The following is a 144179-nucleotide window of genomic DNA, read 5'->3' on the forward strand; positions in this document are numbered from 1 at the left end:
CTGTCAAAATCTGATTGTTTTTTGCTAACTATTTTAATTAGACAGAATTGGCTGTATGACAAACTGTTTTTCAAGGGAAGCGGGTGACAGCTATCAGCCCTCAACAAACTGTTATGATCAGTAGGTTTCATGTAAAGATCCGTGTGTAGAACATTATCCTCACACAAAATCCAAAGTTCAATAAAGCTGGTTTGATGGGATGGCAAATCTCAAGTGCTCAGAACAGGAGTTAAGAAAAGCATGGAACGCCCGGAGCTATTTTGCATCACCCCTCCATAAAACAAAAATATAATCAGCGTACGTTTCCACATAATAATGTTAGGCAAAAAAATACTACCCCTTAGGGTTAAAGCACAGTAGCCATGACTACCTAAGATTGCAAGTGAAGTTGGACAGGTGTTATAATTTGAAGGTAGCCTACACAATGAGACAATTTTGAAGACATACATTGTTTGTCTACATTCTTGTAAACATGGCATCCCAAAGTGTCAAGGTAGGCTATGATTTGAATCCTGTTTTAAAAACAATGAAGCAATAAAACCATATGTTTTTTGCGTTATGATAGAGAAAGACAGTTGTGCTAAGTTCACAAGGTATTTAGAAGTTATCATCTTTAAAAATCTAAGGGTAAACGTAAAGAAATGACCATTGAACACATTCCCAGATCCCAGACTGTGCCTTTAAGGCAGATACATTCAATTTGAAATGAAATCCAAACATAATACCCTTGTACAAGATCTAGGCCCATTATATCATATTAAGAAATCAATTAAAATCCAGTTGCTCTGACTATATCAGAGCAGGTCAGTCTGATCCAAACCTTAGCCACAACATTTTTTAACTTAGCATGGATTTTGCACAGAGGGTTCACTTCCTCACTCAAATTAGCTGTTTTTCAGAACATTTACATACTAGTCGGCTGTGGTTGATATCCTCAATAAATCAATTCTGGACAAATTATTTTGTCCACAGTTGAGGCAACAGGGCTCCCTTTCATGCCTCCTATACTTCAGATGAAGAAATCCCTGAATCTCACACATTGGAGAAAAGGATCACCCCCTTTTCCTTAAACCGCTGATCATTTGGGGGCTGCCCCAAAGTGTACGCCTATGTGTACTGCAGTTTATCTCGTCTTTAAAACCGTTACTCATTGAACCACTCGGAACCAGTTCCACTAGTCATAGCTCCTAGCGATAGTAGTCTTGAGGAAGTAGAGGGGGCAGATGTGTCAATTGGACAAGCTGGAAGAGATTATAGGTGACTGTGGTTTCATAAGGGGCCAGCCTTGGTCAAATCACAGCAATACAATAAAAACAAAAGATGAAGTGAACCAAATAGTTCAAATAACAGAGTGCAAGAATGGTGATGCTAGAAGGTAAGGCTGTCAGGCTGGCATTCTTCAGATGAGGCCTGACTCGGTCATTAGCCATCAGCCATTCTTAGGCACTTCTTACAAGACTAGGGCTGTCCTGGCTCAACCTCGCCCCCTTATACAACCATTCCCACCTATAATCACCTCCAGCTAGCTTCCAATTAACGGACCAGACCCCTCTACTTCACCTAGACACGAGGAGCTGCCACCATAGTGCATGTGTATAATTTGTCTAATTTTTTCTCTTATAGGGGAGAGTGGGGTAAGTTGATCCACCCTTGTTTCTTGGAAACCACACACAAAATGATTAATTTGACCAAATTATTTAGGAAGAGGTCATCATTTCATGGAGTCTTTGAAGGAAAAAAACACGTGGACAACGTGGTAAGCAAGTTAGGTCCAAAAAAAACGGATTTTCACCAAGTCAAATGAATTGATTGTGTCCGAGGTTTCATGACGCTTGTATCTAAACCTAAGTAGAACATTTTAATATTGTTCTATACGTCAGCTGGGGGTCTCTATAAGCTTCTCTATAAGAGTCCCAAGATGCTTGTGGGGGTCCTAGAGCAAATCGGAGAACAAACAGCGCTCTGGCTCTGTCACCTTTCACTGCAGATGTTGAAGTGCGACAACGACGGGTGCGGTGGATTGAGCTTACATTGACAGATTTCTCTCGCAGGCTTTAAACCTGTGTATAAAAAGATGCGAAAAATGACTAATAGACAAAAAAAGCGATTGTAATTGTGTTGAATTGTGTTTGGGAAATAAAGATAGACATGATTTTAAAAAGGTAGTGGCAACATTTCATTCATTACAGAAACGTGTAGGCAGCTTCATGGGCAGATTGGCCACCTGGCAATTCTTGGGTGGGCTGGTAAAGAAAATATATATATATAAATAATGGACACTGCCAGCGACCCTTGGGACTCTTTTTTTAATGACTTTTGTGCTATTTTTCTTTGTCCTAATCATCTATATTTAGCATTTACCATACCAGTGGGCAACGGCCGGCCCCTCTCCCAAGATGGACCAGTTCTGACTCTGTCAGTCCCGGAAAGGTGACGGCAAAAAAGTTTTTTTAGCGACTTATTGGCTAAAAGTTTTGGTTCTGCTGGTCCGAGTGCTGTATGCATGTCTGTAAGAAATGACAAATCAGCTGCTGTGCAGTCAAGGTAGGAAGAAAACAGAAAAAGACACATTCACGCACACTGACGCAGCTCATGTGGCCTACTACTATGCTGCCAGTTAGGCCTAATATTTTGGCTGTATATTGTATGAAATGACAGCCGCAAATCCAACTTCCTGTCGCTCAGGACCTGAAGCAAGGATGTGCATATTCTTGATACCATTTGAAAGGAAACACTTTGAAGTTTGTGGAGGAAGGGGAGGAGGAGAAAGTTGTTGAGTGTCATCCTCATAGCAATCATAGGAGAGACCATGTGAGGATATGATAGAGCTGAGTGACTTGGTGTATAGCGAGAAGAGGTGAGGGCCTAGAACCAAGTAGTGAGAGTACGTGGTGCAGGCACAGATCCTCTCCATGTCACCTGGTAGGAGCGGCCTGGCAGGTAGGATGCAATCCAAGAGTGTGCGGAGCCTGAGACACCCAGCCCTGAGAGGGGTGGAGAGGAGGATCTGATGGTTCACAGTGTCGAAGGCAGTGGATAGATCTAGGAAGAGGAGGACAGAGGAGAGAGAGTCAGCTTTGGCAGTGAGGAGAGCCTCCATGAGCAGTCTCGGGTTGAGTGACCCATCTTGAAGCCTGATTGGTTAGGGTGAAGAAGATCATTCTGAGAGCGATAACTGGAGAGTTGGTCAGAGACGGCTCGCTCAAGTGTTTTGGAAAGAAAAGAAAGAAAGGATACAGGTCTATCGTTTGTGACGACAGTTGAGTCGAGTGTATTTCAATACAGGTACAGTCGGGGACTGTCTGTGTATTTGAATTGTTTTATCAATGTTTATTGGCTTCTGGATATCAGTCTCTTTAGCCCAGCGAGTGGGTTTATGAGCTTTAGTGACAAGTGACTCGGATGACATTACATAGCCACAGCACTGAAGGCTGGAAAGTCCCACCTATCTCACTCTTATTTCGTTTGCTGAAATGCGCCCCATTGTCAAATGAAGCACAGTTCTGGAAATCTATCCGGATCTACATAAACTAGTCCTGGCACCGTTCTTTGGCAAACACACAAGGTTGTGTTTGAGAGCAAGAGAGGGAGAGAGAGTGCCAGTTCCTTAAATGTAACCCAAACATTAAGGAACTGTCAGTCTCTCGCTCTACTTCTCTCTCACTGTTTTCTTCTATTGAATTATATATAGCCTAATATTTAAACACTTAGCTAAGTGGACAGGGGGGAACACTTGACATTAATTAATTTGAAATATGTAGTTGGGCTGTTATAGATGACCATTGGCTTATATAATACATTATAAGGCATGTATTCAGTCATTCTCTTATTTGTTTAATATATATGGTGTTCATTCATTCACAACTAGGATGAGTAACACTTTATTTTAAGGGTCCTTAAAAAAACATTTTATAAGACATTTATAAATGATTAATCATTACTCCCACTTGTGTTTGCAGTCACCAGTGTACTTTCTCACAAAAAGATGGGCATGCCATTGGTAGGGCATGCCATTGGTAGGGCATGCCATTGGTAGGGCATGCCATTGGTAGACAAAAGGCTGGTGTGATTGATATGCCAGGGCTGAATTGTTGTCCCAGTCCGCCCGGAGTAACTTACACTGTACTGCTGCGGCTCAATTTACCCCAAGAGACCACTTTTTTTTGAACAAGCTATGTTTTCAAAGCTGCAATGTTTACATGAATTCTGATTATTTCCAGGGATACACAACATCCCGAAATATATGTAGATATATCTTTTTTGAAAGAATACTATATTTCCCTTGGAGTGATGCTGAATGTTTAAAAAAAAATGGCTTAACTCTCCCTTACAATTCTTAACCTGGCCAAGAGGCCAAAAGACTGCAATAGCACAAATGAAAAATAACATAGGAAGTACAGGAATCACTGGTTGATTTTGGGCCCATATCATGTCCATATGTGCCTCAGACCTGGGTGAAAGTAGTTTTTGCTTTCTTCTAAATACATTTGTCGACTTTATCTTAGATCGCCTGGTGTAATGCAACAAACTGAGTAGTCCAAAAAATAGCAAAGCCCGCCCACCCAGCACGTCGGGCCAGCCAAAACAAGCACAACAAATGTGCTGAAAGAAAACAAATCATATTCGACCCACAACTGAAGTGCACCTCCTCCCTTGTGTCTGGTACACATTCCTGCAGTACCTGGTAAAATGCCTGTGTGGCTTAAATTCCAGGGCTGAATTTTTGTCTGAGTCCGCCCCGGGGCGGCTTAATTTACCCTGTCCTGCCGTGGTTACAATGTCTATCTCTGATCCTCTAATTAAGTATCTCTGGCTGAAATGACATTCCTCAGAGCAGGAGAAAATTGCAAGTGAAGCAGTTCACCTCAGTCCCCTCGATAAACGCACACTTTTACACACACTGGTCCGTTAACTTTTACACACACTCTCTCTCTCTCTCTCTCTCTCTCTCTCTCTCTCTTAGCGCACATGCAAACGAACGAACGCACGCACGAACACACTTATTATGACTGCTGTCGGTCGTATAATTTACAAAATTAGGTTAACATTTATTATAGGTCTAATTGAGTCTTTGCTTTTCTGAGCGTGATTTTGATACCGTCGTGTGTCACACCTTCGCATAGCCTACCTTTTCCATGTTTTCAGTACTTGGAAGGCGTTTTAATAAATCCTCCGCTTTTCCCCACATTATGTGACATTTTCCACGGTGTTTACCCTTTAGGTGATTAATGTTCAATGAGCGCGTCCCAAATGGCACTTCAACAGGGGAGCCGACAGGGGGCCTTCAAAAGCGGAGTTAATTGGGTTTCCATCGTATTTACAACTCTACTAATGCTTTTCTCACAAAATAAATGTTGTTATTCAGCAAGTGTGCCCACTCCGGTATTGGCACTTGCGCTCTAGCCAACAGCGTGCAGATAGAGTGCCATTGGCTAGAGCGCATAAATGCCACTGCATTTTTCATCGTTCCCTTCAAATTAGGGACCGATTTAGACGAGGGACACCAGGTGTGTGCAATTAATTATCAGGTAGAACAGAAAACCAGCAAACTCCGGAACTAGTGTAAGAGTTGAGTAGTCCTACCCCTGGTCTACATGATGAGATTATTATGGACTAAAGAGCGAGATTATTTTTATTTGTCAAATGGCAGCCAAGCATCGATGATCATGTGACCCTCAATATTTATTAGAAAGGAGCTTCAACCTTGCATTTTCAACGCCCTGTGAAGTTCATCATAATGTATTTAATCCGAAGCCTAATAAACTGCATGCTTTCCTGACAAGTCATAGTGTGAGGACCACACAACATGTCATCACATGACTTCAAATGTACTTCGATATGATGGTTATTATATCAATATTTGCTAATGAAAGTGTTTCCAACGACATTTAGCAACACAAAAAGATCCCACCTTGTCTAGCATATTTCGTTTTGTTGACATTTGAAAAGTTTACCGACAAATGTTCTGTTTCCATCAGGCCTGTCATGACAGTTTTTATCCGACATGCACTTAACTTGCCTAAAAAGGTTGGATGGAAACCTGGTTGGTGAAATAGATTATGCAACAATTGAAGTGGAAATACATTTACAGTATCACGTATATATAATAACTACCATGTCGAAGTAGGCTAAACCTGAAGTCACCCGATAATATTTTAAGTTTTTCTACCACCAAGACTTGAAAAAGCATGCAGAGTTTACGGGCAGATAAATAAGTTATGATTAACTTTTTTGGGGACATAAAAGACTGTAAAAACACCAGAAAATCAGACTGACTGGGTGAATCCAGGTGAAAGCTATGATCCCTTATTGAAGTCCCTTGTTGAATCCACTTCAATCAGTGTAGATGAAGGGTAGGAGACAGGTTAAATAAGGATTGTTTAACTGGAATGGCACACTGTGGTATTTCACCCAATAGAATCCGTCTCTCTGACAGACGGTATTTAACACTTTACGTGTGTGTGGGTGGGCTGTCTCAACAATAATAAATGGGTGGCCAACTAATCTTGCAGATTTAATTGTGATTAGCTATCAAGTCCTCTGCCAAGGGGTGGAGACTATCTTTGAATTTTTATGAAATTGCATTTGAATAATTCAGAATCTTTCTAAGGAGCGAGAGAGAAAAACTGAGCTGGACTTCCAACCTTCTGGCATATTAAGACATATTTCCCTCATTACACAGACCCACAAAGAATTCGAAAAAAAACAAATCAAATGTTGATCAACTCTCATATATATTGGGTGAAATACCACAGTGTGCCATCGCAGCAGCAATATTTGTGACCCGTTGCCTCAAGAAAAGGCCAACCATTGAAGAACAAACCCCATTGTAAATACAACCCATATTTATGTTTTTTTATTTTTCCCTTTTTTTGCATTGATTGCCTTTCAGTCCACCACACTACCGCTAACTGTGGTGCAATGTGTCAGAGCTTGAACTTGTTCTGTTTTCTCACAAAATCGCCTGTAGCCTCAGAACTATTCTGACTTACCAAGCAAAAAGGCAGTAACTACTCATAGCGTGGAACTGAGAAGAATGGCTACAACTTTTTTTAATTGTCCAGCCAAATGAATTCAAGGGAAATCGTTGGAGATGTAGTGATCTGTTGTCTTACTATGAGTTAATGTTTCATTCATGTTGACCCTGACCTCTGACATGACCTTTGACCCTTAAACGGCTGTTACTGCCTTCTTTCTTGGCATGATATGTTACAAATTGCAGGGTAATACCAAAGAAAGAGCAGAATCTGACATTATCATTTGGTAGTTTATTATGCTTCTCACTTACGCTATTAATAGAAGAGCAGAGTAATTACTGACAGTGTAACAGAGTTGAAACTGCATCCTTTGTGTGTCTTCCACTAAGATACCAGTTGCATTTTCATAGAGATGTAGGTTCTACGTCATTCACATTACATACTGTGTTTTACAAGTAGACCATGTCTTGTTATAAGAATAGATGTAAAAAGCAGCACTGCTATTGTTTGAATGACATTAAATGATTACATATCTTGAAGTATGACGTAGGGTAAAACAAATTATAAAATGCAAATTAAATGATTTGTATATATTTTTTATGACACTTACATAGACAATTTTGAGTAAATAACTGCTTTTAGAATACATTTTAAACATATTTACATTTTGATATTCATAAGAGAACACAAATGACATTTAGCTACAATTGATAAATGCTGAAAAGTATCATATTCATTTCATTTTTAAGTAAACCTTCAGTGCTCTTCCATATCAATCCACATTCCTCAGCAATGCTGTTCACAGCCAAGGCATTCCGGAACTGCCTTCGATTTGCAGGCATCAGAGGACACAGCTTGAGGACAAAGGGAAGCACAGCCGAGAGCTGCCCAGTGACACGAGCCTACCAGACGCGCTAAACTACTTCTATGTTCGCTTCGAGGCAAATGACACTGAAACATGCATGAGAGCACCAGCTGTTCTGGATGACTGTGTGATCACGCTCTCCGCAGCCGATGTGAGTAAGACCTTTAGGACAACAAGGACAACAACCTCTCCCTCAACGGGATCAAGACAAAGGAGATTATAGGTGGACTACAGGAAAAGGAGGACCAAGCACGTCCCCATTCTCATCGACGGGGCTGTAGTGGAACAGATTGAGCGCTTCAAGTTTATTGGTATCCACATCACCAACATACTAATATGGTCCAAGCACGCCAAGACAGTCATGAAGAGGGCACGACAAAACCTATTCCCCTTTAGGAGACTTAAAAGATTTGGCATGGGTCCTCAGATCCTCAAACGTTTCTACAGCATCCTGACGGGTTGCATCACTGCCTGGTATGGCAACTACAGTACTGGGGTCAAGCTTCCTGCCATCCAGGACCTCTATACCAGGCGGTGCCAGAGGAAGGCCCTAAAAATTGTCAAAGACTCCAGCCACCCTAGTCATGGACTGTTCTCCGGAGTGCCAAGTCTAGGTCCGAAAGACCTCTAAACAGCTTCTACTCCCAAGCCATGAGACTTCTGAACATCTAATGAAATGGCTACCCAGACTATTTGCATTGACCCCCCCCCCCACCCCACCCCACCCACCCACCCACCCACCCACTCCTTTAAGCCACTGCTACTCTGTTAATATCTATGCATAGCATAATAACTCTACCAACATCAACATATTACCTCAATTACCCCGACTAACCGGTGCCCCTGCATATTGACTCTGTACCGGTACCCCCTGTGTATAGTCTCGCTTTTCTTATTTTACTGCTGCTCTTTCATTACTCGTTCCTTTTATTTCTTATTCTTATTCATAATTTTTTTAACTGCATGGTTGGTTAGGGGCTCAAAAGCATTTCACTGTAAGGTTGTTGTACCCGGCACATGTGACTATTATTTTATTTGATGTTCAGCTTCTTGGACTCTTATAGCCCTATTGCTTATTTAGATTGCATGGGTGGACATTGACAGGAATAAAACATAGTATTGACGTGGTTGTACAGTCCTAATGCACCCTCACTTGGCAACTTTGATCTCCAAAAATACTATAATTATCTACGACACATGGATTGGTGGAAGTCATTTTGGCAAAACATTTTCTTCCCACATTCATGTAATGATGGAACCAAAGATGACACATTGAGCACACATTTGGCATGCCAAAGCTTGTTGTGCTAATTACATACGCCACCAACAAAGGTGATGGATACAACTTGGGATTTTAACTTTCCTGACCGGGATAGTCACTCAATACTGGAATATAAAAGAAAACAAGATGCCCTGGACATGTGAGTAGATATATTATAAATGAGGTAGCAATGCTGTGTGTGCTCAACCGGAAAACGAGGGTGTGGGGCCTTTGGCAATTCAGTATGGGGTGCACGATGTAGATTTATCTCAGTTCAATCATGTCAACAGTGGAAATGAGCAGAATGGTACATATAATTTCCCACCAGCATCACTAGTCTTTCAGATAGCTTGTTGAAGCATATTATTAATATCCTTCACACACTCTTGCGTTGCAGGAAGCAAACGACACGTTGTTCCACACACTGCTTGTGATGCTCCAAAACAGTTTTTGATGAGAGTCTGAGTGAACAAAGGAAAAGATAAGGACAACAGAGGACGAGAGGAAGCGAAGGATGATGAAAGAAGACAAGTGTATGACTCACCAGTAGAACCTGTTCAAATGATCGTGAACCAACTGCCATTTTTGGCCAAAGTCCAAGGAGGCGTACAACTGCGAAGAAGAACATAAAAAAAGAGAAAGGATGATGGATAATGTTAGGGAAGAGCGTACCCGGGGCAATGAAGCATGACACTCTAGATAGTCTGACATAGCTTTAAACCGACATCATCATTATAGCTCAGACCATTCATGTTATAGCTCAGACCATTCAGTATAGGCTCCTAAATTACATATAGGCCCTATCCTGTTTCCGGTAACACTTTAGTTGACATCCATGGTCATAACCATGTCATGACATATTAATAATGGCGCCGGAGGGAATGGCTACCGTTTTACTGGCTCCTGTCCAACTTTGCTATTTAGTTTGTTTTTGCACATTTTTTATAACTAATTCTGTGCACAATGTTGCTGCTACCATCTCTTATGACCGAAAATAACTTCTGGACATCAGGACTGTGATTACTCACCTCGAACTGGATTAATATTTTTTACTTTAATGAGTCTGACACGAAGGATATACTTCTTCCCAGAGATCAGGCCCTCATCCCTATCATTTGCGTGAAGAAAAGCCGGAAATAAATGGGGCGGAGGTCTGGATGCCTTGTGAGAATTTGTCGGCGAGAGAGTAAACCACCACTACCCTCTGTATTATTGGCCAATGTGCAATCATTGGAAAACAAATTGGACAATTTACGATTAAGAATATCTTACCATTAAAAACTGTAATATATTATGTTTCACCGAGACTGAATGAGACTGAATGACGACACAAATTATATAGAGCTGGCTGGCTTCTCCGTTTTTCGGCAGGACAGAGCAGCTACATCTGGTAAGACGAGGCGCGAGGGTGTTTGTCCTTTTGTCAATAACTGCTGAGGCGCAATGTCTAATATTAAAGAAGTCTCAAGGTATTGCTCGCCTGAGATAGAATACCTCATGATAAGCTGTAGACCACACTATCTACCAAGAGAGTTTGCATCTATATTATTCATAGCCATCTATTTACCACCATAAACCGATGCTGGCACTAAGACCGCACTCAATGTGCTGTAAAAGGCCATAAGCAAACAAGAAAATGCTCATCCAGAAGCGACTCTCTTATTGGCTAGCAATGGTGTAAAGTACTTAAGTAAAAATACTTGAAAGTACTACTTAAGTCATTTTTGGGGGTATCTGTCCTTTACTTTACTATTTTTGCCAACTTTTTCTTCACAACATTCTGAAAGAAAATAATATACTTTTCAGTCCATACGTTTTCCCTGACACCCAAAAGTACTCATTACATTTTGACAGGAAAATGGTCCAATTCACACACTTATAAAGAGAACATCCCTACTGCCTCTGATCTGGCGGACTCACGAAACACAAATGCTTATTTTGTAAATTATGTCTGAGTGTTTGAGTGTGCCCTGGGTATCTGTCAGAAAATGGTGGCGTCTGGTTTGCTTAATATAAGGAATTTGTAATGGTTTATACGTTTACTTTTAATACTTAAGTACATTGTAGCAATTGTGTTTACTTTTGATAGGTAAGTATATTTAAAACCAAATACTTTTAGACTTTTACTCAAGTAGTATTTTAATGGTTGACTTTCACTTTTACTTGAGTCATTTTCTATTAAGGTATCTTTACTTTTACTCAAGTATGACAATTGAGTACTTTTTCCACCATGGGTACCGGGGACTTTAATGCAGGCAAACTTAAATCTGTTTTACCTCATTTCTACTAGCATTTCACATGTGCAACCAGAGGTAAAAAAAAAAATCTAGACCACCTTTACTCCACACACAGACATGCATACAAAGCTGTCCCTTGCCCTCTCTTTGGCAAATCTGACCATAATTATATCCTCTTGATTCCTGCTTACAAGCAAAAACTAAATCAGGAAGTACCAGTGACTCACTCAGTACAAAAGTGGTCAGATGACGTGGATGCTACACTTCAGACTGTTTTGCTAGCACAGACTGGAATATGTTCCGGGATTCATCCAATGGCATTGAGGAGTATACGACTATCAGACTAACTAAATGCCTTTTATGCTCGCTTTGAGGCAAGAAACACTGAAGCATGCATGAGAGCACAAGCTGACCTGGATGACTGTGTGATCACACTCTCCATAGCTGATATGAGCAAGACCTTGAAACAGGTCAACATTCACAAAGCCACGGGACCAGACGGATTACCAGGACGGGTACTAAGAGCATGCACAGACCAACTGACAAGTGTCTTCACTGACATTTTCAAACTCTCCTTGGCCGAGTCTGTAATACCTACATGTTTCAAACAGACCACCATCGTGCCTGTGCCAAAGATAGCGAAGGTAACCTGCCTAAATGATTACTGCCCCGTAGCACTCATGTCGGTAGCCATGAACTGATTTGAAAGGCTGGTCATGGCTCACCTCACACCATCATGCCAGAAACCCTAGACCCAACAGATCCACAGATGACACAATCTCAATCACAGTCCACACTGCCCTTTCCCCACCTGGACAAAGGAACACCTATGTGAGAATGCTGTTCATTGATTACAGCTTTCAACACCATAGTGCCCATGAAGCTACCCCCATCACTATGCTAAGGACCCTGGGACTAAACACCTCCCTCTGGAACTGGATCCTGTACTTCCTGATGGGCCGCCCCCAGGTGGTAATGGTAGGCAACAACACATCTGCCACACTGATCTTCAACACTGGTGCCCCTCAGGGGTGCGTGCTTAGTCCCCTCCTGTACTCCATGTTCAACTAAGACTGCGTGGCCAAGCACGACTACAACTTGTGGTGGCCCCCTCCCAGTTAGGGGGAGTGATGAGCTCTACAGCAGAGTCTCACAACTCAATCGCTGGTTGAAAACTGTTTTCTGCCCCTCCCAAAAGATAGAATTTGTAGATAATTGGCCCTCTTTCTGGGACTCACCCACAAACAGGACCAAGCCTGACCTGCTGAGGAGTGACGGACTCCATCCTAGCTGGAGGGGTGCTCTCATTTTATCTACCAACATAGATAGGGCTCTAACTCCTCTAGCTCCACAATGAAATAGGGTGCAGGCCAGGCAGCAGGCTGTTAGCCAGCCTGCCAGCATAGTGGAGTCTGCCACTAGCACAGTCAGTGTAGTCAGCTCAGCTATCACCATTGAGACCGTGTCTGTGCCTCGACCTGGGTTGGGCAAAACTAAACATGGCGGTGTTCGCCTTAGCAATCTCACTAGGATAAAGACCACCTCCATTCCTGTCATTATTGAAAGAGATCATGATACCTCACATCTCAAAATAGGGCTACTTAATGTTAGATCCCTTACTTCAAAGGCAATTATAGTCAATGAACTAATCACTGATCATAATCTTGATGTGATTGGCCTGACTGAAACATGGCTTAAGCCTGATGAATTTACTGTGTTAAATGAGGCCTCACCTCCTGGCTACACTAGTGACCATATCCCCCGTGCATCCCGCAAAGGCGGAGGTGTTGCTAACATTTACGATAGCAAATTTCAATTTACAAAAAAAAAAATGACGTTTTCGTCTTTTGAGCTTCTAGTCATGAAATCTATGCAGCCTACTCAATCACTTTTTATAGCTACTGTTTACAGGCCTCCTGGGCCATATACAGCGTTCCTCACTGAGTTCCCTGAATTCCTATCGGACCTTGTAGTCATAGCGGATAATATTCTAATCTTTGGTGACTTTAATATTCACATGGAAAAGTCCACAGACCCACTCCAAAAGGCTTTCGGAGCCATCATCGACTCAGTGGGTTTTGTCCAACATGTCTCTGGACCCACTCACTGTCACAGTCATACGCTGGACCTAGTTTTGTCCCATGGAATAAATGTTGTGGATCTTAATGTTTTTCCTCATAATCCTGGACTATCGGACCACCATTTTATTACGTTTGCAATTGCAACAAATAATCTGCTCAGACCCCAACCAAGGATCATCAAAAGTCGTGCTCTAAATTCACAGACAACACAAAGATTCCTTGATGTCCTTCCAGATTCCCTCTGTCTACCCAAGGACGCCAGAGGACAAAATCAGTTAACCACTTAACTGAGGAACTCAACTTAACCTTGCGCAATACCCTAGATGCAGTTGCACCCCTAAAAACTAAAAACATTTCTTATAAGAAACTAGCTCCCTGGTACACAGAAAATACCCGAGCTCTGAAGCAAGCTTCCAGAAAATTGGAACGGAAATGGCGCCACACCAAACTGGAAGTCTTCCGACTAGCTTGGAAAGACAGTACTGTGCAGTACCGAAGAGCCCTTACTGCTGCTCGATCATCCTATTTTTCTAACTTAATTGAGGAAAATAAGAACAATCCGAAATTCCTTTTTGATACTGTCGCAAAGCTAACTAAAAAGCAGCATTCCCCAAGAGAGGATGACTTTCACTTTAGCAGTGATAAATTCATGAACTTCTTTGAGGAAAAGATTATGATTATTAGAAAGCAAATTACGGACTCCTCCTTAAATCTGCGTATTCCTTCAAAGCTCAGTTGTCCTGAGTCTGCACAACTCTGCCAGGACCTAGGATCAAGAGAGACGCTCAAGTGTTTTAGTACTATATCTCTTGACACAATGATGAAAATAATCATGGCCTCTAAACCTTCAAGCTGCATACTGGACCCTATTCCAACTAAACTACTGAAAGAGCTGCTTCCTGTGCTTGGCCCTCCTATGTTGAACATAATAAACGGCTCTCTATCCACCGGATGTGTACCAAACTCACTAAAAGTGGCAGTAATAAAGCCTCTCTTGAAAAAGCCAAACCTTGACCCAGAAAATAAAAAAACTATCGGCCTATATCGAATCTTCCATTCCTCTCAAAAATTTTAGAAAAGGCTGTTGCGCAACAACTCACTGCCTTCCTGAAGACAAACAATGTATACGAAATGCTTCAGTCTGGTTTTAGACCCCATCATAGCACTGAGACGGCACTTGTGAAGGTGGTAAATTACATTTTAATGGCATCGGACCGAGGCTCTGCATCTGTCCTCGTGCTCCTAGACCTTAGTGCTGCTTTTGATACCATCGATCACCACATTCTTTTGGAGAGATTGGAAACCCAAATTGGTCTACACGGACAAGTTCTGGCCTGGTTTAGATCTTATCTGTCGGAAAGATATCAGTTTGTCTCTGTGAATGGTTTGTCCTCTGACAAATCAACTGTAAATTTCGGTGTTCCTCAAGGTTCCGTTTTAGGACCACTATTGTTTTCACTATATATTTTACCTCTTGGGGATGTCATTCGAAAACATAATGTTAACTTTCACTGCTATGCGGATGACACACAGCTGTACATTTCAATTAAACATGGTGAAGCCCCAAAATTGCCCTTGCTAGAAGAATGTGTTTCAGACATAAGGAAGTGGATGGCTGCAAACTTTCTACTTTTAAACTCGGACAAAACAGAGATGCTTGTTCTAGGTCCCAAGAAACAAAGAGATCTTCTGTTGAATCTGACAATTAATCTTAATGGTTGTACAGACGTCTCAAATAAAACTGTGAGGGACCTCGGCGTTACTCTGGACCCTGATCTCTCTTTTGAAGAACATATCAAGACCATTTCAAGGACAGCTTTTTTCCATCTACGTAACATTGCAAAAATCAGAAACTTTCTGTCCAAAAATGATGCATAAAAATTAATCCATGCTTTTGTCAGTTCCAGGTTAGACTACTGCAATGCTCTACTTTCCGGCTACCCGGATAAAGCACTAAATAAACTTCAGTTAGTGCTAAATACGGCTGCTAGAATCCTGACTAGAACCAAAAAATGTGATCATATTACTCCAGTGCTAGCCTCTCTACACTGGCTTCCTGTCAAAGCAAGGGCTGATTTCAAGGTTTTACTGTTAACCTACAAAGCATTACATGGGCTTGCTCCTACCTATCTCTCTGATTTGGTCCTGCCGTACATACCTACACGTACGCTACGGTCACAAGACACGGTCAAATACTTGCCTGCTGAAATTCTCCCCTCCTTCTATTTTGGGATTGCAAGGCCTGACACACTTCAGAATCATTTTTGGTTGCCTATCATGCCCTCTGATGTGCGCCACAGGAATTATTAGACTCTAGTCACAAAGGGAAGTGGTTATTTCAGCAATAATAGTTTTCAGAGCCCTCTACTGTTCTCTCTACCCATCCCTCAATCCCCCATCTCATCGTGCTTTTCCCTCATTTTTTTTTACACTTTTTCTGTTTTAGTTTTTAAGAATGTAGGTACAGTAGTAATAATAAAATAATAATAACAGTAATAAAACTGAAATGTGTACTCTGGGCGAGAAAAAAAAAGAAAGTTCAAATATATAGGTCAACATGAGTGCATATCCATAATCACAGTAAACTGTTAAAATAATATAATATTTTTTAAATAATAATATAATAAACACAACTATGACTGAATGTGTCTCCATGAAGAGTCCCCTCCCCAATAGGCCCCTTCTCCCTCAATAGGACACCCCCAGCACCTCCACCATCCCCATCAACCTCCCCCCACCCCTTAACCACAAAACACAATAATGATAATATAAATGTCAAAAATATATATATACCAATATATATATATATATATATATATATATATATATATATATATATATATATACATACATACACATGTTCACATATTCACAGGACACTCAGCGTATCTCTTATCCTACATCAGATATGCAGGTGACATTTCCACCTGGATAACGGCACATAATCAGCAAGATGGAGATGCTCTTCATCCAAAGGGAATGCCTGCCCAGTCTCAGATGTTAGATAATACGAGATGATCACATGTCATTTACATTCCAACCCTTGTCAGCTCCAGATTCCTCTCTGTTATTTATCTCTATATTGTAATTAATAAAGTGTTTCAAAATGCTGTACTTATATTACCATATATGTTAAGATCATCTCTGAGAGAGAAGGCGTGTAATATCTCCAGATGGACGTGTGGTACCCTTCCTCATCCATGCCAACAAGATGTTTCTTCTTGAGGGGTCTTTGCCTTGAAAGTAAGTATGAGAGTATAAGTAATGTACAATTGACCTACTGAAAGTGTACTGACTAAAAGGCAAAACAGAACTGTACAATTATATTATAGCCGTGACGTTGTAGACTTGCAAATTGGAATCTTAAGTGTAACATAATTTGGTTGGGGAAAACTGAAATACTGGTATATTCAATTTCTAATTTCATAAATTGTAGATAAAAAAAAAAACATTTATATGGATCTTTCAAGGTTATCTTTGATCCAACTTCTGACTAGATGGCTACTAAAACACATGTATTTAAATAATTATGTTATAAGAAACCTATACCATTCCCTTGTTCCCTGTTTGCGCAGAAAAATACCTGTAAAGATGTATAGACTACTTAAAATTATGTTTTGCTAGATGACCTGAGCCAACTGTGCCACTTCTGTGGGGAGGTGGACAATAATGAGGAAGACACTAATTGGGTAATTGCTTGTTCCCTTCTAAAGGCACACTTTTTAGGAGTACGAATTTGTATAAACAGTAGTATTTCTAGAGGTAGCATCATCCGCTTTGTCTGATGATGAAAAAAAAATGTAATTCAATAAAATGGATTTAATGTTTTAAATATGTGAACATTTTTCATCATACATTTCAGATTGGTTGTGACCGCTGCCCACGATGGTTCCACTAGTCCTGAATGAAAGCCATCTCATCATTGGAGGACTTTGTCTGCGCTGCCTGTCAGGACGAGGTTAGGCTTGAGGTCCAGGCGACGGTATCACCTGGAAAACCTTCCATAAAAAGTGGACTAAATGTTCAGTCGAGCTGTTGCAGCTTTCCAATATTTTGGATTTCGTCAGGCAAGAAAATAGCCTTGCCCGAAATACTTTCTATAGAACAAACTTCACGTCAGCATAGGCAACCGAAATGAATAATGAATGTATGTGTGTTATATTAAACATAGAGGAGGGAGTCAAATGTAAGCAAGCAATAAACATTTCAGAACAACTGATAGGTGAATGGGAGAGATGACGAATTTTGGCAGATTTATTTATAGACTAATACACTTGAAACAAATAGCCAAACCGAAAACTGCAGACATTATCAGCGCCTCCCTGCTATCAAACAGACTTAAATAATATCATGAAACGCAGCCGAACATGATCAGAAATCTCAACTAGCAAGTAAGTCGCAACAATGAAGAATTTAGTGCGTGCGCGTTCACGCGAAGAGGAGGGGGGAGATTCTGGCATGGGGCAGCTTTTCGGCACAACACCTATTCCAGTTGTGTGGGAGAGAGAGATTTAGAGCGAGACAGTACACCTGGTCCATGCAATGTGTGTGTATGCGTCTCATGTGGTACACGTTCACGCACTTCTCAAGCTGCTTCAGCGTGTGCATGTGTTGGTGTGATGTAAGTGTTAATGGCTCAGTGACAGACTTAAGGTTTGAGTCAAATGGCTGGCCTTTTCATGAGCAGATAGTTGTATCAGACACTTCCCTTAATGTACCAGTTCAGTTCGCTACCTCAGTTCATCTCAGTTCAGTTATAAATCACATATTTCAGTTAGTTATTTCAGACACCATTTATATCAGATATCAGTTTGATGTATCAGATATTTAAGTTAGTTTTTTCAGACACCAGTTATGTCAGATACCACAGTTCTTCATATCAGATACCAGTTTGACATATCAGATATTTAGTTATATCTGATTCCCCGTTAGTTGTACCATATATCTCAGTTCTAACAAATACTTCCGTTTGTTATATCAGATACCTCAGTTAGTTATTTCAGACATCTAAGTAAGCTATATCACATATCTCAATGACATAACAGCCTTGGACCAGATACCTTTTATTCAATACATCAACGTGAAACTATAAGCAAATGTAATTCGATCTCAGGCTAAAACATAGACAAATCAAAGTGTCAAAAATATTCACAATCAAAACAGAAGATTGCACTCAGTGCAATATGCTATCATGCTTGAATCTGTGTCACACTTCCAAGGACAACTTTTGACCGGGAAAACGTAAAGAGCTGGTCGAAACATTGCTATAAAAAAACACACACACACACACATGGGAAATATCTGGCAGTGTGCTTCATGTTCTATTTTGATTGTGTGTGTGTGTGTGCGTGTGCGTGTGTGTGTGTGTGTGTGTGTGTGTGCTCTCATAAATATTAATAAAACTTGATGGAATACACTTTTACTTGCAAGTTTGGGAATTAAAGAACAAACTGTCCCTGAATTTCCATAATCAGATCCAACATTTGATGGCGCAAGAGGGATCCCCTCTTGCCTTGCCGTTTCAAAATACGTGTGCAAACAAACATCGTATAATGAGCTGATTATCTGTCTTAAATGCATGGGTATCTCTCTTTCTCTCTCAAAGTCAGTCTTTCTCTCTGTTAGTTACATTAGATACCAGTTTCATGTCTGTCTGTCTTACTCTCGTCATCCTTTTCATGTGTCCCATTGAGATTTAATTAACGAAAGATGCAAAGGGTCCCTGCACCAAGGGGTAGCGCCATAAATTACCGTGCTACAAATAAGATACAGTAAGCCTCAAATCAACAGCTATATACAACAATGACTTTCACATAACACTGCTGTACCTCATTGATCATTGTAAAATTAAACATTTAAGCGTTCATACTTCGATTTCTCTCTCTCCCTTCTGTCCCACTTCCCTCCACCTCTCTCTATCTCTGTGCTTCGCTCCTTTTCTCTCTCAGCGACAGCAAATACCCCCCCCCCCCCCCCCCCCCCCCCACACACACACAAACACACACACTGCGCGCGCATACACGCATGGATTTAAAAGTGCTGCCAACACACAGTGCGCATCACATCTTCTCAAGTATCTGCGCAGAGAAAGCAATGTCCCCCTCTCCTCACGCCGCCACTGATACGCGAGAGGAAGACTGATGATTGGACGTCCGGTGCTTATCTTTATAACCCTCCCCAGCAGACATGCGAGTTGCGTGTCTGTGGCTGTCCCTCACCTATTTGGCCACCAGCCTCGACGGGTTGGGGGCACGGGAATACAACAACTCAACCATTTTCGGCGGGGGTCTATTTGTGGATGCAGAAGGGCTGCTAAACCTGTCAGCTCCGTATACGCCCAACCGGACAAATGTCTTCTCGCTTGACCTGGACGACGGCACGCTCGCGGACTGGCGCTCCATGGCAGTTAAGAATTGCTACGGTGGAGAGTCCCATAACCGGACCGTGAAATCCCTACTGGTCCTGGCTTACTCGTTCATCATTGTCATCTCGCTGTTCGGAAACACGCTGGTGTGCCATGTGGTGATCAAGAACAAGCGGATGCACTCCGCCACGAGTCTGTTCATCATTAACCTGGCAGTGGCAGACATTCTTATAACGCTGCTCAACATGCCCTTTACTTTGGTGCGAATCGGACTGGGGACATGACAACCTCGCTACTGTCTATGGGCACAGGCACAACAAATATCACTGTACACAAATGACTACACACACACACACACACACACACACACACACACACACACACACACACACACACACACAAGGCGTCTTTGAAATCTTGCGGTATAAAAATGATATCCATTATTTTTTTTACATTTTTCATCATGGTAGATCAGTGATTATCTCCGGAAAGTGGAAGAACGCGTTGGTTTTTAAATACATTTGAACCAATTTTCCACAGGTGGTTTGGATGATGAGAGTGCTTGCAGTGAGGGAGATATGTTCGTGTTAAATCGTTCTATTTAGCACGTATGGATAGGAAGGCTCCAGCTTTTCATCACTCAATCATGCCAGTATAAAACAGCTTTGTCAACATACCTGTGTGGTCTCCCTCAGGTCCGTTTTGTGAATAGCAGCTGGTGGTTCGGGAAGGGAATGTGCCACATCAGCCGGTTCGTCCAGTATTGCTCCCTGCACGTATCCACACTCACGCTCACGGCAATCGCGCTGGACAGACGCCAGGTAGGCTAACTGTCATGCATACAATTGGTGAATATCGTGAATGTCGTGTGTGTGCTTCATCTAATTAAAGGGTTGCAGTTTGCTTAACCTAGTAAAATAAAAGCTGTAAAGGAAAGCTGTAAGGAAAGCTTTAGCACTCGAAAAAGCTTTGGGGAGCTGTCCACGCGGTAGTGCTAAAAGTGCCTTAGCTCAAGAGGTTTCTCAAATTGACTCGCTAATTGTCAGCTTGTAACCAGTGGCAATCACCAGGCCTGACAGTTTGATACAGGCAACAAAATCCAACTATTCTTCTGTTTTGTCCTCTTAGAAATATATATTTTTGGGGTATAAGTATTTTTCAATGAAGCGTGACATTAAATTATTGGTTTATTGCCACAGTTTGTGGGACAAGGCAGCTTCCAAGCTATAGGGACAAGTATGTTATTTTCTGCCATCTGCTGTAGTCTATTTTTTTCAATTGAAAGACTATTTGACGGTAGTCACATTCAGTTGTTTTTCATAGAGTTGTCTTGGATATGAGTGGATATGAGTCTCCTATGTATTTATGAGCTACAGATCTCAAGCTGAGTTTGAGTCCAATTTTTATCTCAAACTAAAAGTGTGGTTTGTAAGGGAGGAGTGTGGAACAGAGAACAGCAGCAGGTGTGTGTAATGGAGTGTGTGGCATGGAGAATGTGTGCGGCCTGGTGTGTATAATGCGGCCTGATAAAAACACTGTGTGTGTGTGTGTGTGTGTGTGTGCGCGTGCACAGGTCATTCTCCACCCTCTGAGGCCCCGCATGTCCCCGGCTCGCGGTGTTGTGTGTGTGATTCTTATCTGGGTCATGGCCAGCTGCTTCTCCTTGCCTCATGCCATCTACCAGGAGCTCCTAACCTTCGTGTACAGGTACACACACACACACACACACACACACACACACACACACACACACACACACACACACACACACACACACACACACCTTCGTGTACAGATAACCACACACACACACTAAATTGATAGAACAAACACTTTACCTTAGTGTACACAATAACCACCAGGTATTCTTTTCTCACAGTTCTCTCTTCCCTCCAGCCCCTCACTCTCCCTACATTTATCATTCAATGTTTTGTTTAGGGGTTTCCAATGTTGTTGCTGTTTCTCTTGTTGACTTTTCATGACTGTATTCTTCTCTGTGCTATACTCATAGCTGGTTATGTGCTCTCTCTCTATCGTCCTCCAATCTCCTTCTCACTCTCCCCTATCTTCCCCTCCTTCTCACTCTCCCCTATCTTCCCCTCCTTCTCACTCTCCCCTATCTTTCCCTCCTTCTCACTTCCCCCTATCTTCCCCTCCTTCTCACTCTCCCCTATCTTCCCCTCCTTCTCACTCTCCCCTATCTTCCCCTCCTTCTCACTCTCCCCTATCTTCACCTCCTTCTCACTCTCCCCTATCTTCCCCTCCTTCTCACTCCCTCTCCAATTTTCTCTCAGTAAGGAGAAGGTGCGCAGCCTTTGTGTCCCCGACTTCCCCGAGCCCTCTGACGTCTATTGGCAGTGCATTGACCTCCTCACCTTCATCCTCCTCTACGTCCTACCCCTCCTCATCATCACCGCCGCCTACTCAACCGTGGCACGCCGCCTGTGGCGCCGTAACGCTATCGGGGACACCACCACTGCGCAGTTCGCTGTGCAGCGGCGGAAGCGGCGGCGCACCCTGGCTATGTTGTTGGTGGTTGTTGGGGTGTTCGCGGTATGCTGGTTCCCTCTGAACTGCTACGTGGTGCTTCTCTCCAGCCAGGCCATTCAGTCATCCAATGCCTTGTATTTCTGTTTTCATTGGCTGGCGATGAGCTCGACGTGTTACAATCCCTTCATCTACTGTTGTCTGAACCCCGCCTTCCGCCAGGAGCTAAGGCTGCTATTGGGCATGTGCCGGAGGAGGGGGCGTGGAGGGGTGGGGCCGGTGCTGGTGGCTCCACCCTCCTGCGCACTCTGCCACAGAGCCGCCTGGCCGGAGAGCCGCACCTGTTCTCGTCCGAGTCACGCCTCTTCACACCCGAGCCGCGCCTCCTCTCGGCCAAGCCACTCCTCGTCCTCTCACCAGCTTCCTAAAGACAGGCATGTCCTTTTCACTGCTAGACATGCCAATAAAACAGACATCCTATCAGTGGAGCCTATAGTAGCTGTCAGTTAACTACAACTACAACCTGTTGAAGGACTACGTTATTAGCTAAAGACAGTTGGGGCTCTAGAACAGGAAATGTATTATCTTTTAACTTTCATGACAGTGCCACCTTCGGGAAGAAAGGTTTCACATTGATGGGAACAGGGTGTGGTGAGTTCTGGCAACAAAAGCAACATCCAAACGAACAACTACTCTGTTAGCACATATTGTGTACACTGAGTGTACAAAACATTAAGGACACTTTCCTAATATTGAGTTGCACCCCCCCCCCCCCCCCCTTTGCCCTCAGAACAGCCTCAATTTGTCAGGGCATGGACTCTACAAGGTGTCGAAAAAATTCCACAGGGATACTGGCCCCTGTTGACTCCAATGCTTCCCACAGTTGTGTCAAGTAAGCTGTCAAGTTGGCTGTATATCCTTTCGGTGGTGGAACATTCTTGATACAGGTGGGAAACTGTTGAGCATGAAAACCCCAGCATCGTTGCAGTTCTTGATACAAACATGAGCGCCTGCCACCTACTACCGTACCCCGTTCAAAGGCACTTGTCGGACAGAGCTAGAGTTTGAAGGAACAATCTGTAACTTTCCCTTCCAGTCAAATGTGCTATCCCTGCACTCTTGTATACTGTGGCGGTGGGTCTCGCTTGGCAAATGTAACCGAAGGTTACCCACAGAATTGAAGTAACTCTGTAGCAGGTTCTGTACATTTGCCAAGATCCACTCCTAAAGTTTACTACAAACAAGTGCAGGGGAAACACTTTTAACCTCTGACTGTACATGAAAGTAGCAGATCGGACCTTTAACAACTGATTTAGTTCAGGGCCATGGGAAAGAAGAATGTTATGGAGGTGGGGTGAAGATTATTTTGCTCCAGATGTTTCCTCCCTACATCTGCTGGCAGTCCCTGTGTAAGATACAGGTTGAAACATGGACAGCTGACTGCACATGTGGTGGTAGCTATTAGAGATATTCTCTTGTACTTTTGTGGCCCCCGAAAATGTGAACCACGTCATTGCGGTCTCTCGCTCTGCTGTGTGTGATTTTTGCTAGCTGTCACTCAAATGGCGAGGGGCTCAAGCTCATTGGCCAAAACTCTAATTGCTAGGGGGCTGGCCCACGTGGGGGTAAATGTAAGGAAAATGCCACTGCACAGCTTCCTGAAAACAGTCCCTTTCAACCTAGGGATTTTGTGGCTAATTGACATAAAATAGTAATTCTGCTCATAGATTATGTATGTACTGTATGTATACATATTGACACATCCAGCCCAAAGTGGGAGGTTAAAAAAAGACTACAAATACTAGTTGCCAAAGTACCAGAGCATAAATATGCATTCAGTTGGATAAATAAATGAAAGTTACAGACCAAACCTTTTAAGAACTGATTGAGTTCAGGACTGTGCAAAATAAGAAAGTGGAACACTATACTTGACAGAAGGAACCCTATAGGCCTGGTCAAAAATAGTGCACTAAAGGGCAATAGGGTGCCATTTGGGACCTTTCCTATAAATGAGAAGGCTACTGCTTGAATGCTACGTTATGCATTAGCTTGTTGGAAATTAGGCACTCAGTAACCTTGTCCGCAGGCACAATTACAGAGGGAGCCGGCTGGTGGACAAGATGAGGCCCTCAGAGTCAAAGGGTTCTGTGATGCTGTTGGTGGTACAGTCAACCAGACCGTGGATACAATTGTATTTGTTTTCTTTAAAACACTTTATATCCATTTCATTTAGCTGACCAAGAGCACCAGGTGGGTGGGGTTTGCACTTTTGGGACTATTCTGTTGTAGGGCAAGCTAAAATCAAGCGCACTTAAAGTATGTGAAATAAAACAAGTTCCTCCAAGACCTGATGGTGATTTGAACATGTCTGTGTTAATGTTTTGTTCTTAATTCATTTGAATGGTGAGCAGACCAGGTGAAGAGTGTGAGCATCTGTGACATGATGCTCACGTGTACAGACGACAATGATGGTGGTTTAAACCTGACATTTGAACATGCTTGTGTTGATGTTTGGTTTCATTAAAGTTGTTCTTGTTTTGCATGTTGATGCCAGGGTATGATGTTAGATGGTAGTAACAGCAGGCATGAGCATCTGTAATATTATGGTTTTGTGATGTAAATGTGATGTGGGATCTTAATTGTGAATTCTCCCTCTCTCTATCTGTGCTTTCTGAGATCCATTGCCTTAACTCATAGTGCACATAAACTCAGCAAAAAAAGAAATGTACTCTCACTGTCAACTGCGTTTATTTTCAGCAAACTTAACATGTGTAAATATGTGTATGAACATAACAAGATTCAACAACTGAGACATAAACTGAACAAGTTCCACAGACATGTGACTAACAGAAATGGAATATTGTGTCCCTGAACAAAGGGGGAGTCTGTATCTGGTGTGGCCACCAGCTGCATTAAGTACTGCAGGGCATCTCCTCCTCATGGACTGCACCAGATTTGCCTGTTTTTGCTTTGAGATGTTACCCCACTCTTCCACCAAGGCACCTGCAAGTTCCCGGACATTTCTGGGGGGAATGGCCCTAGCCCTCACCCTCTGATCCAACAGGTCCTAGACGTGCTCAATGGGATTGAAAGCCAGGCTCTTCACTGGCCATGGCAGAACACTGACATTCCTGTCTTGCAGGAAATTACACACAGAACGAGCAGTATGGCTGGTGGCGTTGTCATGCTGGAGGGTCATGTCAGGATGAGCCTGCAGGAAGGGTACCACATGAGGGAGGAGGATGTCTTCCCTATAATGCACAGCATTGAGATTGCCTGCAATGACAACAAGCTTAGTCCGACGATGCTGTGACACACCGCCCCAGACCATGACAGACCCTCCACCTCCAAATCGATCCCGCTCCAGATTACAAGCCTCGGTGTGACGCTCATTCCTTTGACATTAAACGCGAATCCGACCATCATCCATGGAGAGACAAAACCGCGACTCGTCAGTGAAGAGCACTTTTTGCCAGTCCTGTCTGGTCCAGCGACAGTGGGTTTGTGCCCATTGTCAATGTTGATGCTGGTGATGTCTGGTGAGGACCTTCCTTAGAACAGGCCTATAAGCCCTCAGTCCAGGTTCTCTCAGCCTATTGCGGATAGTCAGCACTGATGGAGGGATTGTGCGTTCCTGATGTAACTCGGGCAGTTGTTGCCATCCTGTACCTGTCCTGCAGGTGTGATGTCCAGATGTACCGATCGTGTGCAGGTGTTGTTACACATTGTCTGCCACTGCGAGGACGATCAACTGTCCATCCTGTCTCCCTGTAGCGCTGTCTTAAGCGTCTCACTGCACGGACATTGCAATTTATTGCCCTGGCCAAATCTGCAGTCCTCATACCTCCTTGCAGCATGCCTAAGGCACGTTCACGCAAATGAGTAGGGACCATGGGCATCATTCTTTTGGTGTTTTTCAGAGTCAGTAGAAAGGTCTCTTTAGTGTCCTAAGTTTTCATAACTGTGATCTTAATTGCCTACCGTCTGTGAGCTGTTAGTGTCTTAACGACCGTTCCACAGGTGCATGTTCATTAATTGTTTATGGTTCAATGGGAAAGCATGGTAAACCGTGTTTAAACCCTTTACAATGAAGATCTGGGATTTTTACAAATTAGCTTAGAAAGACAGGGTCCTGAGAAAGAGACGTTTCTTTTTGTTGTGTACATGCCATTCTCATAACACTAAACTTTCCTTTTTGAGATATTTATCAATTTGTTAACGAATTATGATTATCCACCAATGATTGTGTTATAGATGTGTCTGTGTTTGTAATATTACATCTAAGTGACTCAGAGTGTAAAATGTATATTTTTTGCTTTACATGGTCAGCCCTGCACCAGCCAGATTGTGTGTGTGTGTGTGTGTGTGTGTGTGTGTGTGTGTGTGTGTGTGTGTGTGTGTGTGTGTGCATGCGTCTGAGTGCGTGTGTGTGTGCTGATGCTTGCATGTGTGGGTCGGTATTGCCAAAGGGCTTGAATAAAGTTTCTGTTCTGGTCTAGCTCTTTAGTAGTGGATTATGAGGCCGAGCAATTGGTCAATATGTTCATTATCCAACCTTCTTGTTGGTTTGAACTTTTTCTCTTTACAAAAGCCATTAAAGTATGCCATGTGACAACGATGGGTTGGTGTGATTCATAGATAACGGTATGGTTTTGTGCACTATCATTTCTGAACTCCCTTTCTTCTTCCAGTAGGTAGGTGTGTGTGTGTGTGTGTGTGTGTGTGTGTGTGTGTGTGTGTGTGTGTGTGTGTGTGTGTGTGTGTGTGTGTGTGTGTGTGTGTGTGTGTGTGTGTGTGTGTGTGTGCGTGCGTGCGTGCGAGCGTGTGTGTGTAGGCAATCTTTATGATCTCCCACTCTGCTACTATTCATAAGAGTGGGAGTCATTCTGTCGAGGGAACGTGAGGTCCAAGGTCAGTTACATAAATGAGTGCAGGGTATTTCATGTACGGCACATGAAACCCCTGAAAGATGGAGAAGTGGCGTCAAAGAAACACAAATCTGTCTGATGACCTCAAAAGCCAGTCACAAAGTACTGTTGATTAACCTTCTCTGCCCCTTTGCAATCAAAGTACACTTTTAAGATACAGAGGTATTTACGAAAAATTCAATTTCAGTCCTGCATGACGAACAGGTGTGTTGACATTTACAATGCCTGCTAGGCTGTTATGCACATTCTATTCCAATTTTGGATTCACACATTGTGGTTGTGGGAGTCAATTTCAGGTTCTGTTTGATGTGTATTCTGAACAAGTCCTCATAAAAAAATGCAATTACAGTGCTCCTCAGTGGAGCAGCGGTCTAAGGCACTACATCTCAGTGCTCGAGGCATCACTACAGACCCTGGTTTGATTCCAGGCTGTATCACAACCGGCTGTGATCGGGAGTCCCATAGGGTGACGCACAATTGTCCCAGCGTCTTCCAGGTTAGGGTTTGACTGGAGCAGGCAGTCATTGTAAATAAGAATTTGTTCTTAACTGACTTGACTGGATTAAAAAAAAAAATCAAACAGTGCCTACCCAGTGAACGCATAACGTTCTGAGAACTATATGTTTCTTAGACCTTGGTAAGAGCGTGGTTGTCCAATGGTTATTTTGGATACAACCTTCCCATAACCTTTCCTACAGTTAAGAAACAATGTTCTTCTCAGGGAATTTCGGTACTTCTGCATAATATTTTTTCTTCCAGTTTCCTCATGGTTCTATTTAAAGTCATGTTCTCATAACGTTAAGAAAACTTTCCATTAAAACCACAAGAAAACATTAGTAACGTTCAAAGAACATTCTAAGAATATTATTTAAAAACATGTATATTCCGTTCTTGGCATCAACAGAACTCTCTCTGGCCTCTATCTTGTTAAAATCAAATCAAAATCAAATCAAATTTTATTTGTCACATACACATGGTTAGCAGATGTTAATGCGAGTGTAGCGAAATGCTTGTGCTTCTAGTTCCGACAATGCAGTAATAACCAACAAGTAATCTAACTAACAATTCCAAAACTACTGTCTTGTACACAGTGTAAGGGGATAAAGAATATGTACATAAGGATATATGAATGAGTGATGGTACAGAGCAGCATAGGCAAGATACAGTAGATGGTATCGAGTACAGTATGTACAAATGAGATGAGTATGTAAACAAAGTGGCATAGTTTAAAGTGGCTAGTGATACATGTATTACATAAGGATACAGTCGATGATATAGAGTACAGTATATACGTATGCATATGAGATGAATAATGTAGGGTAAGTAACATTATATAAGGTAGCATTGTTTAAAGTGGCTAGTGATATATTTACATCATTTCCCATCAATTCCCATTATTAAAGTGGCTGGAGTTGAGTCAGTGTCAGTGTGTTGGCAGCAGCCACTCAATGTTAGTGGTGGCTGTTTAACAGTCTGATGGCCTTGAGATAGAAGCTGTTTTTCAGTCTCTCGGTCCCAGCTTTGATGCACCTGTACTGACCTCGCCTTCTGGATGATAGCGGGGTGAACAGGCAGTGGCTCGGGTGGTTGATGTCCTTGATGATCTTTATGGCCTTCCTGTGACATCGGGTGGTGTAGGTGTCCTGGAGGGCAGGTAGTTTGCCCCCGGTGATGCGTTGTGCAGACCTCACCACCCTCTGGAGAGCCTTACGGTTGAGGGCGGAGCAGTTGCCGTACCAGGCGGTGATACAGCCCGCCAGGATGCTCTCGATTGTGCATCTGTAGAAGTTTGTGAGTGCTTTTGGTGACAAGCCAAATTTCTTCAGCCTCCTGAGGTTGAAGAGGCGCTGCTGCGCCTTCTTCACAATGCTGTCTGTGTGAGTGGACCAATTCAGTTTGTCTGTGATGTGTATGCCGAGGAACTTAAAACTTGCTACCCTCTCCACTACTGTTCCATCGATGTGGATAGGGGGGTGTTCCCTCTGCTGTTTCCTGAAGTCCACAATCATCTCCTTAGTTTTGTTGACGTTGAGTGTGAGGTTATTTTCCTGACACCACACTCCGAGGGCCCTCACCTCCTCCCTGTAGGCCGTCTCGTCGTTGTTGGTAATCAAGCCTACCACTGTTGTGTCGTCTGCAAACTTGATGATTGAGTTGGAGGCGTGCGTGGCCACGCAGTCGTGGGTGAACAGGGAGTACAGGAGAGGGCTCAGAACGCACCCTTGTGGGGCCCCAGTGTTGAGGATCAGCGGGGAGGAGATGTTGTTGCCTACCCTCACCACCTGGGGGCGGCCCGTCAGGAAGTCCAGTACCCAGTTGCACAGGGCGGGGTCGAGACCCAGGGTCTCGAGCTTGATGACGAGCTTGGAGGGTACTATGGTGTTGAATGCCGAGCTGTAGTCAATGAACAGCATTCTCACATAGGTATTCCTCTTGTCCAGATGGGTTAGGGCGGTGTGCAGTGTGGTTGAGATTGCATCGTCTGTGGACCTATTTGGGCGGTAAGCAAATTGGAGTGGGTCTAGGGTGTCAGGTAGGGTGGAGGTGATATGGTCCTTGACTAGTCTCTCAAAGCACTTCATGATGACGGAAGTGAGTGCTACGGGGCGGTAGTCATTTAGCTCAGTTACCTTAGCTTTCTTGGGAACAGGAACAATGGTGGCCCTCTTGAAGCATGTGGGAACAGCAGACTGGTATAGGGATTGATTGAATATGTCCGTAAACACACCGGCCAGCTGGTCTGCGCATGCTCTGAGGGCGCGGCTGGGGATGCCGTCTGGGCCTGCAGCCTTGCGAGGATTAACACGTTTAAATGTCTTACTCACCTCGGCTGCAGTGAAGGAGAGACCGCATGTTTTCGTTGCCGGCCGTGTCAGTGGCACTGTATTGTCCTCAAAGCGGGCAAAAAAGTTGTTTAGTCTGCCTGGGAGCAGGACATCCTGGTCCGTGACTGGGCTGGATTTCTTCCTGTAGTCCGTGATTGACTGTAGACCCTGCCACATGCCTCTTGTGTCTGAGCCGTTGAATTGAGATTCTACTTTGTCTCTGTACTGACGCTTAGCTTGTTTGATAGCCTTGCGGAGGGAATAGCTGCACTGTTTGTATTCGGTCATGTTACCAGACACCTTCCCGAAAGGGGGGCGGGGCAGGGCCTTATATGCGTCGCGGAAGTTAGAGTAACAATGATCCAAGGTCTTTCCACCCCTGGTTGCGCAATCGATATGCTGATAAAATTTAGGGAGTCTTGTTTTCAGATTAGCCTTGTTAAAATCCCCAGCTACAATGAATGCAGCCTCCGGATGAATGGTTTCCAGTTTGCAAAGAGTTAAATAAAGTTCGTTCAGAGCCATCGATGTGTCTGCTTGGGGGGGGGATGTATACGGCTGTGATTATAATCGAAGAGAATTCTCTTGGTAGATAATGCGGTCTACATTTGATTGTGAGGAATTCTAAATCAGGTGAACAGAAGGATTTGAGTTCCTGTATGTTTCTTTCATCACACCATGTCACGTTAGTCATAAGGCATACGCCGCCGCCCCTCTTCTTACCAGAAAGTTGTTTGTTTCTGTCTGCGCGATGTGTGGAGAAACCCGTTGGCTGCACCGCTTCGGATAGAGTCTCTCCAGTGAGCCACGTTTCCGTGAAGCAAAGAACGTTACAGTCTCTGATGTCCCTCTGGAATGCTACCCTTGCTCGGATTTCATCAACCTTGTTGTCAAGAGACTGGACATTGGCAAGAAGAATGCTAGGGAGTGGTGCACGATGTGCCCGTCTCCGGAGTCTGACCAGAAGACCGCCTCGTTTCCCTCTTTTTCGGAGTTGTTTTTTTTTTTTTGTTAAGTGTGTTGAGGTGTGATGGCCATGCCCACTAACTGCCCACATTAATTTAATAAAAATATATATATACAGTGGGAGAACAAATATTTGATACACTGCCGATTTTGCAGGTTTTCCCACTTACAAAGCATGTAGAGGTCTGTAATTTGTATCATAGGTACACTTCAACTGTGAGAGACGGAATCTTTTTAAGTAATTTTATAAATTACTGTTACAAACAAACCAGTTGATTGCAATGAAACAAACCTGTTGATTGCAATGAAACCAAACATGACTGGAAAAGTCACATTTTGTGTGGGTATTTACCCTCGAATGTGTCGTCGAAAAAGGAACGAGACGGAATTCACGACACAAGCGGTTCACAAAATGTTCCGTGTTAGGCTATAAAAACGGATTTTATCAAACAAAAGATCATTCATTGTGTAACAATGAGCATTGGGATTGCAAACAGACGAAGATCGTCAAAGTTAAACAATTTATTTTAATGCAGTTTGTGATTTTGTTAGCCTGTGCTGGTTGAAATAGTTTTTTTTTTATGGGGCTCTATTCTCAGATAATCACATCTATTCTTTCACTGTAAATCCTTTTTTAAATCTGACAACACAGTTGGATTAGCAAGATTCTAGGTTTTCGATACATGTGTGACACTTGAATTTTCATGAATGTTTAATATGACTATTTCTGTAGCGATCACCGTATGTTGTGGAATTTCAGCCCGCTACCGGGTTCCGTGCGCAGAGAGGTTAAGAATCCCTCCTGTTCTCCACTCATTACCTGTATTAACTGCACCTGTTTGAACTCATTACCTGTATAAAATACACCTGTCCACAAATTCAATCAAACAGACTCCAACCTCTCCACAATGGCCAAGACTAGAGAGCTGTGTAAGGACATCAGGGATAAAATTGTAGACCTGCACAAGGCTGGGATGGGCTACAGGACAATAGGCAAGCAGCTTGGTGAGAAGGCAACAACTGTTGGTGCAATTATTAGAAAATGGAAGAAGTTTAAGATGACGGTCAATCACACTCGGTCTGGGGCTCCATGCAAGATCTCACCTCGTGGGGCATCAATGATCATGAGGAAGGTGAGGGATCAGCCCAGAACTACACGGCAGGACCTGGACAATGACCTGAAGAGAGCTGGGACCACAGTCTCAAAGAAAACCATTAGTAACACACTACGCCGTCATGGATTAAAATCCTGCAGCGCACGCAAGGTCCCCCTGCTCAAGCCAGCGCATGTCTAGGCCCGTCTGAAGTTTGCCAATGACCATCTGGATGATCCAGAGGAGGAATGGGAGAAGGTCATGTGGTCTGATGAGACAAAAATAGAGCTTTTTGGTCTAAACTCCACTTGTCGTGTTTGGAGGAAGAAGAAGGATGAGTACAACCCCAAGAACACCATCCCAACCGTGAAGCATGGAGGTGGAAACATCATTCTTTGGGGATGCTTTTCTGCAAAGGGGACAGGACGACTGCACCGTATTGAGGGGAGGATGGATGGGGCCATGTATCGCGAGATCTTGGCCAACAACCTCCTTCCCTCAGTAAGAGCATTGAAGATGGGTCGTGGCTGGGTCTTCCAGCATGACAACGACCCGAAACACACAGCCAGGACAACTAAGGAGTGGCTCCGTAAGAAGCATCTCAAGGTCCTGGAGTGGCCTAGCCTGTCTCCAGACCTGAACCCAATAGAAAATCTTTGGAGGGAGCTGAAAGTCCGTATTGCCCAGCGACAGCCGCAAAACCTGAAGGATCTGGAGAAGGTCTGTGTGGAGGAGTGGGCCAAAATCCCTGCTGCAGTGTGTGCAAACCTGGTCAAGAATGATCTCTGTAATTGCAAACAAAGGTTTCTGTACCAAATATTAAGTTCTGCTTTTCTGATGTTTCAAATACTTATGTCATGCAATAAAATGCAAATGAATTACTTAAAAATCATACAATGTGATTTTCTGGATTTCACAGTTGAAGTGTACCTATAATAAAAATTATAGACCTCTACATGCTTTGTAAGTAGGAAAACCTGCAAAATCGGCAGTGTATCAAATACTTGTTCTCCCCACTGTATATATATTTCATCTTTATTTAACCAGGTAGGCCAGTTGAAAACAAGTGATGTGATCTTAATGAGTGCTTGTTTGCTTTTAGATAGGGTCAGTTTGAATAGACTAAAATTAACAGCTTGTATGAGTTACAAAAACATTGCATGGTAGCTCCATCCTGGTGACGCAGTCGACTAATTCTATGGATAGAGACCAGACAGTCATTGGTTTGAATCTCACTGACAACATGCCACAATTAAAATACATGTTTTTTTTATGATTAATGTCCATGTATCCTATGTGTGCTTGTAGTTCAAAACAGTGTACCCAAACTAAGCTAGAAGTATTTATGAATGTTATTTAATTACCTTAAAATAACCTAGAATTTCCATTATCAGAACGTTAATAAAACCTCCCAGGAAAACTTTCAGGGAACCATAGAGAAACATTCTCAGAACTTCCATGCAATCTAAAAATGTACGTTACCAGAACAGGTGAAATTTTCACTATCGTTCTCAGAACGTTTAGAAAACATTCTGTTTTAACGGTCAAGTAATGTATCGGAAACCAAAAACATACGTTCTCACAACGTCCAAGGAACCAAATGTACTAGCTGGGAAGTGAAAGTCTTCAAATTGTTTCCTTAAAATAAAGTAAAACAAAATCTAAAAGGGATTACATTGCATTTTTTTTTTTACACAACCTACTCCACATATTTAAAGTGAAAGAAATAACGAAGATGTGTTGATTGCATGTCTTCACACCCCAGAGTGTGGAAGCACATTTGGTTGCCATTGCAGCTGTGAATCATTTTGAATAATATTCTACCAACATTGCACAATTCTTAGGGCAACATATGTCAATTTTTTTGGACAAAATTGTTCAAGCTCAGTAAATTTGCTTGGGAAGCATTCAGAAGACTGGTTAACGAAGGAATTTTAAGCATAGAGACAATTGAGACATGGATTGTGGATGTGTGCCATTCAGAGGGTGAACGGGCAAGACAACATATGTACTGTAAGTTCCTTTGAACTGTGTATGGTACTAGTAGGTGCCAATCACACTGGTTTGTGTCAAGAATTACAACAGTGCTGAGTTTTTCACACTCAACAGTTTCTTGTGTGTGTCAATAATGGTCCCCTGCCTCCCGAGTGGCGCAGTGGTCTATGGCACTGCATCGCAGTGCTTTCTGTACCACTAGAGATTCTGGGTTCGAGTCCAGGCTCTGTCACAGCCGGCTACGACCGCGAGACCCATGGGGCGGTGCACAATTGTCCCAAAGTCGTCTGGGTTAGGGGAGGGTTTGGCTGGCAGGGATGTCCTTGTCCCATCGTACACTAGCGACTCCTGTGGCGGGTGGGGAGCAGTGCACGCTGACACGGTCGCCAGATTCCTTGCAATTCCAATCCTGGAGTTCAAATGTACACTATATTGTGTACAAAAGGGTGTAATCCGTTGTGTAATGGGACAAGAGGTAAGAGTGCGATTGATCAGAGGTCATTCAAATGTACCAACAGGACTTTTAAGCATCTGAGCTGTCAATAACTGTGCCCCCCCATTGCCATGGCAACAGTTATATTTTTGTTCAGTACAGTGAAACATGCAACAACACAACAGTAAAACTTTATCAACAGATGAAATTAATTTATTAATTGGGACATTTTAACAGATTTCAGGACACAGCGTTGTACAGTTTCTTCAGTTTCTTGGCAATTTCTTGCATGGAATAGCCTTCATTTCTCAGAACAAGAATAGACTGACGAGTTTCAGAAGAAAGTCTTTGTTTCTGGCCATTTTGAGCCGGTAGGCAAGTTCTCATTTGCAACTGCGACCTGGCCAAGATAAAGCATATCAATTCGACACATACAACAACACAGAGTTACACATGGAATAAACAAAACATTGTCAATAATACAGTAGAACAAAAGAAAACAAAAAGTCTACATACAGTGAGTGTAAATGAGGTAAGATACAGTGCCTTGCGAAAGTATTCGGCCCCCTTGAACTTTGCGACCTTTTGCCACATTTCAGGCTTCAAACATAAAGATATAAAACTGTATTTTTTTGTGAAGAATCAACAACAAGTGGGACACAATCATAAAGTGGAACGACATTTATTGGATATTTCAAACTTTTTTAACAAATCAAAAACTGAAAAATTGGGCGTGCAAAATTATTCAGCCCCTTTACTTTCAGTGCAGCAAACTCTCTCCAGAAGTTCAGTGAGGATCTCTGAATGATCCAATGTTGACCTAAATGACTAATGATGATAAATACAATCCACCTGTGTGTAATCAAGTCTCCGTATAAATGCACCTGCACTGTGATAGTCTCAGAGGTCCGTTAAAAGCGCAGAGAGCATCATGAAGAACAAGGAACACACCAGGCAGGTCCGAGATACTGTTGTGAAGAAGTTTAAAGCCGGATTTGGATACAAAAAGATTTCCCAAGCTTTAAACATCCCAAGGAGCACTGCGCAAGCGATAATATTGAAATGGAAGGAGTATCAGACCACTGCAAATCTACCAAGACCTGGCCGTCCCTCTAAACTTTCAGCTCATACAAGGAGAAGACTGATCAGAGATGCAGCCAAGAGGCCCATCATCACTCTGGATGAACTGCAGAGATCTACAGCTGAGGTGGGAGACTCTGTCCATAGGACAACAATCAGTCGTATATTGCACAAATCTGGCCTTTATGGAAGAGTGGCAAGAAGAAAGCCATTTCTTAAAGATATCCATAAAAAGTGTTGTTTAAAGTTTGCCACAAGCCACCTGGGAGACACACCAAACATGTGGAAGAAGGTGCTCTGGTCAGATGAAACCAAAATTGAACTTTTTGGCAACAATGCAAAACGTTATGTTTGGCGTAAAAGCAACACAGCTCATCACCCTGAACACACTGTCAAACATGGTGGTGGCAGAATCATGGTTTGGGCTTGCTTTTCTTCAGCATGGACAGGGAAGATGGTTAAAATTGATGGGAAGATGGATGGAGCCAAATACAGGACCATTCTGGAAGAAAACCTGATGGAGTCTGCAAAATACCTGAGACTGGGACGGAGATTTGTCTTCCAACAAGACAATGATCCAAAACATAAAGCAAAATCTACAATGGAATGGTTCAAAAATAAACATATCCAGGTGTTAGAATGGCCAAGTCAAAGTCCAGACCTGAATCCAATCGAGAATCTGTGGAAAGAACTGAAAACTGCTGTTCACAAATGCTCTCCATCCAACCTCACTGAGCTCGAGCTGTTTTGCAAGGAGGAATGGGAAAAAATGTCAGTCTCTCGATGTGCAAAACTGATAGAGACATACCCCAAGCGACTTACAGCTGTAATCACAGCAAAAGGTGGCGCTACAAAGTATTAACTTAAGGGGGCTGAATAATTTTGCACGCCCAATTTTTCAGTTTTTGATTTGTTAAAAAAGTTTGAAATATCCAATAAATGTCGTTCCACTTCATGATTGTGTCCCACTTGTTGTTGATTCTTCACAAAAAAATACAGTTTTATATCTTTATGTTTGAAGCCTGAAATGTGGCAAAAGGTCGCAAAGTTCAAGGGGGCCGAATACTTTCGCAAGGCACTGTAAGGGAGTTATGGCAATAAATAGGCCATGGTGGCGAAGTAATTACAATATAGCAATTAAAACACTGGAATGGTAGATGTGCAGAAGATGAATGTGCAAGTAGAGATACTGGGGTGCAAAGGAGCAAGATAAATAAATAAATACAGTATGGGGATGAGGTAGGTAGATAGATGGGCTATGTACAGGTGCAGTGATCTGTGAGCTGCTCTGTCAGCTGGTGCTTAAATCTAGTGAGGGAGATATGAGTCTCCAACTTCAGACATTTTTGCAGTTTGTTCCAGTCATTGGCAGCAGAGAACTGGAAGGAAAGACGACCAAAGGAAGAATTGGCTTTGGAGGTGACCAGTGAGATATACCTGCTGAAGCGCGTGCTACGAGTGGGTGCTGCTATGGTGACCAGTGAGCTGAGATAAGGTGGGTCTTTACCTAGCAGAGACTTGTAGATAACCTGTAACCAGTAGGTTTGGCGATGAGTATGAAGCGAGGGCCAACCAATGAGTGCGTACAGGGCGCAATGGTGGGTAGTGTATGGGTCTTTGGTGACAAAACGGATGGCACTGTGATAGACTACATCCAGTTTGTTGAGTAGAGTGTTGGAGGTAATTTTATAGATGACATCACCAAAGTGGAGGATTGGTAGGATGTTCAGTTTTACAAGGGTATGTTTGGCAGGAGTGAAGGATGCTTTGTTGTGATATAGGAAGCCACTTCTAGATTTAATTTTGGATTGGAGATGCTTAATGTGAGTCTGGAAGGAGAGTTTACAGTCTAACCAGACACCTAGGTATTTGTGGTTGTTAACGTATTCTAAGTCGGAGCCGTCCAAAGTAGTGATGCTGGACGGGCGAGCAGGATCGGTTGAATAGCATGCATTGAGTTTTACTTGCGTTTAAGAGCAGTTGGAGGTGACGGAAGGAGAGTTGTATGGCATTGAAGCTCGTCTGGAGGTTAGTTTACACAGTGTCCAAAGAGGGGCCAGAAGTATACAGAATGGTGTCGTCTGCGTAGAGGTGTATCAGAGAATCCCCAGCAGCAAGAGCAACATCATTGATGTATACAGAGAAGAGAGTCGGCTCGAGGATTGAACCCTGTGGCACCCCCATAGAGACTGCCAGAGGTCCAGACAACAGGCCCTCCAATTTGACACACTCAACTCTATCAGAGATGTAGTTGGTAAACCAGCTGAGGCAATCGTTTGAGAAACCAAGGCTGTCGAGTCTGCCAATAAGAATGTGGTGATTGACAGAGTCGAAAGCCTTGGCCAGGTCGATTAATACGGCTGCAAAGTAAGGTCTCTTATCGATGGCGGTTATGATGTCATTTAGGACCTTGAGGGTGGCTGAGGTGCACCCATGACCAGCTCTGAAACCAGATTGCATAGCGGAGAAGGTACGGTGGGATTCGAAATGGTCGGTAATCTGTTTGTTAACTTGGCTTTCAAAGACCTTAGAAAGACAGGGTAGGATAGATATAGGTCTGTAGCAGTTTGGGTTTAGAGTGTCTCCCCCTTTGAAGAGGGGGATGACCGCGGCAGCTTTCCAATCTTTGGGAATCTCAGATGATACGAAAGAGAGGTTGAACAGGCTGATAATAGGGGTTGCAACAATTTTTGCAGATAATTTTAGAAAGAGAGGGTCCAGATTGTCTAGCCCGGCTGATTTGTAGGGGTCCAGATTTTGCAGCTCTTTCTGAACATCAGCTATCTGGATTTGGGTAAAGGGGAAATGGTGGGGGTTGCTGTGGAGGGTGCCGGGCAGTTGACCGGGGTAGGTGTAGCCAGGTGGAAAGCATGGCCAGCCGTGGAGAAATGCTTATTGAAATTCTCAATTATAGTGGATTTATCAGTGGTGACAGTGTTTCCTAGCCACAGAGCAGTGGGTAGCTGGGAGGTGGTGCTCTTATTCTCCATGGACTTTACAGTGTCCCAGAACCTTTTTGAGTTAGTACTACAGGATGCACATTTCTGTTTGAAAAAGCTAGCGTTAGCTTTCCTAACTGCCTGTGTATATTTGTTGCTAACTTCCCTGAAAAGTTGCATATCAGGGGGGCTGTTCGATGCTAATGCAGAACGCCACAGGATGTTTTTGTGCTGGTCAAGGGCAGACAGGTCTGGAGTGAACCAAGGACTATATCTATTCCTAGTTCTACATTTTTTGAATGGGGCATGCTTATTTAAGATAGTGAGGAAGGCACTTTTAAAGAATAACCAGGCATCATCTACTGACGGGATGAGGTCAATGTCATTCCAGGATACCGTGGCCAGGTCGATTAGAAAGGCTTGCACTCAGAAGTGTTTTAGGGAGCGTTTGACAGTGATGAGGGGTGGTCGTTTGGTCGCAGACCCATTGCGGATGCAGGCAGTGATCGGTGAGATCTTGATTGAAAACAGCAGAGGTGTATTTGGAGGGCAAGTTAGTTAGGATGACATCAATGAGGGTGCCTGTGTTTATGGATTTGGAGTTGTACCTGGTAGGTTCATTGATCATTTGTGTGAGATTGAGGGCATCAAGCTTGGATTGTAGGATGGCCGGGGTGTTAAGCATGAAGTATGAATGAAGTAAAGGGTGTGCAATATATAAGGCTAGTGACTGGATGTTCTGAAAGTAGTTTGAGGGTTGTAGGTCACATGACCAAGGAGCTATTGAAATTAGAAACATTGAAAAACATTGAAAAAGTTTGTGCTACTCAGTGGATATTCTGAAAGTTGTTTGAGGGTTGTCGGTCATAAGCCTAAGGAGCTATTGAAATTTGAATCATTAAAAAATTCAGTCAGCACGAAAGTCATTTTTCTTGGCCACTCCCTCCCTATATATTTCATTGTGCTTTCACTTTCTCGTTTCTTGCAGCTACATGGGTTACTGTTTGGCAAAAGGTGACTTTCCAGGTCGACACTACACATCTCAGAAGATTGCTATATCACATTGATGTGATTCTGGAGATTTTAAACACTTATCCATGCTTTGTGAGATCTGATCATATGTGCAGCGTGACCATTAAAAGATGACCTGGAAAGCCATCAACTCTGTAATGTTCCAACCAGTGGCGGTTCTAGCTTGTATGGCTCCCTGGGAGAAACCCCCCTTCAGCTTGGAGACTGCATCAGCTTGCTCACATGTTGGATCTGGCTCAAGATGTCATACCACACCACTGTACAGATACTGAATCGGTATGATCCCATCTCCTCTGACAAGGACTGGGCCTCAATCTTTATCACAGGATCTTTGGTTTGATCCCTCACCTCAATCAGTGCCTCTCTCACCACTGCTGCCCGATACCGCAGTGGCTCGACACTCTTAAATTTACTCTGCCACCTTGTCTCAGTCCACATTTTCAAAGTGATGTCCACATGTTTTTTCAGGATGGCCCATCGCTGTGTGGAGGCTAAGAACAAGGTGTACAGTTTGTGTAAGATGCCAAAGTAACCTGTGGCATCGACAGAACTTTTAGCAGCATCAGCCACAACCAGGTTCAATGTGTGAGCCCCACATGGCACAAATAGAGCTCTTGGATTAATTTCCAGGAGTCTGGCTTGGACACCTTTGTTTTTGCCTCTCATGTTGGCCCCATTATCATAAGACTTTCCTCTGCAGTCCTCAAAAGGAATTTTTAGCTCCTCTAATCTTTTGAGAATCAGGGATGCCAAATGTTGGCCCGTGGACTTCTCTGCCTCCAAAAACCACATAAAATGTTCCTTTATGTGGGGCTCCTCCTTCAGTGACACAATACTAATCACAACTGACTGTTCAGTGTGGCTGACATCTGAGGTGCAATCTAGAATGATAGAGAAGAATATTGCCAGCTTGATGTCACTCACCATTATTGAAATGACCTGGCTGCTCAACAAATCAATGAGTTAATTCTGTATTTGGTGGCCGAGGTAGCTGGTGGTGTGACTCGAGGTCCCTTTTTGGACACGGTTAAGGTTCTCTTTCATGACTGGATCAAATCGTGCCATCAGTTCAACCTCTGAGAACATTTCCATTTGACGGATAATACAGTGTTTCTGTTTGTCCCCTTAGTGCCAGATTTGATAAAACTGTGTGAAATTATATCCAATGTTATGGAAGCTAGTTGGACAGAAAACAGAATATTATCGCCCTATGTGTAATAGCATAGCAAGCAACATAGCAACATAGGCTAACAAACATAAGTGTTATACTAGCCTATTTCATTACATGCATAATATTATACTCATAAAGAGATGACATAGCTGCATAGCTTTTATCTTTTGCACGTTTCTCCTCTTCTTCTTTCCTCTTTTTCCTAAACTGGGCACCTGATGGCTTAGACCTTTTCTTATCCATTTGTGTTGATTTGGCACTCAAGCATCAATACATTACCCATCCCCCAACACTGTCAACCAAGAGTCAAGACTAAACCAATTCCCCTTGGTGGATTGACTGGTTTTATTTTATTCTTTACGATTTTACACAAACCAGAAAAAAATGCAACAATATGTCTGTGAAACTATATATTCACAGTATTATGAATGAATTGTGTTTTATTTGGTAGCATTTCTTTGTGTGACTGATTTTTCTAATTTCATTAGTACTGTACAAAGTTAGAGGTACGCTATTTGATAGATTCCCCCGCTCTCCCTACCTCGGGCTTCCAGTGGGGAGACCTGAGGTCAACCTACCCCCGCCCCCTCCCCATCTCGTACTTCTGAGTGGGAGACCTTCCCAGGCAGTAGCCTGCCAAGCTCACAAACTAGAATCAGGACGCCCACTCTGACAAGGTTAATTGACCCACAGTCCAACACGGTGACATTATATCCTTGACGTGATGTGCAAATGATCGATAGAAAACCAATCGCGCAAATGTCACCATTCCAAAAAATTTTGTGCGGGCGCCCCGTGCTGCCCCTGTCAAGATGCCGCCCTGGGCGGCTGCCCATGTCGCCCATACCTAAATCCGCCACTGGTTCCAACCAAAAATACAACTTTGCCACTGTTCATTGTTCTCTTCTATCTCTTGTCCAAGGTTAATGATGCAGTGTGTCCACTTCCAAGTCAACCATGTAGCAAATCAGCTTGTGTGGCCTTGGACAGTGACAGCCTGAAAACACTATAATTTTAAAAAAACTAAACTGACAGACCTCGTATCACTCTCTCAGATCACTCTCGCACGCACACGGACACATAGTTAGATTACATTTATTTGGCAAACCTGGGGAAGAAGGGCCTTGATGTGGCATAATATAAAAAACATTTGGTTTATTGTGTGATTGATGTTTCGGTTCAGGCAGTAACCTTAGATGACCTACATGTTGACATGATGATCGACATGTCCACACTTCATGTAACCACAGGGAAAATAAATCAGTGAGGTGTGCCCCATCAAATAATGTTTTTTTTTCTCCTTACATTCAAACTCTGAATACCAAAGAGATTATTAAAAAATACACACCAGTGCAGAACCCTCAAATAAATAGAAGGGAAGGCTCTGATAAATAGACAGTTCCGCTCACCTGCCATTGATTTGTTTTTAGCCAATGACAACGCATCATTTTATGAATATTCAGTCAACGTTGCATCAATAACCACGCCCCTTTTCAGCAGGAGAAAGGAAGCTGCTTTTTCGACCTGGCTGAAAATCTTCCTCTAGAAAGGTATATTTCGAAAGCATTCCCTTGACTGTTGTTTTCTATTACATGTTTTTAATGGCTACTGAGATACTTAAACCCATGGAACGCAAATGCATTATGTAACTACTTGCTGCAATCTAACGTTATAGCTATTCACCTAGCTAGATAACGTTAGCTAGCAAGCCTGTTTCACACCGAATGCAAACCAGTCAGCAAACAGCTAGCGTTCTTGCTAAGTAGAGATTAACTAGCTATGAAATGCGCAGGTGATCACCGAAGTCGTTGCAATTACAAGTTAGGTCACCCGCTAACTAGCTTTGTTTCTGTTAATTGGACTTTGTCTGAAGCGAGATGTCATCTCGTCGACCTTTAGTTCGGTAACTAGTTAGCGCTAACGTTAGCTTAGCTACCTAGCCAACGTTAGTACAGTCGTTTAACGATAGGCTACGACCCGATGAGGTACTGACGTAATGTGCAAAGTTGCCCGCTGAACCAATGTAGAGCACAGGCACGGTTGTAACACATGTTTGAAACCAGCTGGGCTTGTTCGATTACTAGCTAGCTAGGTAACCTAAGGTCTGGGTCGTTAAGCCATATATTTGCAAACGTCAGTGATCCACTGACAACATCATGACAGCCTGGTCCAAATCTGTACGAGTTAAACAACACCTCAAATCATTGTCATGCCAAACCCAATTGGCCATACAGAACATTCAACATGACTTGCATAGCACACAATGTATTCTGGACCAGGCTAGACTGACCGTGTTGTTGATGAATGTCATACATGATGAACATAACACCATTACTTTCTCTTCCTAGCTCTCAGGGGCCCAGCCCACCAGTAAAGCTGTATAAGCACAGGGTCGACGGGGCGGACGGAAGCGGTGCGCCGTCGTACGGGGAGGTCCGTAGTGACAACGCGATGAGCTACAAACCCATCGCCCCTGCTCCGTCCGGCTCCAACCACACCCCGCCAGGTTTCTGCCAACTGTCAATTGGTTCTTTAGTATCCACTATTATTGCTATCAAGGATGTATAGAAATTTAATTTCTATTTCTATAGATGCACCCTCTACACTACCCATTGTTGGTTTGGTTTTCACCCATCTTACTGAACTCAACCCTACCACAGTGCAGTGGATTCCATTCAATAGATAAGACTAGCGGCCCTATTCCTGTGACCTGCCCAGGGACCTGCCCAGGGAACACACTACACATCAGCAACCAACCTGAGTGTCATATACTACCAACCATAATGTAACAATCCCTCTCACCTGAGAATTATTTAATATAATTGTACCTTTATTTAACTAGGCAAGTCAGTTAAGAACAAAATCTTACTTTCAATGGCGGCCTAGGAACAGTGGGTTAACTGCCTTGTTCAGGGGCAGAACGACCGATTTTTACCTTGTCAGCTCGGGGATTCAATCTTGCAACCTTTTGGTTACAAGTCCAACGCTCTAACCACTAGGCTACCTGCCGCCCCAGAATGAATGCGCCACCGATGCCACGCAGCATTTATGCCCCTGCCTTCCATTTTAAAGATGATAACTAGTCATAGGGCGCTTCAGTGCGTCTGAATTCTGTCTTTCCTCTGCCTAGGCTCCAGTGTGCCCTCCCCCTCACTCCCCTCCAACTTCAGACCAGCGTTCAGTGATTTCGGCCTGCCGTCGATGGGCTTCGTTCAGGTAGGACAGAACAGCCTGACCCTCATCTCTAACTGCTTTAACTAATGCCTATGATGCTTTAACGTCGTGTTAAATATGTTATTCAGGGTATTTTATCACATTTTATTGGTCACATAAACATGATTAGCAGATGCTAATGCGAGTGTAGCGAAATGCTTGTGCTTCTAGTTCTGACAATGCAGTAATATCTAACAAGTAATCTAACAAATTCACAACAACAACCTTACACACACAAATGTAAGGGATGAATAAGGATATGTTCATATAACTATATGGATGAGCGATGGCCGTGCGGCATAGGCAAGATGCAGTAGATGGTGTAGAGCAGTATATACATATGAGATGAGTAATATATGATATGAAAACATTAAAGTGGTGTTATTTAAAGTGACTAGTGATACCTTTATTGAGTCCATTTACTAAAGTGGCCAGAGAGAGGCTGCTGACAACATACAGACTCATATGTTAGTGATGGCTGTTTAACAGTCTGATGGCCTTGAGAGAGCTGTTTTTGTCTCTCAGTCCCAGCTTTGATGCACCTGTACTGACATTGCGTTCTGGATGATAGCAGTGTGAACAGGCAGTAGCTCAGGTGGTAGTTGTCGATGATATTTTTGGCCTTCCTGTGACATCGGATGCTGTAGGTGTCCTGGAGGGCAGGTAGTTTGCCCCCGGTGGTGCGTTGTGCAGACCTCACTATCCTCTAGAGAGCCTTGCGGTTGAGGGCAGTGCAATTGCTGTACCAGGCGGTGATACAGCCCGACAGAATGCTCTCGATTGTGCATCTGTAAAAGTTTGAGGGTTTTAGGTGACAAGCTAAATTTCTTCAGCCTCCTGAGGATGAAGAGGTGCTGTTGCGCCTTCACCACGCTGTCTGTGTGTGTTTCCTACCTTCACCACCTGGGGGCGGCCCGTCGGAAAGTCCAGGACCCAGTTGCACAGGGCGGGGTCGAGACCCAGGGTCTCGAGCTTAATGACGAGTTTGGAGGGTACTATGGTATTAAATGCTGAGCTGTAGTCAATGAACAGCATTCTTCCATAGATATTCCTCTTGTCCAGGTGGGATAGGGCAGTGTGCCGTGTAATGGCGATTGCATCGTCAGTGGATCTATTGGGGCCGTAAGCAAATTGGAGTGGGTCTAGGGTGTCTGGTAGGGTGGAGGTGATGTGCTCCTTGACTAGTCTCTCAAAGCACTTCATGATGACAGAAGTGAGTGCAATGGGGCGATTGTCGTTTAGTTACCTTAGCTTTCTTGGGAACAGCAACAATGGTGGCCATCTTGAAGCATGTGGTCACAGCAGACTGGGATAGGGATTGATTGAATATGTCCGTAAAAACCAGCTGGTCTGCGCATGCTCTGAGGACGCGGCTAGGGATGCCGTCTGGGCCGGCAGCCTTGCGAGGGTTAACCCGTTTAAATGTTTTACTCACGTTGGCCACGGAGGAGGAGAACCAACAGGCTTTGGTAGCGGGCCGTGTCAGAGGCACTGTATTGTTCTCAAAGCGAGCAAAGAAGTTGTTTAATTTGTCTGGGAGCAAGATGTTGATGTCCCCGACGGGGCTGGTTTTCTTTTTGTAATCCGTGACCCTGCCACATACGTCTCGTGTTTGAGCCGTTGAATTGCGACTACTTTGTCTCGATACTGATGCTTTGCTTGTTTGATTGCCTTGCGGAGGGAATAGCTGCACTGTTTGTGTTCGGTCATGTTTCCAGTCGCCTTGCCATGATTAAAAGCGGTGGTTAACGCTTTCAGTTTTGCGCAGATGCTGCCATCAATCCACAGTTTCTGGTGAGGAAATGTTTTAAGTCACAGTGGGTACGACATCTCAAATGCACTTGCTAATAAACTCGCTCACAGAGTCGGCGTACACATCAGTGTTGTTGTCTGAGGCTATCCGGAACATATTCCAGTCCACGTGATCGAAGCAATCCTGAAGCGCCGAGTCCGATTGGTCAGACACGCGTTGTATTGACCTGAACACGGGCGTTTACTGTTTTAGTTTCTGTGTATAGGCTGGGAGCAACAAAATGGAGTCATGGACAGATTTGCCGAAGGCAGGCAGGGGGGCTTTGTATGCGTTGCTTGAAGTTAGTAGCAATGATCCAGAATGCTAGCAGCCCGTGTCGCGCATTCGATATGCTGATAGAATTTAGAAAGTCTTGTTCTCAGGTTAGCTTTGTTAAAATCCCCAGCTACAATAAATGCAGCCTCAAGATGTATGGTTTCCAGTTTACATAGAGTCCAGTGAAGTTCTTTCAGGGCCGACAAGGTATCTGCTCAGGGGGATATACACAGCTGTGACTAATCAATAGGGTCCAGGTATCACTAACAACAAATACAAAGCAGATCATTACTGGTCGATTTAATTAAAATAGATTTGTTGGCGAGTGTTTATTTGCATAACTGTCACTTCGTCATGGCAATTATCCCCCTGTATCTCTACTCTTCTGTACGATATAAAGGGACTATCTTGCTCAGGATCAATTGGGATTTCTAGTTTTTGCTGTTCCAGCATATGACCTTTGTCTCATATCCCCCCTCTTTCACACACACACACGCAGCCAGTGAAAGTGTCTCAGGGCTCAACCTACAGCGAGCTGCTGTCAGTTATCGAGGAGATGAGTCGCGAGATCCGCCCCACCTACGCCGGGAGCAAGAGCGCCATGGAGAGGCTAAAGAGAGGTACTGCAGCCCGATCAGCTAAACGCCTAGGCCACAAATATCGACAAAGCTTGGCGCAAAGGTTGTGGTTGTATTGACAGGGTGTTTATCAGTACTCCATAGAGCTTACTTTCCTTTTCCCGAACCACGCTGCACATACCCAGCAAGCAGACAGTAAGCACTTGAATATTATATGCATAAACACAGCAACAAGAAATGAACATAAGGCAGTGGATGAAAGCAATGATCAACATTGCATGGCAGCAGCAAAAATAGATCATAATAAAAGCCAAACTGTATATGTTAAGGCTTTCGGGCATTCAATAAAAAAATCACCGAGCTCAGTCATCCAGTCAATCAATCATCAAAAAGTTTAAATCCACCAAGTTCAATTACCAAAATAGCCAGTCCAATCAGACATTGTCCTTTTAAATCCAAAGATGCCTAAATTAGGCTCTGTTCAAATAATATTATGCTATGCACAAAATGAGAAATGGGCAATTTGATGACTCAGATTTCACTTTAAAAAAGATACCAAAATTGTTAAACTTTGAAATCAGTGGTCTTTGTTTGGCAAACATTGTGAAAAGTGAAAAATCGGAGTCTCGTCATAATTACATTACTGGGGAATTGCCCAAATGCAGGACGCACAAAACTAGTACTTGGTAAAAACTTGGTTAAATATAGTCCTAGTTCTTCAGTATGTGAGACGGTCAGTCCCGAAATCCCTATTCCAAGGCTAGTAATCCCAAGGAAAATGTTTCTCTCATGAATAATTACTGCCGTAAATACTTTTCAATGAGCCAAACAAACATTTCACCCATGCTTCTCACACCACGGCCATTAGGCTCTCGACTCACATGGTTATCTGGGATCCTTGGGATGTCCCTACCCTAACCTTAACACATTTAAACTTCGATGGGGTGACAGAGTTCGAGTCCCAAGGATCCCATCCCATAGGCCTACTTACTCCATATGAGTTTACTTGGAAATACATGGATTTCAATTCACATTAAGGTTCAATGAGGAGATGGTATTTTTCTCCACACAGGAAGTAAAAGTTCTAAATCCCAACTTGTGATGTTGTTCATCTGTCTTCTAGGTATCATTCACGCGAGGGCGCTGGTCAGGGAGTGTCTGGCGGAGACAGAGAGGAGCGCTCGCACATAACCCTTTGCAGAATCCCTCCACCCCCCCCCCCCCTCCCTTGTCTTTGTATAGGCCTCATCTGTGTCCCGTCTTTGTTATCCTGACTTTTTGTCTCTATTGCTCCACTGAACCTGTAACCTTTTTCCCCATATAGTTTCTCACACCACCTATGGGGTGTGTTCAGAATGTGTAACACATTTTGCAGTTGTAGGACAGTTCGCTCTCAGAACATTCTGTAGCTTATTTCAGTTTCATAGGCATCACGAGGGGCTGGTAAATATTTTCTCATTTTGGTTGTCCTGTTCAGTGGGGGCGAGGTGATAGTGCTGTAAAATATTTGATAGATTTTTGAAAACTATGCCACAATGAAATGAGGTTGATACTCTGACTTTCTCTCTTAGCTGCTATACTGACACCACTCTACATCCAAAGGTTTAATTCCACATTGTTTTACAGTAAGCAACACTTAAGCCTTGTTCGCACTGCAGGCCTTAATGCTCAAATCAGCTTTGTTTTTCAAATCCGTTTTGGGTTACTTCACTGTCCAAACGGCAAGTGACCAAATTTGGATTTGTGTGTGTTCAGACGGCAGTCATTTGTTGACACGGCTATGCTACTTGTCATAGTAATGACGCATGTGTGCGTTCCTTCTTCCTGTCACTCAGAAGTTATGTGGCAAGCTAAGGTGACAATGCCTGCAATGGATGTTCCCCAGTTTGCTTTGAATGTTAAAAATCAGTGAAAAAAATCACACTTTTAAAGCCGCCAAAGGATAAGGCAATCCAACTTTCAAAACAAGTATTGTTTGGCTAGCCACAGCAGTCAACTAACGAGGTAGCTGTTTATCCTTCTAGCACATTCACTAATTTGTTTGTAAACAACAAGCTAGTTAGTTACCACATATTCTTGCCAAACTGTCACAGCAGCTAGGAAGCAACAAGATATGCCAAATAAGTTTTTAAAAAAACATGAGAGCAAATCAGATTTGACCGTTCAGGCACAAGTCGCATAGCCAGGAATCAGATTTGTATCTGATTTCAAACCACCTACGAAGGTGGTTTGAAGTCATCCTATTCCATGTGTTTTTGGGCTGTTCAGACTGCAGGAAAAATAACATTTGAATCGGATGTGCAAAAAAAAATGTATTTGATGTGAACAAGGCTTAACAGCATCTTGAAAATACCCCGTTCTCTGTACCACATGCTTCCACCCCATACACATTATCTGCTGTCATGGCACCCTCTATCTGCCACATACAGTCAAGCTTTCCTTGCCCTTCATCCTCCACCCAATTAACTATTACCTCCTCTCTACACACCTGAAATCAGTTTTATTAGTATGGCAATTTTGTAAACCCAATTTTTGCAGTTCTGTACTTGAATTGAATGAAATTAAAAGTTAGAAAAGTTTTCCAATTAAAAAAGCGAGTGTTTTTCATTTGTATCTAGTGCACAGGAGGTTGGTGGCACCTTAATCGGGGAGGTAATGTCTGGGATGGTATCAAACATGATTTCCATGTGTTTTGATTTTCATTTTGTTTTTTCTGTTCCAGCCATTTATCAGCTGTCCTCCCCCCAGTAGCCTTCTGTGATGTAGTGCCTATAGAAAGTCTACACACCCTTGAACTTTTTACATTTGGTTGTCAGTGCCTCAGTTTTTCATTTAAATAAGGATTTTCTTCCACTTATTTACACTACATACTCTACATTTAAGGAACATTTTTGTGAAGAAAAATACGTCTCCACCCGAGTCTCCACTTGAAGCATATTTGGCAGCAGTTAAAGCTGTGAGTCTGTTGGTATAGGTCTCTACGAACTTTGCACACCTAGGTTTGACAATGTTTGACCATTAACTGTTCAAGTTCATGGACAGAAATCTTCAAGCTATGCCACAAATTTTAGATTGGATTTAGATTCGGGGCTCTGACTGGGCCAGTTGAGGACTTTACCTTATTCCTTAGCCACTCCACGGTAGCTTTGGCTATGGGCTTCAGGTTGTTGTCATGCTGAAAGGTGAACTTCCGTCCCAGTTTCAGCTGGTTTTCCTCAAGGACTTTTCTGTACATAGTTTCCCTTCATTTTCTATTCTATCCTGATAAGTCCCTGGCGACGAGATATCCCCATAACATGATGCTGCGCAAAATGTAACACTTGGCATTTCGGCCAAAAAGTTCAATTTTTGTTTAATCAGACCACAAAACCTTTTGCTACAGAATCTCGAGTTTTTTTGCATGCTTAAACCGATTCATGGTGGGCTTCCTTGCCACCCTACATCACATATTTGTGGAAGGCTTGAGTAAATCACAAGCACACTGACCAGTCTTGGCCATAAGTCTGCTGCTCTTTCAAAGTTGCCATCAGACTCTTGATAGCCTCTGTTCAGTCATCCAGATTGGAGGGCAGGCTAGGTGGTGCTATACACCTTTCACTTTGTCTTGACCGTGCTCCAAGGGATATTCAAGGCCTTTGAAATCTTTTTATACTCATCCTCTGATCTGTCCCGGGGTTCTTTTGAAAGTTCATGGTTGAGCGTTTGCTTTGTAATTCACTACCCAGCAGAGGGAACCTACAGGAACTGCTAAATGTATCCTGAAATCACTACAATTTAACACAGGTGGAGGCCAATTAACTTGGTGTGTCTTGAGGTGATTGGTTACACTGGAGCTAATTCAGGATTGTTATCCAACCAAGCTATTTCAGTTTAGATAAAAAAACAAAACATACTTTTCACTTGGAAGTTGTGGGGTAGAATGCAAAGACCAATAATTGTTTTTAATGCATTTACATTCCAGGCTATAAGGCAACAAAAGGTGAATTTTAAAAGGGAGTGTGGACTTTCTAAGCACTGTGTGGAGATTTGGTGAACGCTTTGCACAATGAGGCCTAAGTAAGTGTGGGTGAGTGTGCTCATAAGCAAACATTGGGTATCATTACAAAAACACACCAGTAAGAGTTACCTTTATTTGGCTTCTCAGTCATAACATGGCAGCAAAAAGCATTCGCAGTCCCGTCGTAGACATTTTATAGAAAGCATAATTAGTAGCCTGGTTAAACCAGGTTGAACACTGCTTACCAATGAAATCAATGTTGAGTGTAGTGTTTACTCTGCTTTTTAACCAGGCCAGAGAACACCCATTTCATACAACTGACACTTGAGTCAAGTCATGGTGACCCTTTAGATAAAATTCACAAAATACAAGGGACAAATTAGCTAAATGCTGGTATGATGAGATATCAGTCATTTGATGTGCAAACCTATGAAAATGAACTCTACAAAAAAAAAAGGCTATCTTGACCTTTTACTTGATGCTAGCCAGTGAGTCATCGCCCCAGTTCCATTACCATCTCCAGCCCTTCAGTGACTACTCCTTCCAGGCCTCCAATAGACTAAAGTGGAGCCTTCACCATATTGCCTTCCCCTATCCAGTCCTTTCAGTTTGTTGAACACAGACCGGGAAGGAGCTAGGGGCCAAAATGATGGTCACTATCCTAAACTACACTCACTGAAGCCAATGACTTGGCAAATCATTAGCTCTGTTCGACTGACCAAAAGGCAAGTGGGGTGGTGTTTGAGTTGAGGGCAAGAGTGTCCATTACAAATGTTCTAGCTTAAAATATACAGGACCACAAAGACAAATTAGCAAATGAAATGTAATACAGTAATAATAACATAGATACAAGTGAAGATAAGAGTAATTAACTTGAATAGTCATATTGAACATTAATAGGGTTAAATAAGGGGTGAACAAAAGGGAAATGGTGGAGACTGCTCTAGTGTCCATAAATATATATCTGGTGATTGTCTCCGAAGTTGATGTCCCAGTCATACTGCCAGAAGTGGAGGATCTCCTGCGTATTCCTGTACTTTTGCAGCATGTGTGTGTGATGTAACTGGCTGTTTGCGTAGCGTTTGCGGTAGGGGAAAGCTGAACTTTGAAGGTCTGTTGAGGGTAGATGTGTGTGGGTGTGTAATGTCGTTCTATAAAAGATAAAAGTGAATCTAGAAAGAGAATGTGCACCGCGAAAGTGATGTTTCATGGGGAAAGTGAATATGGCTTTGGTGTGTGGATAAAACTAAACGTGTCAATGTGTCCACAACTGTTCTTCCTCTTCTTTATAACAAGAATAATGGTCTTCTTAATTCAGCCCTAAAAGGAGTGCATAACAGTTTTAGACATTCAAAAAGAACATTACCTAATTAGTAATTCAACACTAAGGGGTAATACTGCCAATTTAAAAAGACAATTAGTGTAAAGACACATGATCATTCATTTCACTAGTAAAATAAAGTAAACATTTTCTTCACACCAGGTAATTTTGATCCTAGATTTGGGGAAAACACTCATAGCATTCATGTATGAGTGCTGAGATAGATTAATTTGGCCTTATTTTAAAGTGGGGAGGACCTGATCCTAGATAAGCACTGCTACTCTAAGATGCTGTTTTAATATGGGCCCAGATTTGAAGAAACTTCTAGAAGGTACTCGGCTTCTCACCGTGGTAGCGGTGGCCAGGGCGTTGCTGTCGTAGCTGAACAGACTCTTGTAGAGGCCCTTCTCCTCCTTCTCCTTGGAGCGGATCCTCTCCTCCATGGCCCTCAGCTCCTTAGCCACCGAGAGCCCCAGCGACGGGTCCAGCTCCACCACCTTGGCAAAATCCGCCCGCGCCTCCGTCTCGTTCCACACTGCCGCGTGGGCCTTGGCCCGCTTGAAGTAGGCCTTCATGTTGTCTGCGGGGGTGAGAGGTAAGAGTGTGTCAATGGGAAAGAGGCTGGTGTGAGCAGCTGGTAGTAAGCAATAAAAATTCAAAAGGACTTGTCATTCACTTGCAACAGGCCTGCTGTAGACAAAACAGAACAACAAATGTTTATTTTTTAAAGGGATTGTCTTAAGTAATGACAAATTACTGCTTTCAGAGCATAGCCTATTATGTGAATTCAGCATATTCACTTGATCCTAGGGCAGGGCTACACCTGAATGTATTCAGAAGTTTGTGAATCACCCTCGTATTTGGAGATGATGGAGGAGCAGTGGTCCAGCACCTCGTAGTACTGACCCTGGACCAGCTGACACTGGCAGTAGTTCAGCATCAGGGGCGTGATCATGAGGTCCAGCTTGATCCAGCCCTCATCGCCCGGACGCTCCTGATTGGAGGAGGGGCCAAGGATGGGGAGGAGTTAGAAGACTAGCCACTTATTTAGTAGGGTTAAGACGTTCTATAGACAGGGAATGCATAGATCTCATTTGACGCGCAGAATGGCTAGTTAACTAAATGAAAAGTATTTGTCTGCAGTGCTCTAAATGTTACCCTATTAAATGCCCAAAAAAGCAAGTCCCCAGGACTAGGTTTGAAGTCATAAATCTTTACCTTCATCTGCAGATTCTTTAGACAGGCAATGGCATTGTGGTACTTCTCGGCCGCCTCCTTCACGTCGCCCTTCTTGTACAGGGCGTTACCTTCCACATGGATCTGAGGCACCACCTCCAGCTTCTCCTCGTCCGTCATCGCCCAGATGTCCAGTCTAAACGAGCCGGGCGTCAAAACCTGGGAGAGGCGTCAATCATATTATTCAATCAAAATGTATTTACGCAGTGAAATTAGTGGCATGAGTGCTGCTTGGGTGATAAAAGGGTTAGAAAACGACATACACTTTGAAAGGAAGGGTGCCATCCTCCTCTTGATGTCGTGGTAGAAGTTCAGAGTTCATATAACCATCTAGGCGAGACAGATGTCGATTTTATTTAGAGCAAAGCACCATGAGTGCTTGGGGCGCTAAGAAATAAGCAGTAGCAAGAAAAATTCCCTGGATGGAAAAACTTGGAGCCAGACTCCGCACAGGGTGCTTGAACCCCTAATGGAGAATAAATAAGCCCCCCCTCACCTCCATGAGCTCCAGGGTGAAGACCAGGGGCTGAGGGTTGGCCTGGAGCTGGTCCAGGTCACAGTGGCCCAGTGAGTGGATTTGAGCGATGCCACAGCAGTGTCTCTGGCCCTCCAGGGGGTCCTTCCCTGCACTGATGTTCCTCAGGGACTGGGACACCAGCGGGTACAGGGCTGTGTGCTGTAGGGAGAGAGGGAGAAGGAAAGAGGATGGTTACATTATTCACTGGGACAAATTGAGGGACTGGTGGATTTTAAAGTACAATTAATACAATTCTCTGAAGGGAAACAACTAACAAAACGTATTGACAAACCCTGTCAAATTCCATAACAATCAATTTTTTTGCCACCAATTGTATGTCTGTGGGTGTGTGCACAAAAGTAACGGTCTCTAATCCATCCACATCAACCATGTTAAGTTGGGCGACCCACCTTGACGTCACATGTGAAATCTGCCACTTCTCCCTCCCTCATGGTGGCAATGACTCGCTCCCAAACGGCCAGCTTGAACTTCTTTCACAAGATGAGTTCCATGGGCTTGCTCCGGCCCCCAATGGTCCTGGAGTCATCCAGCACCGTGCCATCACACAGGCTGGAGCGGTAGTGGAATATCACCTGTTGGAAAATGGGGGGGGGGGGGTAGAATGGAGAACTGGTATTACACAAGTGAATAAATAATGTAATACACTGAACAAAAATATAAACGCAACATGTAAAGTGTTGGTCCCATGTTTCATGAGCTGAAATAAAAAGATCACAGAAATGTTCCATACGCACAAGGTCTTGACCGGACTGCAAGTTAGGCTTTGTAACAGACTTCAGTGGGAAAATGCTCACCTTAGATGGCCACTGGTACACTTGAGAAGTGTACTCTTCACGGATGAATCCCGGTTTCAACAGTACTGGGCAGATGGCAGAAAACATGTCTTATGTTGTGTGGGTGACCGTTTTGCTGATGCCAACGTTGTGAACAGAGTGGGCCATGGCAGTGGTTATGGTATGGGGCAGGCATAAGCTACGGACATCAAATACATCTGCATTTTATCGATGGCAATTTGAACACACAGAGATACTGTGACAAGATACAGATGCCCATTGTTGTGCCATTCATCTGCCGCCATCACCTCATGTTTCAGCATGATAATGCCCCATGTCGCAAGGATCTGCAAACTATTCACAGAAGCTGAAAATGTCCCAGTTCTTCCATGGCCTGCATACTCAGACATTTCACTCATTGAGCATGTTTGGGATGCTCTGGATCGAAGTGTATGCGAAGGTGGCGTGTCGCACTGCATGAGGCAAATGGTGATCACACCAGATACGGAATGCTTTTCTGATCTACAACCCTACTTTTTTTTAAAGGCATCTGTGACCAACATATCTGTATTCGCAGTCATTTGAGATTCATACATTTGTCCCAAATGTATTTATTTAAATTGACTGGATTTCCTTATATGAACTGAAACTCAGTCAAATCTTTAACATTTTTGTATGTTGCGTTTATATTTTTGTTCAGTGTACATGACATACATTGTATTGATGAAACAGAGTTTGTTCTATTTAGTAACAGTAAAAGGTGTAGTTTCTACATAATCACTTCCCAGCAGGCTGAACATTATTATATACAAAAGTTGGACAATAAATGCTGATAGCGTGAGCTTGTAAAAGGTTTAAAATGCATGTCTTTCACATATTAAAGACCCCCATATCAAACGAAATGAGATTTTTTTATCAACAGGCAGAGGCACAAATTCACACTGATTATCCAAAAATACGGTCGGTCGATCTTGCCGACTATCCAATTAAAACGTAGTAGTAATGTTTACAAGTTGACGGACATCCCCACCGACCAATAAGAGAGACGAAAATCAATGAAGACTTGTCCATCCTGTAAAAGCACCGACCTCTTACAGTACCACAAAAAAAACTAGTTTTTACTCCAATAATTACTTGTTGGCTGATAATTGTTATTTACAGAAATTCTGGTAGACCGAGTTATAGTTTAACTAAAATAAGGTAACGTATATATCACCTCAGAACATGTCAAACCTCGATAATTTCGCTCCATGCTAACGTTAGCAGCTAGCTGGCGAATAATGCTAATCCGTTTAGCCAGCACTACACATACAAAACTACCCTTTGAACGTGGATTAAATTCGTTGTTTTATAACTCACCTTGGTCCCATCAGGAAACGTTGAAAGCTCTCCTTTACCTGGACTGACCACTTTCTTCTGAATGCCTTCTTCGAGTAGCTTGGTAGCCAGTTCCTCCATCCTTGTTTCCCCCGAGTGTCAAGCCGACTGCCTATCTTCGGGAGAGCTCGCGAGAAATCGACACATCGATTGACGTCACTGCTGACGCCTTGGGACCCTCTACCAGTTGAATCAAATCAAATTGTATAGGTCACATACAAGGTTTGCAAGCAGATGTTATTGCGAGTATAGCGAAATGCTTGTGCCTCTAGTTCCGACAGTGCAGCAATATCTAACAATTCCACAACAAATATCTAACTGAGGAATGGAATAAGAATATATAAATATACATATGAGCAATGTCAGAGCGGCATAGGCTAAGATGCAATAGATAGTATAGAATACAGTATATACATGAGACGAGTAATGCACGATATGTAAACATTATTAAAGAGGCATTATTAAAGTGACCAGTGTTCCATTTATTAAAGTGGCCAGTGATTACAAGTCTCTATGGAGGCAGCAGCCTGGCTGTTTAACAGTCTGATGACCTTGAGATAGAAGCTGTTTTGTCTCTCGATCTCAGCTTTGATGCACCTGTACTGATCTCGCCTTCTGGATGGTAGCGGGGTGAACAGGCTGTGGCTCGGGTGGTTGTTGTCCTTTATATTTTTGTCCTTCCTGTAACATCGGATGCTATAGGTGTCCTAGAGGACAGGTAGTTTACCCTCAGTGATGCGTTGTGCAGACCACACCGCCCTGTGGTTGTGGGCAGTGCAGTTGCCATACCTGGCAGTGATACAGCCCAACAGGATGCTCTCATTTGTGCATCTAAAAGTTTGTAAGGGTTTTAGGTGACAAGCTGTTTGCGCCTTCTTCACCACACTGTCTGTGTGGATGGACCATTTAAATTTGTCAGTGATATGTACACAGAGGAAATAAAAACTTTCCACCTTCTCCATTGCTGTGCCATCGATGTGGATGGGGGGAGGGGGTGCTCCCTCTGCTGTTTCCTGAGGTCCACAATCATGAAAATGTGATTGTCCGTTGATAATTTTTCTCCACTTCATGTAGTTAAGTTTTCCCTACACACCAACATTATGCTTTTCAAATGCTTATTGTTCCAAAAGTAGCAAAAACACTGCATATAGGACACTCTTGCACTCAGATGTGATGATCTATACACAAGCGAAAATACTCATCATGCCAGTCATTAACATCTTGGGGATGTGGCCCCACCAAACACATCTGAGAGAAATACCTAATACTTTCGGCACCGACCGCATCAGAGCTGTCCTAAAATTCCCATGCAATTCCCATGCAGTTTATTCCAACACCAACGCTACTAGCAAACACTGACTCAGAGACCTTTTAAAAGTAATATACAATAAAAACAGGTTTATTGTAGTTTCACAGTCACTATTTACTCACAAGACATGACAAACACCGGCAGGGCAAATCAGACTCCTTCTCTTCCATACAGGATGTGCAAGAAGCTTATTGAGGCACAAAGTGGTTGAGTTTGTAGTAGTGGTCAGTATAAAGACAGGGTAAAAAGGTTTTACATAATAAGAAAAAACATCTTTGTTACATAATTGAAAAAAGTACAATCTCAAAATTGGACAAAAAAAAAAAGTGTAGTGCAATGGGTCATTTTTCAAAATAGGGCAAGTAGAAGAACTTGAAGCCTCGTCTTCCCCGAACCGCACAGCTGATGTAAATCACATGGTACACTGAGGGAGAAGGAGAGAAAACAATAACCACACTGTTTTAATCATTTAGGTAGTAAACATATGAAGCCATAGTAATGCACATGTAAACTGTGAAGCTTTTATAATGCCTGTGTGTGTATTTAATCTGCAGATTACTTGTATAAGTTCACATTCCCACCCACATGCACTGTCCAGACGTTATGATTAAAAAGACAGGAGAAAAGGCTGAAAGACGTGTGAAACATGAAATACATTGACAATACATTGACAATACAACCAAGTCAAGGTAAAGAGCACTATATACCCCCAGGAATGAAGAGAAGAAATCCAGGGACAAAGAAAATGGCACTTGAGACACCTGTGGGAAACATCAAAGATACCATGTCAAAGCCCACAGTAAAAGACTACCAACAACCAAGAATACAGACATCTTCACTGATATGTGACAACACACCCCACATTCACTGAATCTCTTTCTTACCTGCATCCGGATTCAATTGTATTACGACACCAGTGAAAATGAGAGCTGAGAGAAAGAAAACATGGGACATTTAATGAAAAGGCAATATCTCAAGATAACTAACAATAGATATGAGAACACAAGAGAAATTATTCCGAGACAAAGTTCAGTGCCATGAATACATTACAATGGCTGACAATGGGTGGTAAAAAACAAGACATTTCTATAAAATATAAACCGCCGTACACAAACTAAATGCTAGACTGCAGTGTTTCCCAAGCCATTCCTGGGCTGTGTGCACATTTCTTTTCCCTAGCCTAGTAATAACACACAGGATTCAATGTATCAGCAAGCCTTCGGTTAGTTGAATCAAGTGTGTTAGTGCCGGGCTGGTACAAAAATTGTTATCACTTGCGCGTTCCCCCAGGAATGGATTGGTGAAAAACACTGTTGGAGGAGAATCACGGGAGATTTTTTTTTCTTTCAGCAGAGATGGTGTGACTTACCAACTCCAGTGACGAGGAGAAGGAATGAGGAGAGGACCACTCTTCGGTTCTTCTTCACCAGAGGGTGAGACGTCCACCTGAGGAAAACATCAGGGTTTTCGTCAGTCATTGTGGGTGTTTGGGAGTGTGTGTGAGTACATCCTTGATCTTATGTAATATTGTGGGCATGGATCAGTGAAATGCATTTCAGTGAATGACTATTTGTGTGTGTGTGTTTGTGTGCGTGGTCAATTACCCGCAGCAGTGTGCAGAGAGCTGGGTGACAGAACTCAAAGTGCTGAACGACCACTGGGAGCTGCAGTAAGACAGAGTCGCAGGATCACTGAGGGGGAAAAAATTTAAAGTTGAACATCTTTATTGATATCATAGAAAATAAGGAACACACATTTACATTTGAGGGTGCCATTCTCATCTAGGTAATGCCAGATGCAATCACAACACGCCAATGAAGACCAACCTGATTTTGAAGAAGTTATTGAAAGAGGAATTGCCACTGCTGCCCAAGACATCTTCATTTTCCAGATTCTGTGCGAGCAGAGAGAAAGAGAAAAATGTTAGGTCACCACCACACAACATCACTCCCTGATATCACTTCTATGTGTGTGTGTATGATGGGGCATCACCTGGTACTTCAGACTGCTGCTGTGGTCAGGGGAGCCAGCCACAGCGGAGGGCGAGTGAGTCTGGGGTTTGGCAAAGGAGAGGGTACCGAACGTCATCTCTCCCCCCTCTCTGTCTTTCTCTCTGCCCTTCCATCCTTCCTTCTCTCCATCAGACACCCCTTCATCCTCTCCCTCCAGCACAAACGCGTCATCGATGCTGAACTTCGTTTCCATAGCTGGTGTTTGCCAATACTCTCACACCTTGCCCCTGCTTTGGTTGATATACACTGTGGGTTGAGGGGGAAATTTAGCAAACAATGGAAATAAAATCAAATGGATAGAAAATCTGCTTTTGTACAAGGGCCATATATGTGGATGTCAACATAGGGCTCTGAACTAGGCTAAACTAATAGCTATAGTTAAGTGGGCTATAGTTAAGCTAATAGTTAAGTGGACTTGTCTTGTGTTAGCAGTTCGACATGTGTAAAATCGACATCATACAGCCAGCCTTTGGTTTAATGATTAACCACATTGAAGCTTAGGCTGCATTTAGTTTTCCAACAAAGAAAATTCGGCAAAGATATTTATTAGATTTTTTTTCCTTTCGTAGTTGTAACATTCATCTGAATGAAACAGATCTTGCGAAAATCTTTGATAAACCAAATTGTTTACAACTCCATCTCCACTGTACCCTCTCACCCTGCGACTTGCAAACACGTCTTTCGCAAATAAGGACATTAAGCTGCATAACGTTACTTGTAACGTTATCCGGTTGAAACACGTTAGCTAAGTGGTAGAAACAACATAAACAAAGAACGTTGCTAACTAATAAACACAAATGCGTTTACGTCGTTAACGTACATTATTATCTGAAGCTCTTTATGAGATAATTATTTGAAATATTTAAAAGCAACTTTTAAATAGCCCCTTTAGCTGTTATGTCTACATGGTTTGGTTGCACTGCTCCGCTAACGGCTAGTAAATTATATAAGGAATCAACTTACTCTCTTTTTCAGGCGATTTGAGTTCAATTTCACGTTTCCATGTGCATGTTCACATAATTACATTATTTGCTGTAAGCCTTTGTTTGTAATATGTCATACTAATCAATACTGACTGCAAAAGCTTCCCAAAACTTTAGACTTTCCTTTTGCATCCGGTTTCCGATTGGACATGACTGAGTGAAACGTATTCGGATTCTAATACGCCCAAATGAAAAGGCTCTACTAATCGATCGCTGCCTTGCAATCTCGATTTATCATGTACTAAATAAGGCAAAACAAAGTATTATCCATTAAATAACACGAATGTTCATTTTCATTCGTTCATGTTATGTTTATAGCATAACAACAAGGGGCACACAGAAATATGATATTGATGCATATTTGTAAAAAGTTGACTGTATCAATGTTAATCAAGATGAATACACATAACTATAAAAACAAATACAAAGATAAACTATACTGAACAGAAATATAAATGCAACATGCAATAATTTCAAAGATGTACAGTTACAGTTCACATAAGGAAATCAGTCAATTTAAATATATTCATTTTGCCCTGAGATCGAATTGTACTACACCGGCTCTGACGCTCGTCGGATGTGACAGGGCATGCACACTATTACAGACTGCAAAGGGAAGAACTACCGAGAGCTGCCCAGTGACACGAGCCTACCAGACAAGCTAAATTACTTCTATGCTCGCTTCGAGGCAAGTAACACTGAAACATGCATGAGAGCATCAGCTGTTCCGGACGACTGTGTGATCACGCTCTCTGCAGCCAATGTGAGTAAGACCTTTAAACAGGTCAACATTCACAAGGCCCCTGGGCCAGACAGATTACCAGGACGTTTACTCCAAGCATGCGCTGACCAACTGGCACGTGTCTTCACTGACATTTTCAACTTCTCCCTGTCCGAGTCTGTAATACCAACATGTTTCAAGCAGACCACCATAGTCCCTATGCCCAAGAACACTAAGGTAAGCTGGCTAAATGACTACCGACCCGAAGCACTCACATCTGTAGCCGTGAATGCTTTGAAAGGCTGGTCATGGCTCACATCAACACCATTATCCCAGAAACCCTAGACTCACTCCAATTTGCATACTGCACCAACACATGATGATGCAATCTCTAGATGATGCAATCTCTATTGCACTCCACATTGCCCTTTCCCACATGGATAAAAGGAACACCTATGTGAAAACGCTATTCATTGACTACAGCTCAGCGTTCAACACCATAGTGCCCTCAAAGCTCATCACTAAGTTAAGGAGCCTGGGACTAAACACCTCCGTCTGCAAATGGATCCTGGACTTCCTGACGGGCCGCCTCCAGGTGGTAAAAGTAGGTAACAACACACCCGCCACGCTAATCCTCAACACGCGGCCCCCTCAGGGGTGCGTGCTCAGTCCCCTCCTGTACTCCCTGTTCACTCATGACTGCACGGCCAGGGACGACTCTAACACCATCATTAAGTTTGCTGATGACACAACAGTGGTAGGCCTGATCACAGACAACGATGAGACAGCCTATAGGGAGGAGGTCAGAGACTTGACTGTGTGGTACAAGGACAACAACCTCTCCCTCAACGTGATCAAGACAAAGGAGATGATTGTGGACTACAGGAAAAGGAGGACCGAGCACGCCCCCATTCTCATCGATGGGGCTGTAGTGGAGCAGTTTGACAGCTTCAAGTTCCTTGGCGTCCACATCACCAACAAACTAACATGGTTCAAGCACACCAAGACAGTCGTGAAGAGGGCAAGACAAAACCTGTTCCCCCTCAGGAGACTGAAAAGATTTGGCATGGGTCCTCAGATCCTCAAACGGTTCTACAGCTGCACCATCGAGAACATCCTGATGGGTTGCATCACTGTCTGGTATGGCAACTGCTCGTCCTCCTACCGCAAGGCACTACAGAGGGTAGTGCGTACGGCCCAGTACATCACCGGGGTCAAGCTTCCTGCTCGGACCTCTATACCAGGCGGTGTCAGAGGAAGGCCCTAAAAATTGTCAAAGACTCCAGCCACCCCAGACTATTCCCTCTGCTACTGCAAGGCAAGTGGTAACGGAGCGCCAAGTCCATTAAGCTTCTTAACAGCTTCTACCCCCAAGCCATAAGACTCTTAATCAGCTAATCATATGGCTAACCAGACTTTTGCAGAACTAGCTAGTTAATCTATAAATTACATGTTCAGCTTCCAGGAATAGTGTAAAGATCCTTGCGACATGGGGCCATGCATTATCATGCTGAAACATCAGTCGATGGCGGCAGATGAATGGCACGACAATGGGCCTCAGGATCTCGTATCATGCAGTTGTATTACTTGTCCGTAGCTTATGCCTGCTGATACCATAACCCCACCAACACCATGGGGCACTATGTTCACAGCGTTGACATCAGCAAACCGCTCGCCCACACAACGGCATACACGTGGTCTGCAGATGTGAGGCCGGTTGGACATACTGCCAAATTCTCTAAATTGACATTGAAGGCGGCTTATGGTAGAGAAATGAAGAAAAAAAATCCCTAACAGCTCTGGTGGACATTCCTGCAGTCAGAATGCCAGTTGCACACTCCCTCAAAACTTGAGACATCTTTGGCATTGTGTTGTGTGACAAAACTGCACATTCTAGAGTATCCTTTTATTGTTCCCAGCACAAGGTGCACCTGCGCAATGATTATGCTGTTTAATCAGCTTCTAGACATGCCACACCTGTCAGGTAGATGGATTATCTTGGCAAAGGAGAAATGCTCTCTAACAGGGATGTAAACAAATTTGTGCACAACATGAGAGAAATAATTCTCTGAGTATTGAACATTTCATTTTATATTATTTCAGCTCGTGTAACATGGGACCAACACTTTACATGTTGCGTTTCTATTTTTGTTCAGTGTATTATGGGAGCTTTTGCCAAATAACCATGTGATTTTCAGTAAATCAGCCCGTTCAAAGTGCAAACACACAAGACCACTAATCAAACAATAAACAGATAAGTCATTATTTTTGGTGAGAGTAGGGAAGGGAAGGAAGGACACACACATACTGAACGCACGCAGTAGGACGTGAACCCTTTTTTTTCCAGTTGAGAAAATATATCATCATCTTACTCAGACTATTTCTGATGCTGTAATATTTGCAAGTGACCTGCAGTGTGAGTAAACTTTTTCGATGCCTTTCTAAAGACCTACCAATAACTCAATCATGATAGGCCTACTGTCATAGGGATATCGTGGTTAGTTACTCTAGATATAATATTGCTGATATTGTTTGCCTATGTTGTTATAATGGCGAATGCCATGTCTAATATTTTGCTTGTTCCACTGAGATATAGAGCATGAGTGAATTGACCAATCGGATTAGGAAAGAGCCACGAATATGTGCCAAACTAGTCTTGTTTTTTGTTCTATTGATTTTTTCATTCCCACTGCCCCTTTGCCCGCTGTGTCCCGCCATCCCTTCCTACCTCTTCTCTCCCCCTCTTATCTTTCTTCATCTTCCCTAGATGGGGATTTCAGTCCTATCGTGTGTCTCCCTCCTGCTTGTCTTTGAGGTAAACACAAAGGGCCAGTTTCCTGGAGAAAGATTAAGAACACTCCTGGACTGAAAAGCATGCTAAACGGAGAATCTCTGTTGAAAATGCTTTTTAGTCCCGGGTCCGTTGCCTGCATTTACAAAGAGTAGGATTGCTGTTCGGCATTAGCTTTTAGATCATAATGAATATGATAATATGGACAGGGCAGACCTGACGCTAGATCAGCACTCCTACTCTAAGACACTTTTTGAATAAGGGCCCAGGAGTGTAGGCGTATATCTGGTTCTGGGAAACGGGCCCATTTTGTTTTGTAATATCAAACCCTGGTTTTTAGGACAAATGCTAATGTGGCACAGAGACACCTCATGTACCTTACTGCCTCCACCTTCTTGTTTGGTTGTCCATCTCTGTCTCTCTATCCAGCTTTTCTCTTCTTCCGTTGGGGTCCTGCAAAGTGTACCTGGCTCCACCCTGGTCTTCCCATGTCTCCCTGGCCAAAACCAAAAAAGCTTTGCTGGGGCTAAGATCACCTGGAAATACAACGACTATCTGGTTCCCGACTACCCAGAATCCTCAAAGGAACTCAAGGCCTCCAAGGATGGCTTCTATCTGGAAATCTCTCCCGTCAGTGTAGCCAACGAGGGGGAATATGAATGTGTGATCAAGCAGAATGATATGGAGTGGCAAAAAGTGCACATAGTCCAGGTTGATGGTGAGGACACATACTGTCACCTCCTATTTTCATCACAACTGCCTATGACGTGATGTAGGCCTTTCTTGAAATAGACACTCCACCTCATTTAAAAATATATATATTTTTAAATCATGTTACAAGTTAAAACTCAATCATTGGTTCTCTTTTCATTATTTGTACAGTGTGCCTACATTTTTACACTTAGTAATTCATCTTCAAGTTTCTGTTGAGAAGAGAAATAGAACGACAACTTTAGCAGAATGTCGTGTCTTGGCTATCATTAATGTTACGACGATTGTTTTATCAAATCGATGAATTAATTATTACAATGATTAAATTAATCCTGTAACAATTTACTCGTTACCAATCTTGGGGCACCACGGAAGAAGGTTATTTAACGAGTTAACTCTCAAAGATATAAAGATCTCTTACATTTCAGTCATCAATTAATTGTTACCTTCTACCAGGTCTCATTCTGAATGTCGCAAAATCCTTGGATATCTGCACGAACCCTAGCATAAATTATGAATCAGAGCTAAATACAAATTGTCTTAATTATTTATTTAATAACTAATCACACAGAAAAACATAAACAAAAACAGAATAGCTTACACATTGATTACTACATAAAGCAATGAAAGGTCCCTAGTGGACTAAACCGATATGACGGCTTGCTACACAAAATGAAAAGGGAGGGCAAGAAAGAGCGGGAGAAAAGACAAAGGACTTCACTATCATACGTACAGCTGATAACTACGCTCATGGAAATTTTCTGGAGTCAGTCGACAGAGAGTCTCTGGTTGTCCACCAGAGGTCACCATGTCCTTTGCAGTCGTAGCTTGTCCAGCGGCTGGGTTTCTTAGAACAGGGTGGTGAGAGGAAATTGTTCTTTGTCTCGTCTTCGGTCGAGTTTCCTAGACTGTTTTTACATATACAGCTGTAGACTGTGAATGTGTAGTCTTTAGTTTTGTAGATTTCTGAACCATTTGTAATGCATTCAGCTGGCGCTGCACGTAGCTGGTCTATAGAGTCTAACCATTTGTGTGGTTCTCATGATGTCTGGACTTGTAGAGATTTTCTTCTTCTCTGATGAAGGTTTCAGAGTTTCTAGCCATTCCGTACCTTTCAGCTCATGCTGTCAGTCTCGCTGGCCTAATGTACATTTTGTCACGAGTCCTATTTAAGCACTCTGGGAAAAAGGGGCGTTCCCTCATTTTGTCGTAATGTCTGTGCTCACGTGGGTGTGGTCACTGACTGAACTTCATATGAAAAACAAGGCTAACATCACATTACATCTTCTCACAAATAGTTTCATATTTAATCATAAGTTCTCCCAACATTTGGGTGTGACCCTGACAACTGGGAAATATATACATTCAAATATCCATTCAAAGATACAGTTAGGACGAAGAGAGGAGAGAGGGGGGGACACAATCTGGCGCCTATGATCCTCACCTTAAAGGGCAAGTCATGACAAGAGGGTTTACATCACAATGAATAAGGCATTCAGTCGATTTAAACATATAGCCCCAGAACTTCAGTGTATTCATAGATTGTAATTCTTAAAAACTGGTGAAATATGGGGCAATTCTTTTGTTACAGTTTAGCAAACTCCACAGGCCAGCAAACATTGCATGCATTTTGAGGTTGGCTCCAGAAATGATTTCTACTGTTGTGCTGTCTTTCTGTCTTCCATCTTGCTCTCTCCCTCCAGTGTCCAGCAGCTACATTCTCAAAGTAATCGAAGGGTCCACTGTGAATTTACCTTGTGATCGCCCACCATCCAGCAAAGACCCGGTCCATTGGTACAGATATGATAAAGGAATGACGAACGGCACACGGAAGCAGTTGAATCCTGCAGAGACTGGAGAAATGGTGGAGGGTGACAGACTAGAATGGCTTTATGGCCCCCTTGAAAAAGATATGACAATCACACTTAATGAGGTCAAAATGGAGGATGCCGGCATGTACTACTGTGAGACAGCTGAGCAGGGCAGAGACAGCAGCAACTTTAATACAATTGAGCTAATTGTGGAAGGTACGTTTAGCTAACCTTCTTCTTCCATTAAACTCTCAAACCTTTGCATATATACACACATTTGTTAATAAATTCGTGTAATTCGCAAATGTAACATCAATTGGTTCCAAATAGCCATAATGCCCAAATGTTAGACTCTCACCTGCAATGTTCAAGACACTGTCCCGCTCTTGATTTGTTGAAATTCGAATCTTCGTTTGCCATTTCTTTTAGCTGCGCCCACCGTTCTTCCTTACTCCTGCGTTGGGTTCATGACCCCCTGGGAATCGTGCCAGGACGAGACCAGCAGGTCGTGGGAGGCCATGCTAGGAGAATCCCTCAATGAGTTCTCCATGAAGCTTTATGCCCACCTCAGCCAATCACAGCCCATGAAAAACCTGCTCTTCTCTCCAATCAGCATCAGCGGGGTGTTAACCCACCTGTTACTAGGTAAGAAAGAAAGGGTGGGGTTTCTTTAAAATGGAACATAGGGAGAGGTTGTCCAACTGCACTCATACTCTAGACCTCAGTTCTTTTGAAAATAAAGCAACACTTGATATCAACTCTCACTGAATGATTGATGCATGGAAGGCCTAATAAAATACATGCTGTTTCATCCTCTCTCTCTCTCTCTCTCTCTCTCTCTCTCTCTCTCTCTCTCTCATTAGGGGCTCGTGGCAAGACAAGGAGAGACATGGAGACGGCTCTCTGTCTGTCTCACGACTTCTTCTGTGTTCATTCCGAGATGAAGAAACTGAAGCTGAAACTTCAGGACACACTGAAGATGGCCTCCCAGATCTATTACAACCCCAGTACTACCAGAGCACAATTAGTACTCATGATAATTATAGCTTGTTCTCCACATATAATTTTGAATTCTCGTCGTATATTGTCAATTTAATCATGAGTCGCCATCCCCCCTTAACTTAACTCACCGAACCTGTCTGTCTGACCGTCCGTCCATCCGTCTGTCTGTCCACATCTCTGACATTCCCTCTCTCTCCCCCCTCAGATATGAAGTTGAGTGAGTCCTTTACCAACCAATCCATGCAGTTCTACGATGCGGATCCAGTCAAATTGACCAATACCAGTGAGGTAAACGTGGAAATGATCAACAGTTGGGTTGCAAAGCAGACAAATAATAAAATCAAAGAGCTGGTCGACTCTGTTCCCGCCCACACCGAACTGCTACTCCTCAATGCTGTGTATTTCAATGGTCAGTATCCTGTTTGTGTGTTTGTGCATGTGTGTGATCCAAGTAAGCTCTTGGTAAAGCACCGATGCTCAATCTATCTGATTGGATATAGTCTATTTTAGCGGATATGGAGTATGTGGATTATAATAATATCTGTTTCAGGTCAATGGAAGATGAAATTTGATGCAAAATCCAAAACGTTTCCATTTGTGAAACTGAATGGTGATACTGTGAAGGTGCCTGTCCTCTACAGTGCCAAATACAAATTGGCTGTGCAATATGTCCCGGCAGTGAAGGCACAGGTAACCATTTGGATTACACACACCCACACTTACATGCACAGATACACTGTAAGCAATCACACACAACCTACGTAAGATTCTAACCTTGTCAATCACCCGTAGGTGGCGATGTTCCCTCTCTCTGGTGCAAGTAGCTTGTTCATCTTGCTCCCGCCCACTACCAAGCTCACAGACCTGCAATTGGTGGAGGGGAAGATGACGGACAGGGCAGTGAGCCAGATGGTGGAGCAGATGAATCAGGTGTCTCCCCAGGCCACCGAGGTCACTCTTCCCAAAATCAAACTGGACATCCGGACCGAGATGAACACCCTGCTCAGGAAGATAGGTCTGTCTGTATGCGTGTCTATATGTCTGTCTTATAGCTTACCTGCTGCCTGACTGTTCGAATTATAAGACTGTGCATTTTGTTGTAGCCACCTGATTCAACTAACCACCAAGCCCTTGATTAGTTGAACCAGATGTTTTTGCTTGGCTACAACAAAAATGTCTTCATCCAGGAGCAGCAAATGGATTTCACCGGGTTGTTCTAAGTCAACCTAAACCAACAACTCTGGCGTTTCTTGATTTGCCTCTCTCACTTCTCTCCCTCCCTTTCTTCTACCTCCCTCTACCTTCTGCTCTTCTCCGCTCTCCTTCTCCATATCTCCCTCCTCTTACTCCCACACCTCTTTCTTCCCTTAGGTTTGTCGGAGCTGTTCGACAGCGCCAACCTGTGTGGCCTCTACCCCGACAACGAGTTGCTCCTGACGGAAGCCCGCCACCGGGCCTTCCTCTCCCTGACGGAGGAAGGTGTGGAGGCTGGGGCGGCCACTTCCCTCTCTTTCTCCCGCTCCTTCTCTTCCTTCTCAGCCCTCAGGCCCTTCCTGATGATACTGTGGAGCGACCAGGCCAAGGTCCCACTGTTCGTGGGTCGAGTGACCGAGCCGTGAGAGAAGGAGGAAGAGAGAGGGAGAGAGGGTAGCATGCATATAGAAAAAAGCCATGTTTGCAAAAGAAAAGGACAACTTCCTTCTATGAAGTTACATGTTCATTGTAACTTCGTAGAGTGACTGTCAAAGTGTTTTAAAATAAATACTCGGGAGGGCTTGCTATAGGTTGTCACAAAATGCATGACTTATCAAAAAATAAAAGTTGACATCTCTCCACATGTGGTATGGACATCTTTTTGGACGAATGTGCTATTTAAATCACTCTTCTGTCCAACAACGTACACAGTAGGTCACTGAAACGGGTTTAGTTTATTTTTTAAAAAGTAGTTCCACAAACTCACCACAGGATGTCAATCACACCGTATGTTCCACATAGAGATAGCCATTACGTCAGTGAGTACACAGGGATGCTGTAACAATAGTCCTCCCGCTCCGCCCTGTCTCCCCATTCCCCGACGCTAAAGGTTTTAAAGCAACTGCGGACCGAGTAAAGCGTCAAATTGAGCATCTTACCCTGAATTATCCCTTCTTTTTCTTTTTACAAACAAAAATTACAAACCAACGAGTACACATCAGCGATGATAGCTCAAACAGATTTGATTGATGATACCATGTCAATGATGTCAACCCTAAAGAAATTGCCATTGATCAATGTTAGTCACAATGTTAGTTACATGTGCATATATATGACAATCGTTACACATGCAATTCTTTATTAGAATGTTATGATGCATATGGTTTGTTTATGTCACATGATGAACAAAGTCGAGTTGGCTTTGACCGACAACAAGTAAAAGGCAGAGATAGAGAGAATCTGAGTGAAAATAAACCAATCAGATCACCTGGACAAGATAATAAATATCTCCAAGTCCAAGCCTGGCTTCACATGATAAGGAATATCCCGGAGAGGGAAGTACATACATACTAAGTAACTTGTGGAATAGACACCGGCTGGGATGCGGTTTTAACCAATCAGCATTCAGGATTAGACCCACCCGTTTTATACATACTCAGTATTGCGTACAAAAAAAACCCATGAATGCATCTTTGACAACATATCACGGAGTGACATCGGAGATGTTTATCAATTGATTATCAACTTCACTGTTGTTGCTGCGTGTGGAGAGGATTTCTGTGTCGTCATTGGTGTGCATAGAACAGATTCCGCCCTCTCCACTCCACCACCATCTTTGTCAAGGTCCCTCAACGTGTGTTCTTGGTGACCGCAAAAGACCAGACGAGCTGAACTTCTCACTCGTGGTCTCAGAGTTCAGTCCCTAGCTTTGATGATCCACGATCCGTGTCACATTTGGCCTCGAGCCATGTTGAATAGTTTTTTAATTTTATTTTTAATTTTGCTATCCGTCATGATGCCCTCATTCACACTTTTGCCCAAGTACAGAATTACGAACAGAGAGATCCCAGACAACGATTAGAAAGTAAGAAAAAGTCCAGGAGACTGTTGACTGACTGAGATGTCTAATTCACACTAAAAGGGCTGACCCAAACCATACTGTGCTGGCCTGGGTAAATTTCTTTTCACATTGTCCTTTTTTCATTCAAGCAACTACAGTAGATGAGTTACCAGGCCAGTGTGATACAGCTTGGCTTGACTTGGCTGTGTCTGGCTCAGTAGTGTGAACAGGGTAATAGTGTGCTTTAGTGGACCAACGTTGGAACTATAAGGTGTCCAAACTGTAGCCAGGGGCCACAGGATTGGGCCTCTGTCCTTAGGGTGGTTAACCCCTCGAGGTCTGTCTCTGGTAAAGGAATCCATGGTGAGAGGTCACTGTCTACGTTATGGCAGTTTTTTTGTTGCAAGGGAGGGTGGGGGAGAGGGGTGTCCATGAGTGTGTTCAGATTCAATGCATGAACACGCACACACACACAGACATGTACACAACGCACACACACACACTTGCAAGCATGCACACACACACACACACAAACGTTGTGTCGGTATCCTTTGATCCTGCAGGTATTTTAGTCCATGATTGTCCACGCAGTCCAGTGGTCAAGCCTCTGGGAGGGATTGTTGCTATGCTGAGTATAATTCATCACAGCCAATCTCTCTTTCCTCTTGGGAAATCCATCACAAGGCGGGGGGGGGGGGGGGGGGGGGGGGGGGTCTCTGGAACCCCATAGTAGTCTTTTAAGCTCCATGGTAGTCCTCTCTCATAAAAACAGCCTGGGTAGTCTCTCTCGCATAGTTTCCCAAACTCCTAGACCAAGACACTACTAGACCTAGACACTTGTGGACCTAGAACTAGACACTTATAGACCTAAACTCCTAGACCTAGACACTCCTAGACCTAGACACTTTTTGAATTCCCCATCTTAGACATTGATCAAATGTCAAATTAACCTATTCCTTTGGCTATAGATGGAGTTTTTGCCATATTTTTCACACAAATAGTTTTTTTCTTATTTTTTCTCCAAGATGGAACATTTGAATGTCTACAAGAGACTCACCGAAATTGAAAAAATCCAGTCATTTATAAATAAAATCTTACCGTAAGGGCGCAGAGAACTAGAAGGAAACTCTCCTTGAGAGCTACTGGGATGTTCATGCTTTTATTCCAGGCCAGCATGAACACACCCGATGACACTTATTGTTGTCCAGACTGCATTAGGCTGGAGCTGGAGCAAAAGCCTGCACACCCAATAATTGGTATTTGATAACCTCTGATAACCCCTCTTTAGAGTAGGGGGCTATAGTTTGTTTGAGACTGCCGCAGAAATCTCTCTGTGCTCTCTAGCTTTCAATTCACTAAAATTCAAAGGTCAAAGGGCACAGAGCAGGGGTCAGAGAATAATTCAGACTGAGGGTTATCTTGTGTGACTGTCACCAAGGAAAATTGACTCACTGGACTGCCAGCCATACTGTTGCACATGTGACAGGACATCAGTTTGTTAGACCATGGGGACATCCAGGGAACATAGGAGTGAGTCTCGTACTGTAGGAGTGAGTCTCGTACTGTAGGAGTGAGTCTCGTCTCTTTTGTTCGGTCTTTCTTCACAGCTCCATGCTTCAGGGTTCACGGATGGAGACATTTGGAGAAGGACGTGACACGCTTACAGTCAAACCCACACGCGTGCATGCACACTGAAACGCACGTCCACACACACACACACATTTTCATGCAAAATGTATGCACACACAACAACTCACTCACACACAAAGACACATACACACAGAAGGATATGGGGAGATACAGACACCCACTGTCATCACGTACAGACATCGGACAAGTACACAGTGACAGTACAGTCAGACGGAACCTTTTGTGCTTTAACGCTATGGTGTGACAGTTTTCATCAGAGCGACAACCACCATAATAAAAAATCTATAGCAGGTGACTTATCCAACTTGTCCTCATCACTTGGGTACTTTGTGAAGTAAATCAGGGATGCAGAGGAGGGTAAACACATGCTAATGCTTTTAACGCACCTTGGTGAATACTGTTTTCACACCTATTACGCTAAATTAGCACTAGCACTGTTAGCGCTGTTAGTACTGTTAGCATTGCTAGTGCTGTTAGTACTGTTAGCGCTGTTAGTACTGTTAGCATTGTTAGCGCTGTTGGCACAGTTAATGCTAGAACTGAGTCATGGGTAACTGCATACATGGAGTGTGTCTGAAAGTGGACGTGAAGTGGTTGGATCAACACAAGAACACAAAAGAAGTGGTTGGATCAGCACAAGTAGGTTTATGGAAAGTGAATCAGCTAATTAGGCAGATTTGTTGGCGCTAAAGATCGTTTTGCATGGGGAGTGTATAAGCCAGTGAGAATGACTAGTGCACCGTTACTGTTGTATCGAGGTGTCTGCCAACCTGAGGGTGCTTCCCACTAGGCAGCTGTATCAGCTGTATCGCCAGCAGTAGCTAGCACGGCCATTTTTTGCCCTCTCATTATTTTTTATTTCAATTAGGATGGCAACAATACATAACAAATATTGATAACTATCTCGGTGTCACATTGATACGGTCTACTCAATAGGGAGGGCATGAACGGCCACAACACCGGGACACAGTGTCCTTCGCTTCCGCTCGCTAAGCACTTTTGTCCCGCAAAGGTGTGGGAAGTAGTTACTTATTGTAGCCAACATCAGGGTGACAGTCACAGTAAGCACACAGATACAACACATACAAGCAACAGTACACCCATCATCAGTACTTTTAGTGAAAAAAATAAAAAGTAGTCAGTTTTATTCACTGAAAACATACAATTCTTTGTAGCGGTGAAATACAATTTGGACTCATCTTCTGGCTTCAAAACTGAAGTCCAAGCAACGAAGAAACGAGAGAAAAAACAACAACACCGCTCAGTCAAAACCGTCTAACCAATAACAGAGCGCTGATGTCACACCCATCGCTGTCGATCCACCCACTTTATTCGCCACGTCCACTTTCAGAGACACACCAAGTATGCAGTCGCCCATACGTCCTAGAACAGTTAGAGCAGTTAGCATTAGCGTTGCTAGATGCCAGTCATCTCTTACCCACCTTTTTCAACTACATCCCTGGTAGAAACAACCTGGCGATTACAACGTTCGTAACAAGACCTTGTTGGGCAATGGGCCCACAGGCGCTCACAGACTGTTCCAGTATTGGAGTTACAGTGCAAGTAAGAGGTTCTACACTGTTCATGTACATTTGAATGGCTGAAATGCAAGTGACGTCACAATATTGAGGGATAAGGTCAAATTGGTTAGCACTTTCACGTTAAACATTTCAATGAGGGACATTTTCACAAATGTATTTACTTAGAAAAAAGCTAAATTGGGATAATTACCCACTATTATTATTTGTATTATAATTCATATTGTTATTATTATATCATCATTATCCGTCTCATTATTGCATGTTTTATCACTATTATTACTTTGTTACATTATTATTTTGTTCTTTCTTCACCATTCATTGGTTATCATTTAATAATTGCGATAAAGTGTGTGTCAGTCACTGCGGGGGGGGCTCTGGAGGTGCTCCTTGCTGCGTGAGGGCGTGCCAGTACTCGACTTTCTTGCCGATGTGTTTGAGACACTCAAACCAATGTTTCAGCCTCACTCCCTTAGCATTTATGCCCAGTTCAACTCCACCTGTGAGAGAGGGAGGTAGAAGTTGGAAGGGAGAGAGAGAGAGAGAGAGAGAGAGACACGCAGACAGACCCGCAGAGGGACACACAGGGAGACACACAAGGAGGGAGAGAACAGCAAGAAAAAGGGGAGAGATTAAGAAAAGGGGGGGGGGGAATTGATAAATATCGATTAATTGACAGATAGGAAAGGAGAGAGAGATGAGGAGAGAAAGAGAGTCATCCCTGGGAGGGTCACCCGACAGATAGTGGTTTTCCTGGCTGTGATTGCATAGTTGATGGAGTGTGAAGTTTTAAACACAGTATTTTGCAGACGCCGGCTTTCACAACACCTCAAACACTCTCAATAGCTCATCTGTGGCCCCACTAAGCCTTGGCATTAAACTCAGATACAGTGAGAGGTGTGGGGGAGGTTAATACTGTTCCCTTACGTAACTCACACTCCCTTGGAACCAGACAGACACATATCAAGACAGACACACACAGTCCTCACAAGTATAAAAATACAAACACACACACACATCTCACTGGGCACAGGCGTCAATTCAATATCTATCTGGTTCAATGTAATTTCATTGAGATGAGGAAACAACATTGATTCAACCAGTGGTTTGCCTAGTGGGATGTGTGTAATTGTATGTGCGCAAACACACCTCGCCCCCTCGTAGCGCCCAAGTTTCAGAGAGCAAGTGTGTTTGCATACTCTTCCCACGTACCTTCCTAATGACCCCTTCCCAAACACAGACACACACACACACACACAGTTGTACACACACACACACACACACACACATTACCTGTTTGCTGAGTTTTTCTAGGCCACTCACGTACCCCCCTGATGACATTCCAATCCCATCTCTCCTTTCCCTTCCCTTCCCTGACCCCCCCCCCACACACACACACACACATGCACATATTGCGATACCGTGTTCCCTGAGCCCGGAGGGGTGTGAGTGACAAACGGAGGGCGACAGTGTGACGCGGCGTGGGACGTGAGAAAGAAAGGCGAGAGAGAAACACTGACGGATGGGACGAGATGGATGAGGGAGGACCTGGCGGGGGCCGTCCCACTCCCTCTCTCTCTTTTCCTCCTCTTCTATTCCTCCCCTTCTCCTCCCTCCTCGACACCTCTGTCTTTGTGCAAAACGAGAGGTCCAGTCCGCACATCAATTGCTCCCACAAATCAGGGTGGGGACACTGCTACTCTCGCTCCGTCTCTCCTCCTATCTCTCTTCCTTCCATGATTACTCTATTTCTTTCTTTCTTTCATTTTTCCATCCCTTCTCCCTTGTCTTCTTCTTCCGTCATTCTTCCTGACCTTTACAGAGAGTATTTGACACCTCATTTGTTTCTCCCTCTTCTCTATCCGTCTTATCCCTTTTTCCCCCCCTCTCGGTCTCTCCCCCTTTTCTCTTTCCCCCCTTCCTCCTGTCTCTCCCGGTATCACAGGCCTTTTCCGCAGTACTAACAGGTCTATGCCGTCGTGCATGTCGGCCATTACACCACAATGATAACAGTCAACAGTCTTGATAACAGACCAGTGTGTCAGAGCGATGGCCGTTTCCCCCTACTCTTCTGGCGTGGGTAATAACTCACAAACATTATGGCCCCAGCTCGAGAGAGAGAGAGAAAAAAAAGCATGAGAGAGAGATGGAGGGAGAGAGAGATGACATGAGGGGGTGAGAGAGAGAGAGAGAGAGAGAGAGAGAGAGAGAGGGGGCATGAGGGAGAGATTGAGTGTGCGTGTGAAAGAGAGAGCAGGCCTGGGATAAATAGAAAGTGTGAGTTGAGAAAGAGAGAGAGAGGAGAGGGAGCGATAGAGAGGGCACGAGGGAGACAGTCGGAAAGAGAGAGCGACTCAGCCTGTTACAGGGAGCCTCCAGACGGGAGTAAAACACTTTGATCTCAAGGCTCTTCCAGCTCACTGGGAGGCAATCCATTCTCCTCCAGCTGCCTCCCCACCGGTTCTCCCTCACTCCCCCCCGCGCCGAAGCGCCTGCCTCCTGTGATATACAGTACACGCCGGGCCCCGTCAGAGCCGTTTAGTGCCTCACAAAGCCGTGTGAATCCGGTGTTTCACCCCGTCGAGGGTTTGAGGACTCCTTTCTGTCGCTCTCGTTTTCATTTCCCAATGCTCTTGCTTCTCCACATACAGTCCTTTCCCTCTTTTCTGCTCGTTTTCATTTCATCCCCCTCTTCAGTTCTTCCATTCATTCACTACTTCTTCTCCTCCTTTCACTCCCTCCCTCTCTTTTCCCTATGACGTCATTGCTCATCACACTGTGGCCTGCGTTGCTCTCCTCCTCGCACACCCAAATTCTATTACATTATTTTCTTTAGCTATATTTCTAGCTCTCTACCTCCTCTCCTCCTTTCACTCACTCCCCCGTTCACTTACCTATGAAGTCGTTGCTCATCCCCAGATCATAGTCCCATACGGAGATCTCCAGGGTTTTCTTCGCCAGCTGGTCATGTGGAACTTCGTAAACAAACTCCTGTAAGGAATAGAGGTTGAGAGAGAGAGGAAGGTATTCATGTATTCACACTTAGCGGAAAGTTATTCAGATTATGTTTAACATTGAATGTGAAACATGCATTGACTTAAATTCACGTTGATGGTAGGGTAGGTAGTTATCCTCTACGGGATCGGTGCCCCCCCCCACCATGGGATGGTTTAGCTAGCAAAGGCTAATGTGATTAGCATGAGGTTATAAGTAACAAGAAAATGTCCCAGGACATAGAAATATCTGATATCTGCAGAAAGCTTAAATTCTTGTTAATCTAACTGCACTGTCCAATTTACAGTAGCTATTACAGTGAAATAATACCTTGCTATTGTTTTAGGAGAGTGCACCGTTATGAGCTTGAAAATGTATTGACAAACCAATTAGGCACATTTCGCCAGTCTTTTAAACAGAAATGCAATGGTTCATTGAATCAGTCTTAAACGTTGCCATACACTGCTGCCATCCTGTGGCCAAAATCTAAATTGTGCCTGGGCTGTAATAGAACATTATGGCCTTTCTCTTGCATTTCAAAGATGATGGTGCGTCACTTGAGTGGGTTTAGTCACTGACGTGATCTTCCTGTCCGGGTTGGTGCCCCCCCTTTGGTTCGTGCCGTGGGGGAGATCTTCCTTGGCCTATACTCGGGCTTGTCTCAGGATAGAAGGAGTGTGGGGGCTGTGCTTTGGCAATGTGGGCGTGGTTATATCCGGCCTGTTTGGTATCGTCGGAAGGGGCCACAGTGTCTCCCGACCCCTCCTATCTCAGCCTCCAGTATTTATGCTACAATAGTTTATGTGTCGAGGGGCTAGGGTCAGTCTGTTATATCTGGAGTATTTCTCCTGTCTTATCCGGTGTCCTGTGTGACTTTAAGTATACACTCTCTAATTCTCTCTCTCTCGGAGGAGGACCTGAGCCCTAGGACCATGCCTCAGGACTACCTGGCCTGATGAGTCCTTGCTGTCCCCAGTCCACGTGGTCGTGCTGCTGCTCCAGTTTCAACTGTTCTGCCTGCGGCTATGGAACACTGACCTGTTCACTGGACGTGCTACCTTGTCCCGGACCTGCTGTTTTCAACTCTCTAGAGACAGCAGGTGCGGTAGAGATACTCTGAATGATCGGCTATGAAAAGGCAACTGACATTTACTCCTGAGGTGCTGACCTGTTGCACCCTCTACAACCACTGTGATTATTATTATCTGACCCTGTTTGTCATCTATGAACATTTGAACATCTTGGCCATGTTCTGTTATAATCTCCACCAGGGAACAGCTAGAAGAGGACTAGCCACACCCTTCATAGCCTGGTTCCTCTCTAGGTTTCTTCCTAGGTTTTGGCCTTTCTATGGAGTTTTTCCTAGCCACTGTGCTTCTACACTTGCATTGCTTGCTGTTTGGGGTTTTAGGCTGGGTTTCTGTACAGCACTTTGATATATCAGCTGATGTACGAAGGGCTACATAAATACATTTGATTGATTGATTGTATTATCTTTCACAAGATCGAATGTGTTATACTCTCCTACATGAATTACACATTTCCACAAATTTAAAAGTGTTTCCTTTCAAATGGTATCAAGAATATGCATATCCTTGCTCCAGGTCCTGAGCTACAGCCAGTTAGATTTGGCTATGTCATTTTAGGCGGAAATTGAAAATAAGGGTTCGATCCTTAGCAGTATTGAAGGAGATGGAAAATGTATTTAAATTATGGCACATACTGTATACAGTGCTGGAATTAAATTGTGGCATTAAATGCATGGGACAATAATCTTTCACAAATGCACGAGAAAGGGTAAGGGATATCCATCACATCCAAGGGCATACAATTCAACTTTAGCAAAAAAAAGTTAATATGATACATTATACAGTGCCTTGCGAAAGCATTCGGCCCCCTTGAACTTTGCGACCTTTTGCCACATTTCAGGCTTCAAACATAAAGATATAAAACTGTATTTTTTTGTGAAGAATCAACAACAAGTGGGACACAATCATGAAGTGGGACGACATTTATTGGATATTTCAAACTTCTTTAACAAATCAAAAACTGAAAAATTGGGCGTGCAAAATTATTCAGCCCCTTTACTTTCAGTGCAGCAAACTCTCTCCGGAAGTTCAGTGAGGATCTCTGAATGATCCAATGTTGACCTAAATGACTAATGATGATAAATACAATCCACCTGTGTGTAATCAAGTCTCTGTATAAATGCACCTGCATTGTGATAGTCTCAGAGGTCCGTTAAAAGCGCAGAGAGCATCATGAAGAACAAGGAACACACCAGGCAGGTCCAAGATACTGTTGTGAAGAAGTTTAAAGCCGGATTTGGATACAAAAATATTTCCCAAGCTTTAAACATCCCAAGGAGCACTGTGCAAGAGCTAATATTGAAATGGAAGGAGTATCAGACCACTGCAAATCTACCAAGACCTGGCCGTCCCTCTAAACTTTCAGCTCATACAAGGAGAAGACTGATCAGAGATGCAGCCAAGAGGCCCATGATCACTCTGGATGAACTGCAGAGATCTACAGCTGAGGTGGGAGACTCTGTCCATAGGACAACAATCAGTCGTATATTGCACAAATCTGGCCTTTATGGAAGAGTGGCAAGAAGAAAGCCATTTCTTAAAGATATCCATAAAAAGTGTCGTTTAAAGTTTGCCACAAGCCACCTGGGAGACACACCAAACATGTGGAAGAAGGTGCTCTGGTCAGATGAAACCAAAATTGAACTTTTTGGCAACAATGCAAAATGTTATGTTTGGCGTAAAAGCAACACAACTCATCACTCTGAACACACCATCCCCACTGTCAAACATGGTGGTGGCAGCATCATGGTTTGGGCCTGCTTTTCTTCAGCAGGTACAGAGAAGATGGTTAAAATTGATGGGAAGATGGATGGAGCCAAATACAGGACCATTCTGGAAGAAAACCTGATGGAGTCTGCAAAATACCTGAGACTGGGACGGAGATTTGTCTTCCAACAAGACAATGATCCAAAACATAAAGCAAAATCTACAATGGAATGGTTCAAAAATAAACATATCCAGGTGTTAGAATGACCAAGTCAAAGTCCAGACCTGAATCCAATCGAGAATCTGTGGAAAGAACTGAAAACTGCTGTTCACAAATGCTCTCCATCCAACCTCACTGAGCTCGAGCTGTTTTGCAAGGAGGAATGGGAAAAAATGTCAGTCTCTCGATGTGCAAAACTGATAGAGACATACCCCAAGCGACTTACAGCTGTAATCACAGCAAAAGGTGGCGCTACAAAGTATTAACCTAAGGGGGCTGAATAATTTTGCCAGCCCAATTTTTCAGTTTTTGATTTGTTAAAAAGTTTGAAATATCCAATAAATGTCGTTCCACTTCATGATTGTGTCCCACTTGTTGTTGATTCTTCACAAAAAAATACAGTTTTATATCTTTATGTTTGAAGCCTGAAATGTGGCAAAAGGTCGCAAAGTTCAAGGGGGCCGAATACTTTCGCAAGGCACTGTACATTGTGCACATCTGGTTTCCAAATGTGAGTCAGAGAAATGGGTTGCCAGATAGATGTTGGATCTTAATTTTATCACCCCTTTGTTGCTGAGGATTTTTCCACACAGCAAACTTGTCATGTATTTGAGTTTAAAGAAAATGTCTAAAAACTTGATTTCCCCCTTTTAAATTTTGGGAATTTATTTGCCATTACGAGCAATGTATCAACCCATACACATTTTTTTTCATTATCCACATAACAACTCAAATGTCTTGTTGTTGCAGGATTATTTTCCTGCTGTAGCAAACGGCTCAAATTAAGATCCTTCATCTGTATGTGATTATTGGGAAAAAATGACAGATATTGGTTTATGTATTAGTGTATTGTGGTGCTCGGAGCGGGTGGAAGGACCTCATTAAACTCGGGATTGAGAGTTTTCTTCTTCACTGTGGTTTTGTACTTGGACTTTTTCCCCATATCAGGCTGCAGCACACTGAGAGAGAGAGAGGGGGAGAAAAGAGCGAGGGGAGAGAGAGGCTTAGTAAGAGAGAGTTAGAGGGCAAGGGAGAGCACAGATGAGAAAGAGAGCAAGCGAACGCGAGATTGAGAGGGAGAGGAAGAGCGAGGTATGAAAAGAGGGAATCTTAATTAGACAGTTGACAGCATGGCTACTGAAAATGCCACTTTCCCCCCATTTTTCTGATGCAGGTCTTTTATACAGGTATTTTACTTCTGAAACATCAAAGCCAATTATCTGCCATTATGTCTTCCGCCACGGCGTGACATTAAACCCCACTTGAACGAGGGAGGAAAATAGAACAGAGAGAGAGACAGAGCGTTAGCAAAATTCTCAAAGCGTGAAAGAAAAAACAGAGGAGAAAAAATTCATTTAATTTTTTTTTGGGGGGGGTGAGAGAAATCGCTGATGAGAGAGTCAGACACTCGAAAGCTCAAGCCAAGAGCGGGACAGACGGCTTCCCAGAAGGCCATTGGTTTTTATTGGAGGAGTCATCAGCATAAATTCAGGCGGAGAAGTCAAGATGTTCTAGCGGGGGAGAGATATCTCACTCCCCAACGCCACCCACCTTCAGCCCAACGTCAATAACACGTGCTCGCTGACAAGCTAATAGATGGGCCGCTAGGGTTGGGGGTTTGTACACAACAACAAGACAGGATAGAGGGAGAGAGGGATGAGAGAGAGAAAGAAAGAAAAAAGATCCAGTATGAGAGAGTTCTCAACCAACCCAGTGAAAAGAAAGAAACAAACTGGGTTTGTTTGAGAAGAGGGAGAGAGGGATGTTTAGAGAAATAAAGAGATAGAAAGATGGAAGAGGACTGGCCACCCCTCAGAGCCTGGTTCCTCTCTAGGTTGCTTCTTTGGCCACTGTGCTTCTACATCTGCATTGCTTGCTCTTTGGGGTTTTAGGCTAGGTATCTGTATAAGCCCTTTGTGATAACTGCTGATGTAAAAAGGGATTTAGAAAACAAATTTGAAGTTGATTGATTGAGATAGAGTCCTCAACCAACCCAGTGAAAGAAATTGGATAATAGGAAATTTAAGCTAGGAGAAAAATTAAGACAGAGAGAGGGATGGAGGGAGAGAGACAAGAGTGAAATAACGAGAAAAACTGCCAATTTCACACAGAGAAAAAAAAGATATAGAGAAAAAAAGGAGTGATAGAGAGAGAGAGAGAGAGCGACGAGCGAGAGAGAGAGAGAGAGCGAATGAGAGCAAACCAGAGTGAAAGAGTAAAAAAAACAACAGCCAATTTCACACAGAGACAGAGGATAGAGAAACAGAGTGACAGTTGGACAGCGGGGAGAGCGAGGAGAGAGAGGAGCAAAACTAACTGCCCAGTTCAGAGGCTCACACATCAACACAACACAGACTAAGATGACAGTTTGCTCACTCAGCACCAGAGGAACAGGGTTTGCATCCCAAAGAGCACCCTAACCCCTACTTAGTGTGCTTCCTTTGAACAGAACCTTACAGGCCATGGTCAAAAGTAGTGTACTATATAGGGAATGGACTGCCATTTGGGATACAGAAAACTGACATCCTTGTTTCAACTATATCATGTCTCTTTATGGCGTCTGGTTTGAAGCAATTATCATCTGCATTAACAGAGAGAGGAAAATAGAGGAACGGCTAGTAGGCAACACACCAGCTCCTCTGGAGAGGTTTATATTGGTCTTTAAAATGTTGATGGAACGTTGCTCTAATATTTCAGTTGATCTGTATCCGAGAAGAGAGGAAAACAGAGGAAAGGCAGGCAACCCACCTAGAGCAACTGACCTAGAGGTCAATATTGGTCGGCAAGACTGTAATGTCTGCTTCCAACTCACACTCTCAAACACATAGATCCCCCTGAACGCAGCTCGCTCTCCAGATTCCAATCACCTGAATTCTATTCACCTGTTCAAACACCTGGACGTCATTATCACACACTATTTTGTTCAGTTCTTTGCACCCCAGTTCTTTGTGAGGTATTGTTTGTTTTGTGACACACTTCTAGTCGGAGCGCTGGTTTTCCTGTAATTGAATCCTCCCGTGTATGATAGCTTTTGCCTATTCCCTATCTGTACTTCGTATTTCCTGTTATCAACCTACTGCCTGATCTCCCAGACGACGATACTAGCCTTTTCCCGGCCTGCGCCGTTGCCTTTTTGGACCCCCTGTGTATGACCTTCTGCCTGCCCCTGGACCCAGCTACCTGCCTCTTCCTGTGGTCCTTTACCAATAAACACCTGCTGCGCACTGCGCTTGGAACCAGCTCTCTGTCTCCCATCGTGTTCATTACAAAGACATTGATGGAGTAGCCTCTTGGTCATTCTTAACAAGGCCGAAGGGGTTGTGTGGGTAATTGTGATTTTGAAATATGCTTAAGTGAATTGTAAGGTCCAGTAGTAGGCGGCTCCAAGCATACGAGTCAATCATAACTCGGAAAGGATAGGAAAAGGCCCCCAGGACGTTTGTAATGAGATGTTCACAGGCATATAATTAAGTACAACATAATGCATCTCTATGGTTATTACAAGAGTGCCTGAGTCAGGGATCTCCTAGTCCAAGATCATCCATCAAATCTTGGATGGGTGTGCAGGCTTTTGTTCCGGCCTAGCATATATATATATATATATTTTTTTCAAACAGTCAAATGATGATCACACTCTTGTTTAAATAACCTGTGTAGTTGCTACTGACAGTATTGACATTACTGACATGCTTGATTGACATGAGTGGGACCCTCCCCTGCAAGGGTATGTAGGTGCCTACCACATTCTTCCTACTTAAGGCTCCGACAAAGGCGATTCGTGCCGAAAGGGGATCGTTTCTCCCACCAATGAATCGATCGGATTTACTCCTTCGGAGTGCTCCTTTTTCTTAATTCTCCCGGATAGTCAACAGTTGAAGTATCCCGGGGTAAGGAATGTGTTTTGGAGTCAACGTTGATTGTTTGAAGCTGACATTCACACAGCTCTGCCCCGTCTTTTTTTGGGGGGGCGGCTTTGGTTGAAAGCCCCTGGACATTTGTAATGAGAAGGTTATTAAGAGTCTGACTCAGGGACTCTGGGAACCCATTTGTCTTGCTCTTGGCTCCAGCTTTTGACTCGCTCATCGATGATTAGCATATACAGTGGGGCAAAAAAGTATTTAGTCTCTTAAAGAAGAAGTTACAGGTCTGTGAGAGACAGAAATCTTGCTTGTTTGTAGGTGACCAAATACTTATTTTCCACCATAATTTGCAAATAAATTCATTAAAAATCCTACAATGTGATTTTCTGGAATTATTTTTCTCATTTTGTCTGTCATAGTTGAAGTGTACCTATGATGAAAACAGGCCTCTCTCTCATCTTTTTAAGTGAGAGAACTTGCACAATTGGTGGCTGACTAAATACCTTTTTGCCCCACTGTCTATATTTTTTGACCACCCCCCTCTCTAAAAATGGCTCTGAAATAGTGTCATGCGTTGATCATTTTGATCATGCTCTGTCTCTTGTTGTTCTCTTTCCTCATGTTAGAGGTGTTAGTGCTGGGTTGGAGCAAAAGCTTGCACACCCAATAGCTTTCCAGGACCAGAGTTGGAGACCCGCAGCCATAAGTTATGCCGTGTCCCAAATGGCACCCTGTCCTCTGTAAAGTTTACCCTATGGGCCCTGGTCAAAAGTAGTTCACTAGACAGGGAATAGAGTGCCATTTGGGATGCGGCCAATGTGTAAATTCATGTGAGCCCAAATATTGAACCCTACTTAATCTCTTAACACGTTTTCTGCAGGTGTGTGAAACTGCAGACATCACACAAATCAACTTCCAGCTTAGTGTACTGTGGGCTATATCTATACGTGCTGATATCACATGCACATATGCACGCGCACAGACAAAGATGCACCCACACCCACACACATGCACGTGTACATACACACACGCTAAGTCCCTGACCAGCAGCCAACTACTGCCGTGCAGGTGTGTACGAAGCAATGCATTCTGGGAAGCCAGGGGCATAGCGGATTTTAGCTGCTTTAAAAGTAGGTTCAGCGACACACACACACTGAGACAGAGTGAGAGAGAGATATAGTGGCATCCACACGCACTGCAGTCACTCTCCTACAGACAGTTGAGAATAAGTCTGACAGGTAAGAATCACACAGGCCGCATCCCAAATAGCACTCTATTCCCTAAAACACTACTTTGCCCCGAGCCATGTGGGCCCTGGTGAAATGTAGTGCACTGTTAAGGGAATAGGATGCCAATTGGGCTGCACATCTTGGCTGTGTTTCAGAGCATCAATTCTGCTCCGTCGCTGATCACTGACTCACCGAGCAGACTGACTGATCGACAAATCACCCTTGCCTCCTAAATAACTACAATAACTGTCATTTGCAGATCAGTCAGTAGATCTAGAATGATACTCTCAAATACAGCCAAGGAGTCAGGGTCACAGTTTGCAAGCAAGTGTGGACTTATAATTGTAAAAGTTATACAGACCGCCATGAGGGGGAAATGATGACTCACCATTCTTATGACGATGAAACGTCAATGCTTTTTTAACCGAAATAAACAGAGAGCTGCGCCTTTTCCCACTCATGTAAAACCTTACATTTCAGCTGCACCTCCACTCACTTTTGAGCACTGTCTTTCCCTACAGACTTACAGAGTATGTCTTTGAACCGCCGTCACAAGCAGTACAGGCAAATAGTTGCTCCCTTTGAGGAACAACAAAAGAACACAGGCAGCCACGACAGAACTCGTCAAAATAGGATTAACAGGACTCCTCGCTCTGAGGCGATACAACAGCAGCCGCAGTTGCAACACTCCGCTGCTTCTGATTCTACCGACCAGCTTGACTGAACACACTTCAAACAAAACACACAGAACAACGAGAAGAGAGATGGTGTCTCCGAACGCAGCTCAGACATAACAAGGCTACTAACTAAAAAGCAGCTGGTGAATTTCAAAGAGATTTGAGACTGTGAGAGAAGAGACAGTGTCTCGAACGCAGCTCAGACACAGGCTACTATATAACAGGCAGTGTATGCCGACAAAAAAATTCTAAGAGAGTTGAGACTGTGCAAGACGAGAGAGCGAGAGGGTCGAACGCAGCTCAGATATAGGCCTCGCTCCTGAATAACAGGCGAGGAATCTCAGAGACAGGGAAGATGAGAAGCTAAGAGAAAAGAGACTTGAACGCAACTCAGACAGAAGCCTACTTAATCACATGGAGTGGATGTCGTAGACAAATAATTGGATTTGTGACTGTAAAATAAGAGAGTGCCTTGAACATAACTCAGATACTGAACTGCACATCAAACACAGCAAAATATGATAAACTCTGTGCTTAAAATAAGATTTGTGACGGTAAAATAAGAGAGCTCCTTGAACGCAGCTCTGACATACTAAACAACAGATACTGCATGTCAAATATATTTTTTTAAAGAGATTAAAATGAGAGAAAAACAGAGACAATCTCTTGGCTCCAGGACTCTATCGCTGCCGTACATCAAAATAGATGCAGATAAGACACCCAGCTCTGGCTCTGAAGAACAGGAACCAATCAATGAACAGCAAAAAGTGGAGAAAAACGAGGAAAAGGGGAAAAAAAAGAAGAAAGAAAAAAAACAGCTCTATTTGTCCCCCACGGGTCTGCTTACTGCTTCGTTCCTTTGTCTGATTCTAGTCTTCGCTTCACAGCTCAATCATCTCAATGGGGAGGTTGGAGGAGTAGCACGAGTTTCGGGGAGTCACGAATGAGAATGAGAGTATATGTGGTTGGTGATAGACCTCTTTTTGCCCCTGTTGACTAACCTCTCCTCTCCATCTCTTGGTCTTTAGACGGAGTTCCTACCTCCTACATATTTTCCATATTTTCCTAATAGGAACGTGGGGGGGGGGGGGGGGGGGAGTGCAGAGGAGGGAGTCGTCGAGGAGAATGAGGATATACGTCGTCATTTATAAACCCATCTTCCTCTCGACTAACATCTTCTCTCCGTCCTTAAGCCCACTGACTTCCGAGATACTGCACAGTCACAGGTATTGTGTATGATTCAATATGATGCCAGAAGCTCACTCTCTCATATGGGTTGGTGATGCATTAAACATATCTATATCACTCCAATGCATGCAAATCTCTCTCTCTGTCAACTGACATTTACTCCTGAGGTGCTGACCTGTTGCACCCTCTACAACCACTGTGATTGTTATTATTATTTGACCCTGCTGATCATCTATGAACGTTTGAACATCTTGGCCATCTACTGTTATAATCTCTAACCCGGCACAGCCAGAAGAGGACTGCCCACCCCTCTGAGCCTGGTTTCCTCTCTAGGTTTCTGACTTTCTAGGGAGTTTTTCCTAGCCACCGTGCTTCAACATCTGCATTGCTTGCGGTTTGGGGTTATAGGTTGGGTTTCTGTACAGCACTTTGTGACGGCTGATGTAAAAAGGGCTTTATAAATACATTTGATTGATTATACATTTCTTATTATTTGTACCGTTGTCCAATCTCGTCTTTGATTTACACACTTGCATGTATAGTCTTTCCATTCAAGTCCCACCCTTCCTCACCACAGTTTACAAACAAGTGAACACAGAGCCCAACGCTATGAATCAGAGGGGTAATACTACGAAGCAAGCTAGATCTCCTCAGCTAACTGAAGCTAGCCAGCTGCTAACTGCACGTGGATAGTCGGGCGCCAAACTCTTCATTGAGACAACGCTGAAACATCAATCCACGGGCGAGTCAGTGCCACATTTACATTTGTGCCAAAATCTAAATGAAAGAAAATTGATCTTGCAAATTCAGCAGGCTATGGTGTGAAAGTAGGCTTTTAGAAGTGCTGTCTTTATTTGATTACTTATCGTGAATGACGTCTTTGCTGTGTTTTGGTGTTTCCCCCGCTCCTATCAATAAAACATTTGTATTAAATCCTACAAAAGGTTTTACTATGGGTGAAGTTTTCAACGCGTTCTGACATGATTAAATGTGTAACATGATAGATATTTTAACGTTACTCTTTTTTTAAAACACCAATTTGAAATCTTTCCTCAAAGGAAGGGGAAGACCGGCACAACCTTTGCGAGCGGGAGGGGATCGGATTTCATTGGCTCTCAACTCGCAGCAAAGACACTTTGTAAAAATCTTATGTAGATATACCGCTCTGTTTCAATCGAAAGTTGCAGATGATGCCTCATCAAAATCAACACTACAAGCAAACAGCAAAAAGGACTTTGTTTTTTAGTTGATGAAACCATGTAGGCGTAGAACCCGAATCGAATGACTGTCGGGGATTTTCATATTCAGGTGCGAAGTGCATGAATAACGATTAGCCATTTACGCCGAGAGTGTCGTCCCAAATGGCATCCTATTTCCCCTAGTGCACTACCTTTTGACCATGGCCCACAGGAAATATGGTGCCATTTGGGACTCTGGCTCAGCCTGAATGCTCCGTCAAGACATGATGCCGACAGTATATGTACAGTACAGGTTGTCATATGAATAACAATGAACCCGCTAGCTTACATAATGCCACCACAGTGATTCCCAATGTGCTCCTGGGAAACCTTTCACGACTGCACAATTCTTTAGCTGCAGCCCAGAACCAGCACATCCTGCACACCCGATTCAACCAATCAAAGGCTTGACGAGTAGCTGATTAGTTGAATCAGGGGTGCTATTTTCCCAAACTGGAAGAGAAAATATGCAGTCGAGGGGGTAAGTGTGAACAGATTGGGAAACATTGACTAGTGACAGTGTCGACTCTAGAGAGTACGAGCAGTTGATTATTTATTTATGTTGCTTGTATTCATCTATGCCAGTCAGTCTCCCCTGTCAATTTGTATAGAGCGTAAATAAAGTTTCAATGTGTCATGACTCATGCACTAAGGTTGTGGTAGAGTCTGTCAATGTGACATACTGTATAACAATATATGTACTGTATACAACATCCTATTGGTTGCAAGAACTTTGTAGAGTAATTTAAATGGAAAAAACTCTACGTTTTGAATCTGTCGTTGTTCTATGGAAACGCTAAAGCAAAAATCTCTTCCCAACTATGTTGCAATCTATATGGCACAGCTGTCCTTATATGACACTGGTATACTTTTTTTGTTCAGCACAATTTTCTTTAACCAATTTTGGTCTTTAATTCAGGGCCGACAGACAAGTTCTGTACTTTCTCCCCCTTCCACTTGCCTCTTCCATTTTTGCAGTAATGCTAGAGAGTCTTTGCTGCTGACCTATATGATCCAGCCGGCACAACTGGGATGACTGCTGACTGGCATCTAGCAACAGGACACCACAAGACCTACTAATGTATAACAACAAGTAATGTGAAACGACAAGGGACAACAACAACAACCTTTCCTCCATTAGTTCCTCCATTCGTTCCATCCATCATCACATCATCATTCCGTCCTTTGTGTGTGTGTGTGTGTGTGTGTCAAGACTTACATCTTGACGAAGGGGTCAGAGTACCCATTGGAGTCCATAGCGGCGAGGTGGGCACAGCGTACGATGCCAACCAGTAAACAGCTCTTTTCTGGGCTGTAGCAGAGCGACACCAGGATACGACCACGCTGGGGGAAGGGGTGACACAATTAGCCATGACACCACTACAAATCTAAAAATCAACTTTATTCATAGTGCCCTTAATGTATGCCAATTAAATGTCAGATTTAATGTCAGATTAAAACCAACACATGTAAAACAGGCAATTAAAAACATACAATAGGGTAATTAAAGTTATAAAATGAATGAAAATAATAATATTAATTGAATTGCATGTTGGGAAATCAATGACAGGACTGTCAATAACCCTGGGATTAGTACTACTGTTGTAATCGTGGCACCACTGTTATTACTACTACTACAGTACTAGTAGTAGCACAACTAATGTTAGTACTCCTGCTACGGCCACTACTATATCTATATGACAATCTCTACTATTTTTTTTTTAAACATTTTTATTTCACCTTTATTTATTAACCAGGTAGGCAAGTTGAGAACAAGTTCTCATTTACAATTGCGACCTGGCCAAGATAAAGCAAAGCAGTTTGACACAAACAACAACACAGAGTTACACATGGAGTAAAACAAACATACAGTCAATAATACAGTAGAAAAATAAGTCTATATACAATGTGAGCAAATGAGGTGAGATAAGGGAGGTAAAGGCAAAAAAAGGCCATGGTGGCGAAGTAAATACAATATAGTAAGTAAAACACTGGAATGGTAGATTTGCAGTGGAAGAATGTGCAAAGTAGAGATAGAAATAATGGGGTGCAAAGGAGCAAAATAAATAAATAAATACAGTAGGGGGAGAGGTAGTTGTTTGGGCTAAATTATAGATGGGCTATGTACAGGTGCAGTAATCTGTGAGCTGCTCTGACAGCTGGTGCTTAAAGCTAGTGAGTGAGATAACTGTTTCCAGTTTCAGAGATTTTAGTAGTTCGTTCCACTAATTGGCAGCAGAGAACTGGAAGGAGAGGCGGCCAAAGGAAGAATTGGTTTTGGTGGTGACCAGAGAGATATACCTGCTGGAGCGCGTGCTGCAGGTGAGTGCTGCTATGGTGACCAGCGAGCTGAGATAAGGGGGGACTTTACCTAGCAGATGACCTGGAGCCAGTGGGTTTAACGACGAGTATGAAGCGAGGGCCAGCCAACGAGAGCATACAGGTCACAGTGGTGGGTAGTATATGGGGCTTTGGTGACAAAACGGATGGCTCTGTGATAGACTGCATCCAATTTATTGAGTAGAGTGTTGGAGGCTATTTTGTAAATGACATTGCCGAAGTCGAGGATCGGTAGGATGGTCAGTTTTACAAGGGTATGTTTGGCAGCATGAGTGAAGGATGCTTTGTTGCGAAATAGGAAGCCAATTCTAGATTTAACTTTGGATTGGATATGTTTAATATGAGTCTGGAAGGAGAGTTTACAGTCTAACCAGACACCTAGGTATTTGTAGTTGTCCACATATTCTAAGTCAGAACCGTCCAGAGTAGTGATGTTGGACGGGCGGGCAGGTGCAGGCAGTGATCGGTTGAAGAGCATGCATTTAGTTTTACTTGTATTTAAGAGCAATTGGAGGCCACGGAAGGAGAGTTGTATGGCATTGAAGCTCGTCTGGAGGGTTGTTAACACAGTGTCCAAAGAAGGGCAAGAAGTATACAGAATTGTGTCGTCTGCGTAGAGGTGGATCAGAGACTCACCAGCAGCAAGAGTGACATCATTGATGTATACAGAGAAGAGAGTCGGTCCAAGAATTGAACCCTGTGGCACCCCCATAGAGACTGCCAGAGGCATGTACAACAGGCCCTCCGATTTGACACACTGAACTCTATCAGAGAAGTAGTTGGTGAACCAGGCGAGGCAATCATTTGAGAAACCAAGGCTATCGAGTCTGACGATGAGGATGTGGTGATTGACAGAGTCGACAACATGTATGACAATTATGGTAATCTTCGTACCTCTTCCTCAGCCACAGGTGTTCCTTGCTCCACAGTTTCTTTGTTGATGTCTTTGTTCTGAGTGGGAGAAGGGAGGTTGATTTCAATACACAGTTTGTAAATCATTAGAGCGCATTGGCGAACTGACGCACACACACACGCACACACACACACTCACACACATATACTCACACGCGCGCACACAAACACACACATCCACTACATACCTGTGTGATTCTCTCCAGACCCATTTTGAATCTTTTGCTCTCGCCCTTGCTCAGTTTCTTCAAGGCGACCCGGACCTCTCCGATAAACTCGTTACGACCGAGCCTGTCCATGTCGCACACACACAGCCTACACACACACAGATACACACAGACAGGCAGGCCACATGCACATGCAGAAAGTGAGAAAGATACATGTCCTCTCAAGAGCTAGCAGTGAGCATTACGCTCATTTAGATCCGTGTCTATCGGTAAACTCTGGGCTTCTCCAAGCTGGAAATAGAAGCCCCACTGATCTACAGGTAACTGCCAGAATAATGGAAACACTTGAGGAAATGAGGGATACAAAGTATATTAAAAGCAGGTGTGGTTCCTGAGTTAATTAAGCAATTAACATCTCAGCATGCTTAGGCTACGATGGCTATGCCCCCATAGGATGACAATGCCCCATCCACAGGGCAGGACTGGCCGTTGAATGGTTTGATGAGCATGAAAATGATATAAACCATATGCCATGATCATGTGACCAGATCTCAACCCAACACTTATGGGAGATTCTGGAGCGTCACCTGAGACAACATTTTCCACCACCAGACACTTATAGAATCTACGACAATGTGCATTGAAGCTTTGCATTGAAGCTGTTCCAAACGCCCTATTAAGACACCATATGTTGGTGTTTCCTTAATTTTGCCAGTTAACTGTAGCTACACTCTGTGCTGTACATGTCTGTCTGCCTGCCTGTCTGAAAGTCTGTCTGTCCGCTTTGTCTGTAGTGCACTTGAGACGTTTCAAGAACTGAGAATGGCCTAAGGTTTGTCTCACGTCTTTATGACAACTGCGGTATGCTAGTCGTGTTTACTCCTTCAACTGCTACTCTACCCTCCTGCTCTCAGATGTTCTCTCACCTTGCTGCATATCCCTCTGGGCTGTAGCCCGGGTGCTCTCTCTCTCTCTCTCTCGCTCTCTCTCTCTCTCGCTCTCTCTCTCTCTCTCTCTCTCTCTCTCTCACTCTCTCTCTCTCTCTCTCTCATACTCCCACAATTTCACCCAAACCGTGTTCTTTGCATCTTTATCAGTGTGAGACATACCTCAGGGTCGCAGTAACATGCATTTGACCAATTCTTATATAACGGGATCAGTCGCCATTTTATGTGTCATTCTATATTAAATGATGGTGAGATGTTTGTTTTGCCCTCAGAACAACCTCATTTCGTCGGGGGCGTGGACTCTACAAGGTGTCGAAAGCGTTTCCACATGTTGACTCCAATGCTTCCCCCCGGGTTGTGTCAAGTTGTCTGGATGTCCTTTTGGGGGGTGGACCATTCTTGATACACACAGGAAACTGTTGAGTGTGAAAAACCCAGCAGCGTTGTAGTTATTGACACAGACCGGCGAGTCTGGCACCTACTACCATACCCCGTTCAACGGCGCTTAAATATTTTGTCTTGCCCATTCACCCACTGAATAACACACACACACACACACACATAATCCATGTCTCAATTGTCTCGGGGCTTAAAAATAATTATTTAACCTGTCTCCTCCCCTTCATCTACACAAAGTGAAGTGGATTTAACAAGTGACATCAATATGGGATCATAGCTTTCACCTGGATTCACCTGGTCAGTCTAAGGCATGGAGATATCATTGTTTTGTATACTCAGTGTAGAGAGACACAGTAGGACCTCAGTGATGGGAACATGTTGGATGGAGGTCTGAACCGAAACGTCAGAAATTCACAGTGCATCAAACCATTACAGAAAAGGATTTATTGTGTTCTCTAATAAATTTAGCCAGACATTACACATTTTATTTTAATGTTTGTCTGTAGCAGACAGACGTTTTTTTCTTCCTCATTTAATATGTGTACTGGAGGGGTTTAATCTTGCCTGTTCAGTTGACTGGTTGGTCCTCTGAGGTTTGTGTCTTTGAGGTTCTACTGTCGAGAGATAGAGAGGTGGGAACAATGTAGTTCTGCCATCAGACTGGCACTCTGTCGGTCTTGCCTGGGCTATGACAAGGTGCTGAACCAGGAGGCCGTGGTCTTGTCACACCGAGCCAACAGAACCTTTTCTACACCGCTGTGGAGCTCTCCATTGACTGACCGTAGGATGCCGCGGGGTCAAGTTTCCCCTGGGTACAGATCTAGGATAAACTACCCCTGGCCCAATCCTAACCTTAACCATTAGTTAGGAGAATGCAAAAGTTTTTTTTATCGTGATTATCTCCCCTTTGGCATACATTTATTGTTTGAAGCAGAGAAATATGACATAAGAGGAGGACATTTACAGCACCATTGCCAAGACCCAACCCTGTAGATTACTAACAAGTATAGGAGCAGAACTTTTGAACAATTTAGGTTACAGCTATTGCCTTGCGCCTGAAGTTATAACACACAATAAAAGTCCTTGCTGGATGCTAAATGCATATTACCATTATCAGTCCCTATGCTACGCTACAATTCCCTATCCCCATCCACTCTATGCTACGCTACAATTCCCTATCCCCATCCACTCTATGCTACGCTACAATTCCCTATCCCCATCCACTCTATACTACGCTACAATTCCCTATCCCCATCCACTCTATGCTACGCTATAATCCCCTATCCCCATCCACTCTATGCTACGCTACAATTCCCTATTCACATCCACTGCCTATGCTATGCTAATTCAAAATTCCCAGTGATTACTTTCTCTTTTCATCTATCACTCTCTCCCCTCACCTTTTTCTCTCTTTCATGGTTTTCCCTGCATCCACTCCCCCACTGCCTATATATTTCTATATAACTCTCTCTCCTACTCGTCTGAACATGTTCCCCCTCTCCCAAGCACTGTGCCTCTTTCTCTCCACCGTTTCCCTCTCTTTCTCCACCTCTATCCCTTCTTTCTAGGAACCCCAATTCTCTCTTCTCTCCTCTCCTCTCTTTCCTTCCCCCTGTCTATCCTCATCTATACCCTCTTTCTTGGCATCCCTCTCTCTCTCTTCCCTCATTCTTGGCATCCCCCTCTTCTCCACATTTTATCCTCTCTTTCTTGGCACCCCTCCCTCTCCCTCTTCTGTTCTGTCCTCCCTTTTCTGACTCTCCCTAGCTTCTGTGCTGGCCTGTGTCTGGAAGCGGTATCCTTGGCTGGAGGTCAGGTGGGTTCCCCGGTCATTCAGGGTCTTTCCTGAATCCTTATCTACAAAGAGATGGAGTGTGTGTGTGTGTGTGAGTGTGAGTGTGAGTGTGTGAGTGTGAGTGTGAGTGTGAGTGTGTGTGTGTGTGTGTGTGTGTTTGGAGGGGGGCTTGGTGTGTGTTTGTGTCTGTGGGGAGGGGGTGCTACATGGCTTCTCTGCCCAGTGTCTGCCCTTGACTGCATGCCAGAGGGTATCTGTCCAGCACACACTGCAGACCGGATGCATTAGAATAAGGGGTGAGAAGTGTGTGTACAGTGCAATCAGAAAGTATTCACATCCCTTGACTTTTTCTACAATTTGCTGTGTTAAAATGAATTAAATAGAAATTGTGCGTCACTGGCCTACACACAATATCCCGTAATGTCAAAATGGAATTATGTTTTTAGATATTTTTACAAATGAATTCAAAATGAAAAGCTGAAATGTTTTGAGTCAATAAGTGATCAACCACTTTGTTATGGCAAGCCTAAATAAGTTCAGAAGTACAAATTTGCTGAACAAATCACATAATAAGTTGCATGGACTCACTAGGTGTGCAATAAGAGTGTTTAAAATGATTTTTGAATTACCTTTCTGTACTCCACACATTCAATTATCTGTAAGGTCCCTCAGTAAAGCAGTGAAATTCAAACACAGATTCAACCACAAAGACCAGGGAGGTTTTTGTGCCTCGCAAAGAAGGGCACCTATTGGGTAGATGGGTCAAAATTTTTAAAGCAGACGCTGAATATACCTTTGAGCATGGTGAAGTTATTAATTACACTTTGGGTGATGTATCAATACTCCCAGTCACTACAAAGATACAGGCGTCCTTCCTAACTCAGTTGCCGGAAAGGAAGGAAACAACCCAAGGATTTCAACATGAGACCATGGCCGCAAACAGAGAAACCTGAGGATGGATCAACAACATTCTAGTTACTGCACAATACTAACCTAAATTACATAGTGAAAAGAAGGAAGCCTGTACAGAATAAAACATATTCCAAAACATGCATCTTGTTTGCAACAAGGCACTCAAGTAAAACTGCAAAAAATATGGCAAAGAAATGTACTTTATGTCCTGAATACGGAGTTAAGTTTGGGGAAATTCCAACGCAATACATCACTGAGTACCTCTCTTCATATTTTCAAGCATGGTGGTGGCTGCATCATGTTATGGGTATGCAGGTCATTGGCAAGGACTGGGGACTTTTTTGGGATAAAAATAAATGGAATGGAGCTAAGCACAGGCCAAATCCTAGACGAAACCCTGGTTCAGTCTTCTTTCCACCAGACACTGGGTGACAAATGCACCTTTCAGCAAACCTAAAGCACAAGGCCAAATATACACTGGAGTTGCTTACCAAGATGACATTGAATGTTCCTGAGTGGCCAAGTTACAGTTTTGACTGCAAGACTTGAAAATGGCTGTCTAGCAAGGATCAACAACCATCTTGACAGTGCTTGAAGAATTCCTTAAAGACTAATGTGCAAACATTGTTCAATCCATGTTGGCAAAGCTCTTAGAGGCTTACCCAGAGAGACTCACTGCTTTAAACACTGCCAAAGGTGATTCTAACATGTATTGACTCAGGGGGTTGAATAGTTATGTAATCCAGGTTTAATAGTGTATTTATTTTATATATTTTTTAAACAGAGTTTGAATTTTTCTTCCACTTTGACAGAATATTTTGTGTAGATTGCTAACAAATAAATGACATTTAAATCCATTTTAATTCCACCTTGTAACGCAACAAAATGTGGAAAAAGTCGAGGGGTGTGAATACCTTCTGAAGGCATTGTATGTGTGTGCGTGTGTGCGTGTGCGTGTGTGTGTGTGTGTGTGTGTGTGTGTGTGTGTGTGTGTGTGTATATCCCTGAGGCATGGGTTTGACATTGCTGCATTATCATGACGGTGCCAAACACACAAACACAAACACATGCGCACAAAGTTGCCGCGCTCGACCTACATCACTTCAGCGCTCTGTATCAAGAGCACTTGAGGAATGAGGGGGCTGAGACTCTGAACGAGAGCCAACACCTGAGTGTGTTACCGCGGCGACTGCTAATGGAACAGTTGGCCAGTGTGTGTGGCAGTTTTTTTGTTCGTCCGTTGGATAATTAATTGGCCCGATGGCCCTCTGGGAACTGTAGGCAAGTTGTTTTATAAAATATGCCAGTATAATATACATATAGGAGTTGTAGTTCTCTGTAGTTCAGTACCTGAGGGTTTTGGTGGTCATGTCGATAGCGGTGATGCCGTGGTACATCAGTGTCTCACTCCACACCGGGTTCAGAGTGTTCTTCAGTGTTTTGGTGCGGAGCTTGTTCGCCTGCAGGGGACGAAAGTGAGAAGGAGAGAGGGATGAGAGATGGAAATGGAGAAGAGAGGTTCAAAAAGGGGGAGAGAAAGGATTGGTTGAAAGAGGGAGAGAGGAGAGAGAAATGAAAAGTATAGAAAATAGTGGGTGTGGGAGCATAGGGGAAATAAATGGGGGACTGAGAAAGTGACAGGTGGGAAGCGATATGAGAGAGAGAGAGAAAGAGAGAGAGAGAGAGAGAGAGAGAGAGAGAGGTGAGGCAATAAGTTGGAGCGGGAGAGGGCAATTGGGGTGGAGTAAGAGGGAGTTGAGATGATAGAGAGATATGAGGGAAATAATTAGGAAGAGAGAGACACACAGAGAGGGTAGGATGATGAGAGGAAGTGATAGATAGAGTGAGATGATACAGCAAAGGACAGAGAGAGTGAGAGAGAGAGAGAGAGAGAGAGAGAGAGAGAGGAAACGTAATTTATCTCCTTCCCCCAGGAAATGGTAGACATCTGCTCACCTACTTTATAGAGGAGAACAGGAGGACATGAGGCTTCCCCGCGTCACCTGTCTGTCTGTCTCCCCTAGCCTGACGCTAGCACCACTACCGGCCAGACCTGCAAACAAGCACTGCGCTAACGCTAACACACCACACCTGTCAATTAGCCCGCGCTAACACAATTAGCATGAAAAATCAACGCCTCTCAATGAAGAAAGGCCCAGCGTTAGCGTCCGATAATGCTACGCTAACTTCCCCTTCGTGAATGATTGAGAAGGCAGGGTTATCACATTGGCCGTTTCTAGCTACTATTTTCCATTATATGTTGCCTCCAGGACGTGCTGCTGTTTTACATATTTCATTTATTTTCTTGGTTACACAACGGCTGTGTCTTGTTTTGATGCCGAGACCAGGCACACTTCCTCACTTACTTGGTCTTGAATCCCCCCAGTGCACACACACACACACACACACACACACACACACACACACACAAACACACACACGGACACGCATGCACACGCACGCACACAGACGTGCACAAACACACCAAGAGAGCGAAGGACTGTATACTCCCAAGTCGCTCAAGCGCGAGCCTAAATCTCGACTCCCCGGGGCATTCTGGTGCTCCGGAGCTAATTGCCTCTCACTCTCCATCCTTCTCTCTCTCTAAACCTTTCTCTATCTCTCACTTTCTTCCTCAAATCTCTCCCCGTCTCTCTCTTCCTCCATTCCTCCCTACTTCGTTTCATCTCTCTCCCTCTCTCTCATCCTTAACTCTTTTTCACCCTCTTTCTCATCTCCGCTTTTCCATCGATACCCCCAGGTACATCCCGGCCAAAACAGCATATGGTGTCATAAAAAAAAATTGCCTGCCTGGCTCCATCTCTCTTTCTCTCCCCTGCCCCCTTCCCCCCGTCATCAATGCTGTTACATATTCCCCTAAATATTTCATTCTTAGCCTCTCCCTCTCCCCGCATCCGTCTATATGGACCCTCTCCCTCTCTTCCTTTCCCTCTCTCCCCTGTTCCCCGAGCTTACACACACAACTGGCTAAGACTGTGACTCAGAAATCTCATTCTCCATGCGCCACAATTGGGACAGGGAGCAGACGAGAACGTTGAGCCGGGAAGATACCTAGAACCACTCTCACTGCTCTCGCTCTCTCTCTCAATCTTTTCACCTCTCTCGCACTTTCTCTCTCGGTTTCTCTCTGTCCTCCTCTCTCTCTCTCTTTCTCTCTCTCTCTCTCTCTCTCTCTCTCTCTCTGTGTCTTTCTTTCTTTCTCCCTCTCTCTCTCTCTCTCTCTCTCTCTCTTCATCTCTCTCTCTGTGTGATGTGTGAGGTAGGAGAGAGTGTGTAATGGTGTGTGTTATTTTTTTGTTATGTTTTTGTGCATCAGAGAGAGAGAGCAAGTGTGTGTTTCTGTGGAGGTGTGTTTAGTCAGGTGTTTCTGTCCATGTGAGTCCGGCGGTCCTTTAGTAGGAGGAATCAGCTTGTGCCCCTGTATGTGTGGAAGCTGGTGTGTGAAGGAGTGTGTATCTATGTGGGAGTCTCTCCCTGTGTGTGTGTGTGTATGTGTGTGTATGTGTGTGTGAGTGTAAGTAAGAAAAAAGGGGGAGAGAAAGGGGGAGAGGGAGAGTGTGTGTGTGTGTGTGTGTGCTCATGCCCCTGTGTGTGCAAGGTGGTGTGTATGCGTGTGAGTCCCTCCCTGCCTGTCATCCTCTGTTTCACGCTCACGTGCTCCCCACTCCTCGGCGCCGTAGACTCATGTGGTTGATATTTACCAAACGGGGGTTTGTGGGTACTTACGTATGTGCTGACGTATATCACCCCCCCCCCCCCCCCCCCCCCCCATCTACACTCGCCTGTTGACGTGAGCAGTGTAACAATCGGCGCAGTTTCCATGACAACCACCTGCTGCTGCCCCCCCCCTCATCCCTCCTTCTCTCACCCCTTTACCTCCCGCCCTTCTCTTGGCACTGTGTTGCTATTTCAAGGTCATAGAGGGTCACATAGAGATAGAGAGATAGTGACAGAGACGGGACGGAGGGCAGGATGGAGAAATACGGTGTGGAACAAAATGAGGAGGGGGGGAATTAACAGAAGCAGACCTGTATTTTTTGGGTTCGACCACAGACATAGTGTTTATAATACCTGTCTGGCTCTGTCTCCATGCGGCTATCACAACTTACTTTGATGTTGAGCCAAACCCAAGATGGCCACCAGCAACAATCAACCTGTGAAGATTGTGTCAGCTGCCAAACCTCCCAACCATTCCCAAGAACAACAACTCCAAAAATCTCAACAAAGCCGGTAAAATGGGACCAAAACACTGCTGTGGAGCACAGAGAAATGTCACATTAACCAGCGAAGTGCCAAAACAACTCCTTTTCAGTCAACGTAGCACGTCAACATGCTACATTAACTAGCTAGTAACATTTGGCCTAAAGCCAAAGCCCAGTTTTGATATTTGGACTAGCCAGTCAAATAGAAAAAGTAGAGTTCCCGGGCTAGGGTAAATCAAATTTGCAGAACAAGCTCTATTTTGGTGGCCTCCGGTACATTCTAATGCCTTGATTCCAACCGAAATACACAGCTAAATTATTGAATAGTTTTTTTTTTTACCTTTATTTAACTAGGCAAGTCAGTTAATTAAGAACAAATTCTTATGTTCAATGATGGCCTGGGAACAGTGGGTGAACTGCCTTGTTCAGGGGCAGAACAACATAATTGTACCTTGTCAGCTCAGGGATTTGATCTTGCACTCTCAACACTCTAACCACTAGGCTACCTGCCGCCCCAAACTTTAACAACTTTAACTCCCAGGTTTGTAAAATAAGTTGTGGTATTGAATAGAAAGACATTAATTTACATTTAAAATGACTGAAAGTAATTTGAATTCAGTCTGTTGTAAAGAGACACAAAAAGGAAACTTAAGAACAGGAAACAGAAATAGCGCACATAGAACATATGTACTGCTTCTTAGACTTGCGTTCAATGAGAATGACAGATCTAACTAGAAAAATAGTAAAAATTTGCAGGTTTAAACCTGTGTTCTCTTGAGATGAAAACCATTTGCAGTTTTACTGGAAGATATAAATTGCCCCAATTATGTTTGTTCTTCAAATATGTATTTTACTGGCTCAGCTGCTGTGGACACTTAGGGTTAGGAAACCAATGTGTCAATTTGTATTGACCTTTAACAGTTTGGCCTGTCAATCAATCACTGTGGGTGGAACTGTCAGGAGAGGGGGCAGGATGTTTGTGAGTCACAGAGTTGGTAGGGTTTCAGACCTGTCAATCACTGTGCGTGGGACTTTGAGGGAGGTGGTACATTAGTAATTTGGTCAGAAAAAATAGTTTAGTTTACTCTTTCAATGTAATTTATTGTGGCAAAAACTACATCTCAAAAACGACAGTTGAAGACGGAAGTTTACATACACTTAGGTTGGAGTCATTTTTCAATGACTCCACAAATTTCATGATAACAAACTATAGTTTTGGCAAGTCGGTTAGGACATCTACTTTGTGCATGACACAAATAATTTGTGCATGACACAGATTATTTCACTTATAATTCACGGTATCACAATTCCAGTGGGTAAGAAGTTCACATACATTAAGTTGATTTTGCCTTTAAACAGCTTGGAAAATTCCAGAAAATGATGTCATGGCTTTAAAAGCTTCTGATAGGCTAATTGATATAATTTGAGTCAATTGGAGGTGTACCTGTGGATGTATTTCAAGGCCAACCTTGCATCTTGACATCATGGGAAAATCAAAAGAAATTAGCTAAGACCTCAGAAAAAAAATTGTAGATCTCCACAAGTCTGCATCATCCTTGGGAGCAATTTCCAAATGGCTGAAGGTACCACGTTCATCGGTACAAACAATAGTACGCAAGTATAAACACAATGGAACCACGCAGCCATCATACCACTCAGGAAGGAGAAGCGTTCTGTCTTCTCGAGATTAATGTAGTTTGGTGCGAAAAGTGCAAAATCACCCCCAGAACAACAGCAAAGGATCTTGTGAAGCTGCTGGACGAAACAGGTACAAAAGCATCTATATCCACAGCTAAACGAGTCCTATATTGACATAGCCTGAAAGGCCGCTCAGCAAGGAAGAAGCCACTGCTCCAAAACCGCCATAAAAAAGTAAGACTACGGTTTGCAACTACACATGGGGACGAAGATCGTACTTTTTGGAGAAATGTCCTCTGGTCTGATGAAACAAGAATAGAACTGTTTGGCCATAAGACCATTGTTATGTTTGGAAGAAAAAGGGGGAGGCTTGCAACCAAAAAACACCATCCCAACAGTGAAAGACGGGAGTGGCAGCATCATGTTGTGGGGGTGCTTTGCTGCAGGAGGAACTGGTGCACTTCACAAAATAGATGGCTTCATGAGGAGGGAAAATTATGTATATATATTGAAGCAACATCTCAAGACCTCAGTCAGGAAGTTAAAGCTTGGTTGCAAATGGGTTTCAAAATGGACAATGACCAAGCATACTTCCAAAGTTGTGGCAAAATGGCTTAAGGACAACAAAGTCAAGGTATTGGAGTGACCATCACAAAGCCCTGACCTCAATCCTATAGAAAATGTGGGGGCAGAACTGAAAAAGCGTGTGTGAAAAAGTAGGCCTACAAACCTGACTCAGTTACACCAGCTCTGTCAGGAGGAATGGGCCAAAATTCCCCCAACTTATTGTGGGAAGCTTGTGGATGCCTACCCAAAACGTTTGACCCAAGTTAAACCATTTAAAGGCAATGCTACCAAATACTAATTGAGTGTGTGTAAACTTCTGACCCACTGGGAATGTCATTATTTTTATTCTGAAATGTCACATTCTTAAAATAAAGTGGTGATCCTAACTGACCTAAAACAGGACATTTTTACTTGGATTAAATGTCAGGAATTGTGAAAAACTGAGTTTAAATGTATTTGGCTTAAGGTGTATGTAAACTTCCGACTTCAACTGTACATCTGGTCTACTCTTTCAATTTAGTTTGTTTGGCAAAAACCTAAGAAAAAATGTGTTCTGTCAAGTAAACATGTTGAGAAACAACAATATAGAATTGCAGGAAAATGGTTTTAAAAATGCTGCTGTATAAGTGACGTAGTATGCCAGGAACATACTGTATGAATAACTGTAGCTAAAAAAGTAAGTGTATGTGTAGTAAGCTGTTAGTGGCCCATGTGTCTCACCCTAAAATGTTGTCCCTCTCCACCTCAGAACTTAGCCTACTCTTCTGACTTGGACATGTAGCCTATAGCCTGTTTTAGAGAAATGTCATCATCAAATATTGTAAGAGCTTTCATTGTCTGCTTATGTTCCCCCGTTATTTATCCTACGGTTCTGACTTGGTGTACAGGGAGAATACTGTAAGAATGGCCCATGTTGCTGTACATTTCAGCTCACTCATGCCTTAATCGAAATTACGGCTTGACTATTATCTGCTCATCATTCCCTAATGTCATAGTCTCCATTGTTATATTGCTTATACATGTACAGGTCTATCGGATTAGTATATTATTCATCATCTTAGGCTATGTTACAATGATGCATTTCATTGTTTTGCTTACTTTGTGTAGCCTATTATAATTCGCTTACGTGGTTCTCTATATACCAGAACATCATAGTATATGATGGCCTGTAACCATGTTTTCCAGTAACAGTCTCTTCACATTCAAAAAAGTTCACGTAATTCCAGTTCATATTGCGAGGGTTGTTTTGTTTGTGCAATGCTCTGTCTTTGCGTTGGTCTAATGTCTATAAAAGTGGAGCCCCGTGATTGTATTTTCCTTACTTTTAGACCACACAATAAAATACTTCAAATGGTATACTAACAGCTGAGATACCGTCGTTTTCTCTCTCTTTCTCTCTCTCTCTGTGTGTTTGTGGTGACAAAGAAGAGTAAAGTTAAGGCCTCAACATCTTGCTGGAATTTATCTGAACTAACATCTATCTGAATTTATCTTACAGTTTGAAAGTGCTGAACGAATAAGCACTTGCTCATACATAGAGCTAAGTGTGATAATAAACATTACGAATTTACTGAACATAAATATAATAATGTTTGTGTATGGTCCAAAAGTCGGTATTCGTTATTCTTGAAGGAGAATGCTTTTTTCTTTATGGAGTTACACAAATCCACAAGGAGTCAGTAGTAGCCATGTTTATTTAAGCAAGTCAGCCATATCAGCCATGGTTTTTAAAAAAGCAGTAAATTAGGCTGACTGAACGGTTTCGCTGCCAGATGAGGCCCCGTTGATAGCCAGGTGTAGCGGTGGTAAGGATTCACTCCATGGTGCTGAAAGGAAAGTTTGGCTGACGGGACAGCTTTCTGTAGGCCCTAACAGTTTGTGGGCACCGTTTGTCACTGCTATAATGCATTAAATGTATTGTTTAGTGTTGTGCTGTGTCGTGGCTTTTCTGGCATGCATCTTAAACAATTGGTTGAGTTTTTCCCACTTTGGATTTGCATGCTAAAATCACCACTAGACACTTTAATCAAATCAGTAGGCCTATAGCAATAAGTATCATGACATTAGCTTTGTTAACCTTCAATCTCTTTTCTTTTATCATATTTTGGAAGAGAATGTGTCTCTCTCTCCGCCACCTATTGTTCCTGCAGTGACAATTGAATATAATATATCTGCAGATATTCGCCAGAAAGCAGTAATAGCCTGCCCGTATGCAAATTAGGTAGCCAAATGAACGGCTCTCTCGCCGATGCGCTTCCGTTCCGTTTACCTCCATAATGTTTCCGTCATCCTTCCCTATGACAGAAAACAACCATCACTAACCTCTATTTGGATGAAGATTTCTACCTCAACGAGTCAGCGGTGCAGGACATACTGCCGACCCCCGGACCAGGCCCTAATCCCAGAGACTCAGAAGAGGAAAAGGCGACGTAAGAGAGGCCAACGTGCGGGAACCCTGACAAAACCACGTCGGCAAATAAATAATCTACCTCTACCCCCAGTTCTATTAGTGAACATACAATAAACAAACTGGGAGAGCTCTGTTCGAGAGGTTCTGGTCACCCGAGTTAAAGTACCTCATGATAAGCTGTAGACCATACTATTCGCCAAGAGAGTAGCTGTATATTTACCAACACAAACCGATGCTGGCACTATGACAGCACTGAATGAGCTGTATGGGGCAAATATGAGCTGTATCAGTCTTCACTGATATTTTCAACCTCTCCCTGACCCAGTCTGTAAAACCTACATGTTTCAAGCTGACCACCATAGTCCCTTTGCCAAAGAACGCTAAAGTAACCTGTGTAAATGACTATTGCCCAATAACCTTCATATCTGTAGCCATGAAATTGTAAGGACAGACGCTGAAGACGAGAAGCAAGTACAGGGAGTGAACATTTAATGAAACAACAGACATATAACAAAACAAGAACAGCGTCTGGACAGGGGGAACAAAACGACATTACGACAATAATGCTGACACAGGGATCTAACCGAGGGACAGACAGATATATGAGGGGCAATCAACAAGGTAATGGAGTCCAGGTGAGTCCAGCAAGCGCTGATGTGCGTAATGATGGTGGCAGGTGTGCGTAATGATGGGCAGCCTGGCGTCTTTGAGCGCCAGGGAGGAGGAGCGGGAGCAAGCGTGACAGAAATGCTTTGAAAGGCTGGTCATGGCTCACATCAACACCATCATCCCAGACAACCTGGACCCACTCCAATTTGCATACCGTCCCAACAGATCCACAGATAACGCAATCTCTATTGCACTCCACACTGCCCTTTCCCACCTGGACAAAAGGAACAACTATGTAAGAATGCTGTTCATTGACTACAGCTCAGCGTTCAACACCATAGTGCCCTCCAAGCTCAACACTAAACTAAGGACCCTGAGATTAAACACCTCCCTCCGCAACTGGACACAACAGGAACAGGATCCTAACTGTCTATCTGTACTTCCCCACTCCTTTTCCTGTTTGCCGGAAAATGGCTGCTGGCTAAGGACGCTGCTGGGACATTTGCAGCGTTTACTTTTTTACTCTTTATTCTAATTGCTGTTTTAAACTGGTTTTGGAATTTAGCAATTTTACCTGCGTCTTGGTTTGTCTTCTCCCAAACTTTGACTGCAGCCAACCACAGTGCACAAGAAGAGCACAGATACCACGAGGCAGAAAAAAGAGCAGACTGACAAACCAGCAGTTTCCCAGTCATCACTCGCTTTGTGACTGACACGCGCCTGTCCTATCAATAGATCACTAGACGATGCATATCATTAATTCAGGCGAGAGAAGACTATACCAACGTTTCTGTCGAGCTTATTGAAACTTTTAAATGAAAAGAAGCCTAGTTCGTTGAAAAAAGTAGCCAGCTGACAATAGCTGTGTTCGAACACCCATACTAGCATACTGTATACTACATACTTAATGAGTATATACTACATGCTATATACTATTAGTTCATTTTAGTATACTGTAAACGAGCGGTATCCTTTCAATTGAGTGTACTAGCTCTTCGCCTGTCTACCGGAAGTTGATGCTGTTGCTATGCAACCTCTTGCTAGCTTATTAGTATAACAAATTACTAGCTAGACATTTTACGACTTCGGGTGTGTTCTTAAATTCAATCTGGAGTGCCATAGAGCACTCAGAGTGTGCTCTGGGCGTTCATAAATTCAGAGCGTTGTCAGATTGTCTGTTTGTAAATCCAGAGAGTTTCGCACTCTGAGCTCACACTGGACACTCGGGCCGAGGAGTAGGGTTGATTCGAGCGTTCTAACCTGTCAATGGCAGTCAACTACTCAAGCTAACGTTGGCTAGCTTGCTAGCTATTTCCAGACACAAATGAGAGAACACCTCACTCTAACCATTTCACTCGCCCTAGCGATGAATTTGTATCCACTCTCGTTGGACTTCGGCAGCATATTTTCCAGCGTTTTCTTCAAATCTGCAAACGATGTGAAGCCACACCCATTTTCTGAAGAATGTCATTATGGGCCCTAAAAGTACAGATATAGTGTCCACTGTTTGTATACTTGATATTTTGGCGAATGTAGTACAACATCCGGGAGTTTATGGCAAACTAACTATATCCAGACTATTTTATTTAACTAGGCAAGTCAGTTAAGAACAAATTCTTATTGTATGTAGGTGTGCCAGCACTACCTGTTCAGGGGCAGAACAACAGATTTATACCTTGTCAGCTCGGGGATTTGAACTTGCAACCTTCTGGTTACTAGTCCAATGCTCTAACCACTAGGCTACCCTTCTGCTACAACCAATAAGCATTCTATATACTCAATTTACATTACAAATAGTACGGTTAGTGCGGTTAGTATAAGTATTTGAACACAGATAATGAGTCTGTTATCATCTGTTGAGCCGACCACTGCTGCTTATGGAAAACACTGATTAAGCCCAGTGCTTTGACCAACCTCACAGGTGGTATTGTCTGTCCCGTAAACAGCAGAGAAGCACTCCGAAGTCAACATATCATCCACAATATACACAACTGGAATCATTTCAAAATGGACCATGTCCATGAAAGTACGCCAATCATTTCTAGGAATCTTAAGTGCCATGCTATCGAAAGCTGCAGTACTTCAAATTCGTTTTGGATTACAGTAAGTACTGCGTCATGGTGGTTTGGGTAAGAGATCATTTAGCGCTTCGCTGTGAGGCAAGCTGTTTCAGTGGAAAGGAACACGCACACACACACACACGCACACGACTAATAGACTGGGTACCACTAATGTGGAAGATGATGAGGGAGAGGGAGGTTGTGGTGACCTTGCTTGCTCCAGGCAGGAGGTGGAGCTTGACGTATGGATCGGCCAGTCCGTTGGAGTCCATGGCCTTTAGTCCCTGTGGGGAGAGACACACAGGGATGGTTACAGATGCACACGCGCACGCACTCGCGCACACATATGCAGACGCACACAGTGAGAGTCCCACACACACACACAGCCACAGACAGAACACACTTGGTCAAGGCTTAGCTATCATACACATGGCATACAGTCATACACCACAGGCTGTACGCCAGACAAGGTCAGGGCATGACAAAAGAGCATTACGTCCTTTGGTGTTCAACTCTCCTCTTGTTTTGTCTATTTTGTCGCATGCCATTCTACTCAACTCGTTTTCAATCTACGTCCATCATTTCTCAAGCTAGTCTGTTTGTATGTAGGTGTGCCAGCACTACCAATGCTTTCCATTGGGTTGGGGTGCTTATCTGGGTATAAGCATAGTCAATCGCCTTCCAAAAAAGGACAAATGATAGGAACTCCCTGAAATTACAGTAGTAGGAAAGCACAGAATTACGGCTGGATCCCAAATCGCACCGTATTCGCTATGTAGTGCACAACTTTTGACAGGGACTCATATAGCGCTTGTCAAAAGTAGCGCACTTTATAGCGAATGGGGTAACATTTGGGACACACTTTTAGTCAGGTTATATTATTGAATGGGTCTACCATAATACCCATAAGGAGTATATATTGAATGTTTGCCTGGTGTGGGCTGAATGCGAAACGTATCTTTCTAGCCCGGATCACATCAATACTCAACTCTGCCTCATTGTTAAGAGATAAATCTCGGTTCTCTCTCACCGAATAGAGTTCACTCACGGGTTTTCTAGGCAAGCACCATTGTCTTCACGGCTTCATGGCTTGATGTGCTGGGTCAGAGCTAAGCCTGTCTCCGCGGGAAAAGACATCTAGAGTAACGTTTGAAGCTGCAACGCTAACCCGAGGCTTGCAGTGGATTGGATAGCGCTTAAGCTAATTTCCCTTTGAGTCTTGACGCGTTGTGTGGAGGGGACGTGGATTAGCTTAGGCTTGGGGTGTAAGTGGAGTCTTGTTTTCAAGCCTAGCCCCTGACGGAGATTAGAACAGTTGAGTTTCTTACCTTGGCCTTGTGGATTGTACAGTGTAGACAGTTGTTCTCGTGATCGAAGAGCAGGGTGAACTCCAGGGTGCCCAGATAAGCTGTAAAACAAAACAATCGACACAGACAATCCATTATTGGCCGTTGGTTTGGCCCTGGCTGTGAATACAGCCTAAAGAAAAGTGTGTATAAATTAACTGAATGCACATAAACACATATGCATGCACAGATGGCCATACAGAAGCATGCACATAAACACATATGCATGCACAGATGGCATGCACATAAACATAAACACCAACATACACACACCTTCCACCCCCCCACCTCCCCAAACACAGAAACCTGTAACTCCAGCCTCCTGCACAATTCTGGAATCTGGATACGCCAATGCTTATTTTCCTGACACTCTCTTAAAAAAACACACCTTGTTTGTATTACTCGCTGTGAGTGGAAAGAAAAATAGAGGCTTGAGGACCGAATAACATTACTCCGACACAGCAAAATAAATCACACAGTGTGTGTGTGTGTGTGTGTGTGTGTGTGTGTGTCTGTCAGTGTGTGTGAGCCCCTCTGTCGGAGAAACTCGGAGCGAGCGACAACAAACGCGAGACAATGACGGTGGAGAAGATGTTCGACTCACAATCAGTCCGCTTTAAACACATGCAGTGCCAGCTAACACTGAGAAATGTACCCAGAAAGTGGTTTTGACACAAACAAATGGCGACTTCGAGAGTCGGGATTAAACCGCAAGAATATTGAGGCCTGTGTTTGTTTTCCGATGATTAACTAGGATACACATTCATTTACATAAATCACCGCACGGACTCCATCGAGTTCATGTGCGTAGACATGCACGAACACACACAATTTGACACCTGTGCACACTGTGATAAACATACCCATACACACACATAGAGACAAAGTCAAACACAACACAAATACACTCAGAGACAAACAGAGAAAACAGACATGCATGAATACATGACTTCACAACTGGAACATTGTTAATTAACTCGCCTGACATTTTAACACCCACAGTTCAAACCATAAGGGCATTCAGAAAGACAAGCAAACGAAACACAAGCCACACTGACTAGAGCCTCACATACTTTGACCAATCGATGTACACAATTGTCAAAATCGTTGTAATAAAACACACAGTGCCTTCAGAACGTTTTCACACCCCTTGACTTTTTCCGCATTTTGTTGTGTTATAGCCTTAATTTGACATTTGTGTCACTGGCCTACACACAATATCCCATAATATCAAAGTGGAATTATGTATTTTGGAAATGTTGACAAACTAATGAAAAATGAAAAGCTGAAATGTCTTGAGTCAAAAAGTATTCAACCCCTTTGTTATGTCAAGCCTAAATAAGTTCAGGAGTAAAAATGTGCTTCAAAAGTCACATAATAAGTTATTAATTACACTTTGAATGGTGTATCAATGCACCCAGTCACTACAAAGATAGAGTACCACTCTCCATATTTTCAAGCATAGTGGTAGCTGAATCATGTTATGGGTATTCTTGTAATTGTTAAAGAATAGGGAGTTTTTCAGTATAAAAAAGAACTGGAATGGAGCTAAGCACAGGCAAAATCCTAGAGGAAAACCTTGACTATTTTGCTTTCCACCAAACACTGGGAGATTAATTAACCTTTAAGCAGAACAATAACCTAAAACACAAGGCCAAATATACCCTGGGGTTGCTTACCAAGACGACATTGAATGTTCCTGAGTGGTCGAGTGACAGTTTGACTTCATTCGCCTTGAAAGTCTATGGCAAGACTTGAAAAGGGCTGTCTAGCAATTTTCAACAACCAACTTGACAGAGCTTCAAGACTTCAAAGAACAATGTACAAATATTGCGTGCAAAGCTCTTAGAGACTTACCCAGAAAGACATAGCTGTAATAGCTGCCGAAGATGCTTCTACAATGTATTGACTCAGGGGTGTGAATACTTATGTACATTTGATATTTCTGTATTTCATTTTCAATAAATTTTCAAAAATGTTAAATGTTTACTTTGTCATTATGTGGTAATGTGTGAATATGGGTGAGATTTGTTTTTTAGTTCATCCATTTTGAATCCTTTCTTCTGTTACACAACAAAATGTGGAATAAATCAAGGGGTATGACTACTTTCTGAAGGCACTGTATATGTTTAATGAGTGTATGCACAAAACTAACGTTTGCACAACCGTTGTGGCTAAAATACACCCAGGAGGAAATGTGCAATGGTTGTGATGTGTTGTGAATGCGTTGTGTGGAACGTTTTGGAAAAAAAATCATATTGTCAAATGAGATTTCTCAATTTCTAATCCTTTCTGTTCTGCGTCCTCATATATCCATGAAACACTTCATTTGTGCTTGTGTATTGCTCATTCCTTTGAAATATACTTGGAACAAAACATGGGATCTATGCGATATTAATTGGATGTTGTTGGAGATGTGAGAAGGAAAATTTGGCCCACTTCTCTTTCTTTAAAACCCTGTCTAATGACGTGTTACCAAGCGATGTTCTTAATTATTATAAACATTGAGATTAATTGAGGATATGGCATCTTATTGAGAATGTTTGCGTTGGCACTAGAATGATTCGAAATAGATTCACACACACGCACGCACGCACGCACGCACGCACGCACGCACGCACGCACGCACGCACGCACGCACACACACACACACACACACACACACACACACACACACACACACACACACACACACACACACACACCATACTTGACCCAAGGCGTTCCTTTCCCTAACCCCTGAACCCCACCAAACCCCCACCCCCCTCCCCCCCACTCACTCACTTTCATCATCGTCGTCTGAATCCACCCCTTCTTGCCTTTCCCCCCGGTCCTCTTCGATGGGTTTCCTCTCCTTCTCCTTATTCTCTCCGTCCGTCTCCCCTCCATTGCTCAATCCGAAATCTGGTTCCTTCAGGATCTTCTTCTCCCGGGGCGGGGGAGGGGTCATGGGAAAGTCGTGGAAGCGCGGGAAGAAGTCGGAGATCTGCGGGATAGGCATTATGGGCCCCGGGCACACGTTGATGGCAAAGTGCTCCTGCATGGAGATCTTGACGGGAGAGGGCGGAGGGAGAGATCTGGGAGCAGAGGAGGTAGCACGAGACGGTGCGGGGGAGGATGGGGTGGAGGAGGAGGGAGGGATGGAGAGATGGGAGGAGGTGGAAGAGTTGGGTGGGGGGGCGAAGTGGGAGTGGGGCGGAGGAGGTTTCGATACGCTCATGTGGACCGCCGGATGGGACTGTGGGTAGGCGTGTGTGTGTGGGTAGTTAGGTGTGTGTGTGTGTGTGTGTGTGTGTGTGTGTGTGTGTGTGTGTGTTGTGGGGGGTGGGGATGGACATGAGATGAAGAGAGAGAAATAGAGAGGGAAAAATGAATGAGAGGGGAGGAAAGGAAGGGTGGGAGACAGAGCGATAGTATCACTCACTTTATCGAGTATATCTCACTTCCTGTTTTTTTTTGCTGACCCTCTCTCTCCCTCACTCTCCCACTGTTCATAATGCTCTTCTTCAAGTACCTGAGCTGATGTAAGCTACTCCCAATATCTCAATAGTCTTTCATGTCAAAATATTGAGCTACTATGTCAGATCTCCGAATACATATTCATGTTTGACAGTGTATCGTTCTACTCTCTCCTTTTACTGTTATTCATACCTCTACTGTACAAGTTCATCCCTGCATCTCTCTCTACATCGCTCTCCCTCATCTTCCTTTCGCTTTCTCTCTACATCTCTTTCTCAGTAAGGATATACAGTGCCTTGCGAAAGTATTCGGCCCCCTTGAACTTTGCGACCTTTTGCCACATTTCAGGCTTCAAACATAAAGATATAAAACTGTATTTTTTTGTGAAGAATCAACAACAAGTGGGACACAATCATGAAGTGGAACGACATTTATTGGATATTTCAAACTTTTTTAACAAATCAAAAACTGAAACATTGGGCGTGCAAAATTATTCAGCCCCTTTACTTTCAGTGCAGCAAACTCTCTCCAGAAGTTCAGTGAGGATCTCTGAATGATCCAATGTTGACATAAATGACTAATGATGATAAATACAATCCACCTGTGTGTAATCAAGTCTCCGTATAAATGCACCTGCACTGTGATAGTCTCAGAGGTACGTTAAAAGCGCAGAGAGCATCATGAAGAACAAGGAACACACCAGGCAGGTCCGAGATACTGTTGTGAAGAAGTTTAAAGCCGGATTTGGATACAAAAAGATTTCCCAAGCTTTAAACATCCCAAGGAGCACTGTGCAAGCGATAATATTGAAATGGAAGGAGTATCAGACCACTGCAAATCTACCAAGACCTGGCCGTCCCTCTAAACTTTCAGCTCATACAAGGAGAAGACTGATCAGAGATGCAGCCAAGAGGCCCATGATCACTCTGGATGAACTGCAGAGATCTACAGCTGAGGTGGGAGACTCTGTCCATAGGACAACAATCAGTCGTATATTGCACAAATCTGGCCTTTATGGAAGAGTGGCAAGAAGAAAGCCATTTCTTAAAGATATCCATAAAAAGTGTTGTTTAAAGTTTGCCACAAGCCACCTGGGAGACACACCAAACATGTGGAAGAAGGTGCTCTGGTCAGATGAAACCAAAATTGAACTTTTTGGCAACAATACAAAACGTTATGTTTGGCGTAAAAGCAACACAGCTGAACACACCATCCCCACTGTCAAACATGGTGGTGGCAGCATCATGGTTTGGGCCTGCTTTTCTTCAGCAGGGACAGGGAAGATGGTTAAAATTGATGGGAAGATGGATGGAGCCAAATACAGGACCATTCTGGAAGAAAACCTGATGGAGTCTGCAAAAAACCTGAGACTGGGACGGAGATTTGTCTTCCAACAAGACAATGATCCAAAACATAAAGCAAAATCTACAATGGAATGGTTCAAAAATAAACATATCCAGGTGTTAGAATGGCCAAGTAAAAGTCCAGACCTGAATCCAATCGAGAATCTGTGGAAAGAACTGAAAACTGCTGTTCACAAATGCTCTCCATCCAACCTCACTGAGCTCAAGCTGTTTTGCAAGGAGGAATGGGAAAAAATGTCAGTCTCTCGATGTGCAAAACTGATAGAGACATACCCCAAGCGACTTACAGCTGTAATCGCAGCAAAAGGTGGCGCTACAAAGTATTAACTTAAGGGGGCTGAATAATTTTGCACGCCCAATTTTTCAGTTTTTGATTTGTTAAAAAAGTTTGAAATATCCAATAAATGTCGTTCCACTTCATGATTGTGTCCCACTTGTTGTTGATTCTTCACAAAAAAATACAGTTTTATATCTTTATGTTTGAAGCCTGAAATGTGGCAAAAGGTCGCAAAGTTCAAGGGGGCCGAATACTTTCGCAAGGCACTGTACATGCCTTCACGATCCAAGATGGCAGAATGTGAAGTCGTTTGTCTGTGACTAGTAGATTTGAACCTACTAATAACCTAATCCACAATATCCTTGTTGTGTAGTGCAAACTATTTTGTTTTGCTGGTGTAAAGATCGCGTGTCTCCCACAACCCGGATACACCATTTTTTTCTCTCGCTATTTGCACTTCTTTACTTGAAGTTTACCAAAGTAACCTTATCTCTGGCTAGCCTGGGTTCTATCCTCAGCTTTCCCTCCACGGAGTGTCTCGTCCACGCTGCTCCCCTTCACTCTCCTCCTGGCTGCCAGAGGCAGCTCAACAATCCCCAACCCGTTCTCTCAATCGACCCCCTCACTCAATCAACTCACACAGACTCACACATACACACAGTCCCTCTCTCCCCTTACCTTTCCTTGGCCTCTATTTCTTACATCTCGCAGAGAAAATGTCAATTTTCGTGGTATTTCTTTATGCACTGACTGTACTGAACTCTGGAGAAAACGAACATTGTCGATGGGTGAGTACATCTGACAATGTGCTCTCCCGTCCATTAGACATATTGTCTGCGGGAACTCGCTCTTTTTCACTCGGTCCACTCGTCCAAGTGCCGATGCATTTGTGGCATGATGTGAACAGTGCGAACTTGTGTCACTAACAAAGTCTAATGGTTTTAAATGACTTGCAGTAGGTCTCTTAAAAAAGTGACGCCGTGTAAGGCTATTAAACAGAGGTGCCTAGTTATTCTTATTTTGTTGACATCAGGTAACGTGCAACCTAACCCTGGCCCTGATGTGCAATGTCTTCAACCCCCCTTTTAAACCTATTATTTTTCATTTAAATGTACGCTTGTCAAAAATGGATGGGGTTAGGATTTGGGCTATATCAACGGATGCTGATGTAATTGTGTTTTCGGAAACCTGGCTCAGCAAGTCTATTCTTGATAATGATATTTGTATAAACGGTTACAATGTGTATCACACTGATCGAGTTAAGAAAGGTGGGGGTGTGGCCATATATCTAAAGACTAAATTCCTTGTAACTGTGTTAAAGTCTGAAACTATTTGTAAACAGTTGGAATTTCTTGCTTTGAATCTTGAGGTTTCAAAGGTTTCAAAGGGTCTCTCTATAACTGTGATTGGCTGTTATAGACCTCCCCTCTGCTCTCTATAACTGTGATTGGCTGTTATAGACCTCCCCTCTGCTCTCTATAACTGTGATTGGCTGTTATAGACCTCCCCTCTGCTCTCTATAACTGTGATTGGCTGTTATAGACCTCCCCTCTGCTCTCGGTGATGCATTTTCTTCTCTGATTCACCTTATGTCTAAACTTCTTTACAGTGAAATGATTTTGATTGGTGATCTCAACTGGTGTTTGTTAAAGCCGGTGTCTTGATGATTTTAAAATGTTTTGTAAATCTATGAATCTTACCCAGTTGATTAACTCACCCACTCGCCCAAATCTCAAATGTCCAGAGAAATCTACCCTGATTGATTTGATATTGACAAATGTTCCACATAAATATTCTGCGGTTGGTGTGTTTTGATTTAAGTTACCATTGTGCTGTTGTTGCTGTTAGAAACACTAAGGTTCCTAAGACAAACCCACGCTTTATTCGTAAGAGAAATGTTAATAGTTTTAATGAGCAGGCTTTCTTTCATGATTTGTTTTTGCCTGGAGAAAGATTGAGCTTGCCACAGGAAATTCTTTCATGATTTGTTTTTGCCTGGAGAAAGATTGAGCTCGCCACAGGAAATTCTTTCATGATGGTTTTTTACTAAACAAACGTGCCCCATTCCGTAGGTTCAGGGTTAAAGGGCGGGTTAATCCATGGTTTTCTTCTGAGCTGTCTTGTATTATTCATGAATGTAATCTACTGGGCTTAAACAAGGAAATCATGTTCTAATGCTGATTGGCTTCTTTTTAGACAGTTATGAAACAACTGTTCATTTCTTCTCAGGAAGGCCAAGTCCAAATGTTTTATGTCTGTTACCACTGATAACCTGAATGACCCTAAAAAGTTTTTTGGAAGGCTATTAGATCTATGTCTGGTAACAGTAATGCTAATGAATTACCATCATGTGTATTGAAGGAAAAATTGTTTCAATGAGCACTTTGTATCATCTGGTAGGCTGTTTGATTCAGTGTCCTCTGTCTCTGTACAACCCTGTGTGGATGAACCAGTGAGAGCTGGTCAAACTTTTAGCTTTTGGCCATTCTCAGTGCAGGAGGTACATAAAGCCCTGAAATCCTTAGATCAGAAAAAGCCTGCAGGTCCTGATCTTCTTGATCCCTGCTTTTTAAAACTGGCAGCTGATTTCATAGCTGAACCACTTGCATATCTGTTCAATCTAACCCTGGAATATAATGAATTTCCAAGGATCTGGAAATCAGAATTTGTCCTACCACTTTTAAAAGGGGGACATTCAACTCTTTTAAATAATTATAGGCAAATCTCAAAGCTGTCATCCCTGGTGAAAATACTTGAAACCCTTGTGAGTGAACAGCTAAAATAATTATTATATACTAACTCTATTTTATCAATGTAGCAATCGGGCTTCAGGAAGAAGCATAGCACAATTACAGCAGCCATGAAGGTTTTAAATGATATCACTGAAGCCCTTAACAAAAAAACAGCATCTTGTCTCACTTTTATTGATCTTTCTAAGGCTTTTGATACAGTTGATCATGCTATACTGAGGCAGAGATTGTCGAGCGTAGGTCTTTCGGAGCATGCAGTTGCATGGTTTGCTAACTATCTGTCTGATAGAACTCAGGGCACTCAATTTGATGGGCTCATGTCTGTTAAAATGTCTGTTTGTAATGGTGTGCCCCAGGGCTCTGTACTTGGTCCCCTCTTATTCACTATTTATATAAATAATTTAGACAAAAATGTGTAAAATGCACAACTTCACTTTTATGCTGATGATACTGTTATGTTATGCTGATGATACTGTTATGATACTGTTGTTGTGCCTCGTCTCTCTCAAAAGCTTTCCAGAACTTGAAAACTGCTTTTTATACTGTTCAACATACCTTGTGTCAATTGATGCTTATCCTCAATTCTGACAAAACTAAACTAATGGTGTTTTCTAAAGCAAGAAATAGACCTCTGAACCTTTCACCTATTACTACCTGTCAGGGAAATGAGATTGAGACTGTAACCTCATGTATATATCTTGGAATTTTAACTGATGACGGCCTCTCTTTTAAATTGCATATTCAACAATTTACCAAAAAATTTAAGCTGATGTTGGGATTTTATTTTAGGAATAAGGATGGTTTTTCTTTTGAAGCCAGAAGGAGGCTAGTATCAGCTACATTTATGCCTTTACTAGACAATGGGGGATATTTTATATATGAATGCTTCCGCTCAGTGTTTGAGATCAATTGACAACCTTTACCATGGAGCTTTGAGATTTATTTTAAACTGCAAAACACTGACGCACCACTGCACTTTATATCCCAGGGTTGACTGGCCTTCTCTTGTCACTCGTAGGCTCAGGCACTGGTATACTTTTATTTACAAAGCCATTTTGGGTTTACTACCTTTTTATTTGAGCATTTTTATTGTTCAGAAATGTGGAGGGTACTCTCTTCTTTCGCTGGACTTTATCCTGCTAACTGTTCCAAATGTCCGAAATGACTTTGGTGAAATTGCTTTTATGTACTCTGCACCATTGGCATGGAACGCCTTACAAAATACTTTTAAACTGGAAGAACTTGTCCCAATTGGTGTTTTTAAATCATTGATGAAGGATTTTGAGGCTGATTCCCTGACCTGTCAATGTTTTTAATTTGCTGTTTTATAATTTTGTTATACTCTTGTCAATTCTACGTTTTTTTTACTACATTACCCTGTAGTTTTTTCATGTTGTCATTACATTGTGTAATGACTTGGTGCTGCCTATCTTGGCCAGGGCGCTCTTGAAAAAAAAGAGATTTCAAATCTCAATGATCCCTTCCTGGTTAAATAAAGGTTAAATGAATACAAATAAAATAGGTTTGTCTCTCTAGCTCAATCTCTTTAGCTGTCTCTCTTGCACTCGTTCCGCTTCTCTCTCTCCGTCGCTCTCTCTCGCGCTCCACCTTGTCCTCAGTGTTTACATAACAGTACTTGAAGTCTTTTTCTCCCATCCAGACAGTGGTCTGTCACCTATAAAAGGAACAATCGTGTTCTAAAGAAAGATCAATGATAAACTGTAATGGAAATGGTAATCATCCCATTGTTTATTGAGGGCATTCAATTATAGTACCTCTCCTTTCATTATTCTTTAATACATCTGTCCTAGTGTAAATTTTAATTACCGAAAGACCACACTACTGGCTATTGAAATCCGTACAAAACATTGCTTTAAGTGTTGTTGTGTACTTAGCCTACATGTACACACTCAATGTGATACACAGGCTGCGTTTAGACAGGCAGCCCAATTTAGAGGAGTTGTTTCACTAATTGGTCTTTTGACCAATCAGATCAACTCTTTAAAAGATCTGATGTGAAAAGTTCTGATGTGATTGTTCCTAAGACCAATTTATTGGAAAAAAAGATCAGGATTGGGCTACCTGTCTAAACGCTGCCACACACACACACACACACACACACACACACACACACACACACACACACACACACACACACACACACACAGACACACACACACACACACACACACACACAGACACACACACACACACACACACACACACACTCAAAACCAGTGGAGGCTGCTGAGGGGAGGACAGCTCATAATAATGTCTGGAACGGAGCAAATGAGATGGCATCAAACACATGGAAACCATGTGTTTGATGTATTTAATAGGATTCCGCTCCGGCCATTACCACGAGTCCGTCCTCCCCAATTAAGGGGCCGCCAACCTCTTACCCTCAAGACACACATACTCAAGACACACACACACACTCAAGGCGCACACGCAGAGACATACAAATGAGCAGACACACAGACAGATCACAAAACATTTGTTTTTGCCTCAAATGAAGCTAGCACCAGAATGCAATCCAGAATTGTTCATCAATGTAAGAAATGGTTCAATAAAAAGCCCACATTTTACCACAACAACACCTCTCTGTCTTTCCTTAGGAAACCCAAACTCCTACGCACAGGCTTAAGCATACCTGTACCCTCTCGCATGCACCCACTCTTAAATGAATTATGCACACGCGCTCTGACTCAGTCAGAACTGCACAGAGGGAAAAAAACTGCGACTTACAGCATCTTGAGTATACACACGCACTTACTCTTTCACAGACGCACACAGACCTCCAGACACACACACGCTCTCACCAAGTCAGACTTACGCACAGACGTCGCCTAGACTCAAACTGTCTGACTTACAGCTTCTTCAGCATTCACACGCACACTCACTCATTCACACACGTACACACAGACACACTCATTCACTCCCACACGTGCACACACACACACTCATTCACTCACACGTGCACACACAGACACAGTCATTCATAGACACATGCACACACAGACACAGTCATTCATAGACACATGCACACACAGACACACTCATTCACTCACACATGCACACACACACACTCATTCACTCACTCACACATGTACACACAGACACACTCATTCACTCACTCACACATGTACGCACAGAAAAAACACTCATTCCCTCACACATGCACACACAGACACACTCATTCACTCACACATGCACACACAGACACTCATTCATTCACTCACACATGCACACACAGACACTCATTCATTCCCTCACACATGCACACACAGACACACTCATTCACTCACTCACACATGCACACACAGACACTCATTCATTCATTCACACAAACAGTCAGAGACAGACAGGCAGGCAGGCAGACAGATGTAGACACAGAGACACGTACCCAGTGACAGTCTTCATCTGTTCCAGCGCTCCATCTTGTCTTCTCACACGTCCTCTGTCTCTTCCCTCACAACACTGAGGAGCAAGCAGAGCTGCTTTGACTCGATATATCCTTCCCCACTCTCTCTCTCTCTCTCTCTCTCTCTCTCTCTCTCTCTCTCTCTCTCGCTCTCTCTCGCTCTCTCCCGCGATCTCCCTCTCCTCCCCTGTCCCTCCCGTTCACTTGGCCGTGACGTTTGTAGTTAAATTCTCTCCCAGTTGGTTGTGCGCGCACACCATGGACATCGTACTGTCACTCAGTGGCTCCGCAGTAAGGGGATTTAACTAAACAGAGAGAGGGAGTGGGGGGGAAAGAGGGGCAAAGGGAGAGATAGAGGGAGAGGGAGAGGGAGAGGGAGAGAGAGAGAGAGAGAGAGAGAGAGAGAGAGGGAGAGGGAGAGGGAGAGGGAGAGAGAGAGAGAGAGAGAGGGAGAGGGAGAGGGAGAGGGAGAGGGAGGGAGAGGGAGGGAGAGAGAGAGAGAGAGAGAGAGAGAGAGAGAGAGGGAGAGGGAGAGGGAGAGGGAGAGAGAGAGAGAGGGAGAGGGAGAGGGAGAGGGAGAGCGAGAGATTGAAATTTCATTGCCCTTTCCTGACACATTTCAATATAATAATCATTATTATTAGGCAGGTGTTTATATTTGTCCCGTTACACACAAGTGTGTAATGGGCATATGTTTCTTGCATATCCCCAACTCCCCCTGAGACACCGGCAGGGAGTGGGGTCACGGCCAGGGTCACCATCATACCAGCGTCCCTGGAGCAATTAGGGTGAAGTGCCTTGCTTAAGGCACATTGACAGATTCTTCACCTTGTCGGCTCCAGTATTTGCACCGGCTACCTTTTAAGTTTGCTGGCCCAGCACTCTAACCTCGAGGCTACCTGACACATTTCAACCCATTGCAGCCATCTATACAGGCAATGAATTGGGATGAATCAGTGTCAGGGATGCTTCAAAAGTTAATAATATCCCTTAGAGAGAGAGAGAGAAATTCCACTGTTTCTTTGCTGGCTCATTCTGATAAAAAATTTCAACCAATAAATAAGGTAAGAGTTCATCCAAAACAATGGAAACGCCATGGAAACGCCATGGAAACGCGGTTCCCCTGTGGTGGATAGAGCCAGAATCCCCCCCCCCCCCCCCCCCCCCCCACATTTCTGACCAGCACAATTAGCCTACATTTAGGCTACTGTTTATATGTGTATTTCACACTATGTTGGGGTAAAAATCGGAGTATAATGCTGTATGGATGTCAACCCCAACACATGTTCATGTCATCCTCACCAATCATCTGCATTACACTTAAACACTACTTCAACTACCATCCAACCATTTCTACAGTACATGGACAGCTATGCCCCCAGCTTATGCAAACGGGAGTTAGCATTTAGCAGAAATGTTTTCTAAACCCGAACGGGAAACTTTGAAAAAATGATGCAGCGAAAACAGCCAAATACATCCAAATCCAATTTTTGTAACCACATTGTGGGCCTGTCAGAACACATAAATCACGTACGGACTTGACGACTACCCATTTTGTTAGCATCCTTGTTCTATCCACCAAGATCTGTGTTCCATGAATCTCTTAATGCTCCATACAGTCAATGAATTTGGATGAATCGGTATCAGGGATACTTCAAAAGTTAATAGCAACCCCCAGAGAGAGAGAGAGAGAGACAGAGAGAGAAAGAGAGAGAGAGAGAGAGAGAGAGAGAGAGAGAGAGAGAGAGAGAGCGATGAGGGGGAGAATGAGCAACAGGGAAATTGAAAGAGAGCAAGAAAGAGAAGGATAAATTGAGAGGCATAAAGAAGTCATGAGGGAGAATACACTTCAAATGATCTGAGTCATATAAAGTACGTGGGTTTAAAAAAGAAAGAAAGAAGGAAGAAAGGGTTTCAGCAGAACAAGGGCAAGAAAAACACATTCTATGTGATAGATAATAGGAAATGCTCTTTGATCCTTTCACATGACAGGCTGGATAAATTGAGAACGGTATGAACTGGATCATACAACACCGGGAGACACGTTATTTCTCGAAGGTAGATAACTGTCTCCCTTTTCATGTTTCATCTGACGAGAAAAACACGGGTTAGCCAATCAACAGAATGTGCGGTCAAATGGAGAGAGAAGATTGATGCCCATGAGTGCTGTTATTTGGTTACGCTTCATACCGATTTTTTTCTCTCCCGGTGGGACTGTTTACTCGGGTATCTACTTTCAAGTCACTTCATAACATGTTCATTACGTGGTTATTAGGCATAGCTATTAACTGCCATTGAAAGAAGCACGGTTGATATCGCGTACCATTTGATACCAGGTTACCAATGAGGTTGGATTCTACGAGGCTAATACCATAGTATAGTCCCCATTCTTCTAACACTGTTTCTTAGCAGTTGGAAACAGGACTCGAACATTAAGCCATTACCATAACATTTTCATCCAATCACAAGGCCCGAGCCCTGATGGTGCTCTGGTAGCGAGACAAGGCGACAGGCTCATGTTATCTCGGCGTGCTATATCATTTCACAACTAGAGCCACCCGTCCCTGGAGTTTATATATGACAGCCTGCGTTCACACAGCCTGGTGGGCAGACGACTGCCTCGCCGCCTTGGGCTCCTGCTGTCAGAGTGCTGGGCGTCACCAGAGAATGTTATCTTTTTCCACGACCGCACACCGCTCCGAGTCTGCCTCGAGTCTCGACCCTCTTCACATGACTGCAAGCCGGGAGATACAGAGCTCGGAGCTGTATGCACTCTCGACGCGTCTCGGTCATGGGTGAAAGGCGGGAGAGTCGTGGAGCTCGCTGTTATTAATGTTTTATGTCATGGGTGAGAGAGAGAGAGAGAGAGAGAGAGAGAGGTTTGAGAGAGAGAGGTTTGAGATAGAGAGAGAGAGGTTTGAGACAGAGAGAGAGAGAGGTTTGAGATAGAGAGAGAGGTTTGAGATAGAGAGAGAGAGGTTTGAGATAGAGAGAGAGAGAGGTTTGAGAGAGAGAGAGAGAGGTTTGAGATAGAGAGAGAGAGAGAGAGAGGGGTTTGAGATAGAGAGAGAGAGAGAGAGAGAGTGTTGAGAGAGAGAGAGAGGTTTGAGATAGAGAGGTTTGAGATAGAGAGAGAGAGTGGTTTGAGATAGAGAGAGAGAGAGAGGTTTGAGATAGAGAGAGAGAGAGAGAGGTTTGAGAGAGAGAGAGAGAGGTTTGAGAGAGAGAGAGAGAGAGAGAGAGAGGTTTGAGATATATATATATAGAGAGAGAGAGAGGTTTGAGATAGAGAGAGAGAAAGAGATGTTTGAGATAGAGAGAGAGAGAGGTTTGAGATAGAGAGAGAGAGAGGTTTGAGATAGAGAGAGAGAGAGGTTTGAGATAGAGAGAGAGAGAGGTTTGAGATAGAGAGAGAGGTTTGAGATAGAGAGAGAGAGGTTTGAGATAGAGAGAGAGAGGTTTGAGATAGAGAGAGAGAGAGGTTTGAGATAGAGAGAGAGAGAGAGGTTTGAGATAGAGTGAGAGAGAGAATTTGAGATAGAGAGAGAGAGAGAGGTTTGAGATAGAGAGAGAGAGAGGTTTGAGATAGAGAGAGAGAGAGGTTTGAGATAGAGAGAGAGAGAGGTTTGAGATAGAGAGAGAGAGAGAGAGAGGTTTGAGATAGAGAGAGAGAGAGAATTTGAGATAGAGAGAGAGAGAGAGGTTTGAGATAGAGAGAGAGAGAGGTTTGAGATAGAGAGAGAGAGAGGTTTGAGATAGAGAGAGAGAGAGGTTTGAGATAGAGAGAGAGAGAGAGAGAGGTTTGAGATAGAGAGAGAGAGAGAGGTTTGAGATAGAGTGATGTGTGGTGTTTTATGATCCCTGTAGTTTGTCCTTTTGACCTGAGGATCGGGTGGACACAGACGGGACTAGATGTACGGAACACACTGTTTACATTTCAGTCATGAATTTCATTCGGGGCTTTATAAAAATCCCCCGGGAAAAGCTTGGGGATTCCATGAGGGGTTGGCAGTGTTGCAGGTAAAAATGCAACCCCACTGACCAACAGCTTTTTTATTTTATTTAACCTTTATTTAACCAGGTAGGAGAGTTGAGAACAAGTTCTCATTTACAACTGCGACCTGGCCAAGATAAAGCAAAGCAGTGTGACACAAACAACAACACAGAGTTACACATGGAATAATCAAACATACAGTCAATAACACAATAGAGAAAAGAAAGTCTATATACAATGTGTGCAAATGAGGTAAGATAAGGGAGGTAAAGGCAATAAATAGGCCATAGTGGCGAAATAATTACAATTTAGCAATTCAATACTGGAGTGATAGATGTGCAGAAGATGAATGTGCAAGTAGAGTTACTGGGGTGCAAAGGAACAAAACGATGTATGGGGATGAGGTAGTTGGATAAGAGAAAGCGAGATGGATGGGGATTCCGGGAGACACCAAACCGGGAGGGTTGGCAACCCTCACCAGTTACCCAAACCATTAACCTTGAAAGAAATCTGCTCGAGATACGCTCGGTACTCCTGCCCCAGAAACCCCCAGATACCCCCAGATACCCCCAGATACACACGTTTTGACACTTACAGTAGATAAGGCTATTTCTCTCCCCCGAAGTGTTCACTTCCATACTCCCCTTGTGGCATTAAAAGCATTGGAATGGTGCCAGTATTAGTAAGAGAGAGATTTACATCATATTTCTTAAAGCAGTCGATTTTCCGTAAATCCACGAGGGGCAGTGAAGTGAATGAGCGCACACTTAGGAGAGGTAGAGAATGAGGGCACCGCTGGGATAGTCATTATAATACTATGCAACCCTTATTGCTGGAGTCGGACCTACTCCAGGGTTGTAAGCACTCCCACTAGTGGCAGCTAGGCTCAATTGCTAGCCATTCAATAGATGCATTCCATTAACGAAGAAAGCTTATGGCAATGTCAGGAGGTCACTAGATGAAGCCCCCCTAACTCAACAATGACACAACTGCCATTTTGGCTCCGAAGATCCTCAGTCGAACGGTGCCATGGGTGACTATGGGTAAGAATAAAAGAAGAAGAGGAGAGTTGGGTCCAGTCTGGATTGAAGACCTACACGGACCACACAGATTTGTCTCTCTCCCTAACGTCACTGCAGGGGATCAAAGGTCATCAATGGTGCTTGAGGAATGAAGTCTGGAGAATGGCTGGTGCTGGGTATTGATCGCCCCTGCAGGGTAAACATGAGGTACCAGGTTGATATTTTAGACAGTGGTCGGTCGGGTGCGGTACATGAGGATATTAGCGCAGGTAATCCACCGGATTTTCAGGGAGTAAGTCGTCTGAAACAGGAGAGAATGGTGTATGGGCCTATTACAATCCAACGAGCAGAGAAAAACAATGAGAGAGGGAGAGAGAGAGAGAGAGAGAGAGGTCAGAGAGAGAGAGAGAGAGAGGGTAAATATTGCAAAAGATAGACAAAAGAGAAAGACATAGACAGAAATAGGATGAGGAGGGGGGAGTGAAAGGAGAAAAAGACCGTGAGAGAAAGAAACCAAGAGAGAGCGAGACCAAGTGTCTTTTTCCCGTTGTTTTGTTTTTTCCCTTGCTTTGGCAATGTAACACGCTTCCCATGCCCCTTTGAACCGAACTGAATTAAGAGAGAGAGAGAGAGAGAGAGAGAGAGAGAGAGAGAGAGAGAGAGAGAGAGAGAGAGAGAACAATTTGCAGGAACATATTCTCAGTCCCACTACATGTTGAGATTATCTTCTCCCATTACCTCAGTACAAAGAGGCAGCGGCCCCTCTATCAGGAAATACAGCACAGAGCCTCCCCAGCCTCTCAGCACCATATTAGCACCATATTAGCATAGCGGCGAGATAAAGTCCGCCTCTGTTTACATTTTACATAGTGTCGAAAACAAATATTTCCCTGTTTGACTCAGAGGGAGGGGAATCGCATAAATCTCGCAATTGGGATCGAGCGAGTCGCACCGCATGTCATTTGACTCGCCCTTCGCAAAATGTACTTTGTCTTATCTCAGTCAGAATATACGCTTCTTCCTGCTCCTGTGAGGAATACAGGGCCAGACCGGTGATGTCACACAGTGTTTGGTGGAATTTTCCTGTGGACTGTGAATATCGCACAACGGTTTCGTCTCCCAGGGGTTTGCTAACAGCATCGAAGTTGAATTCGGAGTTTTGATGTAGCCTATTGTTTTTCTCTGCGTTGGAAGGTGCAGTATGCTACAGCGGAACTATGAAGCAATTGATCAATGCCTTTGAAATATGAGAATATACATGACATAGGTTAGGCCTACTGCTGTGATACTTGATTATAAACCCACATTTTTATTTTACAGAGGTGAGAAATGTTGATATATTGTTTGTGTTTACAACCACTGAGAATCTCGTGGCAGGTCTACTAATATGTTGGACCTCGGCGTCTGAGGTATTCTCCCCGTTGCTGTGTTCTATTCTACTTTGCTGCTCAGCCTAAGGGAAGGATCATTGCGAGTGGTGGTGTTCAGTCGATGTGCTCAGTGTCCACTCACTGAGTCCCTTGGGCACTTATCTTTTTTCTCTCTTTCCCTCTCTCTCTCTCTCTCTCTCTCTTTCTCTCTTTCCACCCCCTCTCCACACACCTCCTCTGACAGAGACAGATTCCATTAACCCTACCAGTGGAATTGTCCATAGCTCCAACTAGCAGAGGAACACGCAGAGAGACAGCCAGACATGTCAATTTTTTTTCTCTCTCTCTCTCTGTCATCATGCCAGTTTTCTGCTTCTGCTACATTTTGTGACAGCAAAGGTCACCGGTGTAGGAAAACTGTGGAATAAAATGCCTCATGACATATTGACAGACGCCTTCCCCCGGGGATAAATGATTATTGTCCATTTTTTCTCTCTCTCTCACTTTTGTGACTATTCTCGATTGCTGGAGCTTTAGCCTTGATTAAGATCCCGGCGGTCGTCCGTGGCATTATCATTACCCTTCCATGTTTATCATCACTGCTCTATGTTGTATTACGGAGGGATACGTTTAGCCTTACATTTTGAGTGATGCAGCGGGCCTACGTAATAAGGGAGGCTTGGGGTTCGAGGGTTCGCCTCAAAACCCTCATCTAGTCTCATGCTGGGGATAATCTGGAAGCTGGGCTGCATATGCGGTGCCCGACCTCAAAGTCAAACCGAGCACTAACTCAGCCACTTTTATTTGGCAATTATGTTCCGCCAACCTCGTGACACACTTTTCCACTTTTCCTCTCTCTCTTTTTCTCCCTCAATTGTTTTTTTTCTTGTTTTTTTCCCCCCACTGTCCATGATGAATGGTTGCTTGCTTTTTTAGGATAAATGATAGGTCCGTGATTAATAGCACGCTCTCTTTCGCTCGTCCGTTCCACCCCATCTTTCGCTTCCCACGTGCGAGCACTTCTGTTCTCTCCCTCCCTCTCTTCCTTTTACTCAGGGGGTATTTTTCTCTATACCTGGGTTAGCCCCATCAGCATATTCCCATAAATAAACGAGTGGAGCGCAGGGGAGAAGCGTGGCCCAGAGGCAGGGCAGTGGACATGTGCAGGAGAAAGGGATGGAGGGGAGAGAGGGATGGAGGGGAGAGAGGCCAACTGCCCCAGAATGGTGTGTGAAGGTGACTGTGGAAAGACGAAGATGGAGACATGGAGAAAGAGGGAGATGGTAGGAGAGGAAGCTATATTAGAAACTGAAGAGACAGACAGACGGATTGATATGGAGACAAAAATAGAAGAGGAGAGGGATAGAGATTAAGATGAAGGAGGAAATAGAGAGATTGCGAGAAGGAGGTACCAAGAAGGGAATGCTGGGACAAAACAACCAAAGATGACTTTCAAAGGTTTACAACTAAGAAGTTCAAGCGTCAACAAAAATCGAGCCGTGGGAAAGACAGGAAGGAGGGATGAGAGCAGGAAGAAGAGAGGAGGGAAGGAGGAGAGGGGAGATGAAGAGACAGTGTGATCTTGCCTGGGTGTTGTGGCCAGTGCCCGAGGGCGGTGACGTCTTGTTGTGGTTAATGAGGCAAAGTTGCAGGTAATTAGCTCTCAATATGGCATTATCAGTCACCAATAACAGGACGCTTCATTATGCTCAACCCACCTCTCATCTCTGCCCAACCCACTCCCCGAAGGCAATGCACCTCATAGACACAAACAGACATCTGTAACTACAAAACACCCCTTACACACAACATCCGTTTCAGGTGTTTCTTCTTATTTGCGAAGACATTTCTCTCACCAAATAATCCATATTTCCTCTTGAAAAGCACTCAAACAGTATATGAGGCACAATAACCTCGTGAAAAACCAACAAGAACTGGGCTTGGCTTGTCTTTGCACCGCAGCCTTGAGGCAAGAGTGAGGCAGCGGGCTACAATAGTGGATTTCCACTTTAGTAAACATTTCATTGCCAAGATCCACAGTCCACCGGGAGCCGGCTGGTGCGTGTAACGTGACAACCTTATTGCGACCCCCATTTCTTTTTCAGGCGGAAAGGAGGGTGTTTTCCTCGCTCTTCAGAAGGCAGAACGCTAAATAAGGGCTTTGGTTGGCCGGACTAAGCATATTTGAGAATGGCGAGGTTCGAATAGCATTGGGAAACAGTTCACCTGCGAAGAGCTGCCTTACTGCGCCAGTGCTTGGCAAGAGAGGGCGGTATAGGACGACAGTGCGGTAGAAAAGGTAGGACAGGGAGGAGGTTCCAAAATGTTTCCCCTCGCTGACTGCACGATAAGACGAATGAACATTTTGGCAGCCCACCAGTAGGCTAGTGCAACTTTCCAGAAGAAGAAAAGTCATACTCATCTCTCTCACAGTCTACTACGTTGAGGAAGGTCATTTGAGCGAGGACTTCTATGAACTGAAACTCGCACTGACATCATGCATACCTTTCTGCACCGTAGCACAGTTTAGTCGGTTGCGCGGGAGCCTAGATTCCCCATGCATCCAAGCCTACTGTATTACAATGTAACACCTTCTCACTGATGCCTAGGTAGCACCTCAAGGACCAACACTGGTCCACAGACCACCATTTGGGAAGCTCTTTTAAGACATATTGTCACATCCGTTGTAAGGAGGAGACCAAGGTGCAGCGTGGTATGCGCACATTCTTCTTTGATTAAAGAACGAAACACTGAACAAACTAACAAAATGATACGTGCCGCTAATATGGCTAGTGCAGACAGGCAACTAAACATAGAATAAGAACCCACAAATACCCAAGGGAAAATGGCTACCTAAATATGGTCCCCAATCAGAGACAACGATAAACAGCTGCCTCTGATTGTGAACCAATTCAGGCCACCATAGACATACATATACCTAGACTTACAAACCCCTAGATATACAAAAACCCTAGACAAGGAAAAAACTAGCATACCCACACTAGTCACACCCTGACCTAACCAAAACAATAAAGAAGACAGAGATAACTAAGGTCAGGGCGTGACACATATTGTATCCTCAAACATAATGAGGGAAACAAAGTTGTAGCAAGTGACGAAGCAAGGACAACTAAGTTTCGGACAGTGTAGCAAGGAATGCAAAGTTGGAACAGTGACACTTCGGTGAACTCTCTAGAACTGCTGCAAGGGAGATGAGTTTGGAGGAGCAATACAGTCATCCACAATAGCCAGGTAATTGCAAGGATTGTAACCTGAGTGTTAAGAAAAGGACAAGCTCAGTGCTTAAGCCCCTGCAGGCTTGTGAACCGGTGACTCAAAGAAAGGCTTCCCGAAAGATACACTGAAAGTTTTCATTGTTTACGTGCAACCTATACATGACTACCCTACGATGTCATTTCAAAACAGTAACTCAGTCACGCGTCGCAAAATCGAATCCAGACATATTTAGCAAGATAATCACCCGTCTTACTGTGTAATCCGGTGAGGCAGAGGAGGCGGAAGGTAGAGGGGCAGGAGGGGAGTTACACTCCTAATTTATATGGGTCAACACGTCCACTTCAAACGGTAACAACTGGACTTGTCAGAAAAAGAAACGTTCCCTCTATTTCGAGCTGCATATTGAAGGTAAGGAGGATAGAGGATGGGGAGGTGGTCAAGGGCTGTTGACCATTGGCCAAATTGTGCTTGAATTTGTTTACTTCAATCGATCGGCTAATCAATCGGTACATTTATCCATTCGTCAATAGGACTTAATGTCGTGTAGCCCTCTTTGCATTTTACCCAGAGAGTTTGGGAAGTTTCGAAGTGTACAACAGTCTATCAACAATTACTGGTGGTAACAAACAGGAACCGACGGACAGACAGGATGCCAGACAGATACCAGGACAGAAGGCACTGAAATGACGACTGCACAGGAGATTGATCGTGTGGGACGCGAGATGACGGTGAATGGTGGGAAATGCCAAGATGTAAACATTGATAGGAGGATGACAGGGCAGCCGGTGGGCAAGAAAATCCACCCATCTCCCTCTCCTCCTCTGGCTCCCCCAGCTCCCATCTTCCCAAAAAGGTAATGAAGGGGAGTCTGATTTCTGAGTCGTGACACAAAATCAGTGGTGGAGATCGATAGGGAGAGGAGGAGACAGCCAGGCCTATTGTACCGTGCGCTGTTTAAAAGACATTGGACGAGAAGAGAGTAGCTGAGCCATCTGGACATTGATCTGCATTTGACTGCAGATTAACAGCAGGGGAGCAGGAGGAATGTCCCAAAAAAACATAGGGAAAAACACTGAAGAGAAAAAAAATGACAAAAGGATGAGGCCCTCAGCTAACCAGTTCTGGATCACAGCCAGTCTATGCATTACCTTACCTGCATTACCTCTGCTTTAACTCCGGAGATGTTAATGCGAGTGCAGTGAAATGCTTGTGCTTCTAGTTCCGACCATGCAGTAATGTCTAACAAGCGATATAACTTAATAATTTTACAACAACTACCTTATATACACAAGTGTAAAGGAATGAATACGAATGTGTAGATACATTTTTTTGAATGAGTAATGCCTGAACGGCATAGGCAAGATGCAGCAGATGGCATAGAGTACAGTATATACATATGAGATGAGTAATGTAGGGTATGAAAACATTACATAAAGTGGCATTGTTTAAAGTGGCTAGTGATACATTACATCAAGATGCAGTAGATGGTATAGAGTACAGTATATACATATGAGATGAGTAATGTAGGGTATGAAAACATTACATAAAGTGGCATTGTTTAAAGTGGCTAGTGATACATTTAATTACATCAAGATGGCAAGATGCAGTCGGTGGTATAGTGTACAGTATATACATATGAGGTGAGTAATGTAGGGTATGTAAGCATTATATAAAGTGGCTAGTGATAAATTGATTACATACATTTTTCCATTATTAAAGTGGCTAGAGTTGAGTTGGCAGCAGCCACTCAATGTTAGTGATGGCTGTTTAACAGTCTGATGGCCTTGAGATAGAAGCTGTTTTTCAGTCTCTTGGTCCCCGCTTTGATGCACCTGTACTGACCTCACCGGGGCGGCAGGGTAGCCTAGTGGTTAGAGTGTTGGACTAGTAACCGGAAGGTTGCAAGTTCAAACCCCCGAGCTGACAAGGTACAAATCTGTCGTTCTGCCCCTGAACAGACAGTTAACCCACTGTTCCTAGGCCGTCATTGAAAATAAGAATTTGTTCTTAACTGACTTGCCTAGTTAAATAAAGTTTAAAAAAAAATGATAGCAGGGTGAACTGGCAGAGGCTCAGGTGGTTGTTGTCCTTGATCATCTTTTTGGCCTTCCTGTGACATTGGGTGGTGTAGGAGGGCAGGTAGTTTGCACCTGGTGATGCGTTGTGCAGACCTCACTACCCTCTGGAGAATCTTACGGTTATGGGCCGGAGCAGTTGCCGTACCAGGCGGTGATACAGCCCGACAGGATGCTGTCGATTGTGCATCTGTAAAAGTTTGCGAGTGTTTTTGGTGACAAGCCGAATTTCTTCAGTCTCCTGAGGTTGTAGAGGCGCTGCTGCGCCTTCTTCACCACGCTGTTTGTGTGGGTGGACCATTTCAGTTGGTCCGTGATGTGTTTCCATCATCTCCACTACTGTCCCTTCAAAGTAGATAGCGGGCTGCTCCCTCTGCTGTTTCCTGAAGTCCACGATCATCTCCTTTGTTTTGTTGACGTTGAGTGTGAGGCTGTTTTCCTGACACCACACTCCAAGGGCCCTCACCTCCTCCCTCTAGGCCGTCTCGGCGTTGTTGGTAATCAAGCCTGCCAATGTAGTGTCGTCTGCAAACTTGATGATTGAGTTGGAGGCGTGCATGGCCTATGAATGACTATGAATGCACCACCATGAAAATTGTAGCAATTTAGCTGTATGTATGCGCAAGCAACTCATTCTTAGAATCCATTTTGTACAGTGGAGGCTGGTGAGGGGAGGACGGCTCATAATAACGGCTGGAACGGAGCGAATTGAATAGTATCAAACTACAGTATGTATTTAATGTATTTGATACCATTCCACTGATTCCACTCCAGCCATTACCACAAGCCTGTCCTCCCCAATTAAGGTGCCACCAACCTCCTGTGATTTTGAACAACAATTATATTATTTGGCACTAACTACCAAATACCAGCCAACTGCTCACACATTCTTATTTCCAGTTGTTTTCAGTCATTCCCTGAACCAACTTTGAAAGAGGGACAACTGTTAAGATAGGCTAGATGGCTGAAACACCCAGAGAGCTCGAGGAGTAGGGAGTAGGGAGACCAAAGATGATCTATTATAAAGATAGCCGAGTGACTGCTCTAACAATGGAAATACATGTCCTCAATGATTGAAGGTAGGCGAGATCAGGTGGGACCATTCTAGCCAATGAGAGGGCAGATACGGGTGTAAACAAAAGGCACAACGAAGTCGTTTTTCCTCAAAGTTGTCGGAATGTATCCACTCAGTACATTTGTAACAGACTAAACATTTCAAAACGTCTATTCAATCAAATAAGCCTCACGTGCTTGCTCGTAGACCTCCATGCAGAAATGGCTTATCTCACGCGGACAGATTTTGGGGCGGAGTAAATCCTCCCGCAACGCCTCTTCCTCTCTGGGGAGACAGCATGCTCAGAGCATTGCAATCAGTACACATCACATGCGTGCTGCTCGCGTGTCGCTTTCTCTCTCCTGTAATGGTGCCAAAGTGAAAAGGGGGCTCTGATTTGCGCAGAGTGGAACATTGGGTTGTTTATTGTAATTTATAGGGCCTACCTGTTCTGCTCATCTCATTATGATCTGTGGTCCCTAGGGAGGAGAATGCAGACTAACGGTGCCTTGTTGGCATGTTACCTCTGCACATCACATGCACTTATCAATATTCGTATAGCGTATGTTCAAACGGGGGGCCTTAGGCGCAAATTTATGAGCATCTGAGATGGTCGGGTGTGTAAAGGTGTAATGTTTGACGTGTCAGTGTCTGAGAGGTTGTCTTTCATCCCGGGCCCTAGTTCTGACAACACAGTGCGATGACAAGGCATTCATCTGTCTCTCAAATGTACAGCCATAAGTCTCTCTGTCTTCCTCTCGCGCTCTCTCTCTCTCTACCTCCCTCACTCTCTCTCTTTTGTATGTCTCTCTCTCCTCCTTGGTCCCTTGGATACTTATTATTCTCTCTCTCTCTCTCTCTCTCTCTCTCTCTCTCTCTCTCTCTCTCTCTCTCTCTCTCTCTCTCTCTCTCTCTCTCTCTCTCTCTCTCTCTCTCTCTCTCTCTCTCTCTCTCTCTCTCTCTCTCTCTCTCTCTCTCTCTCTCTCTCTCTCTCTCTCTCTCTCTCTCTCTCAATTCAATTCAATTCAATTAAATGTGCTTTATTTGAATGATGTAACAATGTACATATTGCCAAAGCTTACTTTGGAGATGTACAATAGTAACATAATTATAATAACAATAATCAATATTGTCAATGGGACAACAGTAACAACAACAATCAAGGGTCAAAATAACCAAGGGTTTCAAACTTGGGGAAATTACACTCTGTAATTGTTTTATATTTTTTACATTTTGTCAGGAAATGCAGCTCTGTCTCAGGTTCTGCTGTGGTGCAGTGGTTGCACAGATTGGCTCATTGAGACTGTCCTTTGTGAATGTTTTTCTACGGTTTTGAGCACTAACCATGGTCAAATAGTTTGCCACGGTGTACTGTCGATTTAGAGCCAGATAGCAGTTCATTTTTCTTTGTGCTTGTGTTTCCCAGTAGGTAAAGTAGTTTTGACTGTGTTGTAATTGGGTTTATTCTGATTGATTGGATGTTCTGGTCCTGAGGCTTCAGTGTGTTAGTAGAAGAGGTTTGTGAATTCAGCCCGGCATGCTTTCTCTCTCAGTTTATTCACTGCATCATTAAGGTACCTAAGTGATTGTAGTGTGTCGAGTACTCTATATATTTTGTACCAATTGAGACCATTGGTCTAATTCCCTGAGATGTGGATCTTCTCTGTAAAATCATTATTTTTTTGTCTTTTTACGGTTTACTGCCAGGGGCCAGTTCTGTCAGTACTGCTCTAGTAGGTCCAGGCTCTGCTGTAGATCTTGTTCTGTAGGTGACAGCAGGCGCAGGTCATCTGCGAAGAGCAGGCATTTAACCTCCGAATTGTGGAGACTAACACCAAGGGCTGAGGATTTTTCTAGAATAGTGGCCAATTCGTTCATGTAAATATTGAAGAGTGCAGGGCTCTGATTACAACCCTGGCGAAGGCCTCGGCCCTGGTTAAAGAATTATATTATTATTGTTATTTTTCTTTCTCTTCTCAATAAATCAATCAAATGTACATTCATAAATCCCTCCTGACATCAGCATTTGTTACATTTCTCTCTCTCTCTCCCTCAGCATGTCTCAGAAAGGGACAAAAAAGGGAGGCGCGCCCTCACCCAGAGCGATGTAAGATAACAGTGATGACACAGTGGCAAAGATGGTCATGTTGACAAAGATGAAGTCAAACCCTTTTCCCTATACTCCATCTCGCCGTCCCCTAAGAGCACGTTGTCAAAAAACGTCCTCAGCACCGAGGGCCTCTGGGCGCTCCGGGCTCCACCAAGAGTGGCAGGAGCCACAGCCAGGGCTCTGTAGCAGTCGTCTACCTGTCCTACCTCAACACTCTCTTTGGACAGGTCAGTAACACTGTCGCCTTTTTATTCCTCTGTCACCTCCTGCCTCTCTCACGTGCCAAATCAGTTGCACAGTGAGTTGGGATCCAGGATCGAACGTTTGAACGTTTGACAGAAAAGCTGGGGTGGATTTACACTTTTGATGCAATATAATCTGGACACAGATCCATAAACCAACTGAAAATGAACAACAACCATATTTCTCATACCTCAATTCCCTCCCCTTCGCCCTAAGCTGACAACTCTATATCAGAGGATTGGCAACAACCACTACTCCATACTGACTCTTAATATAGGGGTCCTCAGCCCTCTGTTGTACTCCCTGTTCACCCACGACTGCGTGGCTTTGCATGAAACCAACTCCATCATCAAGTTTGCTGACGACACCACGGTTCTAAGCCTGATAACCAACAACGACGAGTCAGCCCATAGGGAGAAGGTAAGTGAACTGGCATTGTGGTGCCTGGACAACAACCTCTCCCTCAACGTCAGTAAAATTAAGGAGCTGATTGTTGACTTCAGGTACCAGATCCACATCAACGGGACTGCAGTAGAGAGTCAGCAGGTGTCCACATCACCAAAGACATGGCATAAGACCAACAACACTACCACTCGTCAAGAGGGCGCAATAGCGTCTCTATTTCCTAAGGCGGCTGAAGAAATTCGGCATGCCACCCCGGGACCTCTCCAAATATTACTGCTGCACCATTGAGAGCGTCCTGACCGGTTGCATCATGGCCTGGTATGACAATTTCTCCATCCATGACCGCAAGGCCCTCCAGCGAGTGGTGAAGACGGCCCAGTGCATCACTCCCGACCATCCAGGATATCTACTCGAAACGGTACCTAGGGAAGGCCCGCAGCCACGAGCTGTTCACTCCCATTGGGCAAACGGTGCATGAAGTCTGATACCAACAGGCTCAGGGACAGTTTCTATCTACAAACCATCAGACTGCTGAACACTTGAACTGGACTGACCACCTGTACTGACTCTCCACGCCCTAGCACACACTCACTCACTCACTCACTCACCTACACAGATATACACTCTTTCACACACACACACACACACACACACACACACACACACACACACACACACACACACACACACACACACACACTGACTCTATGATTTCTAAACACTGCACAATTGAAACACTTTTCCCCCAATCGCCCCTTCCCCAAAACAAGTGTAAACATTGGACTATAAATTGTGCCTTTCTGTATTATACTTATGCTACTGAGCCATTTACTTATTGTTGATATTTTTTATATTTTATTACTTGTTGTTGTTGTTCCATTGTAAAGAAGGAGCCTGTAAGAAGGAGCCTGTAAGTAATCATTTTGTTGGATGGCGTGTACCATGTGTATCCTGTACACACGACTAAAACAACGTGAAACTTGAAGAACATGAGAAGCATGAGGAGCACGTCGATAAAGCACAAACAGATTGACATCCGGGCTACCACAATCCAATTTTCACAATTAGCAGCCGTATCTCTGCCATGCCCCTTCCTTGGCACTCTCTGCCCTTGCAGTGACATTGCCGTAGAGTATTAGTTTTTTTTTCCCTGTGCTTGGACACACACAGTGGGAGGAGGTTACTCCACCCCATTCTAATCCCTGCCTTGACTCAAGTATTAATAACGCTGTTAGCAAGGCTCACTGTCATCCTTCATTAGCCATAATGAGAACAGAGAGAGACAGACATACAGACAGATAGCAAGATGAATATCTGTGTACCCGCTCTGCATGCGTGTGCACTGACCGTCCACTGTATCGTCTTTGTCTGTTCGTATGTCGAATGGTTATAAAAGCACTTAGCTCAGACGCCCATGTGACATCAAACCGATGGGAAGGAACTGTTGATGGGTCTGTGTATTGACTGATGATTGGAGACTTGGCTTTGGCATGCTGTCTAATCGTCTCCAGACGAAGAAATCAAATGAATGTGTGTTGACCTTGCCTTCTAAATATGTCCCAGTGTGCGCGTACACTGTACGTCAGAATCTCCTCTACAGTGAGCACAGGAGCACATCTCGTATCTGTACACCGTTGGATGCTCTATTGCTTTATTTATTTCACATTGGCTAGTTGTTGTTTTATCAGGAATAATCTCTAGAAATAAAAACAAAGATGGCATCCAATGTATACAACAAATGATGCATAGTAACAGTTCAAAGACTAAGCTTCTACCTAAGTATGTCATCAAAGTTGGATTTCGGAGAGTTTATACAGTGTAGAGTTTATACATTTGTAGAGTGACCTTAACAGTAGCCTAGATGAAAATCATCCTTTTGGCCTGAGTTTTAATTTAACCTTAAACAGGAAGTCCCATTGAGGTCAGAGGACCTCTTTCCCAAGGGAGACCTGTGAATGCGTTGTGTTTGTGTCTGCTGCTGACCTTTAGCATGACCTGCATACATTCAGCTTGACCCTGATATGTCTGCCGAAATGTGATTCACATGTGCACTGTAGCATGTTTCCTTAGCCTCCTGCGTTTTGTAACGCTTCTATCCCACGTTATAGCATCATCCTTACTGTAATGTCCATTGTGCACATTTATCTGTAGGCTATGCCAGCAAACTTAACGTAGCGAGAATTTTTACAGGGCGGCAGAGTTGCTAGCAGTTTGTACAATTATCCTTGCTGAAATGTGCCATTCATGTACGTCATTGATATGTGTGACAGCTTACTTAAATGTGGCTAACATGTTTCGTATGCTAGAGAGGTGCAGAGGGGGTAGTTGGTATGTATCTACTGAGCTGTCTGTAGAGCCTGGTCTCATAGACGAGACGTAACATAGTAAACGTAAATCCGGGACACCGACATTAGTATATGTTACGTTTGGTATGGTTACATAACAGAGATGGTTGCTTAAGGCAAAAACTAAACTGGGGTGGATTGGTGGGCGTGTAACATGAACGACTAGCAACCCAAATGTTGCGATTTCAAATCTCATCACCGACAACTTTAGCATTTTAGCTAATTAGCAACTTTGTAACTACCTACTACTTTTTAGCTCCTCTAACCCTTTAACCTAACTCCTAAACTTAACCTTAACCCTAACCCCCAACCCTAACCGCTAGCCTACCTAACATTACCCAGCTCGCTAATGTTAGCCACCTAGCTAGAATTCGTAACATATCATATGTTCAGCAAATTCGTAACATATCATGCTTTGACAAATTCCTAGACATATTGTATGATTTGCAATTTCAGAACATTCAATACAAATAGTAATTCATACCATATGAAGTGGGTGTTTGACATCCACAAATGAATACATGCCATACGAAACGTAACAGAGCATCATACTAAATTGAGTATCTCGGATTTACATACAGAATAATACGAAATGCTCTGAGACCAGGTTGATCTGTATTTTACTGCAATGCAGCTTAGCCTTTGGGCACATCTTTGTGCTACCAAAATGCAGTGTTGTTTGTATGCTATATGTCATTCTGTTTCTACTAGCCTGTAGGGCCTGTCTATGTGGAAGAAGGATTCAATGCTATAACTATCTTACGTTTTCTAAACTGGATCTACAATAGCCTATTTATGCTAAGGGAGTTCAGCTTCACTAGTATGTTGCCATTTCTAGCCTGTGTCACTGTAACAAAATAGAAAGACATGAAGCACAGTATCTATTTCTCAACTCAATAATTCCACCTGCATTCCAGTAGGACCCACTCACTGTCTAGCATGCAATTGTTTTCTATCTAGCCGACAGGCCTGTCTGTGAGTCCAGTAAGATTCATTGACTTTAGCATGTTTCTGCTCCTAGTGTTCTGAGTACTGTGAAATGTCACTGTGCTCTGAGCTTTGCCTGGCCTCAAGTCCTCAACTGGCAGCTTCATTAAATAGTACCCGCAAAACACCAGTCTCAACGTCAACAGTGAAGAGGCGACTCCGGGACGCTGGCCTTCTAGGCAGAGTTGCAGAGAAAAAGACATATCTCAGACTGGCCAATAAAAAGAAAATATTAAAATGGGCAAAAGAACGCAGACACTGTACAGAGGGAGTCGCCTCTTCAATATTGACGTTGAGACTGGTGTTTTGCGGGTAATTTTTAATGAAGCTGCCAGTTGAGGACTTGTGAGGCTTCTGTTTCTCAACCTAGTGTACTTGTCCTCTTGCTCAGTGGTGCACTGGGGAATCCAACTCCTCTTTCTATTCTGGTTAGAGCCAGTTTGCTCTGTTCTGTGAAAGGAGTAGTACACAGCGTTGTACAAGTTCTTCAGTTTCTTGGCAATTTCTCGCATGGAATAGCCTTCATTTCTCAGAACAAGAATTGACTGACGAGTTTCAGAAGAAAGTGTTTTGTTTCTAGCCATTCTGAGCCTGTAATCCACAAATGCTGATGCTCCAGATACTCAGCTAGTCTAAAGAAGGCCAGTTTAATTGCTTCTTTAATCAGAACAACAGGTTTCAGCTGTGCTAACATAATTGCAAAAGGGTTTTCTAATGATCAATTAGCCTTTTAAAATGATAAACGTGGATTAGCTAACACAACGTGCCATTGGAACACAGGAGTGATGGTTGCTGATAACGGGCTTCTGTACGCTTATGTAGATATTCTATAAAAAGTCAGCCATTTCCAGCTACAGTAGTCTTTTACAACATTAACAATGTCTACACTGTATTTCTGATCAATTTCATGTTATTTTAATGGACCAAAAATGAGCTTTTCTTTCAAAAACAAGGACGTTTCTAAGTGTCCCCAAACTTTTGAACGGTAGTGTATATGTACAGTGCCTTGTGAAAGTATTCGGCCCCCTTGAACTTTGCGACCTTTTGCCACATTTCAGGCTTCAAACATAAAGATATAAAACTGTATTTTTTTGTGAAGAATCAAAAACAAGTGGGACACAATCATGAAGTGGAACGACATTTATTGGATATTTCAAACTTTTTTAACAACTCAAAAACTGAAAAATTGGGCGTGCAAAATTATTCAGCCCCTTTACTTTCAGTGCAGCAAACTCTCTCCAGAAGTTCAGTGAGGATCTCTGAATGATCCAATGTTGACCTAAATGACTAATGATGATAAATACAATCCACCTGTGTGTAATCAAGTCTCCTGCACCTGCACTGTGATAGTCTCAGAGGTCCGTTAAAAGCGCAGAGAGCATCATGAAGAACAAGGAACACACCAGGCAGGTCCGAGATACTGTTGTGAAGAAGTTTAAAGCTGGATTTGGATACAAAAAGATTTCCCAAGCTTTAAACATCCCAAGGAGCACTGTGCAAGCAATAATATTGAAATGGAAGGAGTATCAGACCACTGCAAATCTACCAAGACCTGGCCGTCCCTCTAAACTTTCAGCTCATACAAGGAGAAGACTGATCAGAGATGCAGCCAAGAGGCCCATGATCACTCTGGATGAACTGCAGAGATCTACAGCTGAGGTGGGAGACTCTGTCCATAGGACAACAATCAGTCGTATATTGCACAAATCTGGCCTTTATGGAAGAGTGGCAAGAAGAAAGCCATTTCTTAAAGATATCCATAAAAAGTGTTGTTTAAAGTTTGCCACAAGCCACCTGGGAGACACACCAAACATGTGGAAGAAGGTGCTCTGTTCAGATGAAACCAAAATTGAACTTTTTGGCAACAATGCAAAACGTTATGTTTGGAGTAAAAGCAACACAGCTCATCACCCCGAACACACCATCCCCACTGTCAAACATGGTGGTGGCAGCATCATGGTTTGGGCCTGCTTTTCTTCAGCAGGGACAGGGAAGATGGTTAAAATTGATGGGAAGATGGATGGAGCCAAATACAGGACCATTCTGGAAGAAACCCTGATGGAGTCTGCAAAAGACCTGAGACTGGAACGGAGATTTGTCTTCCAACAAGACAATGATCCAAAACATAAAGCAAAATCTACAATGGAATGGTTCAAAAATAAACATATCCAGGTGTTAGAATGGCCAAGTCAAAGTCCAGACCTGAATCCAATCGAGAATCTGTGGAAAGAACTGAAAACTGCTGTTCACTAATGCTCTCCATCCAACCTCACTGAGCTCGAGCTGTTTTGCAAGGAGGAATGGGAAAAAATCTCAGTCTCTCGATGTGCAAAACTGATAGAGACATACCCCAAGCGACTTACAGCTGTAATCGCAGCAAAAGGTGGCGCTACAAAGTATTAACTTAAGCGGGCTGAATAATTTTGCAGGCCCAATTTTTCAGTTTTTGAGTTGTTAAAAAAGTTTGAAATATCCTATAAATGTCGTTTCACTTCATGATTGTGTCCCACTTGTTGTTGATTCTTCACAAAAAAATACAGTTTTATATCTTTACGTTTGAAGCCTGAAATGTGGCAAAAGGTCGCAAAGTTCAAGGGGGCCGAATACTTTCGCAAGGCACTGTATATACAGTGCCAGAAAGTATTCAGAACCCTAAACCTTTTCCACATTTTGTTACATTACAGTCTTATTCTAAAATGTATATATAAAAAAAATCCTCATCAATCTACAGTACACACAATACCCCACAATGACAAAGCAAAAACAGGTTTGGAGAAATTTCTGCTAATTAAAAAAATAAAATCAAAAGTGAAATAAAACATTTACATGAGTTTTGAGACCCTTTACTCAGTACTTTGTTGAAGAACCTTTGGCAGCAATTACAGCATCAAGTCTTCTTGGGTATGACGCTACTAACTTGGCACAACTGCATTTGGGGAGTTTCTCCCATTCTTCTCTGCAGATCCTTTCAAGCTCTGTCAGGTTAGATGGGGAGCATTGCTGCACAGCTATTTCCAGGTCTCTCCTGAGATTTTAGATTGGGTTCAAGTCCAGGCTCTGGCTGGGCCACTCAAGAATATTCAGACTTTTCCCAAGTCTGAGGTCCTGAGCGCTCTGGAGCAGGTTTTCATCAAGCGTTCACTCTGTACTTTGCACCGTTCATCTTTGCCTCGATCCTGACTAGTCTCCCAGTCCTTGCCGCTGAAAAACATCCCCACAGCATGATGCTGCCACCACCATGCTTCACCGTTTTGATGGTTCCATGTTTCCTCCAGATGTGACGCTTGGCATTCAGGCTAAAGAGTTCAAGGTTGGTTTCATCAGACCAGAGAATCTTGTTTCTCTTGGTCTGAGAGTCTTTAGGTTCCTTTTGGCAAACTCCAAACGGGCTTTCATGTGCCTTTTACTGAGGAATGGCTTCAGTGTGGCCTGATTGGTAGAGTTCTGCAGAGATGGTTGACCTTCTGGAAGGTTCTCCCATCTCCACAGAGGAACTCTAGAGCCCTGTCGGAGTGACCTTTGGGTTCTTGGTCACCTTCCTGACTAAGGCCCTTCTCCCCTGATTGCTCAGTTTGGCCGGGCGGACAGCTTTAGGAAGAGTCTTGGTTGTTCCAAACTTCTTCTTGGGGATCTTCAGCGCTGCAGAAATGTTTTGGTACTCTTCCCCAGATCTGTCCCTCAACACAATCCTGTCTCGTACCTCTACGGACAATTCCTTTGAGTTCATGGCTTGGTTTTTGCTCTGACATGCACATCTCAAGGATGATCAATGGAAACAGGATGCACCTGAGCTCAAGTTTGAGTCTCATAGGAAAGGGTCTGAATACTTATGTAAATAAGGTATTTCTATTTTTATATTTTATGAATTTGCATAAAATTCTAAAAACCTTTTTTCACTTTGTCATTATGGGTATTGTGAGTAGATTGCTGAGGTATTTTTTTCCAAATTCATTTTGGAATAAGGCTGTGATGTAACAAAATGTGGAAGAAGTCAAGGGGTCTGAATACTTTCCAAAATGCACTGTACACAGTGCTGTGAAAAAGGTATTTCTCCTTTGTCATTTTCTCTACTTTTGCATATTTTTTTATACTGAATGTTATCAGATCTTCAACCAAAACCTACTATTAGATAAAGGGAACCTGAGTGAAAAAATAACACAACAATGCATATTATTTCATAAACAAAGTTATGCAACACCCAATGCCCCTGTGAGAAAACGTTTTTGCCCACTTACACTCAACTCAAACTGCTTGTGCCACCTTTAGCTGCAATGACTCCAACCAAACACTTCCTCTTCTTGTTGATCAGACTCTCACGTCACAGTGGAGGAATTTTGGCCTACTCTTCCATGCGGAACTGCTTTAACTCAACGACATTTGTCTTGCTACAACATTTCAATTTGGATTAGGTCTGGACTTCGACTGGGCCATTCCAAAACTTGCTTTTTAGCTAATTTAATGAAAACTTAATTGTGTGTTTTGGATCATTATCTTGCTGCATGACCCAGCTGCGCTTCAGCTTCAGCTCACAAATGGATGGTCTGACATTCTCCTGTAGAATTCTCTGATACAGAGCACAGTTCATAGTTCCTTATATTAAGGCAAGTCGTCCAGGTCCTGAGGCAGCAAAGCATCCCCAAACCATCACACTACCACCACCATTCTTGACCGTTGGTATGAGGTTCTTTCTGTGGAATGGAGTGTTTGGTTTTCACCAGACAAAATGGGACCCATCTTGTCCAAAAAGTTGACTAAAGTTTGCCAAAAAGCACCTGGAAGCACCTGAATGATCAAGACTCTTGAAAGAATGTTCTATGGACAGATGAGTCAAAAGTATAACTTTTTCGATGACATGGGTCCCATTTTGCCTGGCGAAAACCAAACACTGCATTCCTGGCTGCATCGTGTTATGGGTGTTTGTCACCGGGAGGGACTGGGGAGTTTGTCAGGCGCAAAGGAAACGTTCAAGTTGAGCAAAAACCCTGCCTCTGTCTTCTGAATATCTAACCCTGGGGCAAAGTTTTTTTTCTTCCAAGCGGGACAATTACAAACAAGAATAAATCGAGAATAAACACTATTGATTGATTTTGAGACTGGTTTATGTCCATTTTATGCAAATAAGTATCTTACAAATTCTTAGAAAAGTGTTTTAATTGAATTGGTTGATGAACATATAGGAATGAAATTCCTTTAACACTACTCTTCGCAGATGACCTATGCCTGCTGTCACACACAGCACATGGCCTACAGCAGAGTCTGGACCTGCTCGAGCAGTACTGCCAGACCTGGGCCCTGGCAGTAAACCCCAAAAAGACTCAAATAATGATTTTCCAGAGAAGATCCAGATCTCAGGGAATTAGACCAAAGTTTTCAATTGGTAGAAAATATATAGAGCACTGCAGGCACACACTACAATTACTTAGGTTTAAAAAATAAGCTCAACTGGACACCTTAATGAGGCAGGGAATGAACCGAGAGAGAAAGCACGCAGGGCATTCTACGCCATTAAAAAGCTAATTCAAATTGAAATACCTATTCAAATTTGGCTAAAACTAATTGAATATGTAATTGAACTGATTGCACTTTATGGCAGCGAGGTGTGGGGTCCACTTGCAAAACAGGATTTCATCAAATGGGACAAACACCTCATTGAAACCTTGCATGCACAGTTCTGTAAGATTCTCCTACATGTCCAGAGGAAAACTACAAACAATGCATGCAGGGCAGAATTAGGGCAATATCCACTAATAATAAAAACTGAAAAAAGAGCAATTAAGTTTTGGAAACATCTAAAATACAGTGACCCCTTCTCATATCATTACCAAGCCCTGCAATGCCAAGAGCTGAGCAAAGAAAAGAGTCCCCTCATCCAGCTGGTCTTGGGGCTGAGTTCACAAACCTGTTCTACTAACACACTGAAGCCTCAGGACCAGAACATCCAATCAGTCAGAATAAACTCAATTACAACACAGTCAAAACAAAACTACATTACTTATTGGGAAACACAAGCACAAACACAAAGCAAAATGCAGTGCTATCTGGCCCTAAATCGACAGTACACCGTGGCTAACTATTTGACCATGGTTACTGATCAAAACCTTAGAAAAACCTTGACAAAGTACAGGCTCAGTGAGCACAG

At 43.4% G+C, this 144179-nt stretch overlaps 6 protein-coding genes across 10 annotated transcripts; 3 read left to right on the forward strand and 3 right to left on the reverse strand.

Moving 5' to 3' along the window:
- The first annotated feature begins 19595 nt into the window (after nt 1–19595).
- Nucleotides 19596–26881, forward strand: LOC110498684 (G protein-coupled receptor 83-like). Its single transcript, XM_036954417.2, has 4 exons — nt 19596–20045; nt 20481–20606; nt 21359–21492; nt 22080–26881. The coding sequence occupies exons 1-4, from the start codon at nt 19608–19610 to the stop codon at nt 22780–22782; spliced, it is 1401 nt and encodes a 466-aa protein (XP_036810312.2). The 5' UTR covers nt 19596–19607; the 3' UTR covers nt 22783–26881.
- A 15337-nt stretch (nt 26882–42218) lies between these two features.
- Nucleotides 42219–49187, forward strand: LOC110497530 (cyclin-dependent kinase 2-associated protein 2). Its single transcript, XM_021573671.3, has 5 exons — nt 42219–42285; nt 43084–43241; nt 43866–43951; nt 46516–46636; nt 47718–49187. Exons 2-5 carry the CDS (start codon nt 43187–43189, stop codon nt 47783–47785), a joined length of 330 nt encoding a protein of 109 aa, XP_021429346.2. The 5' UTR covers nt 42219–42285; nt 43084–43186; the 3' UTR covers nt 47786–49187.
- Nucleotides 49188–50704: 1517 nt separating this feature from the next.
- LOC110497529 (AH receptor-interacting protein) lies at nt 50705–55981 on the reverse strand. 4 transcript variants are annotated; one of them, XM_090210712.1, is made up of 8 exons: nt 55819–55976; nt 54076–54258; nt 53645–53824; nt 53412–53478; nt 53131–53307; nt 52765–52906; nt 52260–52492; nt 50705–51911 (listed from the first exon to the last, which is right to left on the reverse strand). In XM_090210712.1, exons 5-8 carry the CDS (start codon nt 53266–53268, stop codon nt 51906–51908), a joined length of 519 nt encoding a protein of 172 aa, XP_090066838.1. In that variant the 5' UTR covers nt 53269–53307; nt 53412–53478; nt 53645–53824; nt 54076–54258; nt 55819–55976; the 3' UTR covers nt 50705–51905. The 4 variants fall into 4 exon arrangements, with proteins under 4 accessions (XP_090066838.1, XP_090066839.1, XP_036810315.2 ...); XM_090210713.1 differs by having other exon boundaries at nt 52819–52906; nt 55819–55954; XM_036954420.2 differs by lacking the exon at nt 53412–53478 and having other exon boundaries at nt 52819–52906; nt 55819–55981.
- Nucleotides 55982–57205: 1224 nt separating this feature from the next.
- Nucleotides 57206–60317, reverse strand: LOC110497528 (transmembrane protein 134). The gene is made up of 8 exons (XM_021573669.3): nt 60121–60317; nt 59138–59403; nt 58972–59039; nt 58750–58836; nt 58515–58591; nt 58030–58074; nt 57853–57906; nt 57206–57569 (listed from the first exon to the last, which is right to left on the reverse strand). The coding sequence occupies exons 2-8, from the start codon at nt 59348–59350 to the stop codon at nt 57487–57489; spliced, it is 627 nt and encodes a 208-aa protein (XP_021429344.1). The 5' UTR covers nt 59351–59403; nt 60121–60317; the 3' UTR covers nt 57206–57486.
- A 2814-nt stretch (nt 60318–63131) lies between these two features.
- Nucleotides 63132–69011, forward strand: serping1 (serpin peptidase inhibitor, clade G (C1 inhibitor), member 1). Its single transcript, NM_001124379.1, is given in 10 exon segments — nt 63132–63277; nt 63629–63676; nt 64082–64370; nt 66067–66390; nt 66604–66819; nt 67038–67181; nt 67382–67585; nt 67727–67866; nt 67969–68191; nt 68548–69011. Coding segments are annotated over 9 exon segments (1836 nt in total). The 5' UTR covers nt 63132–63277; the 3' UTR covers nt 68796–69011.
- Nucleotides 69012–72958: 3947 nt separating this feature from the next.
- doc2d (double C2-like domains, delta) lies at nt 72959–119483 on the reverse strand. 2 transcript variants are annotated; one of them, XM_036954422.2, is made up of 11 exons: nt 119181–119483; nt 110709–111162; nt 107907–107986; nt 106788–106862; nt 96422–96531; nt 91040–91166; nt 90834–90890; nt 88819–88943; nt 80285–80366; nt 76293–76389; nt 72959–73898 (listed from the first exon to the last, which is right to left on the reverse strand). In XM_036954422.2, exons 2-11 carry the CDS (start codon nt 111142–111144, stop codon nt 73759–73761), a joined length of 1329 nt encoding a protein of 442 aa, XP_036810317.1. In that variant the 5' UTR covers nt 111145–111162; nt 119181–119483; the 3' UTR covers nt 72959–73758. The 2 variants fall into 2 exon arrangements, with proteins under 2 accessions (XP_036810317.1, XP_036810318.1); XM_036954423.2 differs by lacking the exon at nt 80285–80366.
- Between the last annotated feature and the right edge of the window lie 24696 nt (nt 119484–144179).

This window comes from Oncorhynchus mykiss, chromosome 19 (genome assembly GCF_057628025.1).
Source record: "Oncorhynchus mykiss isolate SJ-2025 chromosome 19, ASM5762802v1, whole genome shotgun sequence".
Classification (NCBI taxonomy): Eukaryota; Metazoa; Chordata; class Actinopteri; order Salmoniformes; family Salmonidae; genus Oncorhynchus; species Oncorhynchus mykiss.

Bases quoted from the DNA above. Each gene is read 5' to 3' on its own strand.
- LOC110498684 (XM_036954417.2), top strand. From the start codon at position 19,608: ATGCGAGTTGCGTGTCTGTGGCTGTCCCTCACCTATTTGGCCACCAGC. The intron at 20,607-21,358 runs GTAGGCTAACTG...GCGCGTGCACAG, and splicing joins TCGCGCTGGACAGACGCCAG to GTCATTCTCCACCCTCTGAG. The intron at 21,493-22,079 runs GTACACACACAC...ATTTTCTCTCAG, and splicing joins CTCCTAACCTTCGTGTACAG to TAAGGAGAAGGTGCGCAGCC.
- LOC110497530 (XM_021573671.3), top strand. From the start codon at position 43,187: ATGAGCTACAAACCCATCGCCCCTGCTCCGTCCGGCTCCAACCACACC. The intron at 43,952-46,515 runs GTAGGACAGAAC...ACACACACGCAG, and splicing joins CGTCGATGGGCTTCGTTCAG to CCAGTGAAAGTGTCTCAGGG. The intron at 46,637-47,717 runs GTACTGCAGCCC...TCTGTCTTCTAG, and splicing joins CATGGAGAGGCTAAAGAGAG to GTATCATTCACGCGAGGGCG.
- LOC110497529 (XM_036954419.2), bottom strand. From the start codon at position 54,117: ATGAGGGAGGGAGAAGTGGCAGATTTCACATGTGACGTCAAG. The intron at 53,825-54,075 runs GTGGGTCGCCCA...CTCTCCCTACAG, and splicing joins ATTTCACATGTGACGTCAAG to CACACAGCCCTGTACCCGCT. The intron at 52,907-53,130 runs GTAAAGATTTAT...TCCTCCAATCAG, and splicing joins TAAAGAATCTGCAGATGAAG to GAGCGTCCGGGCGATGAGGG.
- LOC110497528 (XM_021573669.3), bottom strand. From the start codon at position 59,350: ATGGAAACGAAGTTCAGCATCGATGACGCGTTTGTGCTGGAGGGAGAG. The intron at 59,040-59,137 runs GTGATGCCCCAT...CTGCTCGCACAG, and splicing joins GCAGCAGTCTGAAGTACCAG to AATCTGGAAAATGAAGATGT. The intron at 58,075-58,514 runs GTAAGTCACACC...TCTTTCTCTCAG, and splicing joins TCTCCTCGTCACTGGAGTTG to CTCTCATTTTCACTGGTGTC.
- doc2d (XM_036954422.2), bottom strand. From the start codon at position 111,144: ATGAGCGTATCGAAACCTCCTCCGCCCCACTCCCACTTCGCCCCCCCA. The intron at 96,532-106,787 runs GTCACCACAACC...CGTCCCCTGCAG, and splicing joins TCCTGCCTGGAGCAAGCAAG to GCGAACAAGCTCCGCACCAA. The intron at 88,944-90,833 runs GTACGAAGATTA...CCCTTCCCCCAG, and splicing joins CACCTGTGGCTGAGGAAGAG to CGTGGTCGTATCCTGGTGTC.